Source organism: Microtus oregoni, unplaced genomic scaffold (assembly GCF_018167655.1).
Source record: "Microtus oregoni isolate MIOR12 unplaced genomic scaffold, Mior012 000056F_ref0000123, whole genome shotgun sequence".
NCBI lineage: Eukaryota > Metazoa > Chordata > Mammalia > Rodentia > Cricetidae > Microtus > Microtus oregoni.
Window position 1 is genome coordinate 10,430,942 of NW_024543832.1, and position 144,179 is coordinate 10,575,120.

The window sequence follows — 144,179 nt, forward strand, 5'->3', positions numbered from 1 at the left end:
TGAGGCAACTCCCAGGGGAGGGAACTTATGCCAGGAGCTAGGGTGACGCCCCAACCAAATATTCCAGACTTTTTGCATAAAGGGGTGCCAGGGAGCTGAGGTGATGCTTTTGACCAACCAGAGGTTGTTGGGGCAGAAATGAACACCCTTTCTCTTATCTTTCTCCAGCTTCGATGAGGCCTATAGCTTCATGGGTGAGGGCACTGGTCTTGCTTTTCTTACTGAACTTTACCCGGATCTTGGCTGGAGGGAGAAAGGTTCATGACCACTTGGAAGATTCTACTTCTGACCCACAGACAGTTGCTGAGTTCAGCTGACAGAGCAGCTTTTATTAGAACAGTAGTTGGAAAAGGAAGAATTCTTTTTCCCCTCCTGAAAGTCTTCAAGAAATAAAGCAACAATTTGCATCATCCCTGATATAATAAATCTTCTTGGTTTTTCCTTGTACAGGACCCATGATATAAAGAAGTATTCTCTGTGCAAAACAACCCTAATAGTTTCTGCTGACAGTGTCTAGGGCCCAAGTTAGCTTAGTGAGTAAATGGTTAAGTGTTGACTTACAACACTGATTTCTTCATTCAAAGAGGTAATCCAGGGGCTTGGTGTGCACAAACCGTGTACTTTCCAAAAAGCAACACAGTCAGAACTTTCCTTAAAACCCTCCCCTTTTTCACTTGCATTCCAATTTACACCCCAGAATAGTAATTAAGAGCAGAGTCTCTGAAATCAAGAAGAATCTACATGATGAATTCATCTGCTGTTCGGGAGAATGCCAATCTTCCAAACCTCCAGTTCATTATCTACCAAACAGGCTGGATTTGTTTGAGCACTTGGTATGTCAAGGCCTGGATCTGTGGGTTGAATGCAGGAAGTTTATTGAGAGAAAATGCTGAGAAAGAGCGAGTGCAGCAGACACAAATGTAATAGGAGGAAAGGAGGCCCCGCTGGACGGATGTTCTCCGTTGTTGGAGCACCTATTATTCTTACAGAGGATCAGGGTTCAGTTCCCTGCCCCCATGTTAGGCAGCTCACAACTGTCCAACTCCAGCTGCAGGGTATCCACACCCTCTAGAACATCTGCATATGGATATAGTCTACATATACATACAGAGAACTAAAAATAAAAATTTAAAAAGTTTTAATAAAGAAAAAGGAGGAAGTTTGAAGATGCAGAAGTCACTGAAGAGCTTGTTGGGTTGGTTACTATTGTGGTTGACTGGGAACAACCCTGTGAGGAACTCTCAGGTCAGCTATAGACTGTGCCCAAAATGATCCTTCTGCTGGGTGGAGCTGCTGACACTGCCTCAGACTCTTCTTCCTCATTGGCTGAGGGTTGTTTCAGGGCAGAGGGAGTTGGGAGGAAGGGAAGAGTAGGGACTAAGGAGAGATTGGGGGTCCTGGTTTCCTCTGGGAAGCTGTATCCTGCTGAGAACACAGAAGTGGGCCATGCACGTGTGAGGAGGCAGGAGAGATATCTGTTTCAGAAGATTCATGGTGCCCCTTGAATTACTATGGGAATGGAGTGGAACATTGTGTACAAAATGCTGGGCCTAGTGCCTGATGCCCATTAAGTACTTAATGCATGTTCACTTCACTGTGGCTGCTATTGCTCTTATCATCTTCATGGTTTTTCTTGTACTTTTGTGAGTGGCAAACAGGTGACAATGTGTGACTTAGAGGCTTCCAGGAATGACATAATCCACAGCCTGTATGAACTGTGGCCAAGTGTGCCAATAGTGGATTAATATAGTATAGCTGCCCCTTAGGGGGACACCATTAACTTGCTTATAATACATAACCTCATGTTAATACTATGGACAGAATAATTCTATACTGTATTATATAGGTACTAAGGACAAGGAACAAAATCATGACATGTTTCACACAGATAAAATTAAAAAATTTTTTTTTACCCACAGGCGTGTCTGCGGCTGCAAAACCCTTGGACAGCAAGCTCATATTGAATTTCACTTTCTCTTTCTTCCTTTTTTTTTTTTTAAAAAATGCATTATCATAATTTGAGTACAAGGATAAAATACACTCCGTCAGTTGTTAGGGGCAGAAAGTCAGTTACCATTGCTCTAAAATAGCATATGACAGTACTCTCTACTAGAATAGAAATATTCTGTATCTGTGCCATTCAATATAGCTGCTTAGCTGCTAGCTGAGTGTGGCTATTGGACACTTAACATGGGATTATCTTATATGAGGGATTGAAATTTAATTTTCCTGAAGCCTAGCTAATTTATAGCTAACTGTGAATAGTAACACATAGGCAGAATGGAGGACAATCAGATGGTGATCTCACTGACAGAGGAAGAGGCCCCTTCCTCAGCCCTAAGCTAAAGATGAATTTTGCAGTCAACCTTGTACGTCTCTAATCACTGACCCTAAAGAAGCCCACTGACCCCTCGGTATTATCACTGAGGCCAAGGAATCACTGTCTGACAGAATGCCCTGGCCATGGCATGGGGCATGGAACTTGTTTACACAGGTCAGGAAAGGGTGCCAAGACCACCACTCAGCTTTGGCCCATTGTTTTGTGTGGAGAACTTCATTCTCAGTGGCCTTAAGACTGCAGAAGGAATAAAGGGAAGTTTCCAAAAGAGGTAACCCTTACTTGGGGATGGCTATACTTTACCTGATAGACAAGATTCTCACAACGTGGACTATTAACCCTTCCAGTCCATAATCCACCTCTGCTTTCCTCCCAGCTTCCTGGGTGCTTGGTAACTGGGAATTGACAGTACTTTCACCATTAATCCACAAGCTCCATAAAACCAGAACAGTGCTGTCTACTTTGAAATATTGCAAAATACTGGTCTGTTTGGAGGTGAAAGGGGTGAAGCCATTCAAAGACAGCACGAACTTTGAACTGGCCTCTGAAGAGGAGCAAAAGGAAGTTGCTCAAAAAGCTGTGGCTTTTTGTTTGTTTGGTTTTTGGTTTTCAGAGACAGGGTTTCTTTGTGTAGCCTTGGCTGTCCTGGAACTCGCTCCGTAGTCCAGGCTGGTCTCAAATTCAGAGATCCACCTGCCTCCTGAGTGCTGTGATTAAGGGCATGCACCACTATTGCCTGGCTTAGGAGGTGTGCTTTGTATCCGTTATTGTTTCCTGCCACATGGCAGTCCAGAAGGGGGTAAGCCCATAAGCAAAGGGGTTGAGGAAATAGAGAGTCACAGGGCAGTGAAAGAGAGGCCTGGTGAGATAGAAAGACTGAAGAAGCAGGGCCTGGTGCCCTAGAGCCTGTGCCTGACACGAGGACCTCGAAGCAGAGCACCATGGGATTCTGAGTTTGGCGATACCAGTCTGGCAAGGAGTTCAGTTTCCTCGGAATCCCTGTTCCGCCCTCATGGCCACACTGAATCTTCCCGCAGTCTATATTGTGAGGTCATTGTCCAGGGACATGGCAGGGCACTTTTTCTGGGACTGTCATTGTCTTTTTCCTGCAGTTGCTGGTCTGGTCGGAGCTGACAGTATCACGATGCTCCAGAGGGAAACACAGAGGACAGGGGCACGTGAAAAACTCAACTTAGCACTGGGATCCAGCTGAGCGAACAACGGACCCGCTTAGGCAGTTAAGATCTTGCCTCTCATTCAATCAGGTTGAGAGCACTGACTGCTCTCCCAGAGGACCCTGGTTCAATTCCCAGCACCCACATGGCAGCTCACAACTGTCTTAACTCCAGTTCCAGGGCTTTGACACACCCTCACACAGACATATATGCAGACAAACACCAATGAACATAAAATAAAAATAAATTATTTTTTTAAAAAAGATCTTGCCTGACCAGGCAGTGGTGACATGTGCCTTTAATTCCAGCACTCAGAGGCAGATGCAGGCAGATCTCTGAGTTTGAGGCCAAATTGGTCTGCAAAGTTGAGTTCCAGGATAGCAGGGACTAAACAGAGAAACCCTGTCTTGAAAAATCAAAGGAAAAAAGTGGTCTTGCCTCCTGCAACCGAGGGAGCCTGATTATTACAGACCTCTTTGGTTCCACTGCTGAGAGTGGGGGGCTGTGAGAGTAATCGTAGCAGTGGGTGTGGCTAAACTCAGACACTAGGGTTTGAGCCAGGGGCGTGGCTGGAGAGGAAAGTGTTTTCAGGAGTTGAGGCATTGTTGAGGGTTGCCAGCAAGTAAGGGCCACCATCCTTCATCACTCCCTCCTTCATGATGCCTTTTCCTCTGCTTTGTTTCATTTGGTTTCGCCACTTTGTTTTGTTTTCTTGTTTGTTTTTGGCTTTTTGAGACTGGGTTTCTCTGCATAGCTCTGACTGTCCTGGAATTCATTCTGTGACCAGGCTGGTCTTGAACTCGGAGATTACCCTACCTCTGCCTACCGAACACTGGGATGAAAGGTGTGTACCACCACACAAGGCTCTTTGGCTGCTTTGTAAGACAAACAAATTCAGTAGTCTTCCCTCAGTTTTATAACTTGGAGATCACATGGGAAGCTGGGGCCTCATTCTGACTCCTCAGTGCAATGGACTCACAGTGAGTTCCAAATGTGCTCGAGGTCACCAGTTACCGTCAACCTGTAACTTAGCTTAGGGCTGCAACTTACCAGCTACCGTGGGAGTTCTCACTGGGGAAAGAAAGGTTGGGAACCCAATGACCCTTTCATTGAAATCAATTCTGTTTAACTTTCCTGATTCTAAATAGAAGAAAATGTAGATTTGGGGCAGAACCGAAGGGAAAGGGATTTCCCTTGGCAAATTATTTGCAATTTGTGGGTTGGAGCTGACCCAGCTCTAATTCCCTCTGTCGTTGTGAGCACTGTCTAAAATGTGACTGGCTTATTAAAGAAGGAGTGCTGGAGGGGATCCTCCCAGAGGGACTGAATGAAACAGGAACAGAGCCAAAACCTCCCTCCCTCCCCCATCCTCCTGGCAAGGGCTCAGACCAGGAACTGCCTGGAACTTTACCTGCTGTTCTGTGCTCACTTCTGCAATGCTTGTGATCTGTGCCTTTCTTCAGCATTAATGGGAAAGCAAGCATTGCTGGATACTTAGAGAATAAAACTCGGTAGGTAGCATGCAAAAGAATGCATGTTGTTAAGTCACCATCAGAGAATATGATGGTGTGGGGGGGGTGCAGGGTGGGATTTTCTTTTTAAAATACATCTGAGGCAGGCAGGCAACATTTGAGAAACAGTGATGGACTTTGAACAGTCATGCACCAACTCCACCATGTGGTTCCTCTGGGTTGTAGCTGCTTCTGTTGCTAGTACAAGACCTCAGAATCCAGTGCTTCTTTCTTCACTAGCAGTAGCTACTACTGGCACAATCTGAGGGATAGTAAGAAGGCTTTCTTAGAGGGGGTCTGGTGGGATAGACCTACAACCCCAGTTATTGGGGGAGGTAGGGTTGAGACAGGAGGATTGCATGTGTGAATGGGATACGGGATGAGTTCAAGGCCAATCTGAGCAATACAGCAAGATCCTGGTGGATTTTTTTTAAGTAGAAAAAGAGCTGAACATATAGCTCAATGGTAGAATGCTTTCCCAGCATTTATGCAACCTTAAGTTCAAATCCAGCACTGACAGAAAGTCTTTGTTGACTGAGAAAGGTCTTTGAGGAGACTGCTGAATCTAGAATTCAAAGGTTCTGTCTTCTCCAATACAGTTTTAAAATCACAGACAGATAATAACACACTCCACATACAGTGAGAGCAGGGTGGTACTACTGGGGTGTAGTTACAGCAGGTTAAAATATCTACACAACAAGAGTCTCTGTCTCTGTGTTTCCCAGCCTTCAGAGTCCTGAGCACTCTCCCTCCCTTGTTTCTTTGTTCCCAGTGGTTGTACATGAGGCACAGGGACCAAGGGAGAAGTTTTCAGACAGAGCTTCAGATAAGCTGTATTTTCTCTTTTTAAAACCTGCTATGAACAGACTCCTAAAGAAAACCATGGATCTCTGTTTCCCCATCCCTGCTTCCCCAGGTCAGTACTGACATGGGAAGTGGTCCATAGATCTTTGCAATGAAAATGACCCCATAGGAAATGAATCTGAAAATTCCATTTATTAAAACAAATACATGGTTCATGTGGGGTAGAGATGTGCACACCACATTCAGGTTCTCCTGCTTTAACATTCTAAGCCGGGCATGAAGACTCCCACCTTTAATCCCAGTGCTCAAGAGTCAGAGGCAGGTGATCTCTGAGTTCGAGGCCAGCCTGGTCTACAGAGCAAGTTTCAGAGCAGTCAGGGCTACATAGTGAGACCCTGTCTTGAAGAAAAACAAACAGAAAAAACCAACCCAAACACAACAACCCCCCGCCATGTTCCTGTTCCCTTTTCTTTAAAGGTATTTTCCAGAGATCCTATACAGGAAAAGTATGGAGATCGCTAACAATTGTTGGGCTATGAGTCAGTATTTTACACATAATATCCATCATTTCCAGGAGCAGTAAGAAGCAAAGCGCTAAGGAAAAAGAAAAGGTATAAAAATCTCCTAAAGCCCATTGGCTTGATTTTCTCAAAATTCATTATGTGAATAAGCATATGAGGGAAAGTATGACACTTATTTTTTCTTTAAATCCGATGATTTAAATTTTTTCTTACTTGCTTTCAAACTGAAAAACATTTTAAATTGGAGTTGGTGTTGAAAATGGTTTAAGTATTTTAATGGACATTGCATTATAAGTATGACATTTATTATTTCATAATTCCATGGCAGATCTTAACTACTATGCATATAGAAATGAGGCTCTTAAATAACCAAGTTGGTTTTCTATTAGTTATCTTAAGATAAAATTATGCTGATGAAAACCATGGTTGACATTCAAAAGAATTAAGCTCTTTGGAGACCCAAGTAAGTGAAAACTTTTCCTCTTCAATAAATACAAACATTAATAAGTCAAAACTGATTTTGATTATAGCTCTATACTGAAGGATATGAAATTGTGAAAGAGACAAGATAGTTTCCTGAAACTTCCTTTCAGAAGGGGAATGCATGTTCTGCCTTCTCGTTCTGTAGGCATGCTCACAAAAAATTCATAATTCCTTAACTTTTAATTGCTAGACCTGTGCAAGGTGTGCTGTGAAGACTGTGATTATACTTTAATAGCTGCAAAGGTCTAAATTTGCACAGAAGACCAGAATCCTAGTGATGCCCTCTCACCAGCAAGGAGTACCCCTAGTTAACACACGAACACATCTTTCAGTTCACTTTAAATGTGGGACACTTTCAGCTGATTCCACAGTATTCTCAGTTGCACATGGTGTAGTTCTGTAAAGACTGATAGATTTTTTTTTTCAACCACTAAATCTCCATGAGCATCCCACCAACTATAACAAACCCCCAAGATCTGACCAGAGAGAATTCATGGAAATTGCATTCATGCATTGATAAATGTTCTGATATCCTCTTCTTCCCACCTCAGGTATCAATTTTAATTGGACATATTTATTCCTTTATCTGAAGACCCATAAAAGAGTTAAGAAAAATATTTACCAAATCTATTTCAAAATGGCTCCTTTCATCTTACTCTTCTCACAAAATACCCCTCCCCCAACACACAACAAACACTTTTTAAAAAATGAGGGAGAGAATGACAAGAAGAGAAAGTAAGTTAACTTGGATTTGGTGGTCTTTTAGGATTTGAAAGCAAACAAGATGTACAGGAGACTGGAAAGAATGCAGAAAGCATACAAAGGCTTCCAGGGCCTTCCATTGCTGCTGGGGCTACAAGTACAATGGAAAAAAAAGAAAAAGAAAAGGAAAGGAGAGGGGAGAGGAGGGGAGAAAAGATCCAATGTTTTTTTGTGGGAAGAGAGAATGCTAGCCAGAGGAAGCTGTAAATAGGGCACAGAGGCTCTGACAAACAGGGCAGAGAACAAAGCACTGATTGCTCTGACATTTTGGGGAAGTGAAAAATGAGGACCATGACAGTGGGAAGAAGGACCAGCTGTGGGGTTACTCAAAGTGTGCTTGGGGTGCTTTGTCTCTCAAACAGCTGGTATTCTGGGGGTGCGCCTTCTTTGAAGCTGAGAGTTTATTTCTTCTGATGTATGAGTTAAAGAGGGCCATAGTTTTCTAGTTATCAACATGGAAAATATTCTTTTACATATGATTTCCACGGTTCCTGGAGAGTGGGAACTTGCTGATATTCTGACAATGACTTCCTAGGTCATGGTGGATCCCTGTCCGACATTCAGTGTGGGTTTACTGCACTGTCCTGGATCCTGGGTAAACCTAAATGCTGTGGATTGGGGTAAATCTGATGTGAGGTGCTTGTACCACAGTTCACTAGGAGGTATTTCAGGCATGGCTAAGGCGCTGAAGTGATCTCAATTTTCAAACACAGAGAACTTTTCCCCTCTCTGGCATCTTTTTCTCTCTCTCACCTCTCTTCTTAGCTTTCCATCTGAACAACAAAACTTCTGAATGGATGCAACATGGGAACATTTTCATGCAGTATTACTCAAAAACTATCACAAAGATATGAAAGCACCAGTCACAACACATGATTTACATTTACTTGCAGAACCAAAACTATTATATACAAATATTAGGAACTGTGGTAAGAGAACACAGACAGCCGGCATATTGTGTGTGTGTGTGTGTGTGTGTGTGTGTGTGTGTGTGTGTGTGCATTCTTTTTATTATTATTATTCTCGTGGAGACAGACTATGGGGAACATCTTTCTAAACATCACAGCTATTCACTTATCCTTAGAGTTCAGTTTAACACATAAACCCAGACTTATCTCCACAGTATTGTAATCGGGAGGGGTAGAGAAAGAGAAAGGGAAGGAAAAGAACAAGGCACAAAGGACTAAACATGGATGCCATTAAGTAGAACTGTGGCTACATGAGACAGCAGTTTATCAGAGGGCATTTAAAAACAATTCTCATTCCCAGAAGGTCAGTCATATCTCAGCTCAAGACACTGGCTTTAATGTTTATTTTGTTTTTAAATATGAAGCAGAAATGTAAGATCTTAAAGGGATAGCAGGAAAGAAGTGACATCAATTTTGTTTTTATACATTGCCCTCCTCCAGACAGGTCTGCAGGGTCAGATCTCTAAAGTTGGGAATGTGGAGTTGGCTTCCATTCTCACAAGGGGACAATTCTTTAGACATGCACAGCCTGGAGTGTCCAGTATGGTTCTCCTTCCTCTCTTTAAATGCTGCAGACCAGTAAGGCGCCCACTTTGCTAGAAACTCTACATCAATGTCCCTGGAGCCCCGGTGGTCTTCATCTTCCTCTCAGAGACTTAAAGGATAGCGCAGAAGAACTTCTTCTCCCGAAAGGGGTTTTCTGAGGCCGGGACTGGGGTCAGCAGTGGGTCTTCCTTGGCGTGTGCCTCACAGTAGGCCATCAAGTCTGCAGCTGCCTTGGACACCTACAAGGGAAGGCAGAAACTTGAAAGGACAGACAGGCATGGACCCAAACACTCCCGGTGCGGTTGCTCAAGTCTCAGCTTTGTGGTCCGCCACCTTTGGGTTCATCCGGATGGAAGGCCAAAGACTGAAAGTGAAGGGAGACACTCCACCTGCATAAACTCCTGATCTGCACACAAGGGATCAGTGGAATTGAGCTGACAGGACTGTTGCCAGGAGGTGAGAATCTAGGGTAAAAGGAGCCTCAAAGGAAAGGGTCACTTAACATCAGGGTCCTGCAAGTGCCAACTCTGTTATCCTACTTCTGCATCCTTATACTTTAGTTGCTGTACCTGGTGGCAAGAATTATACAAGTGAGATAACCCAGAAAAGACATCCAAGACCTCATGTACAGGAAGCTTTTCCCACAGGATTGTTACTATATATCTGTGGATTACATATATCTTATAGAATATATATTCATATATATGTGTATATACATATCTATAGCTATTCCCCTGCTTTTTGGAATTCTGCTAGGAATGCCAAAGCCATACTGGTACTACCAAGGAGGCATAGTTTCAAGTATACACAGACACAGTGATACAATGTAGCACAGAATATATACATCACAGTATCACTGTGGTCTCCTGCAGAGGTGCTGCCCTGCTTCTGGAGAAGGTGAGAAGTTGCCAGTGGTGCTTTTCTTTGTGGTTGTTGCACATTTTTTGTTACTTGGGAAGGTAAATTTAATTCCACCAATTCCACTAAGGTGTCCCATCTGCGTGCAAAGCACTCAAATCCCTGGCTAGTTCCAAAGGGGGAAACTAATTCTTCACACACCTTTACCTAACTTGATAATAGTAAAATGAAAGGGAATTCACTTTCTAGGCTCAGCTCCCCGAAACAGGGGAAAATGTCAGACTTAGAGTAGGAATGGCAGCCATTTTTTCATCATGACTTTTACTTATTTGAGCAATATTCACTAAACAGGAGCTTAACTGCTAAGTAGCAGAGACTGTAAAACAGCAATACTGAAATCACATTTCTGAGGAAGAGATCTGGTGCCATCCACACCTACTCACCCACGATGCTCACATACAAACATGTGGCATGAAGTTTCTGAAGCAGAAACTTTTTTAAGATTTTATTTTTATTTCATGTATGAGTGCTGCATGCAAGTTTGTGTATCCTGTGTGTACATTGCTCCAAGAGGTCAGAAGAGGGCATTTGATCCCCTGGGACTGGAGTAACAAACTGTTGTGAGCTGCCATGTGAATGGTAGGGACCAAACACAAACCCAGGTCTTCTAAAAGAGCAGCCAGTGCTCTTAGCCTCCAAGTCACCACTTTAGTCCCCAACATGCTTTTTATGACCCAGAAGATATTAGAGTGGGAAAAATTAATAACATGGAGATGCTCATAGTTTATATTTGAACAAATTATTCTGAATGATTTCCTTTTCAAATATATTTTGTTTCCTCAACTAGATTGCAGTCTCCTGTGGATGATAATCCAACACATCAAAATATTATTAATAACTAATAATAATAATTAATAATTGCTGATATCTCGACCTTTGCTATGTGCCAAAACCGTGTAAACCATGTTATATCAATCTGTAGATTGTGTCGTACATAGTCTGTAGAGCAGTACCATATATCTGTAGAGCAGTACCGTGATTCTGTAGGGCAGTACCGTGTATCTGTAGGGCAGTACCATGCATCTTTAGGGCAGTACCGTGTATCTGTAGGGCAGTACCGTGTATCTGTAGTGCAGTACGGTGATTCTGTAGGGCAGTACCGTGTATCTGTAGAGCAGTACCGTGTATCTTTAGGGCAGTACCGTGTACCTGTAGAGCAGTACCGTGTATCTGTAGAGCAGTACCGTGTATCTGTACGGCAGTACCGTGTATCTGTAGGGCAGTACCGTGTATCTGTAGAGCAGTACCGTGTATCTGTAGAGCAGTACCGTGTATCTGTAGAGCAGTACCGTGTATCTGTACGGCAGTACCGTGTATCTGTAGGGCAGTACCGTGTATCTGTAGAGCAGTACCGTGTATCTGTACGGCAGTACCGTGTATCTGTAGGGCAGTACCGTGTATCTGTAGAGCAGTACCGTGTATCTGTATGGCAGTACCGTGTATCTGTAGGGCAGTACCGTGTATCTGTAGAGCAGTACCGTGTATCTGTAGAGCAGTACCGTGTATCTGTAGAGCAGTACCGTGTATCTGTACGGCAGTACCGTGTATCTGTAGAGCAGTACCGTGTATCTGTAGAGCAGTACCGTGTATCTGTAGAGCAGTACCGTGTATCTGTAGAGCAGTACCGTGTATCTGTACGGCAGTACCGTGTATCTGTAGGGCAGTACTGTGTATCTGTAGGCTTTTAATTTCCTCATGCTTTGTTCTTTCTGGGATTTTGTTCCTGTTTTTCTAGCTTTTTTTTTTTTGAGGGGGGCAGACAGAATCTTACTATCCTGCCTTGGCCCTTGCTATGTAGTTCGGGCCGGTATACAACTCGGGATCCTCCTGTCTCAGTCCCTTAGACACTAGGATTACGGATGTGTGCCATCATATCAAGCACTGTCCTCAACGTGTGTGAATTCTAGGCTTCACTAAGCAAGTGCTTGGCTTAGGTCTCAGCTCAGGAACAGCCAATTGTGAGTGTTCATGTTCTTGATTTAAAGTCTACTTAGACTGCCACATGTGTTCCTTACCTTAGTGTAAATTATGCGACAATCTGCCTAGATTTTATGCTTTGGGCTTATTCCTTCTAACACTTGGCACGTGAATTATTTTTATATTGATAGGCCCAGTATTCCATGAAAACTTTTCTCAGAACTTTAGAACAGTTTCTACCTTTTCTGTCCTGTTGATTCATACTCCAAAAATATCCTACATTTAGATGCCTTGCTATCATCTCCATAGATTAAAGCAACATCTCTGTGACAACTGAAATAACTGGTTGTATAAAAAGTCTTTAATTGGATTCCCCAATGGGCCTGAGGATAAAATTTAAAGAGTATCTTATGAACTTTGATGATTAAAACTATTCCTTTATTTTTTCTAATGTCAAATGGAAATTTATCATCTCCTTTCTTTATAAACAGGGATACTAGCATGAGCTGTGCAGGCAAGCCAGTCAGTTAATGGAATCAGATATTTTCAATCATATTACAGTCATCTTTATATCTCAACACGGTATTTATATTTATCCACTTTATGGTTATAGACATGGCATTAGACTATATAATAAAGGAATATATCTATAACCATATTATATATTATATATGTTTTGAAAATATTTTTTAAGGTATGCTATTATCTAAAATATTTTAGAAAAACATTCTGTTACACTGTATTTCAACATAATTAGTTTCCTTTGTAGTTTAAAAGCATCACTCTGAGAAGGGGACCATAAACTTCAGCAACAACTAGTTAGGTCAAGGATACCAAAATGTTTAGGAAGCTGTCACAAATGTTCTCATCATACGGTGTATGTAAAGACAGTTCAAACATTCAGATTGCCTTATGTAGCTTCCCATTTGAAATCGTCAGTTGTTCCCTACTACACTTTGTAGAAACAAAAACATCATATAGTAGCTTGTGGATCCAGAAAGTTTGGAACTCTGTCCTCTCTAGTTTCATAACTCCCTACTTCCCCCTTTTAATTTTGAAAACTCTGCAGTCCTTTCTGCTTCATAGTTTTGCGTATCTGATTCTGAGACATCGTCTTTCTTCACATCCTCTGCGGTCTGCTTTATGTTTATTTTCTTTTTTCTTTTTCTGCCAGTAATCAATGGAAACCCAGTTCCTGACAGGGCACTCATTGATCACTTTGTCCAAACTGACTTTCTTTACCCTTTTCTGTCCAAGTGTGAATCTTCTCATTCACGGATGCCACACCCCTCCCAGTATGGTCATCCTTCTGAGCTTGTTTATTAGTATTTTCTTACTCTGCAAGTACTCTTTGGTATGAAGGCAGTAACTATCTGTCTTATGCATTGCTGTATCTTCAGTGCTGACACATAAAAGAGGCTCAAGCAATTACTGAAAGAATTCTCAGACGTAACCTTAGTCAACAGATATTTCATTCTATCAAAGTGTTAAAGTAAGTCCAAATAGATGTAATGTTTCTGATCAACTTAACTGCACCCCACATTAAAACTCAAAGATTTAAAGGAATATTAAAAGTAACAGTACGCTACAAGATCAGCTTCACAGTGTCTAGTTTCTATAAAATATTGCCAATTGCAAAGAAGCAGGAGAGTTTCACTGTAGTGGTGAGATAGACATAAGACGGACATGGTCCATGAAATGGGTAGATAGGGATGGGCCAACAAAGCTATTTAAATATTCTCTATATGATCAAGAACACAGAAAAAATGAAAACATGACCAAAAGAGACATGAAGGATGTGCAAGGCATCTTCTGTGGCGAAGGGGAGGTGCAGAGTGGAAACTTGGTTCTCTGCAGGAGAGGAGGCAGACAAGGTTGAGGCAAGGTGTTGTCTCATTTCCAGTAAAGGGGGCTAAAATTGTAGAAATCAAAAAATGATACTGCTTCTTTAAGGTATAGAATAGGACTTGGTGGTTTGGGTATAAATACATGGTTATATATACACATACATACAGACAAAGGAAAAACAGGTATTAAGTGTACGTGAATGCTTATGTGTTGTGTGTCTATATGTGAACATGCATGTGCATTTTCTAGCTCCATCCAGGGAGAGGACCTGGAGCAATGAGCATGCTGCATATCTAGATCTTTGTTTTTAAAAGCTGTTCTCAAACAAGTTAGGGCGCACTGGAGGAAAGGATGACTGCAAGTCTGGGCAAGGACTAGGCAAGTGCTCAAGAAATGAGTGACTCATACCAAAAGGACCCAGTAACTAGCTCTTAACCCATGAAAATTTAACATAAAAAATAATAGACTACAGGGGTTGAAGTAATGATTTGTGTGGTTAAAAGCATGACTGCTTTTCTAGCTGAATGGGGTTCAATCTCCAGCATTTACGCGGCTGCTAGCAGGGGGTCTGGTGCCCTCTTCTGCCCTCCCAGAGTGCCATATAAAATAAAATAATGAGAAATTAAACAAAGATTATCAACCAATGATTAAAAGGGGATACCATGAGCCCATAGCAATGTAATTAAATACACTTAAAAACGGAATGTTTTTGAGGAATAAGAGAATTACATAATCTAGAGCTACTCAAGTTCCCAAGTACTGAAGACCTGCAAAGGGAAAAAGAACTGCTTTTCATAGAGAAACCTTGAAGACAACATCTTAGTCAATAATCAAAGTTAACATTACCAGTAACTGATAACTCAAAATCAAGTCCTGCCTGAGGGAGGAGGCACAACAGAAAAACACTTCATATGGTCAAGTTGTCTAACTGGAATTTATTCAGAGAGAAATAGCAGATAAGGGGGACAGCAAAATGGCTCAGTGGTTAAATGTCCTTGTGGCCAAGCCTCCTGAGTTTGATCCCCAAGGCCCACGTGGTGAAAGGAAAGAAAAGTCAGACAAGCCCAAACTGAGTGACCTTGCATAAAATAAATGGCCCACAATCTTAAAATGTGTCAAGGTCATGAAAGCAACTGTGTTACACAGGACAGCTAAGTGCAAAACAAGATTTTCAGTCAGACCCTTTGCTAAAGAAGGTATTATTGGGGTAATTTTCAGTATTTAGATGGCCCATTCCTTAACTTATTCCAAATGGTAGGAAAATAAAAGCCCTCGGCACTGTACCTGTGACTTGTCCATCACTGAGATGTGATGTCTCTAGCCCAGGAGATTACTTAGGACAGCAGCATTTGTCTTCCAAGACTGACAGTTGTTGAACTCCAGTTATGTGTAACCTCACTAAATTCAAACCAAGGAGCCAGGAGAGGGGAACTCTGGACAGCCCCAATAAAAGCCATCAGACTATGACTGTAAGCTCTGAAATAATAAAGAACTTGATGTCTCTGAGAAGTTGCAGAAGAGGCAGCTTTCTTTTGAAATAAAAACCAGACCTCCCGCCAAAATTAAATGGAATGAAAAGATACAGTTCCATCTACATTACATTACAAAGTTGAGTTCCCTTCTCAAATCCATGTCACAGAATGCATGCAAGCTATCAGGCAAAGAAACAAACCCCTGAGAGGCCGCCATTGCCTCTGCCTGTGGGAAGTGGCCTTGTGTTGAAGGGTATGAGTCACGAAGTCACTTCCTCTTTGGCTCGCCTGCATTAATGCAGTCATCTGGGCTATATCAGTCTCTGGTGCAGCTGGTGTTACAAGCTTACTCCATCAGGCTTGGCTATTTTAAAAAATTAATTTCCCAGGGATTTGAAACTTCTAAGGTTTTATAGTACAAATGAGGATCTCAAATGCTTGTATTTTAAAAATTTTTAAATAAAAATGGAACTATATATATCATATATCATGCATATATATGATGAGATGTGTTATGGCTGACATATCAAAACACAAAATTCATTTATATTTCAAATGCCTCATGCATATAACCTGAAGGTAATGCTATATAGTATTTTTGGAAAGCTTATGATTTTACTACGACTTGTCAAATGAGGTAAGTGTGGAGCTTTCCTCTGGTAGCAGTGTCTTGGTGCTTAAGAAGTTTGGGAAGACTTTGAGTTTTTTTCTTTTTCTTTTCTGTTTTGTTGTTGTTGTTTTTGTTTTGTGTTATTTTTTTTTTTGAGACCAGGTTTCTCTGTAGCTTTGAAGCCTGTCCTGGAACTAGCTACTAACTCTTGTAGATTAGGCTGGCTTCAAACTCACAGAGATCTACCTACCTCTGCCTCCTGAGTGCTAGGATTAAAGGTGTGTACCACCACGGCCTGGCTAAATTTGGAATGTTAGGGTATAATGTTTTCCTGGTGGCTATGTACAATGCATAAGGCTAAGTATATACTTTCTGATGGAAAAATAGTCCTCAGTTGTTAAAAATTGTACCAGCCCTCAAGAAACTGAAGTTGCACACTTATATCAATACAGAACAGAATTTAATTGGAAAGATTTGCTTCGTTTCCAGAAACTGCAATGACCATACTTGAAGATCTGTAAGTTCTTTGTATGCTTTATTGATTTTATCATCCGTAGAGATGTTCTCAATTGTCCTATAAAGAGGACTATAGCATATTCTTTCTAATAAAATTAAACATATTGCTTTGAGAAAGGAATATTAAAGCTTTCAACTTAAATGTTGGAAAAATATTTGCAAAGCCCCAAACCTAGGCTATGCCCCCTCTCCCAATCTCTCTCTTCAGAGTCTTGCTATGCAGTTCAGGCTGTACTTGAACTTGCTATGCAGTTCAGGCTGTACTTGAACCTGCTATGCAGTTCCGGCTGTACTTGAACTTGCTATGCAGTTCAGGCTGTACTTGAACTTGCAGCAATCATCCTGTCTTGGGCTCTCAAGTGGGATTACAGGTGCACACCACCAGACCTTGTCCTGGTGTAAACTATTTTGTCTCTCAGTACAGTGCTCTCTGAAGTTCAGTTCCTATGCACTATGAGTCTATTATCAGAGAGATGATCTAGTTATTAGAAATGCCTAGACTTGGCTCACTAATTTATGTATTTTTTCAATCGTTAAAATTAGCCTACCTGTTTATTTTTGAATTGTTTCAAAAGGTGCGCTGCAAATGGAGTTTACTTACAACCACACTATGGTACACAACAATTTGACTTTAAAACCACCCATCCTACCCCCTTTTATACAGCATTTGAATTCTCTTTAATCAATGCAATTTTATTTATCTAATTATGTTCACACTAGAGTCATCAAAGAACCATGGAGAACACAAGCACTGCCTTCACCTTTAAGAACATGCAGTCTGTCTGGAATAGTTTAGTTAATAAAAGTTAAAGTAGCAAATTTGGTAGAAATAGAAAAAGATTCATGATTGGGTGGGGATTTGAGCTGATACTTAGTGAAAGCATATGATTTGCACAGAAAAGAGGGGTTTGGGGTGTGGTGTCCCAGGGAGGAACCCAGAATAACCAGGAATTACACAACACACTGTTAAAGCAGTAAGGAGCATTGGTTGAAAGGAACACTGGAAATAACTGGGAAAAATGAATAGGTTTGAAATCTTTATGTGAGATCAGTTTATGAGACTTATCAGGTAAGAAACGACGATTTCCTTCATACTCCTGGCCTTGGATTTTTTTCCCCTCTTACCTCTAGATTATTTTTATAATGGTAAGAGTTGACTCTGTCAAATAATATAACTTACAACAGTCCCTGGCCATTTTCTTATCCGTACAGGTGGGTTAATTCCTAGGAACCCTGATTTCACACTGTGGTGTGATTTTGATAGCAGGAAAGTGAAGCTAGAGGTGTCTGCGTCTTGCTAAACAGGAATGCCAGATTATGGATGCAAAACTGAAAAGACGCAGCCAATATCTGCTACCCTGGGGACAGCGGGTGGCCATCTCGGGTCTGTCATATGCACCAATCATCCAAGAATCCACTCTTCGCAGGAGTCCCAAATGGCTGATTATGGAGCACTCGTGGTTCCCAGTGGCTTCCAGTTGTCCCTTCAACTGCTGACCCCACCGCTTCTCTGTCCATGTATTCTGAGACACCTTCTATCTTCTATAATTAATCCTCACTTTCTGCTTAAGCTAGACAGCTTCAGTTTCTATTTGATACCCAAAGAGTTCTAATATGGTGATAATCAGATAGTTCCTGAAACCCTGCTGTCCTCCACTTCTGTCTGTCCTCCCTGAACTCCTTACTCTACTGTTAGTGTTCGTATATATCCTGCTTTAGAAATTCACATGCCACTCCATAGCCCCCACTACTCTTCCATGCTGACTCCCTTGCTTTCATTCCCTATCCTTGAAGTAAATGCTAACAAAGAGAGGAAGGTTGTAAGTGTCATTATTATATGCCTGGGGCTTACGAACAGATAAGGGGTTTATTAGTCTGAATCTCCTAGGAGATGTGATACAAACTTTCAAAACAAAAAGTGTTATTCAGGTCCAATAGAGCAGGCTGGGTCTCTCTAGAGACCACCTGAGGGATAAGGTACCTCTTGCTTATATGAGACCTTTAGAAGCTCCAGGCAGCTGTACTCTATCACCTCTTATTAAGGGTCCTACTGATGCCACCTTAGCCACAGCTGATTCTTTCAGATGTGCATAAAGCTATCATATAATGAGGTAACTTCTGTACCTGGAAAATCATCAGCCTGGCATCCTCCAAAAAGCCCTCCCCTCCACCACCATCACAGGCTCTGCACTGGAAGAGGGTGGAGAAGCTAGAAATCTTGGGGCCCTTGAAAGACCCCTGAAAGCAGATAACCAGCTAGCTGACAACTGTGTCAATATAGTCACAATTTTACCCAGCAGGGAAACTAAAAATAATCTGTTACTTCACCCCAGCATGCCCGCCTGGCTGTGTGGTGCAGTACAAATGCCCTAGTACAGGCAGTTGCTGGATTTCCATCAACAGAAGATCTGATGGCAGCAAGAAGATTTCAGACATGGAACTATGACGATTGCCTGGGAGGTGGTGGTTTGGTGCATAGTTTATTATTATATTTATTATTTATTTATTATATATTTATTATTATTTACCCTTGCATGAGCTCTTTCTCTCTTCCTCCCCCCCCTCTCTCTAGCTATTTATTTGTGTCTCTTCAGAGGGCAATTAGGAGTTGGCTTTGACACCTTTGGTAATTATGCTTCCTGGATATTTTTGTTTATTTTGATAGTAGGTCTTTGTTCATATCTTTTGTAACCTCTCACTATGAGACAGATTGTCAAGGTTAAGACCTGTATTTGTACATTTCTACCTCTAAAACCTAGTAAGTACTGGCAATATGGAAAATCTCAATAAAGTATTTATTAGACAAATAGATGGATAAATGGACAGATAAAAATATCAACCTCACAAGGAGGGTCCTGGAAACCTTTATCAAAAACCTAATGATTGGTTTGAATCTTAGGGAATCCGTTCTATTTTCCATTAAAGTGAAGAGGTGAAGGGGTGGATGAAGGACAGTCAAAACTTGGAGGTTTTTTTCGAGGGAATCAGAAGTTAATGTGCCCAGTGTGGGCAAGAGAACGGGAAATAAAGCTGAAGACATGCACAGGGGAATTCTGTAGTTTCCATTAAAGAGTTTAGGATTCACTGTACAAGGGATGCAGAACTGTGGTATAATAAAGTTTTCAGTGGGAGAGGAAGATGGCTGAGGAGGGCATTTCAGCACCCTCGCTTGTGGTCATCTTTAGCACCCATCAGAACCTCACACTTTCCCTCAAGACCAGTGTCTGGGGATTCTGAGGAGTGGCAGAAAATGCCAGCTCCAGCAGAGTTTCACAGAGAGGCCAAAATCACTGTTTCTCAGAAGGAGGATGTGTGGAGCTTGCATTCCCCTTAAAGGAGAAAGGAAAGTCCCTGGGACATCTCCCTTCTCCTAACAGTTGGGGGATAAAAAAGAAGAGGCAACAAAGGAGGAGAAAGCAGAAGGCGGCAGAGGAAGAAAACACACAGGAAGGAGCCCTTATCTCATTCACAAGCAAAGAAGAATAACCGCCATGGAAAACAGAGCAGGATCTGATTACAGCATCGCCCACCACCGGGAGTCTGAGTTTACAAAGGAGGTGTCTAGGGGATGGGACATGTCCTGGATGTTTGCCCAGATTCTTTGTGAAGATGGATGAGCTCTCCCTTCACGATCCAGAACTGAGGAAATGGTGGTGAGAAAGTTCAAACCTTTTGCCCTGAGGAGGTCGTTCTTAACTGTGGCTATTATATTTGAATTAACTGAATAATAATAAAATACTGATGTCTGACTCTTAAACCCAAGAGATCCTAATTTAATTGGCTTTCCTTTAGTGTGCTTTGGGAATTGGTCTGTTTATAGAGTCCTTTGGGTGATATAAACATACTCATGGGCTGAGAACAACTGCTCTACACCAGGAGCCAGCAAACTTGTTTCATAAAGGAACAGAAGGCCATGATTTGGAGTTTCAGGGGCTATGCGATCCCTGATATCAGTTCTGTGGCTGGAGTGTGAATGGAGCTACACACAAAATATAAACAAATGAGTATACTTGTGTGCCAATAATACTTTATTTATAAAAACATAGCAAGGACTAGATTTGACTCCTAAGCCATGTTTTATTTTCTGTGGCATACCCCAATGTATCCACTGAACAATCCAGACTTTTTCAAGTGTAGAAAAAAAAAGTAAAAATACAAAAAATTTTTAAAAATGCATTTGGAATAATGTTCTATTTTATTTTATTTGAGTACAGTGGGATATGTTTGTGAGCTCTGTTTCCTAAAATGCTTTTGAGAAAGTAAAATTGATTATTGACAAATTTTATCTATAATCCATCTTATAATAGCTATCTACTCATAATGACAGTGGAGTTAACTTCACATTTAAAATATGCCAAACTAATGGTTTGAACAAAAACCTTGCATCTAAGCCAACCTCAACAAGCTGATGAAGTCTGGGACATGAACGAAAAAGTAAATTACTAACATTCATTTAACTTTTCTGCATGTGGAGGCCAGGGGTGAATGCCAGAAAACTTCCGCTATCACTCCCCACCTTATTTTTTGAGACAGGGTCCCTCATGGAGCCTAGAGCTCACTGTTTCTATTAACTGTCAGGCTAGCAAGTCCCTGAGATCTGCCTGTTTCTGTGCACTAACACATTTGGCTTTTTTCTTTTTACATTAATTTACATCGCCCACCCAGACCGTGTGTATGAGTGTGTGTGGTATGGTGTGGTGTTATGTGGGTGTGGTGTATGTATTTATTGTATTTGGGTGTGGCGTGCTATGGTATGTAGTATGGTGTATGTGTATGGTGTGGTGTGTATGTGTGATGTGGTATGTGGTGTGGTGTGCAGTGTGTGTGTGTATGTGTATGTGTGTGTGTGTGTGTACTACAGTACACCTGTAGAGGGCAGAAGCAGTCAGTTCTCTCTTTTACTAAGTGGGTTCTGGAGATTGAAGTTAGATTGTCCAGTTTGGTAATGAGCAAGCGGCTTCACCATTGAGCCATCTTGCAGGCCCCCAAACTTGAGTTTTTGCGAGTGCTAGAGATCCAAACTTAAGTTTCCACACTTGCACAGAAGGTACTTCACCCACTGAGCCATCTACTTAGGCCTCAAGTGGGACTCTTGTGCTTTGAAGAAAAAAAAATTAGTAAGATATAAAGATGAAATTTTTTTTCAATGGTGAATGAAAAAAAAAACAGAATAAACTTATAAAACAGTCACTTAGTCTTAGATACTGAATGGGATAGAAAATGTTAGAACCCAGAATGAGAAAAGCATCCTAATTGGATCAGGAGAGGTGACTAGAGGGTGGAAGTCTCAAGTGCTTGCCCATTCTCTTGGGACCCCCCATGAAGGTAGAGATACTTTAGAAAGATGGGTATCACCAGGATTATTACACCCACTCCTATTCTTTCTGATATTACCCATTTCTATAGAAAATCAAATAAATGTCTGTAACTTAGTCAAGCTGGATGAGCTACAGACGATGTCACCCTCACCTTTATCCTGTCGATGTTGGCTTCCATCTTCAGCTGCTCCACCAGTTTCCTGGCTTGTGCTATGCTAGCGGTGTTGTTACTGGCCATCGGAGAGCTGGATAGGGTTTTCAGACACTCTAGAAAGCAAAGAGGAAGACTGCATCAGAGAGTTCACAAACTGCAGAACATACAGTTCTCCACAGCAGGCAGATCTCAGAACGTGACAATAACTAGGTCCCGTTCCCTGGTCATCTATATACCAGTCAGCATTATGTATAACTAACAGGACTTGATTTCCCTGTCCCAAAGAGGAATGTTCACCAAGTCAGGCAGAGTAAAATACACTAATGTGTGTGTGTGTGTGTGTGTGTGTGTGTGTGTGTGTGAGAGAGAGAGAGAGAGAGAGAGAGAGAGAGAGAGAAAGTCAACTTAATTTATAAAATTCTCTGAAAGTGGTAGGGTACTGGTGTATACCACCACTGTGTGGCTGCTGTGGGTTGTGGGTGCTCTGTTGTCAGAGGTTGGGTAAACTATCCTTACAGAATGAGAAAGAAGCTGAGCTGAGGGGTGGGAGAAAATTCAACAGTCCTTCAGTCTCAACACTATTTCCAATATTCTGATAAAATCAAGCTCCACTCCTCTGCTTAGATTGGTTACCACAGGGACACTACACTGGGACAGCAGGGGTGGTGGTGGATGGGGAGAGTGTAACTTTTCAATGCCACTTAATTGCACACTGTGAAGAGCCATCCTTCCACACTTGGAACTGTGGCTGAGTTCACAGTTGTTTTTCTCACAATCCTTCAGGAATAAATCCACATTGTCAAGGGGAGACAGAACCATGTCTAAATTAATAATGTCTAAAGGACATTAATTAGTTTAATAGCATTTTTCTAAACTAAACACAAAAGACTTCTTCTGGGTCATCGAAACTGTGCCCTTGTGCTTTGAAAATTACATTCTCTCCCTGTTGTAGATCATGGGACAGCATCTCTGTTAGAACTTTCAGGGCCCCTCATGTGGTGGGTCCCCACAACCTTTCCAAACTTATCCTAATTTTATTTCTACTCTAACTCTTGATCTAGCATATTATCTTCCATTATTATTATTGTTCCTTTTTAAAAAGTATTCTGCTTTGTGTTTGGTGTCCTACCCCAGATTTGATGGGATCTTGCTCTTATCAAGGTTCCACGCTCTTATTTAAAGCTGCCCCTGGAAGTTATTGACATTTAGCGGGGTAGCAATGACCTAGAGCTTTAGTTTAACTAGAGTGCCAGACCCAGGAAATGAAACATGATACACCCCATTGATTGACACTGATAGTCTTGCTCTTGATCCATTATACTACAGGTTGTAACCCTGGCTCTCTTTGGGAAACTTTATTAAGTAGGGATAGAGTGGAATTGGATTCTTCATCTCAAAAATGAACAAGGGCACAAAGAAAACCCAAGGCATGAAGAGTAAACCACAATAAGTCATAGACAAATTTACCTAACACTAAAATAAAATTCTGCTCTATTGTTGTTGTTTTAATTACTAAAAAAGCAAAATATATAAATGATCTTTTTAGTATTAAGAAAAAATGATACGAGATTTCCCTCTGAATGTTGTGACTATCATTGGTTAATAAAGGAACTGCTTTGAGCCTATAGCAGAGCTAGGCAGAGAAAACTAAACTGAATGCTAGAAGAAAAATGGACAGAGTCAGAGAGAAGCCATGGAGCCTTCACTGGAGACAGAAGTGCTGAAACTTTGCTGGTAGGCCATGACCTTGTGGTGATACACAGATTAAAGGAGATGGGTTAAATTAAGATGTAAGAGTTAGCAAATAAGAAACTAGAGCTAATGGGCCAAACAGTGAACTATATTTAAATAATATAGTTTCTGTGTGGTTATTTTGGGATTCTTGGGCAGCTGGGAAATAAACAAATGGCCTCCTTACAACAAATTGGCACCCAATGTGGCCAACTAAAATTCACATAAAACCTGAGAGGGCTTGGAAAGGAATTCTAGACACTAAAAAACAAAGTTTAGCCACATTTTTGTTCCGAATAGGCTTTGTTTGCTGATGGGTTGCCACAGCTCTCATAAGAGAGGTCTTCCTGATTCAGTGATAGCAGAATAAAAGTCACATCATTTTGAAATGCTGGGTTTCTGGGCCATGCTGCCAGCGTGACCTCCAGCTCTTTCAGAAGGCTGAGCATTTAAATGGGTTTTATTAGAAAAGTGTTAAAACTTGCTTAATGACAACATAGACCCTCTGTGTGCCTGAAAATGGGGTAATGTGCACTGCTTGCAGAGGCAGTGAATGGACTTCCACCATATTGGATTATGCGGAGCAAGCAGGAAGTACTGTCAATACCCTAGAAATGCCACAACTTAGATTCTTAAATGTTTAGCATTTTAAAAAGTTCTTCTGGTCAGAAAATATTACAGATATGCAATAAAGACAAATCCAGATTTAAAAAGATCTCTAAATGTGTCACAGTGTTGAATAATTGTATGTAGGCTTGGGAGAGAGAAGGGAAAGAGTATAGAGAATTGGAAAGGAAGTAAATTGTTTTTAAAAATAGTCTTTAATGAGACAGAGTACAGTCATAGATTAAAAGGAGTAAAGAAAAAATAAACCACATAAAGATGGAAAATTCACAGAGTCTGGATTATGTATATTAATGTGTTTTCTTTGAATTTTTTTTGACTGTGAAAGAGCTAAGTAACCAACATGTACATTTTAAAAGTATCTTGATTTCAGAATTTGCAAAAGAGGTTCTTCTTTTGTTTCCTTAGAAGATGAGAACTTATGGATTGCTTCCAGACTAATATGGTTTGATGCAACAAGACCCCTAGAAAGGTTGCTGTAAAAATTACTTTGCCCAACTGCTGACTTAAATGAAACTAGCACACAGGATTCACCATGAAAGACCTGATTAACAGTGCTCCTAATCAGCAGGAAGTAGTCTGGAGAACTATGTCCATATTCCCAAATATTGTTTATAAATGTTTGTTTACATTTAAAGGGGGATATGCTAGAGATTTGCATTGGTATGGATCTTGGTTTATTGATGAAAATTAAAGGTCAATTTTGTTATACTATGTGTGTGTGTGTGTGTGTGTGTGTGTGTGTGTGTGTGTATGTCTGCTCTTGGTTAAGGTATTGTGATTGTGCAGCTCATTTAAAAATTTAATGTATAATTAAGAAATATAGGTTAATAGAGAGTCATCTATAATAGTCAAGCCTGTAGTCATGTTAGTTAGATTTTCTAGATGTACAGAGATGTATTTCAGATGAATAAGGACTCTTCAAACCTTTCAAAGACTACAGAATATGGCATTTAAAGTGTTTTTAAAACTTAGGACTTTTCATGACCATGAGACACTTCTGCTCCTGGCAGCACCAATCTACTTCAAGAGGAAGATGGGCATCAAAGAGGCTCTGAATGTAGTTTGTTAGCCATTTAGGCAAGAAACTGCTCATGCCTGGACTGCTTTATGATATGCTGTGTAAACTGGACATGCAGGACCCACAGAGAAATGACTACTGAACTTGCCTTCGAGGTTCCTGCTTCATGAAAGAGTCTGCTAGACATTCTGCAGGACACAGAAAAAAGTGACTGACCATATAGGTGGAACTGTTTTTGAAATTTCCTGCTTCATGGAAAAGTCCCCTGGATACTATGGGCCTATAGGTGAGGATGGGTGCTCCAATAGTGCAGAAAAACTTTGGGTGACTGTCCAGTCAGTGAGACGTCCCTGCCAATTGTAGAGTTTTGGAAGTTGCTTACAATGTACTTCTTGTTAACTTAGGTAATATTATATCCTTCTGGAGTCTTTCATGGAGTTGAAGAATTTATAGTTATAGTTTTCCTTAGTTATGATAAATAATAAAGTAGATAGAAATATTGTGACTATAATTCTTGCTTGATAACTGCTTTATTATATGTAATTTTACTATATTAAAATGAAAACCTTCCTTTTTATTTAAACAGAAAAGGGGAGGTGATGTGGGATTCCCCTCTGTATGCTGTGAATATTATTGTTTAATAGAGGAACTGCTTTGAGCCTGTAGCAGAACTATAATAGGGGAACAAAACTAGGTGGGGAAAACTAAACTGAATGCTGGAAGAAAGAAGGGCAGAGTCAGAGAGAAGCCATGGAGCCTCTGCCAGAGACAGAGGTGCTAAAACTTTGCTGGTAGGTCATGACCTCGTGGTGATGCACAGATTAATGGAGATGGGTTAATTTAAGATGTGAGAGTTAGCAAATAAGAAGCTAGAGCTAATGGGCCAAGCAGTGATTTAAATATTATAGTTTCTGTGTGATTAATTCGGGAGTCTTGGACAACTGGGAACAAACAAGCAGCCTCCTTACAACAGAAAAAGTCTATAAATTATCTGTTTAGTAATTTTTCATATATAATTCTTCAAGATAAAAGAAGACATTATGTATAATTCTCTCTTGAGTCCCTTCTGAGACAGTTTAGAGTAGTGTGAATGCTGCAAAACAAGCCTCCCAATATTTTCAGTGTAAGGCAATTAACCGTTCCCTCAACTTTGTTTCAAAGGATTTGGAGATAATACAATGAGGGAGGAATTGAAGCAATGTCTGAAGCAACAAGAAACTCCAAACTGTGCCTTCAGATACTTAAAGAAAGGGAGAAATTCTTGTAAAAAAGAAGAAGGAGGAGAAGAAGAAGGAAAGAAGAAAGAAAGAAAGAAAGAAAGAAAGGAAGAAAGAAAGAGGCTTGAGGGATGGTTCAAATCATAAACGAACTTACTGCCAAGTCTGACGACTTCAATCCCTTGAAGGCCCACATGGTGAAAGAAATGATACCAGCCAGTTTTCCTTAGATCTCCATATGTGCACCCTAGTGCATGCGCGCATGCGCGCACGCACACACACACACACACACACACACACACCAAATAAATTTAAAGGCTATGATTTAATCAGCATCATTAAGAACTAGTCATTGCACAGGGATAATGTGTTTCCAAAACCCAATAAATATTTAAAAATCTAACAAAACTTGACAAAGCCAAGATGGAGTATTTAATATTCCAGTCAACCTGAGATAGAAACAGCCATGGTCTCTAAGCCCCTGGACAATGATTTGTGAAGCTAATGTTTCTGCTGAACTAGAATTCATCCATCAAATTAGAATGCAGATAATCATAGAGTGACTGGACCTGCCTGGCCCTGAAAGGGATTTAGAAGCTGTGGTCAACTATTCTTCTGTCTTGAATTGAAACTAAATGATATATTAAAGCAAAGCACAGACCATAATTTGCCTCCCAGAACTCTTTCCTCTATTAATTAGTAATGGCACTTTCCCTTTTTATTCCTTTCCTTGAGTATATATGTGTGTGTTACCTGTTTGTGTATGTTCATAAGTCATATGTGTATGGGCATGTGAGTGTGTAGGCCAGAGGTCAATGTCAACTGCTCTTAACCTAATTTTTTGAGACAGATTCTCTCACTGAATACAGAGTTCACTGATTTTTCTAGGCTGGCAAGCCAGTTAGCCCCATAGGTTCTCCTGGTTTTACCTTCCCAATCCTAGGATTATAGATATCGGCCCCTGTGCTCAGTATTTTTACGTAGGTTCTTGGAATAGAAACTTGGGACTTCATACTTCCTTGGAGAGCACTTTACCAACTTAGCTGTTTCCCAAGTCAGCATTCTTTTCTGTTTCACAGAGATTACAGGAACCCTGAAGCATAGCTGAGTATTATCTATGGAATACTCTGTTTTCCAGCCTCCCTTGCAGCTAGAAATAATTATCTAAGTTTTGGTCAAGGAGTGCTATCCTTGATGGAAGGACTTAGCCCTCATTGTCATTTTCCCTCCTGTTTCTGGCCACCTTGAACATTTCAGAATGAGTAAGAAGAATATGCATTTTTTGTTTTTAAGTTTTAGTGTCATACCCTTTCTTTTTTAATAAAAATTCATTTAAAAATTACGTGTCTGTTTGTGTGTATATGTGCACGTGTATACTTGTACAGGTAGAGATTAGAAGAGTATGATTCTCTCTAATTGTAGTAGCCACGACATCTGCATCATTTGGCAGCCATCATGTAGTATGGGATACATATAATTACATTCTTGAATTTTGATATCTCTCCTTTCCCTTTCTCCTTTTCCCTCCTCATTTTAATAATCTACCTTAAGGCAATTTTGAATATCTTTAGTCCACACCCTCTACTTGACCCACTAGCAATGATCAAAGTAGGCATTTGGAAGTGTGTGAGTACTTCTAGTTGTGACAATATCGTATGTGGTATGTAATGTGCTGATGCAGACACTCTGTTCTTTGCAGCATACCCATAACAATGAGGTAGTTGTTCCAAATGTCCCTGGTGCCCTGCTGGAAAAACACTCAAAAAACAGCCATTGAATCATACACAACAAAGCTGCTCCAAGAACACACATCATGCAGAAAGCATCCTACCTACTTGTAGAACCTGATATTTTATGATTCCCATGGCCCTCATAGTGATGGATGAGTGCTAAGAGATCATGATTCTCATTAGCTTCTCTGTGCATTTGTTCTGTGCTTCCTGCTTATTTAAAATAGAACATAGTCTCTTTGTGTAGTGTCCTGGTAGACTAAGATTATGCTGAGCTAAGTTTGCCCATAAGAAAACAAAGAAACAACAATAGAACCCCCCAAACTCCACAAATATCTCTAAAACAGTCACAGGGATTATATGTGAGGGACTGGTAGAAGTCTGCAGGAATGTCACATCCCACCTGAATTCCAAATGCAAGAAGCACACACAAAGCATTATTGTATTCCATTTATGAGTCTCCACCTACTCCAAGGACCAGAAAAACTATATGGGGGTGATAACATTTCTCTTTTCTCAAAACACATTCAGCACTTTCCTTTTCTTCAGGAGGAATATTTTGGTTAAAGAACCGTACATTTTCCTGTCACTTGGGCTTTGTTAAAAAAAACATACAGCCTTTGAATTCATGGCATAAAGATAAATATGTGTTTTGAAATTGGGATCTTTGCCTTGGAGAGTGTAGGTTAATTGTAGAGTATTTTATTCTTTTCTTTTTATCCTTTAATAGATTTTATTTAAGCATTCAGATAAATTTCCTAGGAACTTTTATTTTAATTACAACTGTACATTTCTCTGTACCATGTTTTTATGTTTGCAGTAGGTGGGGGAGGTTGATTAGTTTGTTTTATATTAAACTGGTAATAAGCAATTAATAGATCTAAAATACCAATTATAAGGTATAGTCTCCCAACCACTTGGCGATGTGGGAGTCCCCTCTGTATGCTGTGAATACCATTGGCTAATCAAGAAACTGTCTTAGGCCTGTGCAGGGCAGAATATAGGTAGGCGGGAAAAACTAAACTGACTGCTGGGAAAAAAGAAGGCGGGGTCAAAAAGAAGCCATGTAGCCTCACCTGAGACAGATGCTGAAACTTTACCCAGTAAGCCACAGCCTCATGGCGATACACAGATTAATAGAAATGTGTTAAATTAAGAGTTAGTCAATAAGAAGTTAGAGCTAATGGGCCAAACAATGATTTAACTGATACAGTTTCTGTGTGGTTATTTCAGGGCTGAGCAGCCAGGAACAAATGAGCAGGGTCTCACAACTTGGTAATGTCATTGTTATTTTCATTTGTTGGCTAGCAATATTATTGGTGTTTGGTGGTTTAGTTCATTTTAAACTGGAAGACCAATTGTTAAATGTACCAATTAAAAAGTTTTCAGAGATTCTACAGTGATTCATTCACATATATATCTGTTCTAAGGAATCACACCATAATCATCCAAGTTGAGCTTGGGCACTTTGGCCACTATTCAAATTTATTGCAACTACACTGACATCAAACTGATATTATATATTATATATAATACATATCATAAATGAAATTCTACATTATATATTATATATACCATGAAATTGATTGCTACATAAATATATACATACATACATACCGATGAGATTAGCATATATACTAACACTTGAAACAGAACGTGTAAGATGGGAGGAACATGAGTCAAATAATCCCACACTAGCTCTTAATAGGGTATACTAAGGTTTTCTTTATTAAAAGGGAAACTCACAGATCACAATGAGGAAACAGGAATGGAACCCAGCATCCAGGTGTGGCAAGCAGGAAGAGGCCCAACTGGAGGAGGCCAAGCGGGCGCTCCTGTGGGATTTTGGTACCTTGCCTCGCAAATGCCATTCCCCATCACCTCCCTGTTTTGTTTAAATAAGAGAGTTCCAAACCCAATACAAAACTATATATAATAAGAACAGATATCAAGTATAAAAATTAGTATTACAACCAGTATAAACAATATTAAGCAAGAAACAAATGCTAAATGTTTCAATAATTATTCTATCCTAAGCAGTTTAAGTCTTGTATTAGAGGCTTGGCCTCTAATACAAGAGAAAGGTAACTAAGAGAAAGGTAACTAAGACTATGTAATCTTCAACCCCATTGAAGGCCTGAGAAAGGAGATAATAAAACTTGAGTAGGCAGGAAGTACAATCAAGCAGCTTCCAAAATATTCAGTAGATGACAGAGACAACTGGCTACCTGGACAATCACCCATATTATTTAAAGCACTGCTTGGCCCATTAGCTCTAGCTTCTTATTGGCTAACTCTTACATCTTAATTTAACCCATTTCTATTAATCTGTGTATCACCACGAGGCTGTGGCTTACAAGGTAAATTTCCAGCATCTGTGTCTGGTGGAGCTACATGGCTTCTACTTGACTTTTTTCTCCCAGCATTTAGTTTATTTTTCCACGCCTAGCTCTGTTCTACTCTATCATGGGCTCAAAACAGCTTCTTTATTAACCAATGGTATTCCCAGCATGCAGAGGGGAATCCCACATCACACAAGTATCCTCTCTGTTAATCACTTATTATTATTATTATTATTATTATTATTATTATTATTATTGTGAGTAAGCTCACACTAATCTATATGTATTTTCCCATTTAATTTTCTTTTTTAAGGGTACAATAAGGTTTTCTTTATTAAAAGAGAAACTCACAGATCACAATGAGGAAACAGGAACGCAACCCAACGTCTGGGTGTACAAGCTGGAGGAGGCTGCGTAGGTACTCCTACGAGCTTTTTGGTACCAAAGTCACACCCAACCTGGTCCAGTCTCTCAAAGGCCATTGGCTAAAGGAGGTTACTCATCAAATACTAGATTATATATACTTACAATTTTACCATCAGGACATTAGTGAACTTAATGCCAGTGGCTGTAGTATAAATCAAATAATGATAAAACATGAATTTGCCAGTCTCATGGTAGATTTTGGTCTTGTACCTCTTCCTGTTAACAGTTGGCCATTTGGACTTGGAAACAGCAAAATAGCACATTGATCTCTGCCAATTAGCACACATCATTTCCTTTGGTTCCCCAGCAACAAGGGACAGTTTAAATCAATACAAGATGTATCGTGAGTTACTGCTTCTCCCTTAACACTGCCATGCCCTGGGTATCTGGGTTAGAATGCACATTACTTCGCTTATCCAGTCCCAGTCATGTACTTCAACAACTGGGTGGTCACAGAGATCTTCTTGGTGTCGAAGTGTCTTGGTTTCCTTGCCTTTGATCGCTTTTGAGCAGCACTGTGAAAGTTTGAGGAAGAGAAAGAAAACAGATTGGGCAGTGTATGTATGCAATGTGTGTGTGTGTGTGTGTGTGTATCCACACCAACAGCAAGGAGAAGTTTGCATGATTTGGGGTTTCAAGAGTCACTGATTTGTGTGTAGGAGACAGGGAAGGCAAGGGATGAGAGACAGAACAGAGAGGGTCAGGAGGAAGAGTATGGAGGCTCCCAAGAGCAGTCCCCAACCCCGAATCCTCTCTCCTGGCTCTTGTCTTTCACTAAGGGACAAGGAGTTTGTGTGAATACATTTTACTTGTACACCAAAAATTTGCCAAGTGTCACAGTTGGGCAGGTTCATTCAAGCATTATTCTCTTTAACCCACAGCAGGGAAGTGCAAGCACCATCTCCCTCCTCCTAGGAAGTCAGTTTCCTAGGAGGCTTGGATTGTGTGCACTTTCCAGTTCACAGCTTCAGAAGCATTGGCCTGCTCCTAATCTGGGTCTATGGTACCTGTTCAGTCATTTTCACACACATAAAAGCATTTCTTATGCTCTGTGAGTCTCTGTAGCTAATGTGAATGAAATCAACAACCAGACTTGCTATTGGGCCAAATGGGAAGAACACTCTGCCCAGAAATGACTTCAGATCCAAGCTCTATTTACGCAAGATTTCCCTGGGGAGTGAATGTGGCTTAAGGAAGGAAAGAAGGCAGGCATAATGTCTGTATTCCCTGGTTGCCTTTCACTCTGCAGGGGGGCTGCTTCCATTGTGTGGGTGGAGAGGAAGACAGAGCTTCCCTGAAAATTGCCTTTGCCAGAAAAGACAGCTCTCTGCTTCCCAGCAAATTGCTGTTGTTTTTTTTTTTTTGATAATATTAACCTCTACAAGATAGAACCTTCCTAATGGACACAGGCTAGGTGATTGTCATGGCCTTCACAAAAAACAGGCCTTGATAAAAATATTTCCTTCAAAGTCACAAATTTTGTAAAAAGAAACAGAAGGGAATAGGCTGTACTGTCACTCAAACATGACATATCAGCTTTACGTTTTCATGTGCGCCTTGCATAAGGCAATGGCTTGTTTAGGTAAATGGGAGCTGGCATTATTAGATACTAGGTAAGCTTTGTTCCCACCAAGAAAAGATTAGTATTCCATATGATATATGCTGTTTTTGTTTGTTTTTTTAATAAATTATACATATGGAAGCCTAGACCATGAACCACAGGATCCTGAGGACAGAGAAATACAAACTAGTTTCTATGAAAATGACTGTTAACCTACCATGCCTAATCCTCTTTAATAGCAGGCAGTTGGGGGTTCTGACTTGCAGCAGCCTTCTGTTTCCTTTAGGAGATTATCTATTGGCTAATTAATTTCTTTATAAGAAGCCACTGCCTCATTCTTAAACCTTTAGTAAATCTCAAACCAAAAAAATATGGTTCCTGGAGTTCCGTAGACTTCCTTGGCTGAGCTGTCTTGTCGAGGCTCGAGTGTGCCCACTGGCTTACTAAATGAGACAAGCCAGCAGGTCTTCAGAGATGCTGAGCTCTCCAAATGTGCACTGGGCCTGTCCACTCAAATTTGCTTTCATTGCTGTATTGTTTGGATGTTCCCTTGATGCAAGTGGCAAATGGCACAAGACTGAAAGAGCAGGCATTGGGAGACAGGAACACTGGATTCTAGAGCTATGCTAGGGTGGAAATGCAAAAATGCCAGTCTTCCTCGGCTTCTCTCGCCTATCAAGAAAGTGAACATTTCACAGGTGGGCCGACACCATTGTAAACTATGGAGTACTGTGCAAAGAAGAGAGAACAGTGACTGTCTGTGGAATGACCACTGAGCATGGTGACCTAAAAATACTACACACATCTACATTCCATACAGCAGAGAACACAGACAAAGAATCAAGGAATAAGAAAGGCAAAGAAGAAAAATCTATGAACTCTATTAATAAAGAACTTAAATAATAAATGAGAACTTAAATAACTCAGGGTGGGGTGGGCATCTGTTTTGGAGGAGGAGTAAGGAAATCCTCACATCTACCATTGAAATTTCTAATTAATATGGACAACCTGTCCTATCAAAAGGATGGATCAATTGAAAGTCAAGTACTGAGTACCTGTTAAGGGTGGCATCCAGAAGCAACAATCACATGGTCTATTAAGTTTCTACAGGAACCAGAGGGTAAGTGATTTTAGAACAAGCTGTGAGCTTCCTCAATGATGATTCTAGGACAACAGCCTCTATCTCACAGTTCGCTTTTTCAGGACAAACCCATGTCCACAAATGCAGCTGTTACGGTTTCTTTCTTTACTACTTACTTTCTTTCTTTTGGGGATGGGGAAGGTTTGAGACAGGGTTTCTTTGTATAGCCCCAGCTGTACTGAAACTCACTCAGTAGACCAGGCTGGTCTTGAACTCAGTGATCCACCTGCCTCTGCCAGTGCTGGGAGTAAAGGCGTGTGCCACTACCACTTGACCTGGAAAGGTTTCTTGTACCAGTGAATAAATTGGCAAGCCTAGCAGCCAGGCCTATTTCCTGTATGCAAAAGACTGACAGCACCCCCAGAAAGTGTTTCTAGCCAGAGAAATGCTGCCTCCCCTGGGCCCACATCACCATCTCTGATCTTCAGGCAAATCCTCCATTCTCCCAATACAGTTTGTGCCTATAGCACCCATGGTGATTTTGTCGTGTGTCTTTTCTGTAACCTTCTAAGCTCCTTCAGCCCACAGCAGTCCAGAAACCTGCAGTATAATCCTGCAGAAACCTCCAGGATAATCCAAACGGTTTCTCTTTTTTGTTATTGCTTGCTGACGGGCACTATTAAAGATCATTATTTTGCTCAGACATTTATACAGTAGATATTCATTAGACCTGCTACAGAACCGCCACAATAGCTGTGGTTTCTAGCTTCATTATATAGTTTGCTCCGGTTTCCCCCCAAGGACCCATGCACGTGCTGCCTCCCCTGCCTGCCACACTACATTTGTTGTCAGATAGTACAGCCCACGAACTGTACTTAGGCCCAGGCTCAAATATCAAGTTTCCTGATCATGCCTCTGGAAAGGCCTCCATTCAGCTCCTGCCACTCCCTGGCACACCACTCTGGTTCTTTTATTTGGTGCACTATAATCCCTTTGTACAGTATTGAATTAACTTAGTTATCAACCATTTCTTTCCTTCCTTAATGTAAACTAAGAACAGCAACTTGAAAGTCCTCACAGTAGGTGCCTACTGAATACTAATTAGTACTGTTTTATTGACTCCTATGCTCAGCCTTCTTCTACAGTTAGGTGCCTGGCAAATGTGTGCCACCCTTGAAGACAAGTAGCACCTCAGCAGAGACTCCCACTTTATCCTACCACAATGCTCTTGGATACATCTAACTGCTGGGCTCTTTGGTGGCAGAAAGGCCACATGTCAAGTACCCAAAAGGGTACCACCCAGGTTCTGAGTCTAGCTCTTCTCACCTTTGAGTATTTGCACATTTTTGAGACAAACAATAAGCCTGAGACCAGTGGGCCATCGTCCCTCTTACTATTTTGTGACAACCACTCAGGAAGGGACTGAGATCTGCAGGGGACCAGATGCAATCGAGGATAGGTTGGGTTTTGTCTTTTTCCAATAACCAGTAACACACATGCTCCATTAGAAATACAGACTTTGGTCCAGCTAGGATCTCTTCTATCAGTCTATGAGCATTGGTCTCCGACAGAATCACAGCCATGGACTCGAAGGCCATGCGTGCCCCTGACTATGCAGCATACGTGGTTCAGCTTCCTTTTGACAGTTTACTATTAGGGAGAGTAGGGAGCACATTTCTACTCAATTCTCACTGTCTCGCCTTCTCTTCCGTCATCTCTCTGGTCAGCCTTCCTACCTACTTTACCTTTGCTCTCTTTCTCTTCTGTGGTGTTAAAGACTGAGTTCAGGACCTCAGGCTTCATGCTTGCTAAGCATGTGCTCTCCCACTAAGCTATACCATACTACTTCCTTGTTTTCCATTTTTAAAAAATGGAAATGTTTGCTTAATGTGTATGTATGTGTGTGTCCCACTGCTGAGAAAGTAATGTTAGCTAATATGTGGTCATTTTCTGGGCCCCGTGCAAGGCTGACTTTCTGGAGTGAGTTATTTTTATCTATACTGCATGAGTTACCACTATACAAACGCTCCCTCTAAAGAATGAAGTGACTTTGAGTTTTTCCTGTCATACATGTGTCAAGGTTTATATTATACATCATACTGAGCAGTCCCATCAGCAATGCTACACAGAAAAGAGCCTCCTTTTATTCCTGCAGTCAAAACTGCTTTAAATTCCTTCTCCAAGTACATAAAAATAAATGGCCATGCCATTATCCTTTTATTAATAAGAAGTGCTTAGAGGCAAATGTGGGAGGGGTATGTAACTTTCCATTCACAACATCACTCGGGGAGAGTGTAACAGTTACTGCCTTTGCTTATTCAGAAATGCCCAAGGTGGCGGGATTATGAACCAAGAAGAAGCCTCCAGAGAGCTGTACATTTTCCCCAAAGGATGGAAGAATTTACTTGAATGTTGACTTGGGGGAGCTGGGTGCTAAAAAAAAATGTCAGGATGACACACAAATTCCACTCCTGATCTTGGTGACAGGTTGTGGGCAAAACACAGAAATACTGAAAACACTATATATAATTATCATGAGGATCTCTGGAATATCTCACTATATGAGAAAGTACTACAAAGTCCAGGACAGAAAAATCCACACTTCTGGGTCCAAAGTTTTATAAAGACAAACTCAACTTGCAATATATACACCATGCATGTGTTCCTTTACCTCACCTGGGGAGCCAATAACTGTGCAGTTCCAAAACCATCATCACCGCATGTCCTAATTTAGGGAACTGGTAAGCCATGTCTGATGTTCATCTTCTTCCATTCCATCCTACCATCATAGAATGAGAACCTTAGACACCAAGAGCAGTTCTGAAAGGGCCAATCTTAGGTAACACACTAGAAATCCTTAAATCCCTGCCTTAAACAGAAGCCAAACATTGTCCTGTAGATACAGCCATCTATCCAAAGCTGAAATCTCTTTTATAACTGCCAAGTAAACACTTTAAGCAGTTGTCATACAGGTTTTTGAAAGCCCTCCTAAACTACAGTGACCAGAGTGACATTGTTTTACTTAACAAACATGGGTTATATTTGGGGGGCGGTGACTAGCTCATGAAAAGAAGTCATCACCAGGAACTGGCTGAGAATTTTTCTGGAAATAGACAAAAAAAGCCTCTAATATACATTTCTTTCATCCACTTTAAATAGGCATGCAATATGAGACATTTGAAGCCTATTGAACCACAACCTTTATGTTGTGAGTAAATTAAACACAGGAGACAGAACAATTACCTGAATTGCCTTAGAAAACATGACTACAAAGAAATGTCTGAACCAAGTGCTTAAAATCATCGTTATCGTCTCTAACCTACTTAGATGCTCTTATTTACTGGTCTTGAAATCTTAGAAAAGCATTTGACAACCCCTTTCCCTCACACTGGGAGCATTATTGAGGTCCAGACTTCTCACTAAGTTGTCTTTTCCTCCCCTTCAAATCATCAGCCACAACTAGAGCAACCCTGTGAGGAGAACATAAAGGCAGAGTCAGTGAGGGGCCCTGATAACCAGACAGCTCCCAGGTGGGGTCTGGTGGTGGCTCTGTAATGAGATCAAAGGCACCAGCTTTGATTTGCTCACCTTCTTATGATGTTTATGCTGTTTTACCAAGACTTAAAATGAAAGGGGGAAAAAGTGAACCACAAAGGCTTCCTGATTAGAGTGTAAATGGTACTTGCTGAGCAAATCTCTGCACGTCAATAAAATAGGTTTAATGTTGTACAGAGGGAGGAAAGATAATTGTATGGATCTCCAGGGAGTTTTTACAGGACATTTTTCTTTTGTAAATGTGGCATCTTGTGATGGAAATTGGAAAGGAAAGACAGAGAATCTGGGAAAGTAGCAAAGCCAGGAGGCTGCAACCTGAGACAAGGCATGAGTAGATAGCCCTGGCATGCAGACCACAAGAAGCAGCTGAAAACATCAGAGTAGAGAGGGACACAGTGCAGAAAGCTCAGGCTCAAACTCTGGATCTGAATTTCAGCTTTACTGAGTGATTGTATGAGCTACTTCATGGAGGGATTTCCAGTACTGTTCATGATGACTGCTAATTCCTTTCTGGTTCTTTCTGTTAGCCCTCTTATTTATTTTTTAAGAGACCTGGTGTGGTATTACTTTTCCTCTAGTATCGGTGAGTCCCACAGATCTGGGCTCTGTAAGATTTTGGACACTCCAATATCAAATACCTAAGAAACATGGGTAACTATATGGAAAATCTCTGAGGCCAACAGCAGCACAGGTAAAAAGGCAATTTCAGACATTCCCACCCGAGGTGTCCTTTTCCAGCTTTCCAGACCACTCTTGGGCATGTACCCCAGCTCTTCTTTGATCCAGCTCCCTAACCCCACCTCAGACTGTTAAGTTTACTGCCTTTCCACGGTCCCTCAAAGCTGTCAGACCTTACCAGGCTTCCATCTCAATGTCTCCCCTTGTCACTCCCAGCAACCTTGCCTGGCTCTTTCTCCATCACACCTACTGGTAAGACTCCCTCTACCCCAGGCCTGGCTAGACAGTGTGTTTAGGTGGATCTAGAGAAGTTGAAGGGTGGTAAGTGAGCACACACCACGTGGCTCAGCTCAGTGAGAACCCAGAGTTCACTACAGTGGATCCTACTTCCCACCCACATATCCATCCCTAGCTGCCATTGAATGATTTTTCCACTCTTCCCTTCTCTCCTCAAACCTCTTGTACCTCCTTGTTCCCTGTGCCTATTCTCAGCTGGTGACTTTGGTTCTCATCTCAGTAAGAACACAGCAACAACTAGAGGAGAATGTGCCCATTCCCCAGTGATATCCCCTTCTCCCCACCTGAGCATCCTCCTTCTAAGCTTGACTTCTCTTCTCTGGGGTGAGTGAGTGACTCCTGCCCTGTATCATGGTGACTCCCTCTCAGGGAATCACTGGGTCCCATCTTCTGCTTCTGAAGGTCCAGCCCCTTGTGTTTTATGCTTCTGGTTCTCTCTGACATTAATAGTTGCTTTTGTCTCTTTATTGAGGCACTGCTATCAGTATATAAACATGCTAAACCACCTCTCATCTTAAGAAATAAACAAGAGTAACTAACAGTGCTTGATGACCAGGCATGCCCTGGTACTCTTGTAAAAAACAAACAAACAAACAAAAACAAAAAAACCCCACCCTGTACCTCCAGTGCTGTTGGGTGAAGAAAAGAAGATTGCTAGGACTCTAGATTCAATGAGAAACCCTGTCTCAAAGGAAAAAGTAGGGAGTGATGGTGAAGAACAATGATGACCTCTTAAGTATACTCCACATTATCCAGCTAGCCAGTGATGGACAGTGGGGTCCCTGTCACTGCTTGCTATTACAGATGCTGCTGCGGTGAACACAGGTGTATTAGCAGCTTCTTTAGGTCTTGCTTGCAGTTCTTCAGCTGCCCACCCAGAAGTGGGATGGCTGGATCCTGCCATTCCATTGTTATTTTTGATTTTTTGAAACCAGATCTCACTGGGGGGCTTAGAACAAGTCTTCTACTTCAACCTCCTGAGCTACTGAAGCCAGCCTCATGGCATCCTGCTTATTGTCAATACTGTTTTCAATAACATTGGCACTATATTACATCACTAGCAACAGTGCTCAACACTGACTCAGTCTCCTCTGGCCTTCACATCTGGAGGAGCTGCCCTGATTCTTCAATTCTTTGCCCACTGCCTGACTTCACTCAGTTGCCACTGTAACCACATCCTCATTAATGCCTGTTGGTTTGGGCTTTTCTGGATCTTGTTTTACTGTCCTTTAGCCCCTTCTTAGCTCTGCACGCTTGGTTTCCACTAGCTCCTGGATCCCCGTAGTATGCTTGCTCTTTTCTGCATTCACACTCATCAACCTATATGATCTCACTCATTGCCACAGTTACAAAAACCAACTTAGATTTCCCTGGCTTATGTTTCCAGTACCAATCTTGCCTGTGACTTCTGGAGCCACATATCCAACCACCAGCCTACTCCCTCCACATGAACGGGCTGCCCCCACTTGATGTCACTCCAATCAAACTTGATTTCCTCTTGCAAACTGGCTCATCCTGTGGCCTCTCCTGCCACAGTCCCATAGCTCTGTGCTTGTGGTGGTTCAGACTGAAAACTCTCAGGGAAGCTCATTCCCACAAGAGCTTCTCCTCACATCTCATCTCTACTGTACCGCCACACTTCAGGACTCTTCCTTCAGAATGCACTCAGAATCCAGTGCCTTCTCCACCCTTCCACCATTGCCTCATAGGTGCAGTCACATGTCCTCCTGAACATTTAAATAGCACCTATGGTCCCACACTCTGACCCAGTCTGCTTCAGGCCGCTTTCTGTACACCGCTCATAACATTCTTCTGTAAAAGACACACCAGACAGTGAGGCCTGTGACGCCAGTTACTTGAGAGGTCAAGGCAGGGGTATTTTTAGTTCAAGACCTGCTTGGTCTATTGCTTGAGCTCAAGGCCAACTTTGGCAACTCAAGGAGACCTTGTCTCAAAAATTACAAAAAAGAACTAAGGATAGAGATATAGCTCAATGGTAGAACACTGACTTAGGACATGTGAGGTACAAGGTCCTAGGTTCAACTCCTATCCCTCATCACACACACACTAGCAGGGTGTCAGTCTGTTCACAACTCCCATTCACAGTCACTAGTCTAAGCCCTTCTAATGGACCCAAAGCTCTAAATGGCTAGGGACCTAGAATCCCTTTTATGGACTTTCTACTGAATTCAACTTGTTTATTCCAGTATGATTACAACATCAATTTGCTACTTCTAGAACAGTCTTGGGACCTTTGTACTTCCCCATGCCTCAGTTTGGCATATTCTTCCTGTTCACAATAGTCACGTGTCTCCTCTAACAGCACTTTTTTTATACTGTTTTGTTGCTAAGTCTAGAATGGGGCCTGGCTCCTGGTAAGGAATGAATAAATCACGTGTTCAGTTTTAGTAACTAGTCATTGTATGAGTTAATGAACGAGGTGCACATATTTGTTTTCTGTCCAAGAGTCATCTGAAGATGGGCCTTCAGAAGTCTGCTGCTTTGGGATTTCAGTAACAGCAAAAGAAGTTTAATGGAAGCCAGCTTTCACTTGTTGATAAGAAGAACAGCAAATTTTTTTCTGAAAGATGCAGTAGTGGAACTCATGTCAAGGGGGTAACCAACAGTCACCTAATTGGAATTGAAGCATGCTCAATAGGAGGGCAGTCATGCCTGGCACCACCATCTTAGCCCACTACATACCTGTGGCTGTTGAGGACATGGGTCCTAGAGGACCTATGATTGCCACTTCCTTAAGCAGTATACTTTCTAACTGCACTCTAAACACTTATCCTTAAACCAACGGATAAGTGTAGCTCCCATCTCTCATCAAAGGAGCTTCTCTTTGCAGGGGACAGAGACTATTACAGAAAGCTACAACTGGCTAAAAACAAAGAGAACAGCTAAACACAGGGTGCTCACCTCCAATTGATACATCTACAACACAATCCCTACCCCTAAGACTCAGGAAACATCTCAGAACAGGGGCAGAAAGATTGTAAGAGTCAGAGGATCAGGGTGTCTGCTGAGAGATAGTCTCTTCTATATTTGATAAAGAAGCACTTGTGAAACCTCAACATTATGATTGCCAAAACAAGATCCAAACAATGACAGTAATAACTGACATGCCAACAAGGATCGGGGATCTCACATGACCTTGTGCTGGTTGGTTTTTTTTTCCTGCTTGGCAAAAGCTAGAGTCTCATCGAAAGAAGGAACCTCAATTGAAAAGAGGCCTCCATCGGATTTCCTGTAGCAAAGTCTGTAGGGACGTATTCTTGATTAATGATTGATGTTCATTGTAGGAGCTGCCACCCCTGGGCAGGTTCCTGGGTTTGTAAGAAAGCAAGCTAAGCAAGCCACATTCCTCTGGTGGACACTACATCTATTCCTGTCCTGTTTGAGTTCCTGCCATGACTTCCCACAATGATGGACTATGATTGGGGTATGCAAGCCAAACAAACTCTTTCTTCTCCAAGTAACTTTTGGTCATGGTCTTTATCACAGCAACAGAAAGCAAACTAGAACTGACCCCATCCATAGATGAAGGCAATTATTGACACCTGAGAGAATTCTCTAGGAACAAATACCATGAAAGATTATCTAGTCTCAAGAGGACAGCTCTAAATACATATACATCTGAACAAAACTAAACAGACCCAGCAAGTTGTATTTATAAGCTTACATGTGTGTAATCATTTAATTTAATAATCATTAAAGAACAAGAGGCTATGAATTTGAGACATGGCGGCAGATACGGGACCCATTGGAGGGAAAAGAGAGAGAGGAAATGGTAAGAATTCAGTACTTATGCATGAAATTCTAATAAAGCAAAAAGGCTTCCTGTTGGCCTTTAAGCTTTGCTCTTACCTATAGATAAGAAAATTAGACACCTGCTTTATGTGGCACCTCTAAGGACTTATTAGTTTCATTTAATCTTTAGAAAGGTAGGTAGTAGAAAGAAAGGTAAACATCAAGGACTCATTGTATTTTTCTGTTTAGGGGAAACACCACTAAGGTAAGCAGAAGCAGATTTTGTGGTTGAAGCAACGATAAGGAGTCAGGTGACCTGACCAAGGTCACAGACTGACTGGACGTGATCCTCACACCTTGAGAACTAATGCTCACACTAGAAACCTGCAGAAGGATTCTGGCTTCACCAAGAAAGGCTCAGCCTGCAAAGATCGCTCATTTCCATCTTAAATTGGGGCCAAGGACAATGCTCACATCCTGAACCACTTAGCTTCTGGTAGGTGGGAATTAGTCACTGTATGGTTATGCTATCCCTTATTACCAAGACAGGATGGGGCTGGACGAGCAGAGCTGACTCTGCCAGGGGGAACAAGAGTGCTTTTTATAGCACACTCACCAAACACAGGAAGTTCATATGAAAGAATAGAAGCCAGTTCCTACCCGGCTAGGCTGCCATTCACTGGGCTGAGTGCTGGGCACCCAGTTCTAAGCATTGAGACCGAAGTAAATGCTCACTGTTGAGAGCACAGCATGAAGGTCCTTATTCCCACAGATCTCTAAATAAACCAGGAATGCTAGTACACAGGATTGTCTTGCCAATGGGAAAGACATAAAGCCTGTTCTTCCATCCAGAGAGCTGGGAACTGGGAGAGATTAGCGGCCTGGTGATCTGCATTATCTGTTGGGCCAGGCCACGTCAAGCTCCAGCCCAAATAACCTCTATGCTATCTGTCTGACCGAGATCAGGCCAGACTTTTCCTAAAGCTAGTACAGGTAGCCTATCTCTGGAATCCATCTTGGAAGAAATGACGCTTAACCTGAGTCAAATTTTGTTGTAATTAAGCTTCCTTGTGCCTCAGGGGTTGTATTACACTGGGAAACCTTTTTTTCTTCAAATTATACTGTGTTTAAATTTGTTGATAATAAACTGCCTTGCATCAGACTCCTTGAAGTTTGATCCAGGTTAATAAAACCAATCTAAACTGAGTTTTAATTCTCACCTCTTCACAGTTTGCTTCCTGCTGTGACCAATTGCAGGGTCCCCCTCAGCTCGCTGCACAGAAAGAGATAGGAAGAATTTACCAAATTCCTAGAGGCAAATGCTTCATTACTAGGGGAATAAAATGAGAGAAACACATGCTCGGACAAAAGCAAAAAACATCATCATAGCAAACCTTTCTCAAGGAATTCATTACCCATCGGAAATGCTATGTGTCCGTCCCACTAGGATCAGAGCTCCCTGTACCAAATGACCTCTGTGTTCCTGTGGCAAGCAGTATTAGTATTATCCCAGTGAAAATTTCCATGACAACCCAATTCAAGCTGAGTAAGAAGTCAGCATTGCTTCCAGATCATCGCCTCCAGCCACCTACGCTCACTTTTGGCTGTAGTGACTAGAGTCTTCATCCCGTGCCGCACTTAGAGGAGCAAATTCTGCTGGAACTGCTGGAGGATAATGTATTTATGGTGATTCATTTTCTGAGGCCCTGGAAGGTTGCTTAGTGAGTACTGGCTCCCAGCAACCTCCTCCCTTTTCACATACACAGCCAACAGAACACTAGATGAGTCATGTTGGGATGGGCTACAACCACCGCTGGGGTAAAAATCAACACCTGGGGTGCTGTCTTGTTTGATAGTTGCTAAGGGAGGGCCCAGTTCACTGTGAGTGATGCCGCTCCCTGGGTAGGTGGTCCTGGGATATAAAAGAAAGCAGAGTGAGCAAGCTGGGAGGAGCAAGCCAGCCAGCAGTTCTCTGCCAAGCCACAGCTTCCGCTCTGGTGCTTGCTTCCAGCTTCCTGCCTCCAGGTTCCTGATCTGTTTGAGTTGCTCCTTTGACTCTCCTCAGTGATGGATGGGCAGTGCTGTGCAACTGTAGGCTCAAAGGAACCCTTCCCTCACCTTGTGGTCATGTGTTTTATCATCGCAATCGAAATCTTAACTAAGACGTCGGTCTTCCTCCTGCCTTCTCCCCTCAGCGCATATGTGCACCTCCATACCAGACCAGGGAGCTCCCTAATTCCACAAAGGCCCTCCATGTGCAGTATGCCACTTTGATACCCTAGCCATCCTAAGACATGAAGGCAGCTGTAATCACTCTTATTTTCAGGTTAGAAACTGGAGTTCAAGTAAGTTCACCAGTTTATTTTAACAATACACAAAACTGTCAAGTAGCCCTTGGTTAGAAAATCAATGTTTCTGATGTGGTCTTTGCAGCCAACCAAAATACTGCTTGCTTAAAGTAATTCATACTAAAATGGCGGATACCTTATACCTATCGAAAGACACATGCATTGAAAAGAGAACTAAAAAGGTTAATGGATTTATAATGGGATGACAAAGGCGGGAGCAGGGAGTAGATGGAGGCTTTCTGAATAGAGAATCTTTCTGATTTCTTTTTCTCATTGGCAGTCCTAAGTTGAGGTGACCTACAATATCTGCTGGGTGAAGAGAGAAGGGAAGTCTGTGAGCCCATTCTGCCTTAGACAACTGCTCCCTAAGTCAAAGCCCATGCTTTGTTAACAACAAGAACAAAAGTACAGTGAAGTAAAACTTATACCATCCCCCCACTGAAGAAGGTGTTTATAGGGATAGAATCCGTTTAAAGTTTGCCAAACAAATATCTTTCCACTGGAATTGAAATCAAATACCCAGAGAGAATGGGGAAACACAAATGTGTGTGCGCACATGGATTTGCATATGCATGGCACAGTAAAACGAATCTGGTCCCGTACATCTCTCTACATGTTCCTCTCTTCTGCCACAGTTCAGATCCATACCTCCCATTTCCTGGAAGCATGGTTGCCCCTTGTCATTACGAGATTCCTAGGGATGTTGGGTGACAGTCCCTCACCGCAGTCCCTATAGGTTTCTACAGTTCATTGGCTTAAGACTCCAGTGCTCTGCTAACCTTCAGCAGAAGGAAACCTCACACAGAAGACAGCATTTCCTGCTGGGTGACTATTATTTCCTCTGCTCAGAATGATATTTTTAAATAAGAGTATTATGAAAAATAGATCACCTCCCCACCCACCGTACCCACTCCTCCTCAACCTGTGGGAAGCCATAAAGGAAGGTGTTTGCCAGACAGAACTGCTCGACTCACAGATACATATCTTCCTGTTTAAACAGGAGCTCCAGCAGTTACTCGGAGTAAATCCTGTGCCAAGTGTCTGCAAGGTAGCCTGTGGATAGAGCCACTCTCACCGGTGCAGCACCACCACCTGGCAAAGTGGCTGCCATCTCTTCCTGGACCACTAAGCCACCCTCCCCACCGCTCAGGAATTGTAGGCCTGGGGCAGAGTGAAAGGGGTCTTTGTGCCCTGAAAGCCGTTATTTCTTCAACAGACTCCCACATAAAGGCCTTTTTGTTTTTTGTTTTGTTGTTTTTTTTTTTTTTTTTTTTTTTTTTTGCTCTTTAGAAAAGCTGAGCTCCTTCCCAAGCCTTTAGGGAGGGTGGGGATGTTGACTTCAGGAAGGATGGGGGGTGCCATGTCACCTCCTACGGAGTCTGCGTGATCTCTCATGTGTAAGATGTGGCACAAACTTCAAGGAAGAGTGCCCGCAGAGAAGGTGTGTGTGCTTGCTTCCTGCATCAGAGCTCTTGCACTTTTGGCATTACCTGCTTTTGTTCTAAGGAATATAGTCTGGTTTCTTCTGGAAGGGAAGTCAGGATGTTTAAGCTTCCAGAGTCTACTGATGAGTCATTGCCATACACAGGAGTATGTGACTAATGGGGGAAGATGGGTTAACACTCAAGGCTTCTTCCTCTTTAGGTTTCGAGGTTTAATCTGGTGCTTAGTAAATAAAGAACAAAAGGCAAACTTAATTAACAATTAGGACAGTTTCAGCAAAGATGGGATAAAGATAGACGAGAGAGATGAATGCCTGTAAGGTTTTGAGATTGGTTTTGGGAAAGATTTGAAAAGGAGTTAGAAATATGGAGAAGGAGGAGGAAAGAAGTTCTTCTGCATAGATTGCAGAAATATAAAAAGACTGAAGACTGTGTGACTTTTAACCACAACTGCTCACCCTTAGCTCAAAATGCCATGAACTCATAACCTAGATAAAGATTTATATCAAAACTAATGCCAAGCCATGTCTAGCATGACCAACTGCAGACTCACACTGGGGACATCTGTCTGATGAAATTCTGTTCTCACGTATCTGATATAATGATTCTAAGAATAATCTGTACTGCATGAAAAAACAACACATGCTGCTAAGCAATCTCTTCTGTATAAAGGATGAGCCCCATGCCTAGTAAAGACGCGTTCAGATGCAATTCCTTTGAGTCTTGTGTCTGTTTGTCATTCACCAACTCCTTACCTACCTATTCCTGAGACCCTGTCCTGTTGGTCCCAGTGTCCCGGCTGAGCTGGTCCCTTGCAGGGGGTTGGGAGGGACAGGACACAGACATGGAGTGGGAGGACTGCTGTGGAATGAAGCTGGTAGTGCAGGAGGATTAGTGGCCCTGCTCTGGGAGTTGAACCCTGCTTTTCCAAGATGAAGGTGATGGTGTCCAGTTGCTGTTGTAGAGTGGCGCCAGGACACAGAGACTCCGGCTAATCTAGGTACTTGGAGCACCCTCTCCCTCCAAAATATAAGACAGCCACAACAAGGTATATCTAAAAGACACACTCAGGGTTCCCCAAGAAAATTTCAGCTGAGTAGATACTAAATAAGCCTAACCTTTTCTCTGTCTCTCTCTGTCCCTCCTATCTCCTTCCCTCTCTACTTTTCTTTCTCCCAGAAAAGTCACTTCCTCTGTTTGACCAGACTCAGGGCAGACTTGGTGGCTCTCAACTGTAATCCCAACACTTGGCAGGCTGAGACAGGACAACAGAGACCTGAAGGCTAGCCTGGGCTACAGAGTGAGACCTGAAGGCTAGCCTGGGCTACAGAGTGAGACCCTGTCTCAAAGATTTACAAGCAAACTGTTCTAGTTTGGTATCGCAAAAGTGGTTCCTGGTTTGTTTGTTCATTTACTTGTTTTCCACATGTATGTGTAGTGTGGGTGCATGCATGGCCCATTCTGGTTTGTGTGTGTGTATACATGTGTGTAGAGGTCGAAGGTCAACATCGCTGGCTTTTCTGATCTACATTTCTTTATCTACAGAGGTCAAACTTACCAAAACTATATTAGACACTCCCAAATCTTCTCTGCAGAAGGCAGAGAAGGCTAACCTTATACATACCCACACAAAGTCTAATTTATTTATTTTGAGACAGGCTCTTCTGTAATCCAGGCTGGCCTTGACTCAGTAGGTAGATGAATTCCTGATCCTCCTGCTTCTGTCTCTCAGAGATGGGATTCCAGGCATGCATGGCCACACCCAGTTCATGTGGAGGTGGGAATATATAGAACCTAAGCCTTCCTGCATGTTGGGCAAACACTCTACTTCTTTATTAATTTAATATTTAATCATCATTTATTACTATACAAAAGCATTATATAAAAGACTATATCATGAGATTTATGCTGAAAAGGCTAAGAAAATAGTGTGGAAGAAATGGCAGAGCATTAGTGGTGGTACATCATGAAATGATGAGAATACAATGCCGGCTGGCTTGAAGCTGAATGGGGGTTCACTGGAACAATCTCCATGAGAGTCAAGCATTGGCTAAATTGAGTGCTCATATGTTTTCTAAAGAATATTCTCTTATGTCCCCAGGTTGTTCCTTGGGCAGCAGAGGAGAAGGTGCCTGAACTGGCCTTATCCTATAAGCCACACTGATGAGTATCTTGCATATCACCATAGAACCTTCATCTGGAGATGGATGGAGATAGAGATAGAGACAGTGTGGACTGGAGCACTGGACTGAGCTCCCAAGGTCCATATGAAGAGCAGAAGGAGGGAGAACATGAACAAGGAAGTCAGGACCGTGAGGGGTGTGTCCACCTGCTGAGATGGCAGGACTGATCTAATGGGAGCTCACCAAGGCCAGTTGGACTGGGACTGATGGAGCATGTGACCAAACCAGTCTCTCTGAATGTGGCTGACGGTGGAGGCTGACGGAGAAGGCAAAAACAATGGCACTGGGTTTTGATTCTACTGCATGGACAGGCTTTGTGGGAGCCTAGTCTGTTTGGATGCTCACCTTACTAGACCTGGGGGAAACAGGGAGGACCTTGGACTTCCTATAGGGTAGGGAACCCTGACTGCTCCTTGGATTGTATAGGGAGGGGGAGGGGAGCGGGGGGAGGGGAGGGAAGTGGGAGGAGGGAAGGAGGTGGAAATTTTCAATAAAAAATAAATTAATTAAAAAAAGAATATTCTCTTGATTTGAAAAAACAAACAAACAAACAAAAAACCTTCACAAGTTTCATTTAGAGAACTCATTGCATTATGTAGAAACACCATCCGCCTAAGAAAATCCAGCTCTGCCAGGCCCTTCTGCTGGTTTGTTGTCTGGTATGCAGGTTGAAAGCCAGGTAAAGTGAGCACTTGTTTACTGTGTTGCACACCCCATGCTTGTGGGTGGGATGTGCTTAATTCCCAGCTGAGAACTAGAGAAGACAGTTCCCCAAGCGTGATGTAAAGCTCCCAGTGGTTGCCTCCTATAAAAAGGTGTGCATGCCTTCAAAGCCTACAGCAGAGGGTCCCGGACTGGCACACTCTTCACCCTCACACTGTCTGTGTGTTCGTCCCTGCAGCTTTGCTCCATGGGGGCCTGGTCCTTAGAGGAAGTGGCATGCTTTGGGGGATGTGATCACAGTCTTGCAGGTCCTGTTCTAAGTACTGAGTTAACTCAGTGGCATTCTCTAGTATGTGGTTAGCATGAACATACCCCAACTTCACTGTTTAGGAAGTGAACTCGCAGACTTAGTGAGAAGCCTACGAGCCACTCCGTGAGCAGGTGGCAGAGCCAGGATGCCCTTGCAGAGTGAATGTGGAAAATAAGCTTGAGTTTCAAGACACCAAGCAGCCTGTTAAGATTTGAATCCAAGCATACCTAGGGGATGACTTTAGTTATTCCACTTTAAAGAAGAAAAAAAATATGATACTCTAGGAATTTAGGTGGGCCATTAGGGGAGGACAGTTGGCTCTTGGCCAGGTTTCAATTGAACCAGATCCTTCTAATCCTGATGAAGTGTGATGTGAGTCCAAGTCCTCCCCGTCCCAACTGCACTGCCCGAGCAGCCTGGCTCACATGGTGACATGACTCTGGTGGTGGCAACTCATCTGGCCTGTGTGAATTCGCATCTTGTGGAGGCACAGGTAAAACTCATAGTGGGAACATTCCTGCCATCTTTCTTCTTATCAATGCCTGCAGATTGGAAGGGAGCTTGGGTATGCTCCAAACATTTATTCTAAAAGCCTAGCCCTCCAGGGTTTACCTAGACCTCTCCTTATAAATTATCTCTGCAGCAAGCCCTTTCAGCAATACTTCACGGCCTTGTGTCTCCTGCCCCTTCCCCTCAGACCAGTTCTGTGACATGATCTGCAGTTACATCTAATTGTATGTGCATCTACTTCCCATGTCAGCAGCTATTCTGCATATTCTGTGAGGACAGGGACCACGTGGTTTACCCAGAAATACCTAGAACCTGGTATACAGTAGGTCCTCAAGTACGATATGTTAAACAAATGCATGCCGGCCTCTCAGCAGCACTGTTTGAAAGGCGATCTTAGCCACCCATGTGCTGCCTAAGAAGCAACTACTGTTTTGAGCCCATGCAGTATGCTATGTCACCATGTCATGGGATCATGTCATCAAGGCAGAACATATTCAAATCAACAGGAGAAGCTCACTTGACTTCCAAATCTTTCTATCACTGAGTGTTCAGAAACCCTCTAAGGTATCCTGTAGGTAGGTCAGGCAACACTGCAAAGTTTCAACGCAACACTTAGCAGAGACAAAATGGTCAGTATGAAATGGCTAAATTATAGGCTCTATCAAAGAGATACTTCTGTGAGACCCTAACTGAAAGACTAAATAAAATGATTGGGGGGGGGTAGGGTGGTATGTTAGTAATTATGTCTAAAAAGCTATTTCTCTTTATCCTTCCTTTCTTCCTTCCTTCTCTCATGCCTTCCTTTTAAAGCCAAGCCCTCTTTATATTGCTTAGGTTGTCCTTGAACTCACTGTTTTCCTGCCTACACTTCCAAATTCTTGGATTACAGGCATGGGTTCCAGAGAGCAAACTGAGGTTCAACAGCTTGGGAAGTGAGTACTTCACTCACTGAACCCATCTCCCCAGCTTTATTTGTTCATTTCTAACATAATGCATCTGATGATTAAAAAAATGATCAAAAGTTCAGATTTTTTTTGTGTGATCAAAATAATAACAATTAACAAGTTCAATGGTACAGATTTTTAAAAAGACTCAATCCCTTTTTACTTTCAGGGAACAAAAATCTCCTTTGATTAATTCCATATACTTTTAATTTGAGGAAGTTTGTGTCTGAGGGATTAATTCCGTTTGCTGGATGTTAAGTGACAGAAAAGACAGAATTCTAATCAACTCTGCCCCAGGCTAGGGTTTCAACACTAATCCTCCAGAGGATGGTGATCTTTCAGGAAGATTACTAAGGCCACTGCAATATGAACTCCACCAATCACTGTTCTTCAAAAAATGGAATGACATTTTCTAGCAGTTTCTTTCCTCCTGGGGTTCAACAGGCGCAATGTGAAAAAATATTTCTTCCCTGCTCCTTTTCTAGCACTGTCTGGGAGTTCAGATAAGTAGGGACACTATCCATTACTGCCTGACACTGTCCTGTTGGTCATACTGCTCTACATAAGGTCCAGGAGGTCCCGCTGCCCCGCCCCCAATGCCTTACAGCTGGTTCTCCCTGGGCAGCTCCCTCCATTCCTTCCAGTCTCACTCGGTAGGGCTTCAGGCACTCAAATCCTGTTGGGGGGTGGGAGTGTTTAGTTGAATCCCACCCCACCCCCACCAATTATTTCTGTGAGAAAGTTTCACATGCGAGGCTATTCTCACACTGGTAGATATGAACTTCCTCAGCATCTAACAGTCATCCTGGGAGGCCAGTATGCAATGCAATTTTTCCTAACGTTTTTGGAGGTTGCACCTCTGGCAACTGTTGCATCTGTCTTTGGAGAGCACAAGATGGCTGTGTTCTAGCATCCACTCGATTTCGGTGTTTTCTTCTGGCTAAAATAATGAGTGCTAAAAATAAGGCTTTTGCCCGAAAATTAGCACTGTTTAGATACCAAGACAGTTAACACAGAAGAAAAGGACATGGAGAGAGGGGACAGGACTTTGTTCACTCCCCCAGTTAGTGCTGACCGTTTGTTTGCTGTATGTTGTAACAAAGGAAGAGGCTGAGCTCTGAGGTCAACTGTTGCAGTCCCCACCTCTACTTCCTGTCTGGTTGTCCCGCCTATACTTCCTGCCTGGCTACTGGCCAATCAGTGTTTATTTAAAATATAATTGACAGAATATAGATTAGTGTCCCACACCAGTTTAGTTAATTTTAAAAAGCATTTTAGAAAAATATCGATTTTCTATGAAAAAGTAAAAGGCCTAAAGGTGAACTTATGTTATCATCACCATAACTGTGCAGCTTGTTTGCCCAATACCCCAAGTTCCGTTTTTCTTTGAGCTGTTTTCCTGCTGCCTCTAATAGAAGTTCCTCCTATCCCCTGAGATGGCCCAGCTGTCCTGTGAGCTCACTCATGTTCCTGCTCTGTCCTTTAACTTGGGGTACTAACAGTGTACAAAGAACAAAACACTGTTAGTCTGCCCTGGCTACTACACAAAGAAACATCCTTTCCCTCAGAAAAGAGCAGAGGTGGAAAGTGTTGAGGGGAATTTCATGTGCAAACACTGACATTCTTACTTACAAGACTCTTAACTGCCTGTACCAAGTGTTTGCTCTTCTTTCTTTGGTTCTTCCTGATGGTACTGTGAGTGACCATTGGCCACAGGGTAAGGATAAGCCCTGTCTTGTCCATGCCTCCCATGTCGACTGAGAGAGACCCAACATAGTGTCGCCAGGTTTCTCTCAGAGCTACCAAAGGGAGGCTGGTAGACAGCAGGACTGATTCACCCCACATGATACTTAAAGTCACAACAGTATTCTTCTGCCAACATCTGAGAAAGCACGAGGGCCGGTCCCACCCATGTCACCAGCAAAGATCTTTTGCCGGATCCACCAGTGTGGGCTGCTGAGGCACTCCCCAGCCTGCTTTAGTTAGGCATTTCACTTACAAATGAATGGATGAGAGAGCCGCACTTGGAGTATCTTACTCCTGTGGCCTCTTTAAAGTTTTAAGCAGATTTAAAGCAAAAACTACAACAAAAACACTGACACCACACTCTAACCAGATGCTGTTACTTGGAGCATAACACCGAAGCAGACAGAAACAACATATCTCTTGTATGCCCTGGGCACCCTGATTCAGAGGAGGGTGAAAGCAGGAGCCTGTGGGTGTGGCTTCTTCCTCTGCTTTGGACAATGGCAGCCTAAGATGGCCATCCTCTCCCACCCAGCCTTGCTCTGACTTATCTATTTTATCTATTTTATGTTTTCCAGTGACTCCTATCCAGATACTTCCATCTGTATTACACTGGTGATGGGGTGGGACTGTAACTCAGTGGACAGAACCCTTGCCTAGTCTGTGTCAGGCCCTCGGTCCCATTCCCAAGACCACAAGAAAACAAAAATAGACACAGACATGCCCACGAGCTCAAACTGGATTATTTCATTCTCCAAAGTTAGAAGTTGACTGAAACCTAAGTACCATGCACAGAATATACTAAAGAAAAAGAATCAAGCCTGTGCAGGTGAGGTGGTGCATGCATGCCTGTAATCCCACTGTTCAGGAGGTGGAGGCAAAAGGATAGGGAGTTCATGTCATCCTCGGCTACACAGCAAGTTTGATGTCCAGCCAGGTTATTGAGATTCTGTGTTAAAGAACCAAAGACTGTAAGGTAGGCAAACAAGCATACAAAACCCCCTGAACTTTCCCCTAGCTAGAGGGAAGCCCTGTGCCATGGCATATTGCTTAGAGAAAAGATTCTGTAAAGACTATCCATGGATTTTGCTCTCTTGAGCGGCACCTCTGGCCTCTTATTAGACTCACTGACATCTCAGGAGAAAGAATCTAGGCTGGTGAGCCCAGAGGGGCAGGGACAAACTGACTCTGGAATGTCAGATTGGGTAAATCATGCAGTTATGTTTGAGAAAATCCCCCTCCCACCCCGAGGAACATCTGATGTTTCTGAAGAGGCCCAGGAGTGATGGAAGCAGAGAGAGCACAACTGGGAGGAGGGCCTTACAAAGGGCACCAGGTGACTCAGTGGAATGCAGGATTTCAGATTAGGGCAAAGGGTGGGGAGGGCCTCTAGTCCTGCCTGTGGCAGTACAGCATGACACTGCTTTTTTCTCTGCCTCGCTGGTCATAGGCACTGGACAACTCCTAACTTAGCTACCCAGCTTACTTTAATTCCTCATGTTGCTCCCTGAGGTGGGAGAAAGCTGGAGAACAGTTGAAGCAAACACTGAGGGATGGTAGCTCACACTTACTACTCCTGCCTTCAAAGTGATTCAATCACTCAAGTTTCATGAATGAAGCTTCTAGGCATCAAAGGGTGTGGAAAGAAAGTGGGACAGTGTGCTGGGATTACCATTAATGAATAAAGAAACTGCCTTGGCCTTTTGATAGGGCAGAACTTAGGTAGGTGGGGAAAACTAAGACATGATGGGATGAAAAAGGCAGAGTCAGAGAGACACCATGGATCCGCTGCCTGAGATAGACATGCTGAAACTTTGCAGGTAGGCCACAACCTATATGGTGATATACAGATTAATAGAAATGGGTTAAATTAAGATGTAAGAGTTAGCCAATAAGCTAGAGCTAATGGGCCAAGAAGTGATTTAATGGATACAGTTTCTGTGTGATTATTTCATCTCTGGATGACCGGGATGAACAAGCAGCCTCCTCCTCCTACAGGACAGGAAGTAGACTCAACTGTTGTCACTTGAGGAAGCTGGTATATGTACTGTTCCTTGATGGATTATTCGAAGGTTCTGGGTGCTTACCTCTTACATTTCAGCATGGTTTTCTCCTTGTTCTTGGTAACAATAAAAGCTAATACTTCTCTACAGCTGAGAGAGATGTGAGGCAAGGCGGATAAGAGCTTGGACAGGTCCTACTGCTCAGAATTCAAGCTTCTGCTCCACTACTAGAGATGTGATTTGTGTAAAGTGATACTGCCTCTGTGCCTCAGTTTACCTTACCACCATGCCCAATTTGTGTGGTGCTGGGAATAATGCCCAGGGCTTCATGGGTGCTAGATGAACTTTCTACCAACTGAAACACATTCCTAATCCCCATGCTGCAATCTTTGAGTTACATGCTGAAGTTATCAAATGGTTGAGCATCATCAGCAGGTCTTGTCCCAGTTCCCAAGGACCCAGCCACATCGCTTTCCATCCCACAGTAACACCAAGAGGTAAATTCATGAGCTAGAAGTACAGATCCATTAGATATCAGTTCTTTGTTAAACAATAGTTCAAAACTAACAGGAATCATAGTAATATACCTCAGGAGTTCAACAGCAAAGAGAGAGGAAGTAGATTGTTCTGGACACTATGATGGCAAATTCCATGTAGACAGGTGATCCACGTTGTGTTAATTAAGGGCTACTGCAGAGGTCTACCACAACAGGCTTATTACAGCTATGAACACTGGAATGTGACATGGAGATGAATTAAGTCTTCTTGAATGTTCTAGGGCCTCTTGTAATTCAATTCATAGCATGGACTTTTGTTGGAATGCTCCCAGATGGCAGAAAGGCAAAGTAGATATAAAGAAGGTCCTGGCAACATGCAGTAACGATTAGTACAATGGAACTTTGCTTGCACAAATCCCAGGCAGACAATGAAGACCAGAAGGTATGGGACCAACAGAAACTCAAGTTGTATATTTTCCTAGCTGATGTGTCTCCTACCAGTCCAATGGCAAATGCCACTTCTGTCCCTTCCTGTGTCTCCCTTTAATGAGTCCATTTCTTGAGTTTTTCTCTGAAAACACTACCTCCGGCAGCTTGTGTGGGTTCTGTATGGCCTGGATGCTCCTTCCTCTTTTGCCACCTCATCTCTAACTGCTCGGTCACACCAGCTTCTCTCACAGTCCAGCTATTTTCTACCTCAGGACCTTTGCATGCCTTTGTGACTTGGATTCCTGCCTTGCACACTCCTCCCAGCTTTCTCTCTGACCTCAAACTCATCCTTTAGATTTGACCTCCTGGAATTTCTGAAATACTCCTCATTTCTTGGACATAGTTATATTTTGCATATACTTATTTGTGACTCTTTGATTGCTGTCTATCTCCCACAGAGGAAGGAAGCTCCACGTCTATGTCTGTTCTCTCTCACACCCAGGGCCTCTTCTAGCTTCTGGCACAATAACACTCTCTTTACAGTTGAATCTGTGAATGAGTAGATGAATGGAAGCTGCAGTCATCACATCATGTAATCCAGTGAATGAATGAATTTTATTACCATAGTTAGTATTCAAGAACTGAAAAGTAGTGACCTTGTTTGTGCCTTACTGGTTAGTCTCCATGCATTGTTTTCCTCAGATAATCTGTGGGCCATTTAAAGGCTCTTGAGTCTGAGGCATTGGTCACAGTGGTGTGAGATTTTCAAGATGGAGATGGTGGCTGCTGGGAAGAACAAAGGGAAGCTGGCTTGCCATGGTCAACCACTGACTTCTTTTCCTGCCATTTCTGGCTTCAGTGGACAGAGCTGTGCCTGACACCATTCAGAGAGAAGCTGAGTGAGCATCTCAAATGTCCAGGCTCAAAGCTGTGGACAACTCTTGGAGGAAGTACTGCAGTCCAGCAGCCAAGAACACAGAAACTTCGTGCTCACTGGAGTTTGCAGTTCTCCCTTTCTTTCCTTTCCTTGACTTCTCCTGCCAAGTATGTTGTACCTTCCTTAAAGTCACAGCAGGGCGTACCAAAGTAAAGCAGTGCTGACTTCAGAGGTCAAATAGTCCTGGCCCTTTTGTCATCACTGACAAGATGGAATTGGATCCGCATTCTTTATCTGATAGCTGGACAATATCTAGCACCATTGTAAAACTCCAGAATTCACCTTTTGAAAGTGATTTATCCTGAAAATTCTCATAGTACATGTAGAGTTACGGGTATAAACAAGACTTTCAATCCAACAACAGGGACTGGTTAGACAACTCTAGATAAGGGAATTCTATCTGTTATAGCCATTCAGTATAATTTTTCAAAGGTAGTTAAAGAACAGATTTTATATGACGTTATCAGATATCCGTGATATAATGTTATAATGAAAATAGATCAAGCTTCACAATATTGAGTATTTTTAAGTGGATATATTTTATAGTGAAATACAAATATTTGTCAATAACGATGGGTATTACTAAACCTTTTAATTTCTATATTGTATACTAGTATCTATTATCTATATATTACGAGTATGTTTTATTTACATATATAAAATTTGACATTTAAAAGCAAACATGTAGTTTTTTGAAAATATGACATTATTATTATCTTGATCAAATGTCAGAATTACAAAGAATGCAACTATTTGTGCTTCCTAGGAAAGCTAGCCATCTGGACCTTCAGCAGCCTGCCTCCAAAATGACCTAGAATTGTCCCCTCCTAGTCTTCACATCCTGTGTGACCAACAGAAGTGGTAGAAATGGGGTTGTGTTTCTTCTAAAACTAGGCTGTAAAGACGATGGCTCTCGTCTTGCTCTCTAGAATCAGTGGTTCTCAGGCAAGACTTTCATGGGAGGCCTTTGGAGAAGTCTTCATGAGGAACTGAGGCCACCTGCCAACAGCCCCACAAATAAACTTCGAACTAGATGTCCAGCTATAGTCTGGACTCAGAGGCTTCAACCCCAGCTCACATCACAATGCAGCTTCATGACAGACACCTGCCAACACACACACGAGGCCTGTCAGGTCCACAGGAAGCCCCAATACCCCAAACTCCAAAAGGCAGTCCATATATCTAGAAATGAGCTCAAGCTAGACCATAAGAGGATTTACATAGTTACATGGTTAGACAAAAGCCAGCATTCCTCAGAAACTTGTAGCACCTAGTCCCATCTGTCTAAAGGAGTCATTTCCCTTATCTCTGGCAGAAGGGACACATGACTTTCCACTGACGTCTACCTGTGGCTGTATGTCAAGCCCATGCTGGACTACAGGCTTCCTCAGCCCCTACTCACAATTACTGGTTACATATTTCAAAGGTTTCATGGCAATCTCCGGTCCCTTCCCTTCTCGCAAATGCTCACCCTCCTTATAACCTGCTATTCCCTACGATTCCAGCACACACTCCCTCTTATTCTCAAACTCTCACTCTGCTCTATTTTCCCTCCCTCTCCTTCCTATTAGCTCCACTATTCCCTTCCACTCTCCCAATTTTCTAGCCCTGGCCACGTCCAGGCAGTTGGCCATATTTAGGCTACTTCTTTCTATCTCTGATTTAGAGTCTTCCAGGTACTTCTGGCTGCTGTCTCTCATAACTACAATAAAAATCTTAGACATATCATAGAGTGGTCATGTGGGCAGTCTCTTTACTGTAGCCCTTTGCATACCCTCATGTGCTGTAAGTAGATGGCATGTGTTTGCAAGTTTTCCATACTGCACTTGGACCTAGTCAACTCAGTTTCCAAGCCTGTTCCCAAGTTGTGGATCCCTTCTCCACAATCTAAACTTTTCTCACACTAGTCTGCGTGCCGGCTCCATACTGGTAAGGATTGTGTGCTGGAATTAGTGCAAAGTATTTAGTTCTGCCCTTGGGGTGTTCTGCAACCTCAGGATGAGAGGCAGGAAGTGAGTTGCAATGAAGGTCACAGGGATTACAGGAGCCAGGGGACTGATGTGTTCCCAAGCTTTCAGATTCAAGTCCTGAACTTTAAAAGAAAGACTTCTGCCTTTTCTATTTGACACAACTAACTGTTACATTATTGAGCCAGACAATGGCTCAAATTAAATGTCATAGGAGCACACCCTAACAAAGAGGAGAGACTAGCATACTGGGAAAACTGCCTATTATTCTCTTGCTAAGAGGGATCTTGGATGAGTAAAAGAAAAAAAAAATGGGCTCCTTTTGTATGGATGCTTAATTTCCACTAATGCCAAGGGCACAGAGGGAAATGAGGTTGCATGTTACAAAATTCTCTGCTGCCATTATCGCTAGTGTGTTCGCGTTAATGATCCCCAGTTTCTATGGTTTCAGCCAAGAGAATTTGTCCAAATACAGCTAGGATGCCTCTTCTTTTCTGTTTAAAATAGTTTGTATATGTATCATTGTTACTGTATATATGAAAACGGTGGGTGAGAATCAGGACCCCTAAAATTAATGAGGAGTCAGAGAGGCGTGACAGCTAAGCACAGAGAGTCAGTCTCTTCCACAGGTCCAAGATCTGGCAGCACTTGCCAGCTTGAATCCAACCCAGGAGCTGCCTACTTGTGCTTCCAGCTTGGCTTAAGAATGAAGGCACGGAATTTCTGTAAAGGGTTCACCAGTAGACTGGAAGTAAGACACATTCTATACATACAGGGATTTTCATGGATTTGTGAAAATGGCAGTGAGAGATTGAATGCAAATTCACTTAAAACACTTGTCAGTAAATAGTTTCCCAAATAATGGATATTAAAAGTTCATCTCCAGTGGCTGGGGAGATGCTCATTTAATAAAGCGCTTGTTACCCAAGCATGAAGACCTAGTTCTATTCCCAATATCCATATTTTTTTTAAAAAAAAAAAAGTTTAGGAGGGCCTGTTACTGGGGAGTGGAGACAGGAGGGTTTCTGGGACTTGCTGACCAGTCAGTCTAGTTGAATTGGCCAGTTCCAGGCTCAGCAACAAAGTGACAGTGACTAAGACAGATTCCAGTTCTCTACTTCTGGCTTCCACCCACATATGCTTGTCCCCTACAAGTTACTACACTGAGATTTAAGAAGTAGTGTGGAGAAAGGAAGACTTTTCCAATTTGAAATTTTGGAAGCTACTATTCTGGTGATGTTACAGGTGGACTAAGCATCCTCCTTCAGTGAGACGAAAAGGCCATCCTACACCATGAACCCACCCTCCAACAGGAAAATCCAAGGCATTGCTTAAACTAAGTAAGGGCTTAACCAGGAATTTACATTTAGAGAACATATTTTAATTGACAAGTAAACTCACAAGTGATTGAACATGGTGCAGAAACTAGCCTATAATGTCCTAACCCCTAGTATGTCAATATGAGTAAATATATATGAGTAAAATCAAAATAAGAAGGTGGAGGAAGGAGGGACCTGAAGCCAGATTGTAGGAAAGAAATAGAAACCCTTGCCTCATCTGGAAAGTCTGAATTCTAGCAATTTCCATGGCACAGAAAGACAGCAATATTTATCACTGAGCTTGCTGACTTCAAGCCATGGAGGGAAATGCTGCTGGTCTCAGGTGTCTGTTGTATTTGATGGCATCCTGCCAAGGAAAACCTTTCCTGTTGCTTGGCAGACCTATCCCTCGTGACATTTTGATCCCATTCTTCACGAACCTACTTAATCTTGAAACTGAAGAAGCAAACTCATCCAGCTGCTCCAAGGGCATCTTTGTTTTAAACTGATGCATAATAAGGTAAGAGTTAATATACAGACAAGTAACATTATGACTGAGCAGGTTGTATTTATATATTTCAGAATACGTACAAATGTAAAAAACAACTAAAACACTATGATTTTGAAAGAAAGCCAGATAGGGCACATGGGAGGAGTTGAAGGAAGGAAAAGGGAAAGAAGAATGATGTAAATTATATTATAATCTTTAAAAATATTTTATAAAAGGTAAGAGTTAAATGTGTTCATGGGCTACCATGTGATTTTTTTTTCTTTCATTCAATGTTGTATTTAGGAAAAATTCAGCTAAATCGGGTAGGAGATTTGTCTAGACGGAAATTGCACTGCAGTTTTAGCCACAGTTATTGTTTTTAAGTTGTTGACTTTAGTGTTCACCAATGTGGTAAATAACCAGAAAGCACAAACCTTTTCCAGAACCACAGCTGTCTCAAAAAAAATTCAAATCTTTTACAAACAAAACTCTTTCAAATAAATTATAACTGACTGAGGAGGAAGTCTAGGGTTTCTTAAGGGCTGGGGTCACAGAAAAATGTAAATAGTTATTTGAGATGGTCTTACTTACTTTTCCATTACTATGATAAGACACCATGGTCAAGGAAAGTTACAGAAGAAAACATTTATTTGGGACTTAGCAGTCCTGTGGATTACAGTCCATGATCATCATGGCAGGAAACATGAAATCAGGCAAGTAGGCACGGTGTTGGATCAGTAGCTGGGACCTCACATTTTGAGATGCAACCACAAGGCAGAGAGAGAGAGAGAGAGAGAGAGAGAGAGAGAGAGAGAGAGAGAGACTGGCTGGGCTTGGAATGAGCTTTTGAAACTTCAAAGCCCACTCCCATTGACATACCTCCTCCACAAGGCCACACCTCCTAATCCTTCCCAAACAGTTCCATCAATTGGGGACCAATTATTTTAATACATGTGCTGTGGGAGAATCTTTTCGTATGCTGTGAATATGCATTACTCTCATTGGTTAATGAAAAAAACTGGTTGGCCTATAGCAAGGAAGAATAAGATTAGGCAGGAAAGTCAAACTGAAAATGCTAGGGGGAAGAGGGGGAGTCAGAAAGATGCCAGCCAGTTACCCAGGAAGCAAGACATGGTAGAGTACAGTTAAAGTCATGAGCCATGTGGTAATACAAAGATTAATAGAAATGGGTTAAGTGAGCTAGTAACAAACCTGAGCTATTGACCGAGCATTTATAATTCATACTCAGTCTCTGAGTCAATTATTTGGGACTGAGTGTTGGGACAGGAGATGCCCATTTACATACATGAGCCTATAGGGATCATTATTCAAACCTCTACAGGGACCCACTCCTTCCAGTTCCTGGGTAAGAGGATGACTCAGAGGCTGAGAAGCAGAGGACCATCAATTCAGACAGCCCAAGATAAAACCCAATCAACCCCCAACAGCCCCTCCCACTCATAGAGCAAAGACATTTAAGTGACAAATATTAAGCCAACTATGAAGATCCGGACAGGCCAGAGCTAAGAGACAGCATGGTTCTCTTCTTCCCAACATAAACTCTCTGATTAGGATTGGATGGAAGCTACTACATCCCTCTCCGGGTTCTTCCCAAAGCACAGTCTTGAAAGTGGTTATCACTATCCAGCTTTGTGGGGACACAAGAAGTGCTGCATACGTCCACTTAAGAGAACAACATCATCTTGGGGTTTATTGTACAGATCCATGATTCTCAGTAACAGTCTGTTAGAGAACAGAGATCTGAACAATTGACCTGAAAACCTTCCCAAAGGATGAAACGTCTTGGCTCTCCTTGGAATGTGGGACTCAGAAATCAAACTCAGGTCCTCAAGGGCAACGCCTTTTACCCACCAAGCCATCTTGTGGGTCCTCCACTGCCCTAGTTTGCTTCTGTGTGACAAACACTGCCAAAACCAACCTGGAGAGGGAAAGGTTTAAGTCATCTTACAGCTTTAGTCCATCATGAAGGGAAATTAGGGCAGAAATTCAAGCAGGGCAGGAACCTGGAGGAAGAAGTGGAAGCCAAGACCATGTTCTGCTTACTGACTTGACTCCCATGGCCTGTCAATTTTCTTTTTTTATATGACCTAGGATCACCTGCCTGGGGAGGCACCACCCACAGTAGGCTGGACCTTCCCACAGCAATCATCAATCAAGAAAAATGTCCCACATTTTTCTTTTACAGATGGAGACATTTGCTTAGTTAAGATCCCTCTCCCCAGAAGACCCTAGTTTGTATCAAGTTGACAAAAAAAAAAAAAAAACAAAAAACAAAAACCAAACCTAATGAACACACACATCTTATGTTTTTGAGACAAGGTCTCTCACCAAAGCTGGAGTTGGCCATCAAACCCCAGGGACCCTCCTTCCTGCCCTGGTACTGGGATTGCAGGTATGTACCACTAGGCCTGTCTTTTTATATGGGCTCTAGGAGTCTGGGCTTAGGTCCTCAGACTTGCACAAGTGCTTTACCCACTGAGCCATCTCCCCAGCCCACATCATGCTGGTTTTGACATGGTTATATCCCAGTACATTATTTCAGAGGGCTGCATAATATTCCACGGAGTAGCTGGGTGTTCAGCTTGTGTCTTGCTTCAGTGTTAATAGCTCTACAACAAACAATGTTTTTACCATTGTTTCCTGAGGGCAATTCTTCAAAAGAGGTTGAAGAAAATGAGCTGCCCTAGGTGATACAAATGAATAGGCCCTTTAATAAGGATTGTGTTTTCCTGAAGATCCTTTAGCATGGATTTTATTTCTTTAATCTTGTGGAATTAACAAATATGGAATTATATTTCATTATTGCTTTCATTTGCACTTACTTAATTTCTGGTCAAGCCAATGAGTTGCTCTTGTCCTGACTCATTTTCTCATTTAATCAATTAATCTTTATCAAGCCTGGCATGAAGGCCAGGCTCAGGTCAGCCACTGTCCCTTCTTCCCTCAGGAACCTTTTCTATGCCCATCATTGCTTCTTTACAAACTGCCTATTAAATTTTAATTGTGTACTTAGTAGAAGCTTCTATCATCTTTTAAACTTTGAATAAATACTTTATGTAAATTTAGACAATGATTCTTTTAAAAATACATTTATTGACTCAGTATGTGTATGTACGTGGAGATAGGAGGACAACATGTGGCAGCTCGTTCTTTCCTTCTACCATATGGATTCTAGAGGCTGAGCTCAGAAAATTGGGCTTGGCAATAAAGCATTTACCCACTGAGCCATCTTGGCGGCCCTAGACAATAAGACTATTATATTGCCAATATCATTTCTTTTCTTAGCTTGATGGTTTGGCTAAAATAATTTCAATTTTTATATATTCAGAAGAGCCATACCCAAAATGAAAATATTTTTTAAAATGCTCAGATAAAATGTTAATGTATAATGTGATAGACCAGAACTATTTAGCTAAAAGATATTTAACATCCCTTTTATTGGTTAAGTCAGCTGCACCATTACACACACACACACACACACACACACACACACACACACACACACACAAACATGATATATATATAGAGAGAGGAAATGATCTGCCAATGTACTATTGATATTTTCAAGTCCTTTCCTGGGTTTTTACAAACTACTCTCATGGGACTGGGGAGCTCAGTTGGTAGAGTATTCACCCAGCATGCACAAAGCCCTGAGTTCCATTCCTAGACACAACACAAATGAGTCGTAAAGACACAGTGGGGAGGTAGAAGCAAGGTTATTCTCATTTTACATAGGAAGGGTAGCCTGGGCCACATGAAAACCTCTCATAAAACTAACAAACAAAAAATCAGACTTCTTCAGTGGTCTTCACTGATGCTGTAGTTGTCCAGCTAAGTGACATCCTGGCCAGACCACACAAGAATAATATTTAAGACATAATTTTATACTGACATCCTTGAAACTCTGGTGTCTGTTGCAGCAGTGCAAACCACAAAGCCACCAGAACAGTGCACGTCTGAATGCCAGGCCCTCCCAGCAGGCCTTTGCTTTACTAGGTCTTCCCCTGACCCTGCAAAAACAGCAGCCCAGGGCCACCTGGTCCACTGCCCGTTCTCCTCTTTTTATGTCTCCTAGGCAGATATGGGTAACTGATGTAGCTCCAATGTTGCCCTTGGGCACTGAGTGGCTGTTGTAATTCACATTTGTTTTGGCACTCTTTCCAAGTCCATTAGCACCTGCTGGCCACCGATGGGCCACATCATTAGGTACTTTTAATCTTAGTGAAGAGAAAAATTCGTTTTAGCAATTGGTTAGAGTTCATTTCAGTATATCAACACGGAGCTTCCCTGATATATAAGACCTCTGGGTACTTTAACTATTTTAAAGAATAGTTCAGAAAAGTCAATCCTGAGGTTTATCATACTTAGACAACAAGTTCTACATATTTTCAAGCAGTGGAGACAGTTAACATGGCAGGATGTGGGAAAGTGGGGATATCAAGTTCTACATTTGAGCTTAGTGTGCACTGACTATCTAACCCATATAAACAAACCCCAGAGTCACAGAGGAGAGAATTTAAATTGTGGGCACAATTACCCACATGAAAACAGTACTACTCTTACTGGCAATTAAATAGTATATCCCATAGCATTTTAAAACAATTTTTTAAATATTGCATTAATTAATTTAGTTACATATGTGGTGTTCGCATGTGCGCATGCGTGTGTGAACTGCATATGTGTGTGTAAGTGTGATATGTGTGTGTAAGTGTGATATGTGCTATGGTACACAGGCAGAGGTCAGAGGACAACTCATGAAAATTGGCTCTTTCCTTCTCCCATGTGGGTCTTGGGGATTGAACTCAGGTCATCAGAAATGAAAGCAAGTGCCTTTACCCACTGAGACATTTTGCAGGTTTTCAAAGTGCTTTAAGGTCATGGCTGACATTTTAGAATCCTGGACATTGGAAAGATGAATATTCTCTCTGTTCTTCCCCCAGACCCATCAATATTTTCTTGCAGAAAACAAAGAAAAGGATCTCTGTGTGAGCAAAACGTTTAAGTCTGCAAAGACAATGTTTTCAAAGCTTAGAAATAGAGAAACAACTGTGTAAGCTCATCTGACACTGCTCACTGCTTGTAGGACATCTTTTCATTGAATATATTGAATATTTGGAGCCATGACCCCAAAAAGCTTATAGATTGGTAAATTGTCAGTTAGTTTTGCCTAGCAGAGGTGCAAATCATATGAATGAAAAAAATCATCCAAAATGTCATATCTCTCCTACTCCGGAGGACAATAAACTGGATTTTATAAAACATGGGAACCAAACTTCAGCATCCTTCTGTGTTCCTCAGAGTATTTGTATTTCATGCTTCTTTAAGCCAGGCTTTGTATTGACTTGTCCTCTAATTTGTTAACTAAACTTTTGCCTTGTTCCTATCTGTGTGATATTTGTGCTTTGATATTGTAACAGCATAATGGGCTCTGATAGAGATTTGCAAAGTTAACATCAAAAGCAGACAATGGTTCCCAGACAGGACAATGAGTTGACTGAATCAATTCCATCACAAGTTGATGAGAAAGAGAAACTTGGAAGCTCCAAACCAATGTCAAATGTTGGGTGCCATCAAGACAACTCAGTAGAATTGTTTGTCATAAACACAGATGATCTGGTTTTGAACCATGGAACCCTTGGTGGAAGAAGAAAACTGATCCCCAAAAGCTTGGCTTAGTTTTTCATGATAAACATAGAAATCAGCAGTGCTATGTGGTCTTATGCTCTCGTGCTTTGTGGGACCTGATGGCATCTGTCTGTGGAAATAATCTCTATTTGTTTTACTAAGTTATATATAAGGGCTTGTATACTGTGGTCTGCTCCGAACTATGTGACTCTTCTAAGAGAAAGCAGAGTGAACAATCCATATTGAGGATATAGCTTTATTTGTCCATTTTTAAAAAGATATCTTATTCTATTTGTGAGTGTGTGTGTGAGAGAGTTGTCTGTCTGTATGTCTGTGTGTCTGTGCAATTGTGTACAGGTGCCTACAGGGGGCATCTGATCTCCTATGGGCTGTCTAGCATGGGTACTGGGAACTGAACACCCAGTTCTTTGTAAGAGCAGAAACATTCAACTCCTCAGCCATCTCTCCAACCCCTATTTGTCTGTTTTTAATTTCCAGTGCTGTGCAGTCTGGTGCTATTATAAAATTCCAATGACTGTAACATAAAACTAGAAAAATGAAACAAAAATGTCATTGAAAAGACAATTCATCTTTTATAATTATTAGATCTAAAGAGTCCAAATCACTCTATGAAAGAGAAGCTTTTACACCAATGTAAAAAGCTCCTAAGGGCTCACTCACCATTAACATTAGCCTTAGGTGGAGGAAGGACACTGCATTCAGAACTTGCTAGAAGTACAAAGCCTCTGGCCCTATCCCAGACTCACATTCTACACAAGGCTTCTACTAGCCAGCATGGAGCAGGGTTTATTACTTTTTCAAATGCAGACAAAATCTTAATGAAACAATGACTTGAGGAAACAATAAATTACTTTCCCTGCCAACTACAAATGCAGCATTGTATATTAAATCCTAAGTGTATGAAGGTTTGCTCTTGAGCTCTCTGTTTTGTATGATAATGTATATTCCTACCTGTAACTCTGTCTACTCCATGCCATTTTGAATTGTGACATATTAAAATTAACATTCGTAACTAATGGGTTTACTCTTCCTTGACTTCCGCAGATTGTTTGTGAAATTCATTCTTATCAACCAGTTTTAAAGTGACTTTATTATCATTGATTAAGTGTCCTTTCTATCAGTATTTCAACTGAAACTGTTATCTTGGTTCCTATGAATTGGCTTGGTGGTGAAATAGAAAGACAAAAATAGGTTCAGTGACTTCAAGTTTGGCAGCAAGATAGGTGTCTGCTTCTGGGAAGTAGTTGTAACATCTCATGCTCAGGCCTGCTGAAGAAATTACCTGGGGGATGGCAGGTGCCCCAAAGAGCCATAGCTCATTCTCATCTCATTATTAAGCACTGTCCGCTCTTTTTCTTCTCTACCTAATTAACAGTGTCTTTATTCAAATGAAGATAAGAATGAAGAATAAAGCACTTGCAAGCAGTGTGTTTCCTTTTTATAACTGTTTGGCCATGACAGGTGTATTGTAAATATGGTTGTTTTTAATCAACATTATTTTGGGAAGAGATGTACTACGGGTTATATAATTTCACATACATAACTTCTGATTTCTCGGGTCTTACTAAAATTATCAATATGTTCAAAAGGAAGGTTCATTTTTATATATTTTTTATACTTGAGAAAAAAATAGTTTTCATAGGCAACTAAAACAGAATAATTTGGGGCTAGAGAGATGACTCAGCAGTTAAGTGCACTTGTTCTTGCAAAGGGCCCAGGTTGTATTTCCAGCATACACATGAAAGCTCACAACTGTCCCTAACTCCAGTTCTGGGGGATGCAACACACCATTTTGACATCTGAGAGCACTAGGCATGCACTTGGTGCATAGATATACATGCAAACAAAAAGTCCTCATACACATAAAATAAATACACCTAAGATTGTTTTAATCAAGATAATTAATCTGAGCCACAAAGAAGAGGCTATCCAGAGTCTGTGACATACCAGTCAAGAGCTGGAAGGCCAGAATGAATTAGGTAAGCCACTTCCTCCTAACAGCCCCTATGCAAACTCACTTTAGTCAGAGAGGGCATGGGACCAGAAATGTGTGGCATAGACAAAGGAGGCATTCAAAGGGCAAGTCTCATTGGCACTCAGTGAGTTCTTGAAGGTCTCTCCATGGTAGAGCTGTGTTTGAAAATACCTGGACAAAAAATTACCATTCAGGAAAGTCTGACCATAGCTCTACTCCTTCCCCTCTGCTCTCACCTCTCCTCATTTCTGTCACAATCCTGTCTTTGTGAATCAGTGGTCTGCTTGCTTCACCCTATCTATCTTATCTTTACTAGTTCCTCGTGGTTTAGAGCTGGAGCATGAAAAGAGAGTTGACAATGGTCAAGTGTTGTTGATTGCAAAGACAGCAGGGTTGGCAACTTGGTTAGCTCAGGGCAGCAGAGACAGGCCTCACTGGGAAGGCTGCAGACTTAGAGAGCTCAGGGCAGCAGAGACAGGCCTCATTGGGAAGGCTGCAGACAGAGAGAGCTCAGGGCGTCTGCAATGAATAAAGCATTCTGCAGTCAACTCACGTCTTATCACTTTGTTATTTTTAATTTAGACAAAGAACTTTCCCTGGTCCTTTGTGAATGCTTTGTTTCTTCCACTGGGCTTCTGCTGGAGTTGTTATTTTAACTCTCTCTCTTTAATGGGGTATCTCTTTAGGCTTTGTTTCATGTGTCTTGTATCTTTCACTTTTATTTAATGAAGATGAGGAAGCACATGAGAGCATCTTTCCCCGAAGGTCTGGGCTGTTCTGTTGGACAGATCTAGATCAGACACTACTTAATGTTCCTGAGAGGAGAACCTGGCCAGAGGCCCCCCAGTATAGAGCAGGAGCTGTGTGGAATCTGAGTGTAAGTCAGTGACGGCTGAGGGCTGGTCAGATATGTGGAAATCCTTCTTGAGTTTTCTCAAATGAATGATCATCTTGCCTGGATTTTTTTTTCCTTTGAATACAGATGTTATTCAATGCCTTGGAGAGTTCATGATCATAACAGTGACTGCGCTGGAAACCATACTTAGAGCGTCATCTGGCCTTACATTTCAGAAACTGCAGGGTCTCTTCCACACCGGAGTTTGAAATGTTACGAATCCAGCCTCAGCATCTTCCCCTGGATGCTAATTTATACACATATGCCACACCTTTAATTAATTCTAGGAAGACTTTATCTATCAAATTGCTGGCTTTTTAACAACTATTTATTTTGACCAGAAATCTGGGCCAGAGCAGGCCTCGGACAGTGAACTCCAAGAGAGCAGGAGTGGCTCCAGACCAGGGTCATTTGCAGAAGCAGGACTGGACCAACGACCTAGGCCGAGCAGGCCTGAGGTGGTGAGCTCCACGGGAGGGAGACTGAACCACCTACCTAGGCTGGAGTGGGCCTGAGAAAGCAAGCTCCATGGAAGCAGGAACGGATTCAGGCCAGGGACATTTGTGGATGCAGGACTGAGCCAGCAACCTGGGCCAGAGCAGACCTGAGAGCGAACTCCACAGAAACAGGTACAGGGGAGTAATCGCTGAGTGATTGGGCCAGAGTCAGAGACCACTGAGGGTCCAGAAGTGATTCTGGGACCTTCATGGCAGTAGACCTAAGTCAGGACCCCTGTGGGTCTGGGCATGAGTCTAGGAGCTCCGAGGAACTACACCTGAGCTAGGACCCTGCAGGTCTAGGTGTGAATCTGGGACCTCCAAGAGAGTAGGCAGGAACCAGAGATCTCTGCAGGTCCTTGCATGAGTCTAGGACCTCTGAGGGAGTAGGCCTGAGCCAGGACCTCTGTGGCCTGGGCATTGGTCTGAGACATCAAAGGGGATAGGCAGGGACCAGAAATATCTGCGGGTCCAAGCACGAATTTGGGACCTCTGAGGGAGTAAGCCTGAGCTAGGTCCTCTGTGAGTCTGGGTGCACCTGAGCCTGAAAACTCTGAGGGAGTAGATCAGAGTCAGAGTTCTTCACAGGACCAAACCCAAGCCAAGGACCTCTGTAGGAATGGATCCAGACTAGGGACATTTACAGAAACAGGTCTGAGCCAATAACCTAGGCTAGAACAGGCCTGAGACAGAAAACTCCAAGGGAGCAGAGCAAAGCACAGGAACGCTGAGTGACATCCAGGAACATGGAGTGACCAACAGGGTAACTAGAACCATGGCACTGACATTACCACAAGGAACTGACAGTACCTGAGCCTTGGATTCACTGGCACCTAGAAGATTATTCAACAGAATCACAGACAGCCCCAACCACACCTATTAGAGAAAAAGATGAGTAGAAAAGGTAAAAACACACATAATACCACAAGCAACACAACACCAGTAAAGCCTAAAGAGCCTAAAACAGCAAGACTTGAACAGCCAAATATAGAAGAAGCAGAAGAAAATGACCTAAAAATAACTTCAGAAGAATGTTTTAAACTCTAAAAGAGGAAATGAAAAATTCCCTCAAAGAAATGGAGGAAAAGACAAACAAAAAATTGGAGGACATCAGCAAATCCCTTAAAGAAAACCAAGAAAAAAAAAACAATCAAACGTATAAAAACAACTATTCATGACTTGAAAACTGAAGTAGAAACAATAAAGAAAATACAAGCCGAAGGGATTATAGAAACAGAAATCATGAGAAAATGATCAGGAACTACAAATGCAAGCATAAACAGCAGAATACATGAGATAAAAGAGAGAATCTCATGTGCTGAAGATACAATAGAGGAAATAGATTCATCAGTTAAAGAAAACATTAAATATAACAAAAGCTTAACTCAAAATATCCAAGAAATATGGGACACCATGAAAACGCCAAACCTAAGAATAATAGGTATAGAAGAAGGAGAAGTTCAACTCAAAAGCACAGAAAATATATTCAACAAAATCATAGAAGGAAATGTTCCCAACCTAAAGATAGATATGCCTATGAAGATACAAGAAGCTTATAGAACACAAACAGACTGGATCAAAAAAAAGCCCCCTCAAAACATAATAATCAAAACACTAAACGTACAGAATAAAGAAAGAATATTAAGAGCTGCAAAGGAAAAAGGCCAAGTAACATATAAAGGCAGACCTATCAGAATTACACCTGACTTCATTGGAAACAAGGAAAGCCAGAAAGTTGTGGTCAAGCGTTATGCAGAAGTTAAGAGACCACAGACGCCAGCCCAGACTATTATACCCAGCAAAACTTTCAATCACCATTGAAGGACAAAACAAGATAATCCAGGAAAAAACTAGATTTAACCAACACCTAACCACAAACCCAGCCCTACAAAAATACTAGAAGAAAAACTCCAATCCAAGGAAGTTGGCTACATCAACAAAAACACAGACAATTGATAATCTCATTACAGCAAACCTCAAAGAAAGGGAAAACACACAAATTACAATCAGCAACAATGAAAACTAAATTAACAGGACATAGCAATCATTGGTCATTAATATCCCTTAATATAAATGAACTCAACTCACCTATAAAAAGGCACAGGCTAACAGATTGGATATGAAAACAGAATCTGTCCTAATTCTGCATACAAGAAACATACCTCATCCTCAAAGACAGACATTGCCTCAGAGTAAAGGGTTGGGAAAAAATATTCCAATCAAATGTACCTAAGAAACAAGCTGGTGTATCTATTCTAATAGCTAACAAAATAGACTTCAAGCTAAAATCAGTCAAAAGAGACAAAAAAGGTCATTTCATATTAGTCGCAGGAAAAATCCATCAAGAGGAAATTTCAGTACTGAACATCTATGCTCCAAATACAAGGGAACCCTTACATGTAAAGAAAAGCTCCTAAAACTTAAATCATACATTAAATCCCACACATTAATAGTGGGAAAATTCAACACTTCACTCTCACTAATTCACCCAAGAGAACTAGAAGGCAAGAAATAATCAAACTGAGAGCTGAAATCAACAAAATAGAAACAAAGAAAACACAAAGAATCAATGAGTTGGTTCTTTGAGAAGATAAACAAAACAGACAAATCTTTATCCAAACTTACCAAAATGCAGAGAGAGAATATTCAAATTAACAAAATCAGAAATGAAAAGGGGGACATAACAACAGATACAGAGTAAATACAGAGAATTATCAGGTCACATTTTGAAAACCTCTACTCCACAAAATTGGAAAACTTAAAGGAAATGGATAACTTTCTGGATAAATATCACTTACCAAAATTAAATCAAGGCCAGATAAGCAAATTAAACACACCTATAACTGCTGAAGAAATAGAAACAGTCATCAAAAGTCTCCCAATCAAAAGAAAGCCCAGGACCAGATGGTTTCAGCTCAGAATTCTACAAGATTTTCAAAGAACTAATACCAATACTCCCCAAATTATTCCACACAATAGAAACAGAAGGAACATTGCCAAACTCTTTTTATGAGGCTACAATTACCCTGATACCCAAATCACAGAAAGACATTACTAAGAAAGAGAATTAGCCCTTCTGTACACAGATGATAAACGGGCTGAGAAAAAAATCAGAGAAACATCACCCTTCACAATAGCCACAAATAGCATAAAATGTCTTGGAGTAACTCTAACCATACAAGTGGAAGACTTGTATGACAAGAACTTTAAATCTTTGAAGAAAGAAATTGAAGAAGATACCAGAAAGTGGAAAGATCTTCCATGTTCTTTGGTAGGTAGAATTAACATAGTAAAAATGGTAATCTTACAAAAAGCAGTCTACAGACTCAATGCAGTGCTCATCAAAATCCCAGAAAAATTCTTCACAGATCTCGAAAGAACAGCATTCATCTTCATATGGAAAAGCAAAAAACCCAGGATATCTAAAACAATCCTGTAAAAGAAACTTTACAGTAACAGTAAAAGAACTTCTGGAGGCATCACAATCCCTGACTTCAAATGCTACTACAGAGCTACAGTGATGAAAACAGCCTGGTACTGGCATAAAAACAGACAGGAGGACCAATGGAACTGAATAGAAGACCCAGATATTAATCCACACACCTTCAAACACCTGATTTTTGACAAAGAAGCAAAAAGTATCAAATGGAAAAAAGAAAGCATATTTAACAAATGGTGCTGGCATAACTCGATATCAACATGTAGAAGAATGAAAATAGACCCATATCTATCACAATGCACAAAACTCAAGTCCAAATGGATCAAAGACCTCAACATAAAGTCAGCCACACTGAAACTCATAGAAGAGAAAGTGGGAAGTACACTTGAATGCATTGGCACAGGATACCTCTTCATAAATATAACCTCAGTAGCACAGACACTGAGATGAACAATTAATAAATGGGACCTCCTGAAACTGAATATCTCTGTAAAGCAAAGGACATGGTCAACAAGACAAACAAAAAAACAAACAAAAAAAAAAAACAGCCTACAGAATGGGAAAAGTTCTTCACCAACCCCACATCAGACAGAGGTCTGATCTCCAAAATATACAAAGAACTCAAGAAATTGGTCATCAAAAGAACAAATAATCCAATAAAAAAAAAATGGAATACAGACCTAAACAGAGAACTCTCAACAGAGGAATCTAAAATGGCTGAAAGACACTTAAGGAAATGTTCAAGATCCTTAGTCTTCAGAGAAATACAAATCAAAACAACTCTGAGATTCCATATTACACCTGTAAGAATGGCCAAGATCAAAAACATTGATGACAACTTATGCTGGAGAGGTTGCGGGTAAAGGGAACACTCCTGCATTGCTGGTGGGAATGGAAGCTGGTACAGCCCCTTTGAATGTCAGTGTGGTGACTTCTCAGAAAATTAGGAAACAACCTTCCTCAAGACCCATTAATACCACTTTTGGGTATATATCCAAAGGATCCTCAATCGTCTCACAAAGATATGTGCTCAACTATATTCATAGCTGCTTTGTTTATTATAGCCAAAACCTGGAAACAACCTAAATGCCCCTTGACCGAAGAATGGATAAAGAAAATGTGATACATTTACACAATGGAGTACTGCACAGCAGAAAAAATAACGGCATCTTACATTTTGCAGGCAAATAGATGGAGCTAGAAAATATCATCTTGAGTGAGGCAACACAGACTCAGAAAGACACGCACTCATAAGTGGCTTTTTTTTTATTAAATATTTATTTATTTATTATGTATACAATATTCTGTCTATGTGTATCTCTGCAGGCCAGAAGAGGGCACCAGACCTTATTACAGATGGTTGTGAGCCACCATGTGGTTGCTGGGAATTGAACTCAGGACCTTTGGAAGAGCAGGCAATGCTCTTAACCTCTGAGCCATCTCTCCAGCCCCCTCATAAGTGGCTTTTAAACATAAAGCAAAGAAAACCAGCCCACAAATCACAATCCCAGAGAACCTAGACAACGAGGACCCTAAGAGAGACATACATAGATATAATCTACATGGGAGGTAGAAAAAGACAAGATCTCCTGAGTAAATTGGGAGCATGGGAACCTTGGGAGAGGGTTAAAGAGGCAGGGAGGGGAGCAGAGAAAAATGTAGAGCTTAATAAAAATCAACAAAAAATATTTATTTTACTAGTTCAGGTATTCCCACCATCATTTTAAAGTTAAGAAACTACATATATTTTAAAGTAATAAACAAAGTCTCATTCTAGAAATGGGTCAACTTGATCTGGAATTATTTTTCAAAACTTATTTAAACCTTCTAATTTCTTTTTTGATTCTATAATTAATAAACATGATTATCTAATTAAGGCTAGTCTCCACATAACCATGTAATCCCTTTTATCTTTCTCCCTTTTTTATTATTTCTGGAAACACCCTCAATTGTGACATTGCAGTTTTCTATGACACAGCTTTGATTTCATGAATTTTATCACTTTTTCTCTTGTAGACTACTATTCAGGTTGCCAGCTTTTGTTGCTTTGTTACTTCTTGTTGGTATTTTAATGTCATTTCCAATCAGACTACTTTAAAGTTTTTTGTTCTTTTTGTCCTATTCTCCTGTCAATTTGTTCTTTAGAGTCATGACTTTTAAAAATGAAGTGGATACTTTGGAAAATTCCTCTTGGACTTGGCATATTGGAGGCTGAGGTTATGTTGCTTGGAGGCATTTGTCCATTTCTGCAGGTGTTTTCATAGCCTCGAAAATGCCATCTACATTGTATTGTGTCTTAGAAGTAAATTCTAGTCTTTGGAAATGAGCACACATACAACAACTGTAGATCAATTTTCACAGATATCAAAATTCCTTCAACAAATGATATCTCTTATCTGACAGCAGCGTGCATCCTGTGGGTTTTGTTGGAAAATGAGCCTCTATCCAATAGATAAGGTTCTGCTTCATAGAGCATTTACACTTAAATATGATAATTCATCTCCTTTATTCAGAACATATGTTAGCAAAACTGGCTTATTGAGAACTGAAAGCAATGGTATTCCTGCTCACAGGAACTCCCAACACCCCTGACAAGCACTGTGATAGTGACCTGAGTTCATACGGCATAACCTTAGGCAAACCATAGCAATATATTCCATAATATACGCATATGAAAATATATTTTAAAATACCAGAAAACAATAAGCAATCTGTTTCTATTAATTACTCTGAGTAAGGGAAATGTTCCCATACAAAGTAAGAAATGAAGAAGCCACACAAGATAAACATGTGACTAAAACTGAAAACAAAACAAAACCATTATAACCAAACTAAAGAGCAACGATAGTCAAGGAAACAGACAACTGTATTAAAGAGAGCAAAGCCGTATTGTCACCCAACTAAAACTCAATGCAAATTGAGGAAGAAGCCAAATAGCCTTGTAGAAACATAGGCAAAGGATGAGAAACTAGAGCTCACAGAAGAGAATATGCAAAAGATTGATTAAAACATATGAAAATACTCTTAGCCACCCCAGATTTCAAGAGGATGCAAATCCTAGAACATTCTTTTTCATGTCTGTTTGCACAGCCACACAGCCCATCCTCTCAGGGCAGAGTCCTCATGGTCACCCTCCTAAGACACTTTGTGTGGTACCCACTACTTGGGTTAGTAGACTATAACCCAGAGACATGTGCTGGAGCACGTTGACCTTCAGCGCCAAGGTAAAGTGTTTTGCAGTGTACCAAAAGTTAGAGAACAATAGAAAACAACAGTTAAATATAGATATCACTTTAAAAGTTTTCAAGTCACCTTGAAAAACAGAATTTGCCAAATTACAGCAAAAAGCAAAGGCAATATTTCTGAGTGGAGTCATGCAGGATTTGTGTTCATTTTAGGGTGCCAGTACCTTGCATTCACCTTCAGGTTTAAAGCAAATGGATTTGAAATTCAAGCCTTGGCTAGTAAGATTTTTCTCAGAGGAGAGGAGATGGGGAGGAGTTTTTTCTCTCCTGTAAACCTTAAGCACCCAGGAAGCAAACAGGCTTACAGAATTAGACGAGGTGGGCTCTGCTCTTGGTGACTAACTGCGGTCAGGGTTATCCTGCATCACAGCCTCCAAACTAAAGAGACTTTCCCAGATGAAAGAAGAGAATTGGAAAGGAAGAAAGTCTGTTCTCAGTTCACCCTGCACCACTGCCTGAAACCCAAGCTGCCCTCTGACTGTACAGCCACACCCCTGAATCACTCTGCTTTCTGATTTGGCTCCTTGTCTTTCTGGGGATTACAACAAGCATTCAGACTTGCACCTGTCTTTCATGGTCAGGTATTCAATGGATCATCCAGCAAAACTAAGACTCTTGCACGCAGGATATCCCGTATCTAGTTAACACTGCAAAACTAGGTGTTTGAATAATCAGGGTAGTGCTACTTTTAAAAGGAAGGAAAAAGACAAAATAAAGAGGCAAAATGGCTATAAGTTCTTTATTCTCTCAAGTAAACCAAAACAAGATGATGCTGAGCCCCCTTCTAGCAGTGAATACCATTTATCTGCAGGTTACACATTTCCACTACCTACACCTGGAATGTTCTGCATTGTGCTCCAGGCCTGGAATAGAAATAAATGCAGCACAGACAATTGCTGTTTCTGAATGCTTGTCCCCCCAGGCAAAGTGTTTCAGGCCACAAAAGCAAAGGACCTGAACTCAGATCCCTAGCATCTGTGTAAAAAGCCAGGCAAGGTGTTTTGTACCTGTAACTCTAGTGCTAGGGACTCAGGGTACAGGATAATCCCTGAGGTTCACTGGCAATCTATTCTTGTCTAATCAGTAAGTTACAGGTTCGGTAAGAAAACCTATCCCAGAAAATAAGGTGGGTGGCAGTGGAGGAAGACATTCAACATTGATCTCTGGCTTCTACAACAAGTGCAGCACACACGAACACACCTCCACACACCCCCACATAGCTTTATTGGGATACAACACAAAGTTTCATGTCCATCATTTTATTACATTCCTGGATATTTTCACAGCAGAATCATATTCATTTTTTTCCTGCCTCCTACCAGCTCTCAATAAAACTCATCTATTCTGTGGATTGTCCCCTTTTGAATATGTCAACGAGTAAAAAGACACAGTATGTGGTTTCTGTCACGGCATAGTGTTCTCAGGATTCATCCATGTTGAAACATGCATCACTATGTCCCTCCTTCTTCAGATGAATAAAACAGACCACAGATTTTGTTAGCCATTCATCAGCTGGTGGTCACTAGGTTCTTTCCACCATCTTGCTTGTTTTTAGTAAGCTTAGGTGGCTGAATGAAGCAGGTTTCAGCTCGGAACTCAAGCAAAACCGACATTAGTAAATGCAATTACTACTCTGTCTGCTTTTGTGCCCAGTCTTTGTTTACCATGCTGCTCCAAAAATATGATAACAGAGCTGTCAACTATAATAACATGGGATTCTTTAAAAAAAAGTTATACTATTAATGAGAAAAAAGAAAAAAAAAGGACTAAAAACCTAACTGAATAAAATTCACCAAGAGGCAAACAAAATTAACTACAACTTCTCAATGTGATTATGTGGGAATAGGGAGGGGATCTGGTTTATCACTGTGATAAAGCAATTTGTGGGTGGACATCATTATTATTTTATCGTGGCTATGGTTTCATGCCGTTCACATTCATCAAATCATACTCTTTAAATGTACCATTTATTATGTATCAATAAACGTAAGAAGTAACAATTTTATAAAGTGAGTCTTTGGACAAATCTAATTGGAAGTTTTCTGTTTAGCTTTGTTTTTTAGACAAGATCTTGCTACATAATTCAGGTTCACTTCTAATGTGTGATTCTCTCATTTCTGTTTCCCTCATGATGGGATTGCAGGAATGTCCTTCCATACCCCAAACCACTGTCACATTACAAACATCAAATGCATGCATCATTTATCGGTTATTCTTTAACCATAGTGTTTAAATACAGACACATATCTCCTAAATATATTGTGACTATTGGATGGAAAGCAATGCCTTCATTTGGCATATGCAATGTCAATTAATTTTTGAGTAAGTCAAATTATTCTCATGATGTCCATGAGGAGAATCTGAAGTAAAGTTCAGTAAATCACCAAGGGTCACAGGCATTATCACGTTGAGACCATTTATTCCATGCCTGATCTCCATGTTGTTTTTCTCCTTCCCAGGTCTTTTATGGTTCCCATTATACACTCAACTATGCCCACCAGGATATACAAGCTCAGGGAATGTTCTGATCCAAAGAAGACATTTACAGTACAGAGTAGGATTGCACATTTGCTTTCTTTTGACTTATTTCCCAGTGCCTTTGCTAATTATGAAGGTGTACCCAACTCAAAGGATTCACTCATTTTCAGTAGTTCAAAGAAGTTCATCTAGGTTGATCAAAGTAAGAAATAGTGATTCCTTCGGCAAGTGAATGAAAACAATTGAGTTGATAGTAAAAAACAAGAGCAAACAAAAACCTGGCCCTCAGCCGTCTAGCTGGATCTGTCAATTCTTTTGACAGCCATTCCTTTAACTGTGAGGAATCCCTGACTGTGGGCTACAAAAATTTCTCAGTGATGCTCAGCTGAAAATTCTACTATGTTTATTGAAGTTGCCTTCCCAGCTCTGAATGAGACAAGAGTGAGGGTGATCTCAAGATCCTGTGACCTCCTCCAAGTCATCGTTCACCAAACAGCTCTACTCAAATGCTACTGTTGTATTTTGGTTCATTTGAACATGGGCTACGGCCTTGATTAAGTTAAATTAATAGAAACATGAACATTTACTAAAACAATATTTTTGGGGTGGAAGGGTTACATTAGGGTTAAGTGCAGTCATTTGTTTCATGCAAGCCTTTTTTCCTAGGTGGACCAGGCTCAATATCTCCCATTTGTTGTCCTCCTGGTTCTGTGTCCCTAGAAAACTAAACCATATGGACTCCATAGCAGGTAGCCTGGCTCCTTGCCTGCCAGGGGTCTTGGCCAGCAGAAGGTCAGAGGGAAGAGGGAGAATCAATTCTGGCTTCTTATTTTCTGGGACTTCTGTTTACAGGATCATCATAATATGACCAGACTCCTTTCCTGGTGGCTTCAGCTCCTCTTTGAAGGTTCTCTCCTCATTTCTGTCATTGCTTCAGGACAACCTGAACAATTCTTTATTATTTTCCCTAGACTCTGTCCATTTCCTTGAAAATCACTCCCCATATTAAGCTCTATTAAAATGAACCAATTTGAGGGTTCCATCTGTTTCCAATTCAGTTGGCATTTTCTTCAGCTTGAAGACCCAGAAACTTATTCATAATATAAACTCATTCCTTAGTTTACATGAAATCACTGGCATTCTTGACATCAATAGGTGAAGGGTGTGCGTGCGCGCCCGCGATGGCGCGCGCGCGCGTGTGTGTGTGTGTGTGTGTGTGTGTGTGTGTGTGGTGTAGGGGTCCACTAGCACAGATTCAGCCTCATGCCCCCCCACACACTGGTGGCTGTCAGATAACACATCCTCACAGACTTCTGATCACAGGGAAGGAGATGGACATGTTTTCCAGATTTTCCAGTATGAGAAATGCAGCGCATCTTCAGGTTGAAGGGCCCTGCTCCTCTCACATTAGTAAACCATATTTCCACACTGGCTTCAACCTTTTTATAAGCAGTTTCCTATCAGACTGAAGCCTTAAATAACTTTGGGGGAGGTTCTAATTATCAAACATAAAAGAAATGAATGTGTAATACAATGAACCAGCAAAGCTAAGGTTCTGTGGAGGCTCCATGTGTTTTACCTCATTGGGAGGTACCATTAAATATAGTGCAAAATACTATAAAACTGAAATATGAGTCTTGAATCATGAATAAATTATAATCTCAAGACTTCAAACTACTAGTAAGATATCCTCTTTTTAAAAAAGGGTGAATTCTGAGTCTGTCTAAATCCAGAAGCAAACATCTCCAACTCTCAGAATCACCTATACAGTACCATTCTAAAAGAGATATAACAATAATAGCTGCCTTAAGCTCTTACATAGTTTTTCCTTTAATAAAGATAAAATGTTTTTAGTATGAATTGATAGAGCTCTTTAAATGACAAGCTAAAATGTTGAAGTGTTAATATGATGTTGTGTGTATGTGGCAGGGGTGATAGAAGAAGGCAGAGGGGAGAGGAGAGACCCACTGGACTAACTCAAGTCTATCCTTGTGTTCATTGTGGGCACAAGTAGAGCTTGAAGGACTCTGAAAGTAGATCTGAGAAGAAAAACTAGGGAACTCTGGCAGCTTCCTTAGGATCAGATGGCTCACAAGCTCTCATCTCTAATTCCAAATGGGTGGTAGCTCCATCCTTTCAACTTTTCCTAGTCCAATGTAGCATCAGCAAAGAGTGTCATCCTGCCTTTGTGTCACATTTTATAATTTATAAAGTATTTTCCTGTTCATTATGTCAGCTGTTGCTTGTAATAGCTCAGATATAGTAAGAGCTACCATAACCCCAGCTTACAGGTGAGAGAACTGAAGCCTGGAGGTGTCGGTCAGAGCTCCTTTAGTAACAGCTTGGGTTAAATTGGGCAAAAAGTGGAAATGCGCTGGCTCACACAGGCTGGATTCTTGGAGCCCAGTTGTTTCTAGGCATGCTGGACTTCATTCTTTTCCCTGCATTGTCTCTACTCTTTTATTCTTTCCATTTTCTCTCCTCCTCTTTTCCCTCCCTCCCTTGATCCCTGGCTTTCTGTCCCCCACTCTTCTCCCCACTGTGCTCTGGACTTCATCATCTAAATAGACTGAAACATAGTCAGACACAATTCCTACTCCCTCAAGTCCAGAAAAGATGGGGCCTTCCCTTTCTCAATGTTTAGATGACCCAAAGAACTCTCTGACCCCTGCTGGTTATGTGTCAGTTCTTTAAACTAACCCTTGTGGTCTAGGGATGAAAATGTATGGCTTTATCAGTTTGGCTGTGGTCTCACCTTGCACTCAGAATTACCTAACGAAATAAAAAAGGAGAGAGCTGGCTCCCCCAATTTGCACTGTCTTAAATAACTTGTCACTGGCAGAATCAGAATGACTGTGTAATCAAGTCTTGAGAATTCACCGACACTTTTAGTCAGTCACTTCAGAAACCACAGAAGTGTGGTTAACTTCATCTTCATAATCATCAAGTGCTCTGAGTGGTAGTTTGAATACGCCTTTAATCCCAGCACTCGGGAGGCAGAGGCAGGCGGATCTTTGTGAGTTCGAGACCAGCCTGGTCTACAAGATCTAGTTCCAGGACAGGCTCCAAAACCACAGAGAAACCCTGTCTCGAAAAACCAAAAAAAAAAAAAAAAAAAAAAAAAAAAAAAAAAAAAAAAAAAAAAAAAAAAAAAAGAATTAGTGTAGGAGGTCCTTCTGTATTTGTGTTGACTTCATTGGTTGAATAAAGAAGCTGCCTTGGCCTTTTGATAGGACAGCCCTTAGGTGGGCAGAGTAGACAGAATTCTAGGGGGAAGAAGGCAGGCTGAGAGAGCCACCATGGAGCCAGCTGCCAGGTCAGACATGCTGAATATTTCCCCGGTAAGCCACAGTCTCGTGGTGACATACAGATTATTAGAAATGGGTTGAATCAAGATGTGAGAGTTAGCCAATAAGAGACTAGAGCTAATGGGCCAGGCAGTGATTTAATTAATACAGATTTTTGTGTGGTTATTTCGGGGGTTAATCTAGCTGGGCCAGGAACATGGCCCTCTCTTCCTACAACAAAGAATGTCTCCCATAGGATCATGTATTTGAATGCTTAGGGAGGTGAACTTTGAGGTTTTAGAAGCTCAAGCCAGGTCCAGAGACGCTCTTCCTGCTCTCTGAGACCCCAAATGTAGAACTCTCAGCTCTTTCTTCAGCACCATGACTGTCTGCATGCCTCCACACCATGTACCCTCCATGATAATGGACTAAACCTCTGAAATGCAAGCAAGCCCCAATTAAATATTTTCCTTTTTAAGAGTTATCATGGTACAAAAATGACCTCAGATAAGACTCCTAGCAATAGTAGAGAGGGTTCCTGAATTGGCCTTCCCCTGTAATCTGATTGGTGAATACCCAAACTATCATCATAGAGCCTTCATCTAGTAACTGATGGAACCAGATGCAGAGATCCAGAGCCAAACGCCAGGCTCAACTTCAGGAATCCAGTAAAAGAGAGAGAGGAGGAATTATATGAGCAAGGGAGGTCGAGATGATGACAGAAAAATCTACAGACAGCTAAACCAAGCTCGTGGGAACTCACAAACTCTAGACTAACAGCTGTGGAGCCTGCTTGGGATGAAACCATGTCCTCTGCATGTGGGAACCAGTTGTGTAGCTTGGTCTATCTGAGGGGCCCCTGGTAGTGGGACCAGGATCTAGCCCTGGGTCCTAGTTATTTGGAATCTATTTTCTATGGTACGATGCAGGCATGGGGGCGGGGGGAGGCTTAGTCCTGTCTCAACTTAATGTGCCTGGCTTTTGTTGACTCCCCATGGGAGGGCTTTGGGAGGAGTGGGTAAGGGGTGATCTGAAGGGGAGGTAATAGGGAGTTGGGAAGAGGGGAGGGAGGGAGAACTGTGGTTGGAATGTAAAATGAAATTATAAATAATAAATAAATAAAAATTTAAAAAGAAAGAGTTGTCATGGTCATGGTGTCTCTTCACAACAATAGGACACTGACTAAAACAGGCTGAAACTCAGTGTCTATTCTGATCCTGTCTCTACTGATCACTATGTGACCTAATGATCATGGGCAAATTGTCTACCTCCGGGAACCACAGCTTCCTGTTCTATAAAGTTAGCAGTTGCTGTGTCACAGGTCCTTTAAAGGATACAGGGACATCATGTACTACAGGCCACATGAGTATTACAGAGAACAACACTAAAGACTGTTCCTGGGTTGTTGTTCACATTGACTCTTCCACTGTCCCCCATGCCCTCAGCCCTAGCCACATTGGCCATGGCAATTTTTAAAAGACACATTTGAAAAAGAAGTATCAAACAGCATTTCAAAATTAAAAGATTTGGCTTAGAAGAGAAGCTGAGGGACAGATGGCTGTATACTACTTAACACACCCACCTTCCCTCTACAGAGTAACTAGGACTGGGAAGTCTCTCCAACATGTACCAGAAACTGTTCACTTCAGTCACCTCTGACAGTGATGCTAGAAACTGACGGAGGAAAACCCCTTTACTTTTCACTTACATCCATCTCTAGTACTTTAATTTTATTAATAAAATGCTAATTAAAATTTAAAATTATGATTATAATCAAAAAGGAACACAGCACCTACCTAAAGAGTGTTTGAGATATAAAATGCTCCTAATAAGTTCTTGCTTACTGACAAAACTCAGTATTTCTAGTTACCATATATACAGTACAGTATAACCAAGTTCATTAGAATAAAGTCCAGTTTTCTTCTCTAAGATATACATTGTTTTCATTAATCATGCTGTGGAAACACTCATTTCTACCTACTGAGGACAGAAGTTTAAACCTTTACATGTTCCCACATTAAAAGTGATGCTGGAGACACCACCCACATTGGTCACAAGGCATGGAGAAATCAAGTTGGTACTGACCAGGAAGCGTCTCCCTGATGAGCTTTCATAGTTCTGGAAGGAACTCTGCAGGCTGCTTGGGGGAGGATTCCTCGACAGTCTCTTACCTACTGTGAACTGCAATAATGACCAACCAATGTGGAGATTGCCCATGGGTACATGGTGCGGCACAATTCTGTATCCTGTCGATTATGTTTTAAATAAATGCCGATTGGCCAGTAGCCAGGCAGGAAGTATAGGTGGGACAACCAGACAGGGAGTAGAGGCGGGGCAATGAGAACAGGAGTATTCTGGGAAGAAGGAAGCTCTCTCCCCAGTCCTGTCCAGACACTGAAGAAGCAGGATGTGACCTGCCCTGCTGAAAAAGGTACTGAGACATGTGGCTAACATAGATAAGAATAATGGGTTAATATAAGTTACAAGGGTTAATAAGAAGCTTGAGCTAGCCTTGGTGAGCTCCCAGTAGATCAGCTCCACTGTCTCAGTGGGTGGGTGCACACCTCATGGTCTCGACTTCTTTGCTCATGTTCTCCCTCCTTCTGCTCCTCATTGGGACCTTGGGAGCTCAGTCCAGTGCTCCAGTGTGGGTCTCTGTCTCTATCTCTATCCATCACCAGATGAAGGTTCTATGATGATATGCAAGATATTCGTCAGTATTGCTCTAGGATAGGGTCATTTCAGGTTCCCAATCCTCAGCTGCCCAAGGAACTAACTGGGAACCTCATCTTGGGCACTTGGGAGCCCCTCTAGGGTCAAGTCTCTTGCCCACCCTAAAGTGGCTCAAGGCCAGCTGGACTGTGACTGAAAAAGCATGGGATAAAACCGGACTCTCTGAACATGGCGAACAATGAGGGCTGATGAGACGCAAAGGACAATGGCACGGGGGTTTGATCCTACTTAATGTGCTGGCTTTGTGGGAGCTTAGCCAGTTTGGATGTTCACCTTCCTAGATATGGACGGAGTGGGGAGGACCTAGGACTTACCACAGGGCAGGGAACCCGGACTGCTCTGTGGACTGGAGAGGGAGGGGGAGAGGAATGGGGGGAGGGGGAGAAGGGTGGGAGGAGGGGGAGGGAAATGGGAGGCTGGGAGGAGGTGGAAACTTGTTTTTTGTTTATGCTTTTTTTTAAAAAAAAATAAAAAAAAGAAGCTTGAGCTAATGGGTCAATCAGTGTATAACTAATGCAGACTCTCTGTGTGATTTTTGGGGGGCTAAAAGGCTGCGGGAACCAGGCAGGACAAAAACCCCAACTAGCAGGCCCTCATGCTACATGGGAGAGGGAGCAGAAAGATTCTAGGAGCCAGAGGTCGGATAGCACTGAAGGAAAACATTGTCTTCCAGGCATGATAGACTGCTGCACTCATGAAGTCATAGCAAGTATGACTGCCTGTGTTTGACCTGCAAAATCAAGTCAGTCATGGGAAGAGAAAAGACTAACAAGATTACACCATAACTGAACTAGATGAACTCTGGGAGAGGATCATTTTTCTTCTGGGTGTGGTGCCTGGTTGGCCCACTGACCACTCTACAGTGAATGGCCCCAGACTTAGGAATATATTGACAGCACTAATTGGAGTCAAGGGTTATTGTAAAAAAAAAAAAAAAAAAAAAAAAAAAGAAAGCATGAATCTGAGGGGATACATAGATGGGGTAGATCTGGGAAGAGTTAGAAGGAGAAACAGGGTGATTATGATCAAGATACAGTGTATGAAATTATCAAAAGATTAATAAAAATATTTTTTAAATATTGTTATAGCTTTTTTTAAAGTGATACCTACTACCTTAACCTAAATTATAAAGCACAGTGTATGTGACCACTGTCAAACCACATCATTGCTCCTGTGTACATACTGCCTTAATGCTGGGCTTCCAGGAACCACATTACGATCCAGGCTGGGGATATGTGTGATATTTTCAAAGAAAATAAAGGTTACATGGCAGCATATGCTAAAGCTAAAGAAGAGATTTAAATAGTATTTCTAAAAAAGAAAATGATGTAATAGCTACGCACTTTGGGTGCTGTGCAGAGACCAAATGCTATATTGGTTGCCTAGTTACATCTCTGTAGAAAGGTTAAAATGGTTATCTATGAATCTGGCAGAAATTTAAAGACACAAGATTTCATAATTAATCCCACATTTCCTCATGCTCTCTTGAAAGAAGTCCCCATCAATTATTGGCCCTTGGGACGTCTAAGGAGATAGTTTAATAAAAGATATTTCTATATGTGAAATCTGCTACCTGGCTCACATTTTATTAAAATTGACACATCTGGGCTTCTTCCATTCTATTACTTCCAATTACAGTCTGTACTATGGGATAGTAAAAGCTTACAATGGTTCTAAAAGGACTTCTATCCCATGACAGGTGGAAAGAAGCCAAGTCCCTTTAAATTGCTAAACTTTAAAAAACGTTTTATTGTGATAAGCTTTGCCGAAGATAGACCAGTTGATATCCTAGTGACAAAAAAGACACATTTTAACAATGAACAATTCAACAGCTTCCTCACTTAGTACCACCATGACTCTGAGGCTAATATTTTCTCTCAGTAATGGAAAAGAACAGACAATAATTGAGGGCTGGGGCTTTAACATGAGTGCATTATAATGGCTACAGATCCTTCCCAGAATTTGAAGACAAGAAGAAGCAGCTTATTTTCTTCTCTGGAAGTTTAGTTTTTTAATTAAGGTAAAAATTATTCACCTTTCATTAAAGCAAACAGTGGGACAGCATTTAGTAATAATGCAAACGTCACCTCTATCTTCTTCCTGGACATTTCCCCAATAGGAAATCCTGTTCCCAGCACAGAAGTCTTTTTTCTTTTGCTTCCCTTCTTATTTATTTATTTATTTATTTATTTATTTATTTATTTATTTTAGACAGGGTTTCTCTGTGTAGACCTGGCTGTCCTGGAACCCTCTTTGTAGACCAGGCTGGCCTCGAACTTAGAGATCTGCCTGCCTCTGCCTCCCAGATGCTGGGATTAAAGATGTGTGCCACTACCACTGCCCAGCCACTAGAAACTTTGATCCCTTATTTGCATATGTCCTCTAATCTCTCTTTTAAAAAGAATAAAAGAATCTGGGCTTAAGTAATTGTATAGTTTCTTATAGAACTTGCTAATTCATGGAAACACCAGTAGGGTCTTGTTGTTCCAGTGCTAAGACTCAAACCAGGCCTTCACTGGAGCCCAACAAGTACTCTACCACTAAACTATGTCCTTAGCCCCTAGGTAGTCTTGGTAAAATGACACCAGGGTTGCCATGTCTGGCATGCATGCCCAAAATCCCAGCATCTGGGAAGCTACACGGTGAAACCCTGACTCAAAACATAAATAAATAGATTAATTAATTAATCAATTTAGTGGAGATCAGAAGTCTTAGAAAGAAGAAGTTCCAAATATGATTTAGTAAAAAGTCAAAGCAATTCACAAGTCTGGTGCCAGGGAGTTGTCTCAGCACATTTTGGGGCTTGCAGCAAAACTTTCCCCCCTGAGTTCAATCCCTACAAAGCTACATGACAGAAGGAGACAAGCAATTCCTGCAAGTTGTCTTCTTCCCTTCAAACCAGCATTGTGTGTATAAACCATGGTACATGTGTACACACACACACACACACACACACACACACAAATACCATGCACCCACCTGCACCTCTATACAAGAAATAGATAAATAAACAAATAACAGTAAATTTGCAAATCTGTCCAGGACCCCTGTCCAAAGATATAGCTCCCTCAATAACTGATAATGTTAAATCTTTTGGGGAAGTGAAAAGAAGAGAATTCCTTGGATCTATCAAGTAGCATAGTTCGGAAGGTAGGAAATGATGAGTCCCATTTAAAAAACATCAATCAAAAATCAACAACAGCTCAAAACCCTGCGACTCCTGAAAGTCAAACTCTTGCCTGAGGAAGTCAACATATTGCTGTTTCCAATATGATTACAATTCTCTTTGTTTAGTCCTAATGGTTTAGAGAGATCAAAACTCCAAATAAAAGCCACAGAAGAGCAAGGGACACTGCCCTAGGACTCTCAGCATCTCTTCTGTTAGGCTTTGCTTTAGACAGCTAAGCAGGTGTCATTAGCAGATGCAGCAATATCTAAGTCATTGTCTGCTCAACCCCGTCCCTTAAAGCACCCAGTCTTCCAAACACTCTACGCAGCTTATTAGGAGGTAAGTGTTCAGTTTTGTAACACAAAACGCAGGATAAAAGCTAAGAGAACTCCGTGGCAGACTTGGGTATTATAACCTCTATACATGCTGGCATACTGAAGAAGATGGAGGGAGAGAGGTCCCATGGATGCTCAGTAACACAGTTCTTAAAGCTTCCATTTTTGCAGGGAGCACACAGGAAGCAGCTGCTGCCACTGGGGAACTAACTGGGCATGAAAACACTTTTAATTGACCTTGTGGTTTCACAAATGTTGCTGGTTCTTCTGAATCCTAGGAATTGTCGTTACTGTGTCGACTTTGTGTGTGTCGAGCCATCATGACTTATGGGGTACCTGTGAAACACTATCTGGACACCAAAATCTGTAGCTGTTAAATTCTTCCCGTCAAATGGCATAATATTTACATATAACCTCTTATGCATCTTTGAATTGCCTCTAGATTACTTGTCATGGCATGGTAAATGCTATGAAAACGTTATTAGGTTGCATTGTTTGTGGCATGACCAGGAAGAAAAGCATGTAGACACACACTACAGAACTGAGGGTTTTTTGTTTTGTTTTGTTTGTTTTTGAAACAGGATCCCATGTATCTCAGGCTAACCTTGAATTCCTATATAGTTGACGATGCTCTTGAACTTCTGATCCTCTTGCCTCCACCTCCCAAGTGCTTCTATTACTTTACGTGGTGCTAAAGATCTAACCCAGGGCTTCATGCATGTTAGGCAAGCAGTCTACCTATTGAGATACACCTGTCACCCCCAGAAGTAATTATTTAAAATATTTTTCTATCCATGATTGGCTAAATCTGTTGGTGCAGAACCCATGAATGCAGAGGGTGATAGATGCAGGTTTTCCAAATAGGATAGATTTGTTACCATTTTCAATCCAAACCCTGGAGGCCATTTTCATTATTTAATTAAACTAAAACCTTTGTTCTAAAAATCCATCAGTATGACATCAAAGTCCACTGGAGCTATTTCCTTAGCCCTTTAAGATGACCCACTATCCTGTTATGCTTAGGATTCTCCAAGTTAAATCAGGACATTTTGATGCTCCTCTGACAGCCCTAGATTTAAACTTCAGGCTTGTGGTGCTGGGGTATCTACAGTTGGTAGAAGGAAGTCTTGCTACAAAGACATATGAAGAACTTAAAACCTCACCAAAATCTTTAAGCTCTCATGCTCCTTTTAAGATGGCCCTTTTAAAAATAACCCAACAATCCATATTTTCCCCCACCAGAAATAGTCTCTTACTTTCAGGGATAACCTACCTAACGTGGAGGAAGCTGAGATACGCTTGGAAACTGTCAGTAACAGCCATGCTACATAGAGATGCTGAATACTATATCTCTCCCTCCCCAATCTTCATATTTCAGAGCCTAATAAATAATACAGATGTGGCAGGCAGACAGAGTAGCCTATGATAAAACCCCCACACTCTCCGGCCCTATTTAAAGTCCTGGGAACCTACGACCTGTAGACAAGCACTCAGAGCTGGAAAAACACCCAAAGTAGCAACCTCTCCAGAGGCCACACCCATAGTTCCACAGTCTAGCCAAAAACAAGGGAGGCACTGGACTTCAATCTGACTTCAACCTGTCTGCTTGCTTCACTGCCAAATAGTCTAAGAAAAGGAGAAGTCTCCAGTGCCTGGACCCACAGCGTAGAAACTATGGAGCTAAGCCAAGAACTTATTTCATTTGCTCAGGAGCACTGAAACCCCTCAATCTAGTGTAATGAAGTGACATGGACCCAACCTGAAGCATCACTACTTCTGAACAGTTCCTCTTTCTTCTGTGGTAGGCAGAATAACAGCCTCCAAATAAGTCTATGTCTCAGTCTCCCGGAGCCTGCCACTGTGTAGCCTGACCTGAATAAAGGGAGTATGTAGGTACGATTAAATTAAGGATCTTGTGAGATTATTCCTGTTCATATAGATGTAGCAGGTCTGAAGATAATGTGCCTACAGTACAAAGTCACACAGATACACAATGTCACAGGCTTTGAAAATGGCATTGGAAACTATAAAGATGAGGGGCCTTGAGCCTCTTAATATGTGACTTTAAGCCAAAGTGAGATCCCTGCAGATTCTATCCCATGGCACTGGAATATGCATATGTATGTTTTCAAGATGTTAAACTTATAATAACTTGTTATAACAGCAACAGAAAACAAATCATCTTTCATCACTGGAGTACCATTTGTCTGGTACCTTGGCAGGATTTTGTTTCAAACCATAATATTTGACAATTTCTTACCTAGTGTTTAATTTGCTTCTCTATTTAGACTTAAAAAAACAAACTTAGTACTAAACCAAATCTGCTCAAAATCCCCGAGAGGGCACAAAATAACACCACCTTTTATATGCCTACTTTGTTTAGTTTCTTTCTTTAGTTTAAGTCAGAGACAATTTAGATAAGGGACCACCAAGAAAGATAATTTTTTTCTGAAGAAAAAATGCAAAAGGAGAGAGTAGCAAATGCCAAATAACCCCTTGAAAGTTGTGTGCAGCCTAGCCTTTAGCGACAGAGCCGCCCTGTAGTCTTAATTCAGAAATGATTTGAATACGAAGATTTGCAGTCCATGTGTACAGCTGGCTAAGTGAGACAGCTTTTACAGCTGCGTGTATCCCATAGTTACTGAACTCCAAAAACTAGTATTGTAACATTACAACAATGTTTTGTGTCAATCTTATAAACCTTTCCAGTACAATACGTGTTACTTTTCTGAGACAAAACAAAAGTATATTTCTCAAGGTTCTACTGCCTCCAGCGGCATTTAATGGAGGATCTTTAATACATTTGTAATAGACTGAAATAAATCAGACTAGTGTGTTTCTTTAAAAAATTTTAACTCATGTACCAAGTTTCTGGTCAAGATTGTGTAGGATAAGTTAAACATAATTGTACTCTATTAACCAATATGAGTGTATTTCTTATGCATACAGTTACATTGAAATAAAGTTCTAAAATGCAAAAAAATAAATAAAGTTGTGCACAAAGGCATAGTAGTTCTCAGCGTGTTCCTAGAGCATTCCAGAGACCACAATGACTACAGGATGCCATTGCCCTCTATGAGCTACAAGTACCAAGAGCACAATGAAGAACTGTCCCAATGAACACATGATCAACCTCCATTGGGCAACTCTGCTTGGATTTACTTGAAATTTTTCAGTTTACTTTTTAACATGAAACCCACACAACATACAAAGAATGCCAGAAGATGTATAAAACATTCTTAGTTTTAGTAATATTTGAAGGAATATCGGGATGGCCCAGTCCTTAACCAAAAGGTATGAGATACTTAAACTTAAAGAACTTGATTACAGGGCAGCAGAAGTTCTGCATGGTCTTATACACACACACACACACACACACACACACACACACACACATGCACGCACGCATGCACACATGCACACACACATGCAGTGCTCACAAAGCTATCTTCACATAAGCTCACACGCAGAAATCCTCAACTCTGACTGCACTGTATAACCATCTGCAGAGCTTTCAGAAACTTAGGCTATCCAGGCTTTTCCCCTAAGGCTTCTGACTCAACTGATCTGGGTGGCTTCTGTGTAGCCTTGTGTTTCCATGTTTCTCTAGGGGTGCTAGGGGACAACCCTGACTCTGTCAGGACAATGCTGCTCCGCCTGGCAGGAAGGGGTCTACAGGTACACCCATGTTGATGAAGCCACTCCTGGAAGCTGAATTCTAGTCTCTCTTCTTGCATCTAGAACCTGGCAATCACTCCCTAGCTCAATTTCCCAAAGAGACATTTTGAGGCATCCTAGATGCTTTCTCCCCTTTACTGCTCACTCCTATCATCAATCCCACCAGCTCTCCTGAACCCAACCCCTTCTTAGACACATGTCTTCCCACTGGCCTTGCTTCCATTTCCCCAGCTGCCTGTAGAATCATCTTTTCCAAGAAAAAAAAAATCTCATTGCATATTCTTTTCTGCCTGCCCACCCAGATTACAGAATCCCTCCACACTTAGTTGGCCTGCCTCTTCAGTTAATTACACCCTGGCCACTTGAAGTCTCTGAAGGTTTGAGAAGACATCATGGCCTTTGGCATCTGTGTGTATTCTGACACAGAACTCTTTATGCCTGGATTGAGTCTTCTCTCCCTTCCAGACCGGGAGCATCTCACCATGACTCAAAGCTTTCCTCCACAGTGCCACCAGGCCAGGCCCCTCCTCCACCTGCTGGTGACGCTTTGCTCATCCTTCATCCATGGGGCCTCTAATACCACATTACTCTCCCATGCAGTTGGCAATACTGTGGCCTATGTGGATTTCATCTTTGTACACCTACATCTGGCTTTAATTCTTTTGTTCATTCATTCAACACTTTTATTAAATATATAACAAATGCCAGATGTGCTGGCTACACGCTGGAGGCAAAACTGTTCAGTTGGAAACCACACCTGCTCTCACAGAGTTTTTCCTTGAAATGGAGGGAGATTGCTGAAGGAACTTCATGATAAAACAGAAAGATTGATTAGAGAATTGGAAGGAGTTTTGCTTTGTGCGCAGTTTTTGCAATCCCATTATGTTAGTAAGTTAAGAAATAACCCCCCCATTGGGTTTCTAGAATTGTGATATATGTCAAAGGCTTACATTTGACTGTTAAAGTTGTAGATGAGTGTCATCTTTTCATTCTGTCATCAAATGGGTAGCTTCATTTGATGATCTCAAAAGTCCAAATTTGAGGACCTCATTACTGTGTGTTTGAAAAAAAGAGAAACCTTCCCTTATCCAAAGGCCTAGGGATTGTAAATGTTAAGCACACATTTGCTACGTGAAGAACAAATGAAGGAAAACTTCTAGAAATCAATTAAGCCAGGTGCCAAGGCTTCCTGTTTTTATCAGAATTTTGCTAAAGCCATTAAACATAAGTAAATGACTGAAAGTCCAACCACCGAATGCAAGAGGCCACATCGTTCAACCCAATGGAAAAAGAAGAGAAGCAGATGAAAGTATAAAGAACAATGCTGGCTGTGAATTTATAAGTGCTCATACTGGATGATGAGGACATGGGAAATTTTTATAACAGTTATCTTTGCTTTGATATACAGTGATAATTTTTCATAATGAAGCTGAATGGAATGAAAATTCTGAGTCTCTGTCAAATAAAAACACCACTTCTAGTTTGGGATAGGCAAACTACAATCTTACCTGACTCAGGCTAATGGGGTCTTTCAAGTTTGTAACCAGTTTCAAATGGCTTTAACTCATCTCCAGAGTTAATTAAGGGTCTTTCAGAGAAGCCCACCAGCACTCAGCTGTTCTGGTTGCTGCTCAGGCAAAAGCTTTTGCAATGTCTATGACCAATCCATTAAGTCAAGGCTTACCTTCCCAAACCAGTCACCCTGAGACTCTGTCATGCACAGGGTATGTTAATGTTTGAAATTCCTTAATCACTTTTGGTACCACAGGGATCCCATTATTAAGGCAACAACTTCAAATGTTCCCTAGTTTAGACATTTTTTTTAGAAGATAGAGGAAATCTGGGTAAAACTCCAATTTTAACTGTCACTAAAGAGAACCATGCTTTCTTTAGACACCAAGACTACAGCAACACTGTCCAAGACTATTATGGTTGCTTTTGTAAAGATGTCACACACTTAAGGGTTCTGGTCTGTACGATTTCTGACATTCTCATGGTCCCTCCAAAAGTTCCAGTTAGGTTTATGATGAGTCTAGAAGAAAATATCTCAGAATTCTTACCTCGTCAACTTTCAAGGCCGGAGGTTCACTGGCAGATCTGACTGTGTATAGAAAACAAAGAAAGCATGATTTAAGAAAACGAGAAATAGAAAGATTTATAACAGCTAAGGGAGCAAACAGCAGTTTCTGTGGCCAGGGCGAGGGCTCTGTGGCCAATGGTAAAGACAGAGAGTCCTGCATTTGCATGTCAGGCCCCACATCTTTGTAAACTGTCTCTTTTTAAGAAATGTATGTGAAATAGCATGTGAAATAAGAATTCTTTGTTTTGTGAAATTCACTATTCGACAACACACAAACACACACACATACCACCCCACCACCAACAACAACAAAAACCACCATGAAAACACAATAATCAGGGAGGAACCCACTAAAACAGAGTTCTTGGTGGCAGAAGCTGTGTACTCTGGGATGGGTAGTTCTAAACTCTGTTCTTGATCTAGGCTGATTGGTTCCTACCAAGACCAAAGCAGACTGCTTCCTTTGGCCCTACGCCTTAGGAGAGCTAGAATGCTCAGTCTGTGGGTACTTGACCCTTTAAAAGAGCAGATTGGTTGTAAAAATCTCCAGCATGTAGTCTTTCATAGGTTGTTTTGAGGTCTACAGGCACCTGCACTCTTCGCATAGCCCCTGTGAATTCCACCTGAGTCAGTTAATTATGGCTAGTGTCTATACCTCCCACCAGAAGAAACAGCCACCTCAAAGTTTCAGGGACGACCTTCCCATTCCTACTTCATTTTGGACTCAGAACAAAAAGGCGTCTTACACCAAAAGGAATGTGACTGAGGGTGGGAGGCAAATTCATATCAGATCCTGGGACTAAATGGGTGTTGGTGTTTCCAGAGATCTCACACTGCATGAGACCGGCATGTACATCTCGGCCCAACCGGCTGTATTCTCAGATTGCTAGAAGAAGTCACAGGTTTTAAACGAACCAAAGTTATTAAAAAAAGAAAATCATTATCTTGTGATTAATGACAGCAAAGGAAAAGAAAACAAGCCAAGGGCAAAAAACAACCTATTTTCAGAGACTGAACCCTGGGGATAATAATGACTAAGTGGGACTTGGAAAAGAAGCCTGCGCAAGGGTGCTCTGAGGTGCAGGCTCATACATTACGCTGATGGTGTAAACTCTGGCACAAGTCTCTGAAAAGCAGCTTGGTCTATTTATCAAGGGGCTTAGACATGATCACAATCTTAATTCTAGTGAGTCAGCTCCTTGATTCTAACAACAGCAGTAGACAAAAATTATTACCAAGGTGTTAGAAATAACCCAATTAACAACCACTTCCTAGGCAACGGGAACTCTGCATGTCGAGCCAACAGTGAGTAAAAGACTTTTTCTGTTGGGGAGGGCAGTTACTGCACATTTTAGGCAAGCTTTCTATCAGAACACTTCATCCCCAGCCCAGAAATTTAAATGATGAGGAGAATGCACCTGGTAGTTACATGCAGAGAGACACAAACGCAGAGCATTGTCTCCAGTGTGGTGTCAGCTAGCCTCTTAACGTAACTTCGCCCATCCTGCTGTCCCATTTGAAATTTTGCTCTTTTGGGTTTTAGTTACCTGCAGTCCGAAAAATGTTAATACATAGAAAATGGAAAATTCCAGGAATTAATATTTCATAAGTTTTAAACTCTGCCACTCTGGTTCCCTCAGTCCTGCCCAGGGCACTAATCATTCCTGTACCCAAAGTATCTACCTCGCATACGTGCCTGCCTCTTCATCACTTACTACAGTCATTTACTAGACATTTCGTCGTGAGCTAGTACAGTCAAGCATTCTTTAAGTAGTGTCCTAATGCTTGTTACAACATCTTTATTATTTAATGTACTTTGTCTTATCCTGCAGGCATTTTATTATCTAACATCACCTCAAGATGGTGAATCTACAAAACTAAAATATTTTGAGAAGACTACACGCCCATACATGCTAAGAGGGCTGGAAGTGTGTACCATGTAACAACAAAGTTCAATGGGAAAACTGTAAAAGTAATGTGTGTAGCTGTGGGTCCATGTTCTCCTTCTCCCTTCCTTCTGGGTCCTTGTCACAAGCCATCAAGAACAAGAGATCACAAGAACAAGGGAATCATGGAACAATCTGATGGAAGAGCTACTTCCCCTGTATGATCTTGAGCACAGCTAAGCCAGCCCTTGGTCATTCATCTCTGGGTTGTTAAAAAGAATCTTTTCTAACTTCCTTCAGTCACTGTAAATCAGGTACCTGCTATGTGCAGTTAGTTCAACTAACAATAAACTTAATAAATGATTCTATTCTTACTTTCATTATTCATAATTTATAGTGTTATTACTACCAAATTGTTAAAGCTTTCCATAAATTATTTTGATGATGAGTAAAATATTAAGTTAAGGTTTATTGTTATGTTTTTAGAACGTACTTATTTTGGACGTTTTTCCACTGTGTGTGCACATGTGTGAATACGGACAACGCGCACCACAATACATGTTGGAAAGTCAGGACAACTTGTAGGAGTGGATTCTCTTACCAACTAAAAGTCCAGTTCAGATCATCAGGTTTGGCAGCGAGTGCTTTTACCTCTCAAGCCATTTTAGTGGCCCAAATTAAACTTTTTACTAATGTTAAGACAACCAAATCAAAGTTTGTGTAATAATTATGTTTACTTATGAGAATAAAAATAAATGTATAGTTTAGAATGTAGGAAGCACAAATCATGCACATCTTTATTTCAAGCCTTTGAAATAAGGAAATCTTAATCTAACTCTAAATAAAAATCTGCTTTCAAGAGGCATGTTCTAAAGAATAAAATTGCAGCTGATACACAATAATCATACATGTTGAGAGGATGCCCAGCCTTACGAAGGTGACTTGGGGAAGTGGAGTAGGAGATCCTTATGTTTATGTGTTGCTTTCATTGGTTGAATAAAGAAATTTCCTTGGCCTTTTGATAGGGCAGAACTTAGGTAGGTGGAGAAGACAACTGAATTCTGGGAGGAAGAAAGCAGAGAGAGAAAGCCACCATGGAGCTGCCAGGTCAGACATGCTGAATATTTCCCAGTAAGCCACGACCTCATGGTGATACACAGAAAATAGAAATGGGTTAGATCAAGATGTGAGAGTTAGCCAATAAGAGGATAGAGATAATGGGCCAGGCAGTGTTTTAACTAATACAATTTCTGTGTGGTTATTTCGGGTGTAAGCTAGCCTGGCGGCCAGAACAAAGGGCCCCCTCTCCCTACAACAGGAAAGTTCTCTGTGTGTCTTCATGTCTTTGGCTCATGGCTCTGCTTGTTCTTCAGTAGAATCAAAACAAGTGACTTCTACACAAGTCTGCTGACTGAGCCCCAGATCCTCTTGGATGTCCATCAAGCAAGTGTGTACTTTAATTTTGGTGTCCTTGGGAGCAATGACTGACTTAGCAGAACTCCTGTAAGTTTGGTGGTCTCCTTGAAGACACATGGGCCTGCATTGTAAGATGGTTGCCCAATATAAAGGGTTCAGATCCAGTTTATAAATAAAGAAAATATAGCAGGTGCAGGTATGAATCAGCTCAGAAACATAAAACAGCCTCTCACTGGGTAGAACATGGATGATCACTATAATCTGCAATAATGATATGCCTGAGGCATTGAGTGCCTTTGAGTAGATCATTAGGGCCCTGTGCATTTTACCAGGTTGACCTTAGAGACTTCTATTAGCTGAAGAAACCATTTGTCCTTTTCTTCCCTAGAGAGTACCGATTGGTCCTTTTCTCCCCTGTGAACTGCAATCCCCAACACTAATATGGCTACTTTATCTTCGACAGCAACGAGGGGAGGGGGGAGTCCAGAGTCTCTCCCCTTCCCTTCAGGATGACTGTGTCAGTGTGTTCGAGGGAAACCCCTAAATCCTCTCCCACAGTAGGCAGGCTAACGCTGACAGTCAAAGCTCAGAGTTCACAGTTTTTCTCCCATCTTCCCTCTGCAGAAACATAAGCAAGGCAGCTCGACAGGCCTAATTACCATGGTAACCACAGGCACTATGAGATTATGAGTGTGTTTGTGAAAATGACTCATAAGTTGTTCCCCCAGAAGCCCCAGACACACGGGTTTCTGACTGGTTTATAAAATCCATTTAACGTTTTCTTGCACTTGTGGCTCTTATTAGCATATCTGTTGCTATGAGGAGGGATCCATAAAATCAAACAGGCCCTTCTTGAAGATGAAAAATAAGAAGAAAGAAAGAAAAGGAAAGGAAGAAAAAAGAAATGAAGAGTAGAAAGGAAAGAGTGAATCAGTTCCCTCTTTTACCTCAGATTTACAAAGAAATTGACTTGAATTTATCTATGGAAGATAACTATTCTTTTCCTAATTTAAATAATTTAATTATTCCATGAAGTGCTTTTAGAGACTGCAATGAAATAAGCAAGTGGAATAAAATATTTAATAAGAAATACCAAACAAAATAACCTATACTGGAGAGCACAAACAGTTACAGAATAATTCAAAATCTTAACATCAAGGAATTTTAAAGTGAATGTCCCAAGTTAAATAGTTTATTTTTAAAATTTGAAACATGAAAGAATCTAGACTTCTATTTATGTAATAAGCATCATTTAAGGCCATGTATGAACTATTCATCATTGTTTGTAGCTAGAAAATGACCACACGGCTTAGGAGACTTGTTCCAGACAGAGGCCATGGCCTGGCCTGGCTGTTCCTTTCTCTTTGAACTCTCACAAGGCACCTTTGTGGGTAGAACTCTCCTGGTCTGCTGCTTGCCACACGTCCAACATTGGTACAACTACTGACTCCCTCAAAGGATGAAATCCTGGTGGTTTTAGTGTACGGGTTTCCTTTGTGTGAAATGGAAATAAACCTTATTTCAAAAAAAATTAAAATGAAAATTACTTATATAAACTTAATTATCTTCCTCCCTCAGTAACTCCAATGCCACAAAATGCCACAAAATGGGCATTTAAAATCAGCATCTTCTGAATTATATACATGTTTATGTACTATATGTCAATAACTACCCCCACAGTTTAAAAGGAAATCCAAAGTGACTATCAGTGAGAATGGCAAGACTGCCCTATATAACAGCCATTGTTATATAGCAAAGCCTGGCTCTCCTCACTCCACAGTCATTACTGGCTGGGGCATGGGGCTTACTGTCTTTGCAAATCAAAACCCTTGCTGTCCTGACACCACTGCCAATGGCCAGGGAATAGGTTTGCATACTGTTCTTGCAGCATCTTTCAACAAACGACATGCTCCACACTGCTTACCTCTCTTGGGCCAATGCTGGGCACTTGGCCACACCTCACAAAAGCAGGTTTGGGCAATGTCAGTCTATTATGAATAGACTACTGAGAGGAAAACTGAAAGTGGTTATGGATAAGCCCATGGATTCCTAGATAAATAGTTCAAATCTGAGATTAGCACTCCACTAAGTCAGAGCATTGACAACTGTCTGTACCAGTCAACTCCAAACTCCAGTGATGAACACTGACTGGAGGGGAATGAGTCCTTCTGCTAGAGATTTACCAATTAGACCCTGGTTAAACTAAAAGGCACTCTCCTTGAGGTTTGTAGCAATATAAGCTATAGGAATATCTCCATTTCCAGAACAATCACTATAGTTCAGGTATATGACTATAAACACTTTATACCTGTCAGATAAGGGAACTGAGGTATAGAACATCTAAGTAACTTCCCCAAGTGCTGCTGAATCCACACCAATCTCCGTTAACTACCTAACTCCTGAATATTAACCTTACACTCTTGTTTTTCTACACGGCTGTATTTTGGATTTTTCAAGACAGAACAAACGACAGATTGGACCAATATATTTTGGCCTAGAAATTCTCACTTTTCTTTACATTTTTTTTAATTGAAAAAAAAAACCTTAAAGTTGTTTAATATTAACTTTTTTGTTTAAAGGAGAAAAATAACAATAAAACTATTAGTGAAGTGACTTAATAATATACATGGATATCAGTGTTCCATAAAAACATTCATGCAGTCTTAAAGAAAAAAACGGAAAACCTCAAAAATGACAGTGAGATTTTTGTTTCTATATAATGTTTTTCTTATATGCTCGGCACAGATAAGACAAATACCCTTCTTAAACAGGGCTCTGTTGACATTAGACATTAACTGTACTTTCCTGTTTAAAATGCAAATCTAAGAGTAGGAGGCACTCCATCATCCACAGCAGAAAGAGCCTCCCACTCCCACCCGTGTGCTAGGATAGGAACACACAGAAACACATCTCAGCGACAGGCCGTCACAACACTGAAATCTCTCCTTGTCCCTACCACTGTGGCACACCTGAGGAGAAAGCAGGAACGAAGGCAAATGTAGCATTGCTGGAACCACGCACTTGTCCCCAGAAGTAAAGAGTGGAAACCTATTCTCTAAGTAACTTGTAATCAGAAATGCCAGCGATCATTCAGGCCTCACTTACAGGCGCTGTAATCAACAAAATATACCCCTTGGGAGAGAAAAAGTCTTCTCATTTAAGTCGAACAGATGAGTCCTTGTCCTCTGAGCTTATTCATTACTCAGCCCAGGCTGGCTTTTATTTAGACCAAATTGATCTGCATGTTCAGTCACAGAGAACCAACATATACATATGCAGAAATGCAGGGTTAATGTCTAACCTAAGTACTTTTCCTATTGCCTGTATGGGACTTGCCATATTTCTTTCAGGACTATCAGGACTATTCTGTTTTACCTCAGCTTTCTATTTCCGCCCTCTCCCCTGCCCACGCTCCCCCACCAACCTGCTTGGAGTTCTTTCTCCATTCTATCTAGAGCACCATCACCAGCAAAATCAAGTTTTGGCTTGTGCATAAGTGGTGAGTGCGAGAGAAAGAGAGAGAGAGAGAGAGAGAGAGAGAGAGAGAGAGAGAGAAGATATGTGTGGATGTGTGTGTGCGTCTTGCTCTCAAAATGGAATGCAGAAAAATAACTTAGGTCAGGCTGCGAGGTTTGGGCCCAGGAGCTATTTGATCTTCAACTCTCTCAATGCCCTTACTTGCAAAACGAAACTAGTAATAGCAAGATATATTGACAGTCTACCTGGGAGCCATCAACCCCTTTGTTTCTGTTAATAATAGTGGCCCTTTCTCCTGGGTTCTGGTGACCATGTTTTTCACAGAGGTTGGGCTGCTCCAAGGCCTCTGGAAGGAAATTCCCAAATTGGACATTCACAGTGGTTCCTTCTGCTTGGTCATATGTGAGTCAGGAGGGGAATCCAGCTGGAGACATCTTTTTTCCTTTCCTTTTCTTCCTTTTGCAGTGCTATGGAGCACACTGAGGTCTTGGGCGTACAGGCAAGTGCTCTGTGGTTGAGATGCACCTCCAGCCTTTTTTTTTTTTTTTTTTTTTTTTGGTAGAGATGGGATTTGTCTCTGTAGCATCTAATGGCTTTGACTTCACTATGTAACCCATGTTAGCCTCATACTTAAGAAATTCCTGCCCATATCTCCCTAGTATACAAGTGACTCCACAGGCTTCTTTTCAGCTTTAAAAAGAGGTGCACAAGTGATAGGTATACTTATAATCAGACCTATAATCCCAGCAGTAGGTAGCCTGGGACAGAGGACTGTCACTAGTTTGTGGCCAGTCTGTACTGCACGATGAACTCTATGACTCTGGTACACTGAGCGAGAAACTGACAGAGAGGAATGCATGAGCCTCATGAGAAGAACTTAGCCCCACAGCTGTGCTGGTAGGCAATGAGCTGCTTTAGCAGGCATCCCCACACAGTTAGGAAAGCGGGCCCAGGAGCACATCAGCATGCTGAGGCTACCAGAGCAGGAAGAATAAAAGAGTTCAGCTCATTGAGGACACTGCCCAGCTGCTAAATAACAGACTCTGAATCTTGAGATAAATTTCCCATTGTTTCCACTTAGGCAGCAGCTTTTCCCTCACCAGCATCTCAAAATATTCTGGCAGAAAAAAAAATGTTCATTTCACGTGGTTAATTTAAAGATGAGCTGAAAACAGTAACATTTAAAGTTTAGGGCACAGACTGAATGCTCCTCAAATGCTGGTTCTCAACTGGTTTGTGAGGGTGGAGCTATTCATCCCTCCTAAAGGAGGAGGTGTTTTATTCGTGTGACTTGAATGATTCCTCTGTAAGAGTTTTGCTGCTTCCCCCAAACACAATTAAAGACAGAAACCATTGCTTTCTCTTCTTTATTCAACTAAGAGATGAGTATCATGCATCTTAGGTTATTTTAAACAAAAAGGATAGTGTTTACTTCAGACAACAAGCCCTGTTGAGTTGATTGCAGTGTAGGAAAAATCTATAATTAAATGGAGACGTCTTCCTGGCTGTGCAAATCATTTAATCTAAATAAAATCTAACCCAGACCAAATATTCAACAGCACAGCCAAGCATTCTGCCTTGGAACCTGTCTAGGTTGACTGAAAAGTGGCTTCCAGTAGAAGAAAGCCTGTAGATCACCCTGCTTCTGTGGGAGGGAGGGCATGTCGCCTCTGGGCTGTCACCTCATCCTTACTGCAGAAAAGTATTTGTATTTTCTGCTTGGAAGCACTCTGGTACGGCCTTGAACTTCACATGCCTGACTCCTTAGCAACCGAGGTCTTAGCCTCAATGTCACCTCTTCAGAAGCCTTCTAAGATTATCAGAAAGCAAAAAATCAAAAGACCTAAGTCCCCGTCATCACATATATAACCTATATGACGCCACTACCTTTTTCAGCTAACACAACACACAATGGTAGATGATACTTTCTTATACCATAAATTGTCTCTGCCCATGGTTTCCAATCCTGGGTGACCCTGAGTTCATAGTCTGGGGTGAAGCTGGGACATAGCTTTTTTTTTTCTCCTAAAAGCACCCCCTTGTAATTTTTAATGTGCAGGCAGATCTAAGAACCTCCAGTTTATGTGTTTAATTGAGTCTCTCGTAAAACTAGAATTTAAGTTCTAAGAAAAGAAAGAACTGGCCTGTTTTGTTCCCTGGCATCTCAAAGGGCAGGTGGCACAGGGCAGACATTCATTTGAGGCTTGTGGACAGACTGACTAACTGAATCATAATTACTCCTGCATCTGCCTGTTTTCCCCAGTGGTCTGTGAGAGCCCAGAGAACAAGCTCTATGTCTAGTTCACGCTGCATCAAAAACATGAGTCGCTGAAGAAAGTTCAGTAAATAACTGGATGATAAACAAATTCCATTGCTGTGAGGGAGACAGAGACAAAACCCAATGTAACTGCTATCCTCAAAGTGTTTGCTGTGTGGTTAAAGGGGGAGTGTGTGTACAAAATTAATACACACACCAAAAGGAGCTAAATACTGTGGTGTAGGAACAAATATCAGGGAAGAAAAAAAAAAGGCTGTTGTTTATTTAGGAAGGAGGAGAAGAAACCAAAGAAGGCTTCATGGAATACATAACCACTGAACTGAGCCTAGTTAGAATCTAGCTCCTTGCAGAAGCAGGGCTGTGAAGTGAAATACAGAAGGGGAAGTAGGAAAGCTAATCTAAGGGAGAGACAAACCACTTCTGTAGCAACCAAGAGGCCTGAACCAAGAGACTGTTATCACCATGGAAACAAATAGAGAGTATCGGGGTTTGCTTCCAATCCCAATTGCAAGAACTATTCAGCTTACTGCTGCTCAGGTTGCTTGCTGAAGAAAATAGGAAGAGTGAGGTTTTCTAAGTAAGAATTGAAAGAGGAGAGTTTTATCCATTAGTAGCCATGGCACTCAGGAAGGAGCAGATTTGAGGTGTAAAAAGGTGGTTGTGAGTGTTGTCTCAGATGTGAGAGTTAAGTTGGGTGATCTAGTGAGTTTACTATGTAAGCTTAGAAATCAGTGAGAGCTCAGAGGGAACTGAGTTGGGGCTGACCCCCACAGCTGACTACAGGAAAGGATGTAAGGTGGCGAGAGGGAAAGAGTATGGGCAGAAGAATTAGTGGAGCTGGAAGCCTTCGAGTGGTATGGAGAAAACAAGAAAGTCAAGAAAGGTTATAAAAGTCACTTAGTGGTGCCAGGCATGATGGCACACACCTGTAATCCCAGTACTCAGAACACGGAGACAGGAGACAGCCTGGGCTACACTGTGAGACCCTATCTCAAAGGAATAAAGTCAAGGTCAGGAGATTGTATTTATTAAGTTCTGCATGTAAGAAAACAAACTAAATGAAGATAATAGGGAAGCAACCAATTAAGGAATGAAATCTGGAACTGACGAGGTGGCTCAGCAGTAAAGGTGTTTGTCACCAAGCCTAACAACTTGAATTCAGTTCTTGGAAGGCACATGGTAGAAAGAGAACTGACTCCCACAGATCATCCTCAGACCTCAGACCTCCACACGTGCATACACACGAGTAAATATAGTAGAAATGATCATTAAAAGAGAAGAAATCCAACATGGAGGAAGGAAAATTATTGTGAGAACTTCATCACTTAGGCAGTAAGAAGAAACATTCTAGAGTGAGGACATACCCTCACTTTGAAGGAAAGGCTAAGAAAAGAACACAGAATTAATGGGATTCTGGTCCAGACACTTGTACTCCTATCTCTATTCATATGTTAGAGTCTAAGCCTTAGTGTCATTGCACTGAAGTCAGAGGAGGAGGGACCTGTGCAGAGATGATCTGGTCATGCATGGGATTGATGCCCTTGGAGAAGTGGGCCTTCCTGAACATAGAGGAAACAAGAAAACAGTGTCTCAGAAGAGCAGGTCCTCACCTAATCCACTGGCACCATGATCCCCAATCTCCAGAATCAAAAACTGTGAGAAATGGATTTCTGGAGTTTATAAAAGGCCTGGTCTGTGATAATTTGTTATTGCAGTCTAAATGACCTAAGACAAATGAATACAAAAAGAAAATTTGAAATAAAAATTGAGGAGCCACCAAGTCTCAGCACTTGGGAGGCAGAGACAGGTGGATCTCTGTGCATTCAAGGCCAGCCTGGTCTATAGAGTGAGTTTCAGGACAAGGACAGGCTCCAAAGCTACATAGAAACCTTGTCTTGAAAAAGAAAAAAAAAATTGAGGAAGCCTCTAGCATATGAACATATGTTAGAAAAAGGGAGGATTATACCAACTATAAGGAACAAAGTGAGCGAATAATGACTGGGGCTGTACAGATTTCACTACGGATGCATGGGACAGAGTGAAAGTGAAATACAAAAGAAAAATAAGGAAAGAAGGAAGGAAGGAAAAGGAGGGAGGGGGCTTTCAAGAAACAATCGCTTGCTGACAGGGTGGCAAAGCACAAGGTGAAGCAGTCAGCCTAGCTTTCAGGCCCTCTCTCCTGCCTCAGAGCCTAGGCACAGAAGAGCTGAACATGAGAGTGAATGCCTGGCCCAACTAGGCCAACAAGGGTAGAGGAAGCAGTCAAGGCGCTGGCGGGCATTTCAGTCTTCCCACTAAGCACTAGCTCTTCTGCTCATACTTGCCCAGAGATGGAAGGCTCCTTCTGCCTTACTTCAGACCTCTGCAGTAAAACTGCCTCAAAGAAACATGCATTCAAGCCAAGATAACTGAACACCCTGTGCTGTTGATTGTGTTGTTTGTGCAGAGTGTGTATATGTTCATATGGAGTCACTTGAGGTTCTATGGCCATAGCCAGGAAAATACAAACCCAATCACAAAGAGATTCCACTGTCCGCCCTAGGGTGGCAATTAAAAACAAATAAACAAAAAGAATCAGCCTCAGGTGATGGTTAAGATGTAGGTGAGCTGGAACCAATGTGCCCTTCTGGTTGGATAGATGTCAAATTGTTTGGCTACTATAGGAAACAATATGGTGGTACCTCAAAAACTGAACACAGAAACCACGGACTCTACAAATGTATATTCATCACAGTGTTGTTTGTAATAGCCAAAAACTGATCCAAGCATTCATCAAAGAGTTAATGAACAAACAGCATGTGATAAATATAAGAGATGGAAAGTTATTCAGCTTAAAAAGGAGGAAATTCTGGCATGTGCTACAATAAGGATGAAACTTGGAGATAATATAGAAGATGAATTAAGTTCATTATGAAACACTGCATGATTCCTTCTCTATCAGGTTCTCAATCAAATTCATAGAGACAAAGTGCGAGGGTGTTTGACAGAGCCTGGGCTACAGGGAAAAAGGAGAGTTACTATGTAATATTACTGATTTTCTGTTTTACAAGATTTAAAAAAGACAGGCTATGGTGGTGCACACCTTTAATCCCAACACTTGGGAGGCAGAAGCAGGTGGATCTCTGTGAGTTCAACGCCAGCCTGGTCTACAGAGCAAGTTCCAGGACAGCCAGAGCTACACAGGGAAACCTTGTCTTGAAAAATAAATAAAATAAAAATAAAAAAGAATTCAGGAGTGGATGGTAACAAAATAGCACAATAATGTGGCTGTACTTAACACTACAGAACTTCATGCTTAAAAGTGAATAAAATGAGACATTTTGTGTTAAGAATATTCTTTACAATAAAGATATCTCTGTTCCCCCAGTCAGCAACAGAAACCAATACTAAGCTAACGTTTCCTCATGCCACTACAGAACACAATGACACTTCAACTTCTTTTTATAACCACACACAAAAGCAAAGTCCGCATCACATAAAGCCCTGACTATGTGCTGTTATTCCTTTTTCACAAGGAATTAACTACGTTCACAAATGACTGTACTGAGTCAGGTCATAAGAAGCAGTGGCAGGACTCAGACAGACCATTCTGCCTCCAAAACCTGCATTCTTGGCGCTATACGCCAGTCCTTTCTTTGCCCCACACTGATCTCTTGTGAACAGGTTTTCTGCTTTTAGATTTAAAAGTCAGCCCTGCCTTCTGAAGCAGGCAAAAAAAAAAAAAGTTATTTGATTAAGCTCATCACTATATGCCCATCACACAAAGCCCAGGGCCAGCCATAAAACAAGGAGGCATGCTTCCATTCAATCACTGACCATATGTCAGAAGAGGGGAGAACAAAAGCACATATTATTAAAATTTCAGTGTTTATCCACTGCTTCTAGAGCCACCAAATATCCGGAGCAAAAGAATGCCTGCTAGTATTCTATACAGGCAGAGGACTGGGAATAGTCTCATTGTGTATTGGAGAGGCAAGCCCATCTGTTTCTTGCTTAAGAAAGATCCCTGCCTTCATCCTCACCCATCTGCTGCTCTGCACTCACGTTTTGCCTCAAGCTGGAATTTCACAATTAAGGAAGTGTTCGGTGCTGTGCAGAAAACAGGCGTCTCTTAGTTGTTCTCAGAAAGGTAGCAGGGGCCCCTTGACTGTACTCTGCCTACTATGAGACACGGGGTGGGGGTAGGGTGGGAGGGTGAGTGAAGTGTAACACATTTTCTAGACATCCCCAAACAAAGCCGGGTGTTGGCATCATCTGGGGAACACAGGCTGTCGATGATCAGGGTAGAGGGAATGTCCTCCAAATAGCTCCCTGTTTTATTTAGAGACACCAGGCTAAGTCTAGCCTCGGCCCCATCCAGAAGATCGGCGCTACACATTTTACCTTAGGATGCAGTGGGGACTGTGGAACCCTGACACAACTTGCTTTGATTAAATTTAAGGAATCCTTCCCAAGAGCCCCATGGTTACAGCAACTCCTACACATACTCGGGAAAATATAAATTTATTTCTTCAGTGTCCATGAAAGCTTCCTGTCTCAGAAAATGCACTGCTACTCCACAAAGTCTGAGAAACTAAATTAATTTCATAAAGATAACAAAACAAAGCAGAATCCCAACCATATGGCTCCTTCAACTGACAATAGTGTTATCCCAAAAGTATATACTTTCTCCGTGGGGATACTTGGTTATTTAAAAATGTATTTTAATAATTCATGAGTGCCATTTTATTGTCTTCACTCTACCACCCGAGCTTCCTTCTTTGTTTTGAAAAATTATCTCTTTTCATTATATAAAGAAAGTAAAAAAATATTTTCATCAATGCTCTCTTGTGCTTAGCCACACACTTTCTGTTGGAGATATTTTTAAATTATGCCACAGTTGATTAAACTGTTTATCCTATATATTCTGCCAAAGTAAACCAGCAATCTCAGCTCACGCCCATCAGACCTCTTTACCGCGCTTTCACGTGTATCATTCCCAAACACGAACGAGTTTCCAGTCCCAGACTCGTTAGCAGCATCCACTACTCGGGGAAAATGCAGAATAAAAATTGTGCCCTGATTATATTACTTCAGTGTACAGCATACACAGACAAGGAGACACTTTGATATTATCTCTGTCTGGAATTAGCAATCGCTTTGATCTAGAGATGAATAAATACAGGCATAGAATCCTATATTCACACACCGGTATCCGATTTGGGGCAAGTTACCATCTCTAGTCGGTCCATGATCCTTTGAACTAGGATGCAACTTTAGGTTAAGACCTAGCTGGCTCTGAGGTTACCCTGCAAGCAGCTGCACAGAGCAAAGAGAGGAAGACACTGGTTCCTTAGTGGTAAATAATGCCTGCCCCTCACTCGCGAAATCTGAGCTTTTGTTGGAAAAAAAAAAAAATCTATATACAAAAGGACCCAAACTCCCCAAAGCCAAAGCACAGCCATAATGTTGCAAGGAAATATATGAATGTGCTTAACGTCTTTCACTACTTACACCCCAAAGCAAGGGACTGCCACGCTCGGATGCCCAGACTGCAGCTTCACAGCCCAAGCTGACTGCAACTCAATCCTGCCTGGCAGCCGGGCTAGCTAAGCAAACCACTTCTTACATTCAGCGTGTTTTCCCAAACACTGAGGGTGGTTCCCCACACCCTAAACAAAATGTTTCACAAATCTGACCATCCTTCTTGGGAAAATAAATAAATGAATAAAACGAAAAGCCCCATCTGAGCCACTTTCCCAAAAGCCTGAAACAATGTCCCTCGATTCCCGAAGAAATCCGCCCTAAAGCCCACAGGCACGGTCATTTTATCTCTATTCAAAAGGAGTGATAAAAAACGTGTCCTTTACCTTGCTTGGCTCCCGAGGCTTGGTTAGAGAGCAGCTTCTTCTGGCGGAGCTGATGGGTGGTGAATTTGGCCCGCCCAGCCCAGCCCAGCCCAGCCCAGCCCCCGCACAGCCCAGCCTCGCCGTAGTAGGAGTTGCCCACCGAGCGGCGTCGAGTGTCTGTCTGTGTAGCAGCCACCGCAGCCCAGGCGTGAGTCCCCACCCAGCTTTGTCTTAAATCATAATTTCTACAGGAAGCAGCGCATCTCCCACTTCCTCCTCTCTTAGTATCGGGTAGCAAGCCAGCTTTCTTGTTTGTCTCTCACTCCACTTCAGGGCTTCTTCTAAGTGACTTTGCCTACGACTGAGGGTAATTTGGCTCTAATCCCTTGAACTCCTTTGTTCCAGCGTCCCTCCACCCCCACCTCCCTACTCGCTGTCTTCTTTCCCTGACTCATCCCCCGAGCTTCATCTCCCAGCAGCATCCACAGACTGCCTCAATGGGTCTCCTTCTCAACACCTAAGCTGCTTTCTTATTCTGAATTGCAGCTGCTGTTTTTATTGAGTCAGTGGCTCCATCAGCTCTGGTCCTGAGATCCGGCTCCAACCTCCACAGCTCCTTCTGATTTATAGTCTATCCGCATTCCGAGGTAGCTTGCAGCTTCTTGCTGCCGAATTTTTCCTTTGTGGCCAGCCTTCCAGAAGCTTCATTCCCCCAAGGTCTCCCTACCACTGAGATTTTATTTAACCCATATGCTTAGAAAATAATGACCCCACAGGACTTCTGGGACATGGAAACGAAGCCAAGTCCTGCAATGCTGAGGTAGACTTCTCAGTGAAAACAGGCAAAAATTAAAAAAAAAAAAAAAAAGATGAATGAAGGGAGTGGGTGATCCCCAGTGGCCTGGATTCCCAGCCTAGAAACAGATCCCCTCTTCTACCACCCATGCACTTGTCGGTAGGGCTGAGAGGGTCTTCATGGCCTCTCGTCCCCTTCATGGTTGGTGTCATGGATAAAGGTAGAACTTCTAGGCAGTCTGTCCATCAGAGTTAGAATCTAAGCTATCATCCCTGCCTGTGAACTTAGACAAATTACTTTTATATGTGCCTCAGTTTTTCCACTTGCAAAAAACAAGTTGATCGTAGCATATTTCACAGTGAAAATTCTAAGAACTAAATAAGACCAGACAGACACATAATGCATCATCTCATAGTTCTAGGAACAGGAAATACTCAGTACATACTAGTGCATATTATATATAGGAGCTTGAAACTCAGATGTGACAAGTGACTTGAACAGCCAAACCAGGACCAGTGTTTGTTCTGCTGGCTCCCCCACAGTTCTGTTCACAGCTGACCCTGATGCTCATGGTAACAATACAGTCAAGGCTTGAGTCATTCTTGATTAAGGAAACTAGTTTAAACACCCACAGGGAGGTGGGGTGCGAGGGATGGGGTGGAAAAGTGAGTCCTTGTACCAAGAAGGAGGTGGTGCTTTACCAACTGGGTGTGGTAGACAAGAGAATCACTTTGAGCCTAAGGCTCCCGTGGGTTACATGGTGAGACCCTGTCTCAAATGTAAATTAATAAATAAAGGAATCCTCCCTCAGAAGCAGGGCCTAGAAAGCTACCCTTCTCAAGCTTTAGAAGTAATCTTCAACTGTATTTTTAAGGTCCTGTCCTACCTTCATCCCCCAGCAAGGAAACTGACAGGAACATTAGAAATCTAGGATTGATGCAGGCTCATCAAGTGAGATTTCCCAGTGCACCTTGGGGACCACAACATGTCACCAGGGCAGGTGCAGAATTTAATCTCTGTGATGTGTTTTAAGACAGTCCCAGCTTCCATTTGGTTTTGATTTCAAGTTCCATAAAGTTTCTTGGAAATCTTTTTATTGGAAGGGATCCTGATGCAAGTCAAGCTAACATCTGAAATTACAAAGGAAGTTGTTGAGGTTTGTTTGTTTGTTTCCATATTAAAACCGAGAAATCACCTCTGAAGAAACAACAAATAGGAGTGTTGTAATTTCTGTCTGTCTATCTGTCGTCAATCTATCTATCATCTATCTATCTATCATCCATGAGAAAGGGGTTGGTACTTTTGTTTAAGCTTTTATAAGAAAAATCTCTTGATTAACAAATCACTAGGAATTAGGTCTGCTGCCTTCTAATTCATCCTTCCATCTCTGCTCATAAAGGTAGGTTGAGCTGCCCAGCTCAAGGAGCGGGCAACCAAACTCCTCAAACCAAAGCACTAGCTGTTAAGATCGTTTCAGCTAGTTGTAGCAGCTTCTTTTTTCGGGAGACAGAAGTCCATGGTGTGTGTAGTAGCTCAGCCAGGGGAAGAGATTAATCCATTTTAGAACTCAAACACAAGCATATGAAACCCTGACACCTGGTCTACAAAGTATCCATTTCAGAGGAATGTGGTAGCATTTTACCTCATGTGGAATGTGTATGCCATTAATTGTCAGATGCAAGCTGCCTTACATACATTTGATGACATGTATAGGGCTAATGGGAACACAAAGGACATCATTTTAGCCTGATGTCTGTCCTGCATTTTTGAGCATTCTGGCTAAAAGATTCTTTGGAATTCTAGACATAACTTTTACCAGAAGCTTATTCCTCTTTCTATTCTCGCCATTTCTTTTTAGTGAGGCACATCAACCAACTGTACACACAGTATTAGGATGATCTCAGACCCCTTTTTCTTTACTATTTCAAAGTAAATCAGTCTTTGATTGTCACCTCCAAGTTACCTCCTTACTCAAGATATTCCTTTCTTTTCCCCTACCGCCACCTTCTGTCCTCCCTCCTTTGGGTTTTCTATGCAACTGCAATGTTCCCTTCTACCTCCAGCCATTCTTCTAAGTCATCCTCACCAGAGTTACAGTTTCAAAATGAAGAGTTGACCTGCCCTGTTTTCATCCCTCCCTTTCTGCCCTTCCCATGGCTTATGAGACACAGGCCTAAACCCCTCTGCACAGTACACAGTGACGCTCCCCACAGGATATCACCAGTCCACACTCCAGCCTTATTGCCTCTTTCAATCCCATGTCTACCTTCCCAGTGGGTGAATGGTAGAGCCTGCTTCCCACCCTCCACCTCTGTACCTTGGCACCTACCATTCCGATCTCTACACACACCCTCATCCTTCTCCCCATGATAGTATTCTGGGAAGCCCTGTTTATCACTCAAGACAACCTTTCGTACAAGTCTTCTTTGATAGCTTATTTTTGTTATCAGCTTGACTGGGTTTAAAATCACCTGGGAAAAATCTGTGGATGTGTCTGTGAAGGCCTTTCCAGGGGTGCCTAACTGAGAGTAGAAGGTAAACCCAGAATGTGGGGCGCACTATTCCCTGGGATGGGAGCCCAGACTGAATTAAAAGGGAAAAGGAGGAAGGCAGGCTGAGATCCAACTCTCATGTCTTCCTGCTTCCTATAACCAGATGCTGCATACTTCCTCCACCATTCTGTCCCAACCGTGACAGATGTGAACCATTCCTCTGAATGTGAACCACCATAGGCCCTTCCTTCTTTAAGTTGCTTTTGTCGAGTATTTTATCACAGCAGTGAGAAAAGAAAACACTCCCCAGCCATGTACGCAGAGCCAGGGCGTCCTGCCATGTGGCTTCAACCTTAGTTGTTTTAGTGCTGATCTGCTGTATACCTGTCTCAGCCCTCTGGTGTGGGCCCCTTGTGTTTTCTTAACTAATGTAGCAGGTAGTTCAACAGTTGTGGCAGAAATTCCCAAGCTTTTGTATTTCTTTGGGTACCTTGGAAGGGGGTCAGGAAGAAAGCTTGAAATGAGAACTTGGTGCAGACCCCACCTCCAGCAAAACTGCAGGAAACCATGTTAGTGCACACCAAATTCTGAACATTTGTTGTGGCCACATACCTGACAGAAGCAATGTAAGGTATGAGAAATTTATTTTGCCTTATGGTTAGATATAGTTCATCTTCATGGGGGAAACATGGTGGCTGACGTGGCTGGTTGCATGGAGGCAGGAGCTTGCCGAGTAGCTTGCTCACATTTTGGTGGGTTGCCATAATCCAACTACTTCCCATCAGCTGGGAACAAAACCTTCAACACATCAGACTTTGAGGAAACTCTTGAGACACCAGTCATAATGAGTTTATTCTGACTAGCCAATGTCTCCACAATGCCTAGTGCACTGTAGACATTAAATTGTTGCTAAGTTGATGAAGAACCCCAGAAATAAGAGAGACAAGTTATCATACTAAGGGAATGATAAAGTCTAGTGTTGGTAAGACTCATAGCTCCTAGGCTATGATGGCTCAGTGGGTAACGTATTTTCCACGTAAGAATAACGACCTTGAGTTCAGTCTTTGGAACCTACATAAAGGTAGAGGAAGAGAACCAACTCCCAAAAGTTGTCCTCTGATGCCCACACAAGCACTAGGGCTGGTACACACTCACGCGTACCCCGTCCCCACAAACACACACAACTATTGCTACTTTTAATAGTAATGAAAGTATCAAGAGGTAAAGGGTTGCTGGTGAGGACTTCTGTGTCTCTGGTGTGCAGCAATGAATCTGTGGCCATGGCATCAAGTCATGCCTTCTGATACTAGATTCTCTCCCTCATCCAAAAGAAACTGCTTTATACCCTGAGGGTTTGGTTACTCCCACTTGGTACCTGGCAAGTGGTTCATCTACACTGTGTCTTTGGGGACTGAGAAAGGAGAAACTTATCCTTACAAGGATAGATGTCGCCATATATGGATTCATCAGCTGGAGTCACTCCCCGCTGCTAATGAAGACATGCTTTCATACTAAGAGCTGGTCTCTCCCTTGCATCTGTCACTGCATGTCAGTAAGCTTCCACATCTCATCTGTCCTGCAAAGGACAAGAAATTCCCCTAGGTGCTGTTGCATATTTCTAGAAGGACAAGAAGAATTTGTCTCCTAAGGATCCACTTTAAAATACGATCTCCAAAAAGATAACTCCAAAATGACAGCCATACAAACAAAACACAATATAATGTGTTCTTATTTTAAGAGGGAGAAATGTAAATAGTTACTTCTAAACTTCATCACCTTCTTCCACCTGAGACAAAGTAATGCAATTTTCAAATGAAAGCAGAAGAAACTGAGGGGGGGGAAATAGGCAACACATAACAGCTAATAACAAGGGGCTCAAAGACAAAACTGAGTTCACCAATAGTATGATTTCACTCTTTTTGGTTTTTGTTTTGTTTTGTTTTCTGTTTTTCGAGGCAGGGTTTCTCTGTAGCTTTGGTTCCTGTCCTGAACTAGCTCTTGTAGACCAGGCTGGCCTCGAACTCACAGAGCTCCATCTGCCTCCACCTCCCAAATTCTGGGATTAAAGGCGTGCGCCACAACCTTCCAGCTGATTTCACTCTTTAGGTGGAAAAGAAGAAAATAAATTCAGTTTAAAAGGAATTGAAATATTGCTGGAATTAGTCACTTAGTAGCACTTACTTTTTTTAAAAAATTGGGTTTAATTATATGCTCAAACATGCAAATACTTATTAGGAACTTACTAAGAAACAAAATAGAATATGTCACTTGTTTCATGAAGTTTATATGACCAAAGGGAATCAACAAAGAAAATCGTTAACAGATAAATATCTATCGTGTAACATTAAACCCTGTGGAGGAAAATGAAGTACTAAAGGGGGACAGAGTGGCATGCTCTATTTTAAGTGATATAGTCTTCAAAGGGTGCTGACTGTGCTGGGTTTTTTTTTTTCTTTGATCTTTCTCTTCCCCTGATCTTTCTAATCCATTTTCTGGTTTTCTGTGCTCTGTTCTCTGTCTACAGAGTTTTTAAGATGGGTCTTCCATCATGACTATTCTTACCATTTCTGGTCACACTTGCATTGAACTTACCTGTGTGACTCATGAGTGTAAGCCACAAAATGTACTAGAGTTCCCATGGTGGCCTCTCAGATCAACCAGTCACACGGGCTGGCTGTCATGTTCTGAGGACATCCACGCAGCCCTATGGAGAGAGAAAGGCTCTCAGATCCCCTGTCAAGAGCCAGCAGAGTCCTGATAGCCTTGTCAGTGAGTCACTTTGGGAGTAGACTCTCCAATAGGGACAAAACTTCAAATAACTGACATTCTGACTATATAGCATCTGGTGAGAAGGGACCTGGAAATACAAATATTGGCTCCCAAACTCATGACCCACAGAAACTATAAGAAATAATTGATATTTATGGCTTTTCCATCTCCTGTCTTAGGGGAAATTCACTGTGCAAAAACTCTGTCACTCCAGCTCTTTCTGCCTCTGCTTTCTGTCTGTGTTTGGCCAGTGGGCAGAAAGTGAGGTCAGCATGTTCCTTAACACATTGCTCTGGTTCTGATTTCCTTCCACAAAAGCCACAAGTCCTTGGTCATGCCCACTGTTTCGAGGACAGCAGCTGTTTGTGCTCCTGCAGCCCTAGTTCCTTCACGTCTGGATTCGGCACTGGATCTTGCTGTGTGTGGTTCCCTTAACCCTGCACACACCTCTGTGACTAGTCCTGCCACTTTTGCAAAATAAAATAAAATGTCTGCCCTCTGTTTCCAGGGTGATAGAAATGAATGTTCTTCTTATGATAGGGTCTCTGAATAAGTAACTGGGGTGGGGTGGCTCTAATTTCCAGGGCACAGTGTTCAACAAGTATGAAGCCCCTGGGATCAGCAGATGTTTTCAAGGAACACAGAAGAGTAAAAATGGGCAAGGAATGCACAAATAGAAGAGACTTAGGGTGTGAGAATGGGGACATCGTCAGGAGCCACATCTGAATAGGTTTGGTGGTGACAGTTAGTGAGTGTGATGCTCAGTAATCGGGTGGAGTAGGGGTGGCATGGTCTGAATTGCCTGACAAGATGACAATGCAGATTTTCAAAAAGGGAACTGCAAGTATAATCAGAAGCTTTTTGTTGTTGTTGTTTGTTAATTTATTTAGAAAGATGTGGGAGCATGGTTCAGGGTGACAGATAATAAGGGTGCAGAGAAAGAGTCAGGGTATATTTTCAAAATAAGGTTGTGAGAATTTGTTGCTAAATTGAATGTGAGAGAAGGAGAGTAGGAAGAAGAGAGGTTCAAAGTGAATGATGGAAGTTGGAGCCCTAGGCAGAGATGAAAACAGGGTGGAGGGGACAGTGTCAACAATTTCCTCATCTCAGCCTGTAAGGGGAAAAGAACAACCTACTTTTCTTTTTTAAGGAAGATGGTATTTTACTATCTCTTGGCTTGTTCCAATAAAAAACTTTAAGAGCAAATAATGTTTCCTCTACTTTAGAGCTGGATGGACTCTTGACAATCTTCCTATAAAAGTCACACCAGTAAATCCAGGAAGTAAGTCTGTGCCCAACCGGGTCTAGATTCCTCTTTGTTACCAACATAAATCTGCCCATAGCTGGATGGTTCTGCCCCATTTTCCTCACTGAAGAGTCTAATCACTAGGCCTATAGAAAAGACATCACCCTGCTTAGCCTCACCCACTTTGGATTTGAAAGCCGATTGCTTTCAACTCCTACACCAGTGCTTCTCAACTTCCTAACGCTATACGGTTCCCCATGTTGTGGTGACCCCCAACCTTAAAGTTATTCCGACGCTACTTCGTAACTGTAATTTTGCTACTGCTATGAGATGTATTGTAAATATCTGATCCGCAGGATCTCTGATATGCGGCCTCTGTAATAGGATCGTTTGATGCCCCCACAGATTGAGAACCACTGTCCTTAATAAACGTGACAGGAAAGAAGACTCAGCAGATACTTCTGCTTTTCTCAGGACAGCACCCTTATCTGTTTCCACACAGCCATAAAAGCAGAACAACAGAGACGAACTCTCCTCATACAGCAAGGATACCTGCCTTTTCCTGTAGACTACTAGTTCCCGATCGCATTGGTCCAGCTGATCACAGACTTTCTTTAGCTTGCTCGACTTGTCAGAGCCCTGGGTGCTAGGCAGAGGTGAGAAGGAGAAGCCCTTTACCCTCTATGGCATCTGCAACAAGCCCAGCACCTTCCTGCTTGATGATGCCAGCACACACACAAAGGCCTGTCTTGAGGCCAGGGTTTGGGGGCCTTCCTTCCTTCCTCACTCCCTTCCTTCCTTCCTTTTTCTTTCTTTTGGTTGCTGTTTTCAGAGTGACCTTTGTCTAAAAATTTTGTAGGCTTACAGTAAGGGACACAGCCTACTGTGATAAATGGACCTTTCCCTTCCCCCACTCTGGTTACCACGGCAACGCCGAATGACTGATTTCCTGGTTGCCATGTAAATGCAGTGGGATCCCAGCCTGCTCTATCACACAAAGACGTCAGTAATAAAAGCAAGGAAACAAAACTGAATGAAAATCATATTCGAAAAGACAATTTCATTGCCAGTTTTCTTGTCTCACACAAAAAGCGAGGGAAGGAGCCAAATGTAGTTAGAAATAGTGCTCCCGCCAAGGTGGGGGAGTGTATCGGTCCCACATTGGTGGGAAGACTGAGAAAGAAGGGGGAAATCCCCAGCAGTTGGCATGGCGACAGGAAGAAGGATGCCTTTCTCAGGTGGCTGGAGCCCTCCAGCAATCAGTCCCGCCAGGAGGAAATCTGAAAGACTTAATGGACATGGAAAAATTAAGTTAGATTCAAAGCAAAACAAAGGACAGCTCTTGTGAACCCTTTTCAGAATGCTTTTGATTATTTAAGGTTAAAAGAACAGAGTGGAGATTCCAAATTGCTTTCATTTCATGTTTGGTCATGTGGAATTTTATTTCTATTCAATAATTTTGTAAATTAACCACAAAATATTAACTATGTTTCTCCCTTTTATTGATATGTAACTCCCTGATTAAAACTGTGTACCAAAAATTGGTCAATCTAGATTTCTCTAATATCATAGCCTGAATATTTACCTTAGTAAATCCATAATGCACTTGTTTGAGGGGAAAAAATGTAAAGTATGTAATACTTTAAGTATGCATAAAAACCTAAAATTGTTGATACTTCATCTGAACTTTTCATCATGTATTACAGAAATATATGGTTTAAAATCATTTTTTTTCTTTTCTACAAAGTATCTTCTTGCCTTTTGACAAATTCTTCATGTTTTTAAAATCTAACTTGGTAGAGTTTTCCTAGATTTTCTAAAATACACACTGATAAACTGATGGAACCACAAGGTCCCTTCGTAAAATCTGTCTTATCAGATTATGAAGGTTGTCTTATCCAACCTCTCCTTTTTCAGATGTTGGTACCTGAGTCACCAAATAGACCTCAGAGCCATGGGACTACAGAGTACAAACAAATAGATTTCTGCAAGGGCATTTCTTGCATTCTTTGTAATACTCATCCTAAAGTTAGCATGTCCCAAACTGGATCAGTAGACATCACATAGTGTGGTGGTTTGAATAAGAATATCTCCCATAAGCTCGTATGTTTAAGTGCTTGGTCTCCAATTGATGGAACTGTTTGGGAAGGATTAGGAGGTGTGGCCTCACTGGAGGAGGTATATCTCTGAAAACAAGCTTTGAAGTTTCAAAAGCTCACACCACTCCCAATGTCTCCCTCTCTACCTCCTAGTTGTGTCTCAAGATGTAAGTTCTCAGCTACTGCTCCAGCACCATGCCTGCCTGCCTGCTGTCATGCTCCCCACCATGGTCATGGACATTGCCCTCTGAAACTGTAAGCCCTCACTAAACTCTTTCACAAGTTGCCTTGGTCATGGTGTCCTATTATAGCAATACTAAGGTAACAAGGGTACAAAATTAGGATAGAAAATTAAGAGCTTTAATAATTTTGTGAAGTTCTAAATTGTGTAGTACCTATCCAATTTATTTACTGCAGACCTGTCAAGGCTTGTTGATGTTCTCATGTCTATAATGATTCTCTAAGACAGGAGTCTAGAGAATATAGGGCCTCCCAAGTATGTTTGAGCACTGAACACTGTCTTCTCAGAACATCACTTGTGTTTTAAGAACATATTTTGAGAAACATGGGACCAGATTGTTTCTAAAATGGAACATAAAGACATATGGATTTTTATTTATGTTTGAAGTTGTATAATTTATAAGATTTCTAATTGATCCCATAGACACATTCCTGAAAGAGTCAAACAGGGGAAATAAAATAATGGAGAAAGAACCTACAGTAAATAATAACTATCTTGTATTTTAAACCTAAGTATATGAGCACATATTTTCATTTTCAAGATTTTACTCATAGTTCTGATAGGTGAAATTCTCTAACAATAAAATCCACTGGAGGTCCAGCATGTTTTATGAAAATATTATGGGGAGGGGCAAAGGAGAATGAGTGACAGTAGGGTGTGACGGGATGCCTCTATGTTGGAGTCAGCTGGAAGGTGCAATGAGTCTTCTTGAAAGAAATCATCAGTGGTTAGGGAACATTAGGAAAGTTTTACGGTACATGTGTGAGTATGTATGCATGTGTGCATGCTAATATGTGTTTGCCTGTGAAGGCTGGGCCTTGATGCTCAGTGTCTTCCACTATGATTCTCCAACTTGTTTTTTTGGTACAGAACTTACCAGTTGGCTAGCCTGGTTGGCAAGCAAGCCTCTAGGCCTTTCATGACTCTGCTTTCCAGTTCTGAGATGTTTGGTGTGGTGTGTGTGTGTGTGTGTGTGTGGGTGTGTGTGTGTGTGTGTGTGTTAGAAGTGGGTGCTATGAATCCAAATGCAGGTCATTCTGCTTGCACAACAAGCATTTTACCCATTCATTGAGTCATCTCCCCAGACTGAACAGGAGGCTTTCTTGACATGGTGTTCTCTTCAGTGGAGATCTAAGGTCATGGCATGTTTACTCATTCAGGATATTCTCCCCAAGCCCTAAGAAGAACAGCAGAATTTCAGCAGCCTTGCCACCACTAAAGGCAATAAAAACAACAGGGACAAAGGGGCCCCTTCTCTTCCTCTCCTTCTTCACATATCATAAGAAAGAAGGGGCCAGTGCCACAGAGTGGATCTGCCATTGAATTGCTTCCCTGGGGAGGAGAGAGTTTTGAGCCAAATATTCAATAGTTTACAGGAGCAAAGTGTTTTAACAAACACAAGTGACTGAAGAGCTATGACTTAGAACAAAATGTTGTTATAAGAGCCTGCTGCCCAGAGAGACAAAAGAGCAGATGAGAAACACAGTCAGTAGCAGCCATTTGTAAGTTAAAATTAGTCCTCTGTTTACTTCAATGGATTGAATGTCTTCAGTCAAACCAGTTGAGTAGCTGGGGACTGCCATATAAGCATCGTGGAGGAGTCTAGAGGCAGGAAGGGAGGAGAGAGCGTCCAGGGAGATAAATTTACTTTGCCTGGGTTACCAAGAGAATCTGTGCAACAGACCAAACTGAGGATGTAGAAGAGAAAGGGGGTTGTGTGGGCGAGGGTAACCGGTGGCTTAGAGGCAAGAGCACGACATGGATGGCTGCATGGCAGGAAAGATTTGGCATCGCGGAAGTAAAAGGTAGAGTGTATTGCTTGGTTCACACTGTGAGTGGAAGAGGTGGGTTAGGTTGGATTGCAAGTGCTTTCCATGATGCTTAAATCAACATGGAAGACTTTTGTCCAGGCACTGGCATGCACAAGTTTATATTTGGAAAGCAATTCCATGACAATGAAGATGAGACAAGAAGGGACACACTCCAGATACTTGACTGTTTCCAAAGAATTTTATGGTCAGGTATTGAAGGGCATGAGTTGAAGTCCCAGGAAATAAAGCAATGAAGAGGCCAGGCTTACTCTTTCAGGTCGACTGCCTTCATTCAAGCCATTCAGCAATTATTCATTTACATTAACATTAGCCTTTCCTTTTCTCAGCCTTGAAGACCTTCCCCATAACTTAGAGTAAGAAATGTGTTGATTAAAAGCACCTGAAATAGTTCAGCTTATTATAATTTAATTGGATTGCTAGTTCTTCCCCTCTATAATGACACCAGTGGGTCTTCAGCAGCTGCATCGTAGGCTGTGGCCTTTGTGACAACAAGATTACTTAGTGGTAGTGTTCTCCAGAGAGCGGGAAATTATTTTTTTCTTTAATTCTAGTAAGTGGTTGTCCTTTGTGAAAAACAGGTCAGTCACAGGTCACACCATTAGACAGATAAACCAAATCACCATCATGTTAAATAATGTTGAGTCTGTGACTATTCTGGTAGGATCTCAGAAGTCACTCCTGGCTCAGAAGTGCCCAGCCCCTCAGCATTTATGATGCTGTGCTATGTATGCAGAATCCACAGCTGCTGCAGATGAAATTCTGCCTGCCAATCACGGGTTCAATCATTGGTGGGCACGAATTGAACAAAATGAATCATTCTAGTTTTCCAAGAAAGCTTTGTACTCTTTCCTTTTACAAAAATAAAACATTAAAATTGGATTTTCAGAAAAATGTATTTCAAGACACTCACTTTAAATTAAGTGATTCTAATTGTGCCTTTCTTTGTGGATCGCTACATCTAGATATTATCAGTTCAGTCTTCTCAAATCTGAATACGCTCTTTGTGTTCCGGCTCTGGAAGTATTTTTTGAGGATCTTGGTTTCATTATGGTTTAGAAACAGCATGCCACTGAAGTTGTCATCTAAGTTAGACAAGAAGAAGCCCTTTAAGACAATAGGAACATACTGCACAGTGGGCTAAGTGCACCCTTAAAAGAAATGTTCAGAAACCCATCATGTTTTCTTTGGTGGAATCTTTTACACTGTTCTGTGTGAAGAGTTAACTCATGTTAAAGCTTATACTAACTTTTCTTTTCTTTTCTTTTTTTTTTTTTTGATTTTCGAGACAGGGTTTCTCTGTAGCTTTTTGGTTCCTGTCATTTATTTTCCATCATACTCACTTGTAAACAATTTATTCTTTCCTGATAACATTTTCATTTTCTCAAGACTGTCAAGATCTCACTTGGGCACTCTGGAAACTAAGTCAGAAGAATTGAGAGTTTGAGATCAGCCTGGGTAGGTAGCAAAACCCCATATAAAACAAAACAGAATCTCTGCTCTCATTCACTGTACAGGCCTGAAGTACAGTGTTTCACAGGACCTGTGCCTATCTCTAGAAGCCAGAACTCATATCTGGTTTTCATAATAACCTACTGATTCCTATAGCGTCATCTTCTCATTGGCCTCTCCTCTTTTCCTACTTCATTCCTTCCATGTGCCTTAATGGTTTGCTAGCATTTAATAGTTTTGTTGAAACTTCAGTGTGGACTCTGTGAAACAGTCTACTCCACCACCTATGGAAAGACTGGGCTTTCCATCAACCTTAGCATTCTTGCCTGCGGAGTGCCCATACCAACAGTGGATTACAAGAACTCAGAGGATCACATGAACTGCTGCAAGACAGTGCCAAGCTCGCTTTCTGATAGAGCTTCTGGCCACAGGGTTTCCCAACTTGGTCAAATATCAAAATGCCCTTGAGAGAAATATTACAGCACAGACTCCCAAGCATTACCTCCAGTAGTTGACACAATCCAGAGGAGCCTGGTGTCTGAGTGACATCTGTAAACCCTTGCATGAATTATGAGTGTGGAAGGGCTTTCTCCTCCAGTGCTGTCCTTTTGTAGATCTGTATATAGAACTACCCATCCTTGCTTCATTGTGGAGCAAAATATTTTCCTGATCCTTGGTGTGTGCATATGTGACATCTTCTCTTGAAGCAAAGTGATCAGATGCAGATGTTTATCCCTAGCTTGTTTGCTGTGGTCAGAGGACTAGGGTAACTGTAGCATCATAAAAAGAATTTGGCAATGTCCCTTCTGTTTCTATTGTGTGGAACAATTTGAAGAGTATTGGTATTATTTCTTCTTTGATTTTTTTTTTTTTTTTGATTTTTCGAGACAGGGTTTCTCCGTAGCTTTGGTTCCTGTCCTGGAACTAGCTCTTGTAGACCAGGCTGGCCTCGAACTCACAGAGATCCGCCTGCCTCTGCCTCCCGAGTGCTGGGATTAAAGGCGTGCGCCACCACCGCCCAGCTAGTTCTTCTTTGAAATTCTGGTAGAATTCTGTGCTGGGTTTTTTTTTGTTTTTTGTTTTTTTTTTTTTTTTTTGATTGGGAGACTTTTGATGACTGCTTCTGTTTCCTTAGGGGTTATAGGTCTATTAAAGTTGTTCATTTGGTCTTGATTTAATTTGAGTATTTGGTATCAATCCACAAAATTATCTGTTTCCTTTAAATTTTCCATTTTTGTGGAATACAGGTTTTTGAAGTATGACCTGATGATTCTCTGCATTTCTTCTGTGTCTGTTATTACATCCTCCCTTTTCATTTCTGATTTTTTAAATTTGGATATTCTCTCTGCCTTTTGGTTACTTTAGATAAAGTTTTGTCTATCTTGTTTATTTTCTCAAAGAAAATTGTCTCATTGTCTCTTTGTATTGTTTTTTTTTGTTTCTGTTTTATTAATTTTAGCCCTCAACTTGATTATTTCCTGGTGTTTACTCCTGTTATGGTTTTTGTCTCTTTAAGAGGCAAGCCATGCCCACTCCTGGCGACCCCTGCCCTCTCCGCCCATCTTAGATTTGGTCTGTCCTCTCTTGGCATGCGTGTCTCTCCACTTTCCTCCTTCTCTGTCCTTTTCTCCTATCTATCTATCTATCTATCTATCTATCTATCTATCTATCTCTCTGTGTCCCCCTTCTCCCTTCCCCCTCCATAACCCCCTGAATAAATATTTAACCTCACTCTACATGTTGTGTCTATCCATGTCTCTGTCTCTTGCCTGCTGCCACATGGCCCGCTGGGGATCTTGCAGGAACCCACAGCTGTCTCTGAGCTGGCTGCCTGCCTACTGCTGGGGACCCGCCAACATTTTTGAAAAATCATAAAAACTCCTCCTAGGTGAGTTTGCTTCTTTTTGTTCTAGAGCGGTCAGGTGTGCTGTTAAGTCACTAGTGTGAGATTTCCTCAGGTTCTTTATGTAGGCACTTAGTGCTCTGAACTTTCTTTCCTCTTAGCACTGTGTCCCATAAGTATGGGTATGTTGTGCATTCATTTTCATTGAATTCTAGGAAGTCTTTAGTTTCTTTCTTTATTTCTTCCTTGACCCAGGGGTGATTCAGTTGAGCACAGTTCAATTTCTATGAGTTTGTGGGCTTTCTGCAATTAGTGTTGTTGTTGAATTCTAACTTTAAGTCATGGTCATATGATAAAATACAGGTTATTCCAGTTTGTTTTTGTTTTTCTGTTTTTTGTATCTGGTGAGACTTACTTTGTGACCCTTTTTAGAGAAGGTTCCATGAGGTGCTGAGCTTGTTTCCTCAGGCCCTCTTTGTCACAGGTGTCTCCTTCAGTTCCACTCCTGTGGAATTTGTTGCCCAAGGTGGAATTCCTTGCCTCAGGGCAACTTTGGCCTAGGTTAATAGCTTTGACCTGTCTCAGGCCTACTCTCTCTGAGGTTCAAGGCTCCTGCCTGGCCTGCCAATATCTCTGGTTCCTGCCTACTTCCTCAGAGGACCCAGGTTCACTCACACCCAGGTTGACAGAGGTCCTGGCTCAAACCTAGTTCCTGGGAGGTCCTAGACTCTCGCCCAGACCCACCGGGGTGTTGGCTTAGGTCTGTTCCCTTGAAGGTCCTGGATTCACATCCGGACCCTCAGCAGTCTGGCTCTGGTTCACTCGCTCAATGGTTACTCCCCTGTACCTGTACCTGTTCCAGTGGAGATCATTGACTCTAGATCTTGTTGCTGGTTCAATCCTGATCTGCCTGTATCCCAGAACTAGGTTTGCTCCTGGCTTCTGCTCCTGGTGGAGCTTCTTTCCTCAGGCCCTCTCTGTCCTAGGTGTCTCGTTCAGTTCCACTCCTGTGGAATTTGTTCTAGTCTGTGAACAAATTTTTATAGGTGAATTGAGATAATTGATAATATTAAGAGATATTAATGACCAGTGACTGTTAGTTCCTGTTATTTTGTTGTTGTTGGTGGTAGTGTATGTGTTTTGGGTTTTGCTCATGTGGGATTATCTATTGCCTGTGTTTTTGTAGGTGTAGCTAATTTCCTTGGGCTGGAGTTTTCTTTCCAGTACTTTCTGTAGGTCTGGGTTTGTTGATTGATATTTTTAAAATCTGGTTTTGTCACAGAATATTTTGTTTTCTCTGTCTAATGGTGATTGAAAGCTTTGCTGGATATAGTAGTCTGGGCTGGTATCCATTGTCTCTTAGTGACTGAACAATATCTATCCAGGACCTTCTGGCTTTCAGAGTTTCCATTGAGAAGTAGGGTGTAATTCTGATAGGTATGTCTTTATATGTTACTTGGCCTTTTTCCTTTTTAGCTCTTAATATTCTTTCTTTGTTCTGTATGCTTAGTGTTTTGATTATTATATGGCAAGGAGACTTTTTTTTAATCTAGTCTATTTGGTGTTCTGTAAGCTTCTCATACTTTCATATGCTTGTCCTTTTTTAGGTTGGGAAAGTTTTCCTCTATGATTTTGTTGAATATTTTTTCTGTGTCTTTGAACTGAACTTCTCCTTCGTCTATCCCTGTTATTCTTACATTTGGTCTTTTCATGATGTCCCAGATTTCTTGGATATTTTCTGTTAAGAAATTTTGGATTTAGCATTGTCTTTGACTGATCTATTTCCTGGGGCTTGGGATGTCATTTGTTCTTATTATCATAGCTTCTAATGTTCTTCATTGTTCCTTGCTCATGACAGGGTTAGTCACTGATACAAAATAACAACGACAATTTTCTTGGCCAAACAAAGGGGCCCTCCTGCTACATTTTCTAATGCTTACTGCAAGACAGCTTGTTAAACAACAGGTTATTCTGCCAGAGTACCCAGCTGCTGACTAAAGTTTCAGAGCTGCTGGACCTCTGCATCCAGAACTGAAGGAAAAGGCCCAAGTGTGAAGCTAGACATGGGTCTGCACACAGGCTGCTTCTGCTTATGTGTTACAGAATGGACAATAATACTTCAGTACATCTATTTTAAAGGAGAATAATGTATGACTTGAACAAAAAATTACACTTTAAAAGTATAGTTAGTTATGTGAGATTCTACCACTGTGTGCAACAAAGTCACTGTTGTTGTAATGCTGTGTCTTTAAGAGATAAGCCACACCCACTACCGGCAGCCTCTCTCCCTTGCACACGATCTTGGCTCTCTCTTAGTCTCCTCTATTCTTCCCTTCTCTCTCTCTCTCTTCCCCTCCCTTTCTCTCTCTCTCTCTCTCTCTCTCTCTCTCTCTCTCTTTCTCTCTCTCTCTCCCCTTCTCCTTTTTGTCTTTCCCCTCCATAACCCACCTAATATCTAACTTTACTTTACATGGTATGCCTATCTGTCTTTCTCGCCCACCTGCAGCAGTCACATGGAGACCTGCTGCGTGGTCTTGTGCACTGTCCCTACTTGGGACTGCCTGCTTTTGGGACCCCGGCAGCTTGCAGCAAACCCATCTGTATAGTGTGCCTATCTGTCTGCCCCTTGCCCACCTGCCGCCCACATGGCTAGCCACCAGGAATGCTCAGGGGACCAGCCACCTTGGTTTGTGGACCTGCCGCTAGTCTCGACCCCGCAGCAAGCTGCCGGGGAACCGAAGCAAACCCATAACAGTTGTGATAATGGCGTCAGTTTCCCGATTTTATCACCCTCTTTTGCAATTCATGCCCCCCTGTTGTCTCCTTATCAATTTTGCCTTTTTCAGAGTGGTCAGTTAAGCAGAGTCACACAATCTGTAACCTCTTCAGTGAGGTTCTGACTCAGTATGGTGTAGTGGAGATCCATCCAGAGTGCTCTGTCCTCAACAGTCCCTTGCTCCTAGCATCTTTCTCTTCTGTTTCTGAGGGTATCCAGTATAAATTGGTATGGATTGAGGGTAGAATAGTCAAAAGGGATACAAAGAACCCTTTTTAAGAAATGAATAAAGACTATTTGAAGCAGGATTTCTAAACTTATTTTACTGCATGAGCATCTGTACTTGGGTTGCTGTGCTGGCCTAAGAGCCTTACAAATAATGCTGAATTCTCAACCTTCTAGCCAAGAGTTTCATTTCACTCTCAGCAATATGGGAACTGAGATTCTCGGAGGTTTAGTGATTTCCAAAGATGACACGGTGAGGCGAGGTGAGTGAGGCGAGGCGAGGCGAGGCGAGGCGAGGCGAGGTGAGTGAGACGAGGCGAGGCGAGGTGAGTGAGAATATTTGAAGTCATAGAGTTACAGTCATCTATCAAATCTCACCCACTGCCCCTGGAGGAGAGGGAGTCTGGCCATTGATGGATAGCAGCCTCATTCAGAATCCTAGCTTGTACAAGTCTGTGCAGCAGGAACAAAAATAACTACAGATTCAGAAATACAGTTTTAGACCAGTTAAAATATAAAGTCATGGTATCTACAGGAGTAGGGGTTACAGATTTTCTGTACATTAGTACATCTGTCTTGACAGAGGGTTCTACTGGAACAGAACAGACAACAAAATAGAGGAACACCCTCAGTTTACCGTGTTCTTGCTATCTTACTATTACAGGAATCATTCTGAAGTTAGATATCTGAGTTCGATGTGTCTGGATTTCTGCTTAAATTTGTTTAAATGTATGCAGTGCTTTGCGTAGTGTTGATTCCTAATTTAGGCATTGTATATAATACTAAATTACCAAAAAATCCAATTTTGGTACAAATTTTTGTACCAACTAGATTGAATTGGAAAAACACCATCAGAATTTTGGTGCCCATGTGAGAAAAAGGATGTAGGAGCAATTGTGCTTCAGTATATAGCACCCTTCTGCAAAATAACAACCCAAATTGGAAGCACGAGGCCATGCACTAGTCCCAGAGAGTCATTGTTAATTGCTTTGTGAGCCATTTGATTAATAAGGTGTATTTCTAACATCTTGTAGGATGTGCAATTATTTCCTTTATTTATCGTAGTGTCTGTATCAAATGAAGCATTAGGAGCACTTATGAATGCTGTAGGGTGGATAAAACTAAAGACTGGTGCATTAAGTGTTGGTGGGAAAGTGAAGGTACTGAAGTCCTTACATCTGCTGGTGGGAATAGAAACTAGTGCGATCACCTCAGCAGTGCACGTGGTGCCTACTAACTCTAAATGGACATATGACCTACTACCCAACAGTTCTTTTCCTGAGTACTCAGCCAGTAAGAATGGCAGCTTATATCCACAGGAATTTTTTGTCTACAAAATTAGAAATTACTCTAAGTTTCTTCAGCAAGAGAGTAGATACGTGTCTATACATTCACCCAGTGGAATAACCTCCAAAAGAACTGCTACACACAGATTGTGTCTATACATTCCCAGCGGAATAACCTCCTAAAGAACTGCTACACACAAGATTGTGGGTGAATGTTGTACCATTATAGAGACACCTTGAAGACCCAAGAAGACACGAACTGTATATACACCATCTCATTTTATGGACATCAGGCCAAACTAACCCACAATGATTGATGTTAGAAAAAGCTACCCGGTGTTTGTAGTGACTCTTGTATAGAAAAATACACAGAGAACCTCTGGTACAGTACATATACGAGGTCAAAGGTTTCACAAACAGATTGGGGAAATCATTTGTTGTGTGAATTTGGTGAAACTTCTTGATCTCTCTGGATTTCAATTCCTTCATCAACATAAATGAAATAATTCAAAACTACCATTCAGAATTCTAAAGTTCTCATGCAATAATGTTAAATTCTGGAAGCCACGGTGTATAATGGACTGTTAAGTTTAAATCAAATAATTAGAAATGTAGCAAATCCTTTTTATCATTGGCCAGGTCTTGTATTTGGGCCTAAATGGGGGACTTTCCTGACTCTCAGAGTAACCACTTTTGTTTGACTTGCCATTTACTATTGATTGTGATATTTAACAGCCGAAAGTATAAAGGTTAATTCCTATAAAACTGTTATTGGTCAATATGATTCTCCTCAAAGAGTGGTGCACAAAGGAGAAAATAATAATCCAGGTGGAGACAAACACCCTAAAATTACACAATTGCCACCTTGTGAGGTAGCAGACAAGTTTGCGTCTAAATTGTGAATATTATCAAAGTATTTTTATTTGCTTTTCAGCCTCTATAAATGCTTAATCTTTCTATGCCTTCTTGAATCCTCTTTGTAGTTCCTTGTTAATGAAATGTGTGTGTGTGTGTGTGTGTGTGTGTGTAAGGTTTGACATCAATGGTATTCTGAGTGACTCATGCTTTCTTTCATCTTTTTATCTGACTATGTAACAGGGTTTCATAACAACGTGTGATAGATAATTTTACCTTTTGTTCTCATTCAAAAATTATCCGTATGGGGCTGGAAAGGAGACTCAGTGATTACCAGACCTGAGTTTCATTTTCATCATCACACAGCACTCACAATTATCTGTAACTCCAGTTCCATGAGATCTGATGCCTTTTTCTGAACTTACAGACACCAGGTATCTACATGGTGCATAAACATAGATGCAGACAAAACACCCATACCCATAACATTTAAAAATCTTTTTTTTCCTTCTCTGTTTTGGTATGGGAAGTAGTATAAAACTTGGTGTTTTTCTTTGTAACTGGTTTGACTATCATTTTGTTTGTCAATGTTCAGATACGGCCACCTAAACATAATACTGAAAATATTTTATGGAGTTTGTAAAAACTAGTTTTCATGATGGGTTGGCATATCTTTCTCTCCTGGGAAACTAAAGGTTAAGGGCAGAAGGGGAAATGCTACACGGGTTCCTCTTGGTGCTTGTGTACAGATGGATCTGTTACGATGAGTAGAGAATGAGAAAAGGTTAGAAGAAGGTCAGACCTCAGTCAAGTTACGAAACCACCAGTCATCCCTCTGCTTGTTAGAGTTCCAGGAAGAAAAGACACTTGTGAGTAAGTGGTATGTAAAGGGAATACTATAAAAGCATTGATTTGTATGACTTTTTATCATCCTTAAAACATTTAGATATTCATCATTTCATTACACTGTCAAAACAATGCCATACAAAGATGATCTTACATTTCATGTAAAAGGAAATAGAGGCAGAAAGTGTTCAAGGTCATTCAGTGATTGGCACTTTACAGACCAGAGACCAGCACCAAGACCATACTGACTTACCATGTCTGCCCAGAATTCACATGCCAAAGCCCAAATCCCAAATGTGGTGAGAATTAGCCTTTGGAGGATCATGAGGGGAGGATGGTGATCACTTGCAGGGGGGAATGGTGTCCTGTGAGACAGGTGTGAGGTAGATTAGCACCTTCTCTGCTCTGATGCATAAGACTGCACAGGAAGACAACAGTCTGTAAGCTAGAAGTGGCTTCTGGTCTCTAGAGCCTTGACTTTAAATCTTCTAGCTGCTAAAGTTGTGAAAAATGTCTGTCATTGTAGCAACCCAACAAAATTTGACCTGGACTCCTACCAAATCTACATGTAATTCGTTCTTTCCTGTACAATTCTTACCCAGAAATTTCTAAGGCCAGACATTACTTCTTTGTAAATAACCCTATTCAATAAAGGATTGAACAGTAACGTGGCTACCTTTTTGCAAAACCTTTCTTCTTTTATTGTTGAGACTATAATTATCTCATTTCCCCCTTCCCTTTCTTCCTCCAAACCTTCCCATATGTCCCTCCTCACTCTCTTTTAAATATATGACCTCTTTGATCAGTAATTGTTGTTACTTTCATGTATTCCTAAATTTATAATCGCAACCTTCTCAGTCTGTATAATGTTACTTACATGTATATGTTTCCAGGATATTTTGGTACTGGATAACCAATGGTGTGCTCATCCCTGGGCAAGACTATTTCTCCCACTTTCAGTGTTTCTTAGCTATTCCGTCCACTTTGGCTTTCCATTGTGATCCTTGTTCAGTTTATGATCAGGTAGCCATGTTCCTGAGATTTTATAGGTGCTGTTTCTGGCATTACTAGGAGAAACAATCTCACAGCAAATTCTCTGGTTTTCTGGCTCTTAAACTCTTTCTGTCTCTTCTTATGCAATGTTCCCTGAGCCTTGGGTGTGTGAGTTAATTTGTAGATCTATTCACTGGTACTATGGTGTAGAAAGTCCTGTGTATGTGTTGCTTTTATTGGTTAATGAATAAAACTTTTTTGGCCACTGGCTTAGCAGAATAGAGCAATACAGGAATTACAAGTAGATGGAAGAGGAAAGAAGGTGGAGTCAGAGAGATGCCATGTAGGCACCAAAGGAGAAAGATGCCCATGAGAGCCCAGTAGAACCTTGCCAGTAGGCTATGACCTCATATGGGTTAATTTGAGATATAAGAGCTAGCTAGCAATACATCTAAGTGATTGGCTGAGCAGTATTTTAATTAATACAGTTTCTGTGTGATTATTTCGGGTGTGGGTGGCCGGGAACAAACAAGCAGCCTCTGTCAACAGATTGGTGCATCAACATGGGCCAGCTATACCTACATAAAACCTAAGAGAGCTTGGAAAGGAAATCTAGACACAAAAGTACAGAGCTAAGCATGGCTTTTTGGTAGCAACTTCTTCTTGGGTGGGCTCTGTTTGCTATAAGCAAGCAGAGATATGATTCTTTTAAGAGAAGGTGTTGTATGAGGCTGCTTGTTTGTTCCCGGCTGCTCAGCCCTGAAATAATCACTCAGAAAACCATGTTATTTGCAATATTGTTTGGCCAATAGCTTAACTGTATTTCTGGCTAATTCTTATATCTTAATTTAACCCCCCCCCAAAAAAAACACAGAAGCAGTTTGGAAAGAACTATGCACAAATTCCCAAATATTGTTTATAAATTTTTGTTTACGTTTAAAGGGGGATATGCTATAGAGATGAATACTTTGCATTGGTATGATTTTTGTCTATTGATACAAATTTAAGATCAATTTTGTTATATGTATATTTCTGCTCTTGGTTAAGTTCATTTAAATGTACAGTTCATTTAAAAATGTAATGTATAATTAAAAGTACAGATAGATAGTCATCTATAATAGTCAAGCCTGTCGTCACATTTGTTAGGTTTTCTAGATGTACAGAGATATATTTCAGATGGATAGGTATTCTTCAAACTTTTAAAAGACTATGGAATATGGCATTTAAAATGTTTTAAGAACTTAGGACTTGGGGGGCTGGAGAGATGGCTCAGAGGTTAAGAGCACTGACTGCTTTTCCAGAGGTCCTGAGTTCAATTCCCAGCAACCACATGGTGGCTTACAACCATCTATAATGAGACCTGGTGCCCCCTTCTGGCTTGCAGGCACACGTGGAAGGAATGCTATACACATAATATAATAAATAAATTTAAAAAAAAAAGAACTTAGGACTTTTCATGACAATGAGACTCATCTGCTCCTGGCAGCACCAATTACTTCAAGAGGAAGATAGGCATTGAAGAGGCTCCTTATGTAGTTTGTTAGCCATTTGGGTAAGAACCTGCTCTTGCCTGAACTGCTTTATGAATTGGACATGTGGAACATGCAGAAAAATGACTGCTGAATTTACCTAAAGGTGAGGCTGTTCTTCGGGGTTCTGGCTTCATAAAAGAGTCTGCCAGACATTTTGCAGGACACAGAGGGAAGTGACTGACAAACTGCCAAAATAGGTTGAACTGTCTTTGAAATTTCCTGCTTCATGGAAAATTCTGCCAGCTACTTTGGGCCTGTAAGCTGAAGATGGGTACCCCAATGTTACTAAAAAACTTTGGCTGACTGTCCAGGCAGCGAGATGTCTCTGTCAGTTCTAGAGCTTTGGAAGTTTCTTACAATGCACTTCCTGTTTACTTAGGTAATATTATATTCTTCTGGACTCTTTGATGGAGTTGAAGAATAGATAGTTATAGTTATATTTTTTCTTAGTTGTCATAAAAAATAAAGTCAATATAAACATTGTAACTGTAATTCTTGATTGATATCTGTTTGTTATATGTAATTTTACTGTGTTAAATTCAAAACTTTCATTTTTATTTGAACGGATAAGGGGAAATGGTGTGGAAAGTCCTTCTGTCTATGTGTTGCTTTTATTGGTTAATGAATAAAGAAAGCTGTTTCAGCCAGTGGCTAGCAAAATAGAACAAGGCAGGAATTGCAAGCAGAGAGAGGAGGAAAGAAGGCAGAGTCAGAGAGATACCATTGATGCACTGAAGGAGAAAGATGCCTGCAGAAGCCTGCTGGAAACTTGCCAGTAGGCCACAACCTTGTGGCAAAGTACAGATTAATAGACATGGGTTAATTTAAGATATAAGAGCTAACTAGAAATACACCTAGGTGACTGGCCAAGCAGTGTTTTAATTAATACAATTTCTGTGTGATTAATTTGGGTCTGGGTGGCTAGTAATGAAGAAGCAGACACTGACTACAGGACTAAGCCCCACCTCCTTGTATATTGACTGGTTGTGGTTTTCTGTAATGATCTCTGTCTGCTGCAAAGAGATATTTACTTGATGAGGGGTGAGGCCTGTACTTCTCTGTGAGTATAAGGACAACAAATATTTAGAGTGTAGCTAAGGATTATGCTGGTTTAGTAAAGTGGTGGTTGTAGGTTTCTCCTCCAAGATCCATGACTTCACTAGTTCCTTGGGTAGTTGACTAGGTTGCCAGTACCAGACATGGTCTCCCTCTTTTTGAGTGGTCTTACATCCCATTAGAAGAGTGCTATTGGCTATGGTTAAGCTCTGTGTGCTACTACTGTACTCTTAGGGTTGCTGTGCCATGCTGGTCATTGATGTGGTTCCTAGACATCATAACAGGGTAGGATTGTTGGTTGCTTCCTTCCTTTTAAAACTTGCATAGCACCTTAGTACCATGAAAGCTGGTCCTTGTTTGACCCAGCCACTACCAGCACAATAGAGGCCAGAGTCTCAATAGTATACCCTAAGATAATACCAGGTTCCAAGAAAGAACGCAAACTGAGACTACCCAAGCATCACCTAGGAAAAGACTACCCAAAGGAAATTTCTAACATTCCAACCATTGTAGAAAAGATCACCTGCCACCACACACCCATCGCTTTTCACCAGGACTCCCCTAGACTGATGGCAGCCAATCAAGGATCCTGAACCTTAGAAATCCCTCACCCCAACCTTTGCTACTACAAAAACCCAACCCCATCTGAGCTCGTGGCTCTCTGATCACTTCAATACATTGGGACATGAAGAGTACAAGTTTGCAAACTTGTGTAAGAATAAAGGTTCTTTGCTTTTACATACAAGACTCAGTCTCCTAGTTGGTTTTGGGGAAAAGGAAGCAAGCATTCTGGTCAATTCTAGCTCAGGAGCTATAGGTCCTGTGTCTGGAGTACATGATGAATGACTAATTTTTACCAAGCAGTAGGAAAAAGAAAAAAATGTACCATTTTAACTTAGATATTCTGCTGTGTAAAATGTTCATACTAATTTTCTGAATGCCAAGTAGAACAATACTTTGGACTCGGAATCCTTCATATTTTGAGTCTTTTCTTTATGGGGAAGATTTAAGTAAGGAGAAGAGTGGATAGTACAGATTGTTTTTAAAATGTTTTTTTCAAGCACCTTTGTTAGTAGGGAATTGAGGATCATGGGAATGCTGGGAAGGTTACATTTTGACTACTGGGTCATTGTATCCCAGACTCCTGATGCATAGTCTTCTGAGTTCTTGTAAGAGCTGTGAGAAACGGAAAGGCGATCAGAGTCTGATTCAAAAAGCACTCTCTTGTTTGCTTAGATATTCTTGGTCCACTGAAATATTACTGGTCAAGATAGCTGAGAGATGAGGATACACGTAATTTTTTTATCAATATTAAAGGAATGGCATAGGAAGGTAGACTTAGATGCAGAGATAATCAAAGCCTAACCTCCACCGACTCCCCTTTTTCTGTCCTGGATGCTTTGTTCTCTTATGCACGCTTGGCATTTCTCCCTCTGATGGTAATTTCTGACTTGGCTCTCCCTTCTCTCCTCTTCTGAACTCTGGCACATTAATAAATGTCCGTACAGCCTGTGAACTTATTCGGCATAACTTTCACTAGTCACTCATAGGAGAGTTTTAAGTTTTACAGAGTTCTATTTATTTACTTTCTGCTTGTTTGTTGAGGCTTTTCTGACCCTCTATGGCCCCTGCTACTCTGAGCTCGGAATTTTGTCCTTATTCAGCTGTGTAGTAGGGAATGCTGGGGCACATAGTATAATGGTCTGTCCTGTCCCTTTAAGAGACAAGCTCTGCCCACTCCCTCCCCTGTTTACGACCAAGGCAGGCAGAACTTCCTTCTTCTTCTGGCCTGAGCTTCCTTTCTTACTGTCTCTCTCCTAAAGAGGTAGCTGCTGCCGTGGTTCCTCTCCTCTCCCCCTCCTCTCTCTCTCTCTCTCTCTCTCTCTCTCTCTCTCTCTTTCTCTGCCTCTCTGCTCTTCTCCCTTCTCCCCTTCTCCCCTTTTCTCTCTATAACCTCTAAATAAAGGCCCAGCCTCACTCTGCATGGCATGTATATCCATCTGTCTCTCACCCACTGAGGCTGCAGCTCCTCGTGTGACCAGCTAGCTGCCCGGCCAACTGGCTCTCACCCACCTTCATGGACCTGCGGCAGCTGCCTATTGCCACCACAAACATTGCCCACTGCCACTGTAACATTGGTGCCTGAGACTCAGGAGGCCCTCCCATCCTTCCTCAGGGGTCGGGACCAAGAGGTTTCTCTTTAACAGATGGTACTCCCTGTGTTCCATCTGCCTGAACGCCAACCTCAACCACACCACCAGCTTCATTGGTAAGTTTTCCCCTTCCAGTCAGCCAACTACAGCCTTCACGGCTATGATTGATCCCTTCACTCACATTCATCTCTGGTTGCTTTCCATGGCTAAAAATATGATAGTACAGTCAAGCTTGGACCCAGCTCTCCAGGCAGATTCTATACTGTAGTTATAACTCATCTATACCCAGAAAACAGCCCTCAACTGCTCAGAGGTCTGGGGGATATGACATTTAAATGCTTAATTATTTTAAAAATTCATATCAAAAAGAGACAGGATGATTCCTAGCAGCACTCTGTTTCCTCCAAAGAAGACAGATGGCACAGAACAATGTTCATCCACAATTTGCCTCAACTGCCAAGTGCTGACCACTGGGAAAAACTGCCTTTCATCTAAACTGAAGATCACCAAACATGGACAAAATCACTGAAATCAACAACCTAGCTGCTCAGGTCAAGGTAGGCTTGTCTTCCTACAGATTTCTTAGCCTACAGGACTTCTGAAACCTGGCAGGCCCTGTACTAAACAACAAAAGAAAAATACAACCCTCAGTGACCATGGAGGACCATGAGGAGTAGCTCTAGGTGCCAACCAAATAAGTTCTCTGTCAATTTTAAATCAATAACTACTCAAATAAAATTTTATCTTTCTCAAAGATCTCTGATGCAGTTTGACAGCTGAAAGGTTTTGCCAGTTTAAAAATAACTCACCAAACAAATTTCAGCAAAATGCAAATGCTAGTTATTAAGTTGTGTACCTGTAAGTTATAAAGGTGTGAGGACAAGTACACGCTATCAAATTTCTCTCTCGTGCTGCTTTTCATAGTCTTAAAAATACTTTTCATTATACAAAAATATCTGTCACAGTCATTCTGATGTCTAAAACTTATGTTTTCACAAACTCAAAAACTTCTTATGAGTTCCAGAGAGCTGAATTGAAGGGTCTACCTTAAACAGGTCAGATACACCCCTCTCAATTCCTGGCCCTAAATTTTTTTTCATAAACTTAACATTGTCCTCTGTTCAGCCAACACCTTAAACAGGTATAAGAGACACCAGACATTTTCATACCACAAACACCAGATAGAAACAAAGAGACCAGCTATGCCAGGATGTGACCAGCACCCAGCTTTTTCAGGTTCCCCTCAAGACAATGCCCACAAATAAGCAGGAAGCAGTCTTGAGAATCTGCCACCCCAATTCCTTTAACCTGTTGTGCCTAACCTCCTGTCTTTTTATTATAAAAAAGAGATGGGAATGTAATGGTCTGTCCTGTCCCTTTAAGAGACAAGCCCTGCCCACTCCCTCCCCCATCTATTGCCAGGCGGGATGATCTTCATTCCACTTCCAGTCTGAGCCTCTTCCTCTTTTCTGTCTCGCAATCAAAGAGGTAGCTGCTACCATGGCTCCTCTCCTCTCCCCAGTTTCTCTTTCTCTCTCTCTCTCTCTCTCTCTCTCTCTCTCTCTCTCTGCCTCTCTCTGTTCTTCCACCTTCTCCCCTTTCCTCCTCCATCCTTCCCTTCCATAACTCACTAAATAACTATCCAGCCCCACTCTGCATGGTGTGCCTATTCATGTCTCTGTCTCTCATCTACCACGTAGCTCCCTGCCTGAGACCAGTTGCCTTCAGAAACCTATAGCATGGTCTTGTGACATGCATATTCATCTCAGTCTCACCCACAATGTGGCTCCCTGCCTGGGACTTGCTCCCTACCTGGAATTGGCTGCCTTCATGACCCACTGCCCACTGCTGCCACTCAGGGACCTGCAACATTTCTGCTGCTGTGCCTCTCGGGAATCCACAGCATTTTATTTAAACCATAACATGTAGGGTATCTACTCTGCATGTCATACAATGTGCTAAGGCCAGCAGGACAGAGCAGAAACAAATGGAATGTCCTAAAAGGAAGGGAAAGAAAATAGATATCTGGAACATTTGCCTTTTATTGATGAGTATGTATGGTTCTCCCCAACTTTGCATGCCCTATAGAGTTCCCTTCATGGATTCCCAGAAATCACTTGAGCAATACCCCCAAGGTGATCATTTTCTTCCCTGACTAAAAAGAGGTTTTTCCCTTTACAGTAATCGTGCCTATTGGGCATGTTCTTGTCCTTACTTGGTATCCAGTGGCATCTGCAGCCACACTGTATAGAAGCACAAAGCCTGCTGCACCTGACTTGTCACCCTCTAGAGGGGATAACATCAGCATCTCATCAGCCTTTCATCTGCCACCCTCACCCAACACTTGGCTCTTGTCTCCCTGCTGGTTGACAAGCTCTGTTTTCAGTCACCAGGGAAAGGCCTCTCTTCCACTTGGATCTGACCCCAGCAGGGGATCCTGAGGTTTGCAGAAACCTGGCAAGCTCAGGGACAAGATGATCAAAGAGTAGGCATCAGTCTCTACAACTCCAGGTCAGGGGACCATGGACAGAAGAGAGAAAGTGCTCTGAATGTTATGTATAAATACAAGTTTGCATCCTGGTTCACAGACAGAAGAGAATTCTGAAGGAATTCCTGCTTTCCTTTCCCAGTGAACCCCTTCATAGGCCTTCCCCTTATGTAAAAGTTCCAGCATGTCTTTTATTTATCACAACTCCTGGATGAAGTCAAAATTTCATTTGACCAGAAAACCATTCTTATTAACTCTGTAGGTATTGATATTACAGAATGAAGGACTGTGTTGAGTGAATCTCGATGTCTACAGTAAGCTATAAAAACACAGTATATACAACACTTATGTCATTGTTTAAAAAAAGAGAGTGGATGACAATGGTTCTGATGCAACAATCATTTTATCCATATGCCAACAGATGACCCACAGGACTTCTGTTGTGATAACTGATGTAAATGGTGCCCTAAATACTGCTGTTCCTGATAACTGTTCTAAAAATAAGTTATATCATTATTTAAGCACTTCTACTCTCTTAACTCTGTCCTTTGTCTTCTGAAATTTAAAAAAAAACAATAAGTAAATATTAATTTTCATTTTTTTAAGAGAAGTTGTCTTGGCTACTGTTAAGTAAAAGTTTTTTGACTACGTTCCATCCCCAGGATGACCTCAACTCCTGTACTCAAGGGTTAATTTCCTGCCACAGTCTCTCAATTAGCAGACATCTCTACCTTCATGTAAGGAGGCATTTGGGCTTTGGCTTTTAAAAACCAAGAGTTTTTATATTTGTATTTGTCATCTTACCTCATTCCAGGGTTTTAGGAGACTCATTTTACTTCTCATCATAAAGGTAACAGGAAGCAAGAATTACAAGATACTTAGATAAGTTGATGTGTTTGTATCATTTTTAAAAACATCACACAAACCAAGAACAATTAAAGAAGAATTAAGTGAGGACAGGTAAAGCCACATTGATAGAGATTTGCATAGAATTCCTAGAAGAGAGGAAATGTTTGGACGTGGGGTGGCAATTGCTAGAAAGAGAGAGTAGAAGAAGATTGTCCCCAAAGTTCTCACTAGTATATTTTCCTTCTAGGTCCAAGGAATTTGGCTTATGTGTCTGTATGTTTATTTTATATTCTTATTACATAGTACATGCATCTAAAAATTACATATTTGGGGCTCCATAAGTGTAACTCATTAGTGAGTTTATAGTGAAGCAAATAGATTAGGATAACTGCTTTTTTTTTGGTCTTGAGAGATGGCTCAGTAGGTAAGTTCCCTTTCTGCTTTTTCAGAAGACCCAGGTTCAATTCTTAGCACATACATTGAGGGTCCTCACAACTGCCATGGATCCAGTTTCAGAAGATCTGATGGCCTCTTCTGACCTCCTCAGAAGTCTGCATGTATGTAGTGCACATATATGCACTCCTACATACACAGAGAGAGATACACACACACATGCATACACATAAAATTAACTAAAGAAAATGATAGTAGATAGATAGATAGATGATAGACAGATAGATAGACAGACAGACAGACAGAATATTGTGTGCCATCCCTGTCATGTTATGACAATGAGCTTATCTAAAGATTACCTGGATATCGAAGCATATGAAATTGCCCAACTGACTAACAACAGATTACTATTGCTATTGTTTTGAGACGGTCTTACCATGTACATCTGGCTGGCCTGGAACTCACCATAGGCCTGACTGGTCTCAAACTTACAGAAATCTGCTTGCCTCTGCCTCCCATGTGCTAGTATTAGAGGTATGAGCCACTACACTTGGTTACTGATTAACTAGATCATTTATAGCCCTGTAAGTGCATCCTTTAAGCTTCAAAAAAGAGCAGCCACAGTCATCTCTTACCTCTCTAAATTCTTCAAACAAAAAGGGCCAAGATTGTGTCTATTCCCTGCCTTATCACTTCCTTCTCCTGTCTCTATAGACGTCCAGACCTCTATGGTTAACTAGCAGCTAGCTCTGCCCTCTGATCACCAAGCAAGCTTTACTTGTCAGGAATACAAACAAAATATTACACAATATTTCCCCATTTTGTCTAAATAAAAAGATTTTTAACTAGATAGAAAAACTACATACAACAAATATAATAACTATATGCAATTATATATAGACAATAATTTCATTAACAATGTCTAGTGCATTTGCATTTAAAAAATTCAAAAAAGAAACTCACAAAAGAAGTTATTAGACAGAAAGGGGGAAATACTGTGGAATAATCCTCTTGTACACTATAAAATTTTGTAACTCAATCTGGTTTAATAAAACACTGATTGGCCAGTAGGCAGGCAGGAAGATGAAACTAAAGAAGGTGGGAAGGAGAAGGGCAGATAAAGCAATATGAACATAACATACTGAGAAAAAGTGCCACATCGCAGAACATAAATAAAGAATATGGGTTAAATTAAAATTAAGAGCAAGTTAATAATAAGCCTGAGCTATTTGTCAAGCATTACATCAAGATGCAAATGTATTTACCTATTTTCTATGGATAGAATTCTCTTCTTCCCCATCACCCCCAAATCCCTAGTGTTGAATGCTTTAGTTCAATGTGATGATACTTGAGAATAAGTCAGATAAGTAAGAGGCAACTAGGTTTAAATGAGGGCAAAGATGGTGGCGGGCCCTGTGAAGGAGTTTGTGCCCTTGAGGTTCTCAAGAACTTACTTTCTATCTCTGTTTGTTCCACATGAGGACCCAGAAAGAAAACCTCATCTGAAAAATAGAAAGAATGCTTTTATCATAAATTGACCAATTAAAGATCTGATCTTGGACCTGTCAATCTTTAAAACTATGAAATAATAAATTTCTACTGCTATAGCTACATATTTTATGGTATCAATAATAGCAGCCCTAACCACCTAATACTGACTGGGAAAGAAGTTCTTTCCAAGTAGAGATGAAAATTATTTCTGAAGGGAGAAAAGATAACCCAACACACATAATTTCTTGTTCTGTGGTGAATTAATATGTATTCCATGTAATTAACAATCTTATTTCTGTAATTTCTTTTCAATTATTTTAAATGTACTATCTTTCATATTGAATAAACTATATTCAACATTTTAAAAAGTTGAAATAAAAAATTAACACATACTCACTATGGATTTGTAAAATAATTATGTTTTTTTATTTCAAACGTAATATTTTGGAAAGAGAAGAGAATCTTAAATTTATACTGCATGTTATATACCATATTCCACTTTTATATCTTCATGTGAGAATCATTAAGAATCTAAATTACTTGTTAGGCACTGTATTGTGATTTATTTTGAAAATAAAATATACTGACATTGTTCATGCCTTTCTACTGCTGTGAAGAGATACCATGACTGTTATGGTAAAAATAAAACAGTGTTGTTTTCTGAGTGGCCCATGGGCCACAATGGGCAGCAGGTCCCAGGCAGGAAGCAGCATGGTACACTATGCAGAGTGAGGTTTTCATTTATGGGTTATAGAGGAGTAAAGGGGTAAGGAAAGAAGGGAGAAGACCTGAGAGAAGCAGAGAGAGGAGCCATACCAGCAGCTATCTCTTTGAAAGAGAGACAGAAAAAAAGAGAGTTCAGGCCAGGAGCAGAAGGAAGATCTGCCTGCCTTGGCAGTGGACAGGGGGAGGGAGTGAGCAGAGCTTGTCTCTTAAAGAGATAGGACAGATCATTACGTTCCCATCTCTTTTTTATAATAAAAAGGCTGAAGGTTAGGCACAACAGGTTAAAGGAATTGGGGTGGCAGATTCTCAAGACTGCTTCCTGCTTATTTGTGGGTGTATCTGGGGGGAATCCTGAAAAAGCTGGGTGCTGGTCATATCCTGGTACAGCTAGTCTCTTTGCTTCTGTCCAGTGTTTGTGGTAGGTCTGGTGTCTTTTGCACCTGTTTAAGGTATTGGCAGAACAGAGGACAAAGTTAAGTTTAGAAAAAAAAATTTAGGGCCAGGGAATTGAGAGGGTGTATCTGACCTGTTTAATGTGGATCCTTCAATTTGGCTCCCTGGAAGTCACAAGAAATTTTTGGTATTGTGAAAATATAAGTTTTAGACATATACATTGTATAAAAAGTAGCATATTTATGTCAGAATGACTGTGACAGATGTTTTTGCACAATAAAAAGTATTCTTAAGACTGAAAGGCAATATGAGAGAGAAATTTGATTAACTTGTTTTTGTCAATACATGGTGTGGGAAGTCCTCTGTCTGTCTGTGTGTTGCTTTTATTGGTTAATGAATAAAAAACTGCTTTGAGCCTATGACAGAGAAGAACAGAACTAGGTGGAGAAAGCTAGGCTGTATTCTGGGAGAAAGAAAGGTGGAGTTAGAGAGAAGTCATGGAGCCACCAGAGATAGATGCTGAGAACTTTAGCCAGTAAGCCACAACCACATGACAATACACATATTAATAGAAATGGATTAAATGAATATGTAAGAGTTAGCCAATAAGAAGATACAGCTAATGGGCCAAGCAGTGATTTAATTAATACAGTTACTGTGTGATATTTCATGTCTAAGCAGCCGGGAACCAACAAGTGGCTCTCTCCTTCTACAGTTATATCTTTATAACTTGTGGGTATACACCTTAATAACTTGTATTTTGTTGAAATTTGTTTGGTAAGGTTGTCCATTAAAACTAGCAAAACCTCTCAACTGTCAAACTGCATCAGAGATCTTTGAGAAGGATAAAATTTTATTTGAGGAGTTATTGATTTAAAAACGACAGAGAACTTACTTGGTTGGCACCTACAGCTACTCCTCACAGTCCTCTATGGTCACTGAGGGTCGTATTTTTCTTTTGTTATTTAGTACAGGACCTTCCAGGTTCCAGAAGATACTGTAGGCTAAGAAATCTGTAGGAAGACAAGCCTACCTTGACCTGAGCAGCTAGGTTGTTGATTCTAGTGATTTTGTCTACATCTGGAGATCTTCAGTTTAGATGAAAGGCAGTTTTTCCCAGTGGCCAGCTCTTGGAAGTTGAAGCAAATTACAGATGGACGTTCTTCTGTGCCCATTTGTCTTCTGTCTTCTCTGGAGGAAGTCGTGTACTGCTGCTAGGATCCAAACTGTCTCTTTTTTATGAAAAGTTTTTTTTTTAATAATTAAATATTTAAATGTCATATCCCCCAGATCTCTGAGCAGTTGAGGGCTGTTTTCTGGGTATAGATGAGTTATAACTACAGTATAGAATCTGCTTGGAGAGCTGAGTTCGAGCTTCACTGTACTGGTTCTCAACTTAAGACAGAAGATTTACACTCATAAAAAGACAGAAAGAAGAAAAAACTGCTCATAATATGTTAGTAGCAGAACTGACAATAGTAGAAAACAACTTAATATATTTTAAATGAGGGTTGGATTAAATATAAAGTAATTTTGTAAGAGACTTAAAAGGACATAACAGTTTAAAACATGATACTTAATGCCTTGTAGTCTGGAATGAGATATATTGGGCAGATAATTATAACATTTAACAGCAAATATACGTGTATTTAAATTACATGTATGCACTCACACATAGTGAACAGGAATTGGGTGAAGTGGATACTCTTGGTGGGCCCTACTAAAGGCATGCCACCACACAAAACACACATGTAGCAGAGTCAACACCAGGGAACCAGGCAGGAAAATACCTCAGTAAAGATGACAGAACTTGGTCACCTGACATGACTCTCCGTTAAGATGGCAGTGAAGTCACCTAACCTCAGTTAAGATGGTGGCAAGGTCACCTGACCTCAATCAAAATGGCAGTGGCCACATGTTGTATGGAAGAGAGACCTAGAGGCATGATCCACCTTGTTGCCAAGCTGGAACTGAAAACAGCTGCCTTGTTGATCCTATCAATCTTGTCAGCAGCAGTGGCAGAAAAGTTTGAGAAAAAGCAGAGCTGGCAGGACACCGGCAGAACATAGAGGGTTTATACCATAGCTGAAAATGTGAAACCCCATGAAAAACACCACAGGGCCTATTGAAGAGCATCCTCTCTCTATAGGCAGGGTGTGAAATGGTGGCGAACACCACAGGGCCTGTAGAAGAGTGTCTTCTCTCTACAGGTGAGGTGTTAAATCCTGACTGGCTCCAGTCCAGGTGACTGGGAAGCCAAAAGGGCTAGAGGCCACTCCAAGAGGTCTCTCATGGCGGGGACCACTAAAAGAAATGAAAAGAAAAAGAAAGAGAAAAAGAAAGGAGAAAGAAAAATCTGAGAATCCCTGGTCCTCCCAATCAAATGCACTGCATAGTGTGTGCAGTGCTAGCGCGGAGGACTGACCCTGGGTTGTCTGGTCATGATTTTAGCTATGGAAGGCAACCAGAGATGATTGTGAGTGAAGGGCTCAACCATAACCATGAAGGCTGCAGTTGGCTGACTGGAAGGGGAAAACTCACCACCCAAGCTGATGGTGTGTGTGGAGGTTGGTGTTCAGGCAGATAGAATGCAGAACTGTTGTAAAGAAACTTGGTTCCCAAGCCCAGGGTTCCACATGTCCTCAGCCAGCCCACCTGTGGACAAGAGGGAAAGTGGAGAGCCTGGCCAAGTCACAAGCTCGAAAGTTATGGTAAAAATAAAATGGTGGGCCACTTGGGGCAGAAGATCACAGGTAGGGAGCCATGTGGTGGGTGAGAGGCCAAGACGGATAGGCACATCATGCAGAGTGAGATTGGATATTTATTTAGTGGATTATGGAGGATAAGGGGGAAGGGGAGAAGGGAGAAGAGCAGAGAGAGGCAGAGAGAGTGAGGCAGCTACCTCTTTGGGAGAGAGGTGAAAAGGAAGAGAGCTCAGGTCAGAAGCAGAAGGCAGATCCGCCTGCCTCCATGGTGTCTTAAAGGGACAGGACAGACCATTACAATGATGACAATAACTCTTATAAAGGAAAACATTAACTGGGATAGCTTATGGTTCAGAGGTTTAGTCCTTTATCATCATGACGAGGCATGGCAGCATGCAGGTGTGCTAGAGAAGTTGAGAATCTTACATATTGACCCAGAAGCCACAGGAAGTGAACTGAACTAGGCATAGACTGTCAGTGACCAGCCTCAACAAAAATACCTCTCACCAGGGTAAGGGCATGGGGATCTAGAAATATAGTAAAGAATATGAAGATACAAATGAAAATAATAAGACAGAGACGCATATAGGATAGTATTGGAAGGGAATTTTTCAGTG

At 41.5% G+C, this 144,179-nt stretch overlaps 1 protein-coding gene across 3 annotated transcripts; it reads right to left on the reverse strand.

Moving 5' to 3' along the window:
- Positions 1–6,001: 6,001 nt before the first annotated feature.
- Gng2 (G protein subunit gamma 2) lies at positions 6,002–108,152 on the reverse strand. Of its 3 annotated transcripts, none has more exons than XM_041638993.1 (5): positions 108,050–108,126; positions 93,124–93,164; positions 43,098–43,150; positions 21,859–21,974; positions 6,002–9,347 (listed from the first exon to the last, which is right to left on the reverse strand). In XM_041638993.1, exons 4-5 carry the CDS (start codon positions 21,943–21,945, stop codon positions 9,219–9,221), a joined length of 216 nt encoding a protein of 71 aa, XP_041494927.1. In that variant the 5' UTR covers positions 21,946–21,974; positions 43,098–43,150; positions 93,124–93,164; positions 108,050–108,126; the 3' UTR covers positions 6,002–9,218. The 3 variants fall into 3 exon arrangements, with proteins under 3 accessions (XP_041494927.1, XP_041494925.1, XP_041494924.1); XM_041638991.1 differs by lacking the exon at positions 43,098–43,150 and adding an exon at positions 36,271–36,373 and having other exon boundaries at positions 108,050–108,125; XM_041638990.1 differs by lacking the exon at positions 43,098–43,150 and having other exon boundaries at positions 108,050–108,152.
- Positions 108,153–144,179: the final 36,027 nt, after the last annotated feature.

Bases quoted from the DNA above. Each gene is read 5' to 3' on its own strand.
- Gng2 (XM_041638990.1), bottom strand. From the start codon at position 21,945: ATGGCCAGTAACAACACCGCTAGCATAGCACAAGCCAGGAAACTGGTG. The intron at 9,348-21,858 runs GTGAGGGTGACA...CTTCCCTTGTAG, and splicing joins CCAACATCGACAGGATAAAG to GTGTCCAAGGCAGCTGCAGA.